At 31.4% G+C, this 122,379-nt stretch overlaps 14 protein-coding genes and 3 pseudogenes across 21 annotated transcripts; all 17 read left to right on the top strand.

Annotated features, from left to right (window-relative positions):
* The first annotated feature begins 1,020 nt into the window (after positions 1-1,020).
* On the top strand, positions 1,021-4,121 carry LOC148787935 (gamma-cadinene synthase-like). Its single transcript, XM_088881205.1, has 7 exons — positions 1,021-1,231; positions 1,412-1,685; positions 2,030-2,402; positions 2,502-2,720; positions 2,857-2,995; positions 3,124-3,372; positions 3,604-4,121. Exons 1-7 carry the CDS (start codon positions 1,103-1,105, stop codon positions 3,898-3,900), a joined length of 1,680 nt encoding a protein of 559 aa, XP_088737331.1. The 5' UTR covers positions 1,021-1,102; the 3' UTR covers positions 3,901-4,121.
* A 3,332-nt stretch (positions 4,122-7,453) lies between these two features.
* LOC148787934 (gamma-cadinene synthase-like) lies at positions 7,454-10,555 on the top strand. Its single transcript, XM_088881206.1, has 7 exons — positions 7,454-7,665; positions 7,846-8,119; positions 8,464-8,836; positions 8,936-9,154; positions 9,291-9,429; positions 9,558-9,806; positions 10,038-10,555. The coding sequence occupies exons 1-7, from the start codon at positions 7,537-7,539 to the stop codon at positions 10,332-10,334; spliced, it is 1,680 nt and encodes a 559-aa protein (XP_088737332.1). The 5' UTR covers positions 7,454-7,536; the 3' UTR covers positions 10,335-10,555.
* A 3,341-nt stretch (positions 10,556-13,896) lies between these two features.
* Positions 13,897-16,997, top strand: LOC148787933 (gamma-cadinene synthase-like). Its single transcript, XM_088881228.1, has 7 exons — positions 13,897-14,107; positions 14,288-14,561; positions 14,906-15,278; positions 15,378-15,596; positions 15,733-15,871; positions 16,000-16,248; positions 16,480-16,997. The coding sequence occupies exons 1-7, from the start codon at positions 13,979-13,981 to the stop codon at positions 16,774-16,776; spliced, it is 1,680 nt and encodes a 559-aa protein (XP_088737354.1). The 5' UTR covers positions 13,897-13,978; the 3' UTR covers positions 16,777-16,997.
* Positions 16,998-20,350: 3,353 nt separating this feature from the next.
* LOC148787932 (gamma-cadinene synthase-like) lies at positions 20,351-23,450 on the top strand. Its single transcript, XM_088881229.1, has 7 exons — positions 20,351-20,561; positions 20,742-21,015; positions 21,359-21,731; positions 21,831-22,049; positions 22,186-22,324; positions 22,453-22,701; positions 22,933-23,450. Exons 1-7 carry the CDS (start codon positions 20,433-20,435, stop codon positions 23,227-23,229), a joined length of 1,680 nt encoding a protein of 559 aa, XP_088737355.1. The 5' UTR covers positions 20,351-20,432; the 3' UTR covers positions 23,230-23,450.
* Positions 23,451-29,055: 5,605 nt separating this feature from the next.
* LOC148787931 (tau-cadinol synthase pseudogene) lies at positions 29,056-29,965 on the top strand (annotated as a pseudogene). Its single transcript, XR_016065869.1, has 3 exons — positions 29,056-29,164; positions 29,329-29,574; positions 29,663-29,965. The product of XR_016065869.1 is annotated as a tau-cadinol synthase pseudogene (transcript).
* A 1,383-nt stretch (positions 29,966-31,348) lies between these two features.
* LOC148787930 (gamma-cadinene synthase-like) lies at positions 31,349-32,907 on the top strand. Its single transcript, XM_088881440.1, has 4 exons — positions 31,349-31,390; positions 31,561-31,834; positions 32,179-32,551; positions 32,650-32,907. Exons 1-4 carry the CDS (start codon positions 31,349-31,351, stop codon positions 32,894-32,896), a joined length of 936 nt encoding a protein of 311 aa, XP_088737566.1. The 3' UTR covers positions 32,897-32,907.
* Positions 32,908-33,265: 358 nt separating this feature from the next.
* Positions 33,266-34,048, top strand: LOC148787929 (gamma-cadinene synthase pseudogene; annotated as a pseudogene).
* Positions 34,049-37,337: 3,289 nt separating this feature from the next.
* Positions 37,338-41,258, top strand: LOC148787928 (gamma-cadinene synthase-like). The gene is made up of 7 exons (XM_088881173.1): positions 37,338-37,519; positions 37,781-38,051; positions 38,464-38,836; positions 38,934-39,152; positions 39,278-39,416; positions 39,549-39,794; positions 40,757-41,258. Exons 1-7 carry the CDS (start codon positions 37,391-37,393, stop codon positions 41,054-41,056), a joined length of 1,677 nt encoding a protein of 558 aa, XP_088737299.1. The 5' UTR covers positions 37,338-37,390; the 3' UTR covers positions 41,057-41,258.
* Positions 41,259-48,323: 7,065 nt separating this feature from the next.
* On the top strand, positions 48,324-51,454 carry LOC105163682 (gamma-cadinene synthase-like). 2 transcript variants are annotated; one of them, XR_016065776.1, is made up of 7 exons: positions 48,324-48,632; positions 48,779-49,052; positions 49,385-49,757; positions 49,856-50,074; positions 50,211-50,349; positions 50,478-50,854; positions 50,960-51,086. XR_016065776.1 is itself a non-coding variant. In XM_011082124.3 (7 exons), the coding sequence occupies exons 1-7, from the start codon at positions 48,504-48,506 to the stop codon at positions 51,254-51,256; spliced, it is 1,680 nt and encodes a 559-aa protein (XP_011080426.1). In that variant the 5' UTR covers positions 48,339-48,503; the 3' UTR covers positions 51,257-51,454. The 2 variants fall into 2 exon arrangements, 1 of the variants encoding a protein (XP_011080426.1); XM_011082124.3 differs by having other exon boundaries at positions 48,339-48,632; positions 50,478-50,726; positions 50,960-51,454.
* A 17,028-nt stretch (positions 51,455-68,482) lies between these two features.
* On the top strand, positions 68,483-71,690 carry LOC148787927 (gamma-cadinene synthase-like). Of its 2 annotated transcripts, none has more exons than XM_088882014.1 (7): positions 68,483-68,721; positions 69,105-69,378; positions 69,673-70,051; positions 70,150-70,368; positions 70,482-70,620; positions 70,753-71,004; positions 71,288-71,690. In XM_088882014.1, the coding sequence occupies exons 1-7, from the start codon at positions 68,593-68,595 to the stop codon at positions 71,585-71,587; spliced, it is 1,692 nt and encodes a 563-aa protein (XP_088738140.1). In that variant the 5' UTR covers positions 68,483-68,592; the 3' UTR covers positions 71,588-71,690. The 2 variants fall into 2 exon arrangements, with proteins under 2 accessions (XP_088738140.1, XP_088738141.1); XM_088882015.1 differs by having other exon boundaries at positions 68,484-68,721; positions 69,679-70,051.
* A 4,042-nt stretch (positions 71,691-75,732) lies between these two features.
* Positions 75,733-77,019, top strand: LOC148787926 (gamma-cadinene synthase-like). Of its 2 annotated transcripts, XM_088882102.1 has the most exons (4): positions 75,733-75,838; positions 75,953-76,220; positions 76,385-76,757; positions 76,836-77,019. In XM_088882102.1, exons 1-3 carry the CDS (start codon positions 75,755-75,757, stop codon positions 76,720-76,722), a joined length of 690 nt encoding a protein of 229 aa, XP_088738228.1. In that variant the 5' UTR covers positions 75,733-75,754; the 3' UTR covers positions 76,723-76,757; positions 76,836-77,019. The 2 variants fall into 2 exon arrangements, with proteins under 2 accessions (XP_088738228.1, XP_088738227.1); XM_088882101.1 differs by having other exon boundaries at positions 76,385-77,019.
* A 2,710-nt stretch (positions 77,020-79,729) lies between these two features.
* Positions 79,730-80,338, top strand: LOC148787925 (tau-cadinol synthase pseudogene; annotated as a pseudogene).
* A 2,821-nt stretch (positions 80,339-83,159) lies between these two features.
* LOC148787924 (uncharacterized) lies at positions 83,160-84,731 on the top strand. Its single transcript, XM_088881439.1, has one exon. It carries the CDS (start codon positions 83,160-83,162, stop codon positions 84,354-84,356), a length of 1,197 nt encoding a protein of 398 aa, XP_088737565.1. The 3' UTR covers positions 84,357-84,731.
* Positions 84,732-92,264: 7,533 nt separating this feature from the next.
* Positions 92,265-96,144, top strand: LOC148787923 (gamma-cadinene synthase-like). The gene is made up of 7 exons (XM_088881930.1): positions 92,265-92,476; positions 93,028-93,295; positions 93,500-93,872; positions 94,011-94,229; positions 94,370-94,508; positions 94,724-94,969; positions 95,646-96,144. Exons 1-7 carry the CDS (start codon positions 92,354-92,356, stop codon positions 95,943-95,945), a joined length of 1,668 nt encoding a protein of 555 aa, XP_088738056.1. The 5' UTR covers positions 92,265-92,353; the 3' UTR covers positions 95,946-96,144.
* Positions 96,145-100,145: 4,001 nt separating this feature from the next.
* LOC105163683 (gamma-cadinene synthase) lies at positions 100,146-103,348 on the top strand. 2 transcript variants are annotated; one of them, XM_011082125.3, is made up of 7 exons: positions 100,147-100,377; positions 100,759-101,032; positions 101,333-101,705; positions 101,807-102,025; positions 102,139-102,277; positions 102,410-102,661; positions 102,946-103,348. In XM_011082125.3, exons 1-7 carry the CDS (start codon positions 100,249-100,251, stop codon positions 103,243-103,245), a joined length of 1,686 nt encoding a protein of 561 aa, XP_011080427.2. In that variant the 5' UTR covers positions 100,147-100,248; the 3' UTR covers positions 103,246-103,348. The 2 variants fall into 2 exon arrangements, with proteins under 2 accessions (XP_088737352.1, XP_011080427.2); XM_088881226.1 differs by lacking the exon at positions 101,807-102,025 and having other exon boundaries at positions 100,146-100,377.
* A 4,427-nt stretch (positions 103,349-107,775) lies between these two features.
* LOC105163618 (tau-cadinol synthase) lies at positions 107,776-112,898 on the top strand. 3 transcript variants are annotated; one of them, XR_002287209.2, is made up of 8 exons: positions 107,776-107,980; positions 108,118-108,385; positions 108,550-108,922; positions 109,003-109,221; positions 111,458-111,596; positions 111,761-112,009; positions 112,098-112,457; positions 112,745-112,898. XR_002287209.2 is itself a non-coding variant. In XM_011082032.3 (7 exons), exons 1-7 carry the CDS (start codon positions 107,897-107,899, stop codon positions 112,383-112,385), a joined length of 1,620 nt encoding a protein of 539 aa, XP_011080334.1. In that variant the 5' UTR covers positions 107,776-107,896; the 3' UTR covers positions 112,386-112,525. The 3 variants fall into 3 exon arrangements, 1 of the variants encoding a protein (XP_011080334.1); XR_002287210.2 differs by having other exon boundaries at positions 112,645-112,881; XM_011082032.3 differs by lacking the exon at positions 112,745-112,898 and having other exon boundaries at positions 112,098-112,525.
* A 6,541-nt stretch (positions 112,899-119,439) lies between these two features.
* On the top strand, positions 119,440-122,147 carry LOC105163619 (tau-cadinol synthase). Its single transcript, XM_011082033.3, has 7 exons — positions 119,440-119,573; positions 119,693-119,960; positions 120,069-120,441; positions 120,518-120,736; positions 121,006-121,144; positions 121,307-121,555; positions 121,644-122,147. Exons 1-7 carry the CDS (start codon positions 119,490-119,492, stop codon positions 121,944-121,946), a joined length of 1,635 nt encoding a protein of 544 aa, XP_011080335.1. The 5' UTR covers positions 119,440-119,489; the 3' UTR covers positions 121,947-122,147.
* The last annotated feature ends 232 nt before the right edge of the window (positions 122,148-122,379 follow it).

Below are 122,379 nucleotides of genomic sequence, written 5' to 3'. Positions count from 1 at the left end.
TCACCCGACCAAGGAGGACGTACAGATTTCGACCCGGATCTGGTCCAACAAAACAAGTTCGACATCATGTAATTGAACTTTTTAATTATTAAAAAGAATCTTATTAGTTAGAATTCACATCTACTTTAAATCAAAAATTAAATTTCTGTTTACAATATATTATTTTCAATAAATAAATTCAAATTTAACAGGATTTTATACTATCCGATCAGTAATATTATTTAGCTTAACATTATCATTTAACTTTAATGAATTTTAATCATATATTTTTCAGGATAATTTCATTATTTTGTATCCAAAGTATATATATATATATATATATATATATTTTTCAGTTTATAGTACCACAAGTGTTCAAGTCGTAAAATTTGGTGACCTAAGTTTTTAGTTTTCATCCGCCTGAGTACCCTCCATTAGATTGACCGTTAAAACAGACAGTCAATCCACTTTTAGAGAAAAAATTATGTGGGAATTTATCTATATAAAAGCATGTTTGACTGCCATTTTATTCAAAACACAAAAAATTTCTATTTTGATTTCGATTTTATAATTGATGGCAATAATGCAAAAATATATATATTCAACCCAATTTCATTAGAAACAAAAGTGCTAATTCAAATCGTTATGGAAAAATCAATTTCAAACTTTTCCTCTCAATTCAAATTATTTTGGAAATAAAGACGCATGGTTAATGCGGAGTAATATGGAGATAATCGATTCTTGTATCGCGTCTTTTCTTTCTCCAATTCCATCTTTATGATGAACATTTTTTATTTCTGCATTGTCGTCTTCATCGCCATGTCTGCATATGCTCTCCTGCCAGAAATAAATAATCCCATAGTCAGAATTGAAGTGCCATTAATGCACCAGATTGAGAATCTTTCCTTGGCATGCTCTGGTATATATATATAGTAGTACTTAAAGTTGAAACGTGCTAATTAGCATTAAATTTATTAAGGTATCAGTTAAAATATAGTAAAGTTGATGACATGATACCTATAAATAAGTGAATTAGTGATTGATACATGTCAAGAAATATACAGACAGAGATTACAACATTAGAGATTGAGAGATAGGCTTTGATTATCAGCTGCATATCAAAATGGCTCCCGCTGCGACCTGTTTTGATGAAAGCCTTCCAAATCTCCCCAAGGATGGCCGCCCACCCATTACGAGTTACACCCCGAGCATGTGGGGTGATGCCTTCACTTCGTTTTCCTTGGACGATAAGGTTTGTGTACGTAGCTCTTCTATTTGTTTAGGGGGTCTATTGTACAGGGTAAAATTAAATGCAATCGATCCATGCATTTAACATGTCGATTTTATAGCATGATTTTCTTGAATTAGATAATTTTTTTATGAAACTTTATGCATCCCATGTGTTGGTAAACGATGATTGGCTTTTTTGTAGGTACAAAAAAAGTATGCTGAAGCAATTCAAGAACTAAAGCAACAAGCAAGAAGCATGCTGATGACGAAAGGAAGTACAACAATTGAGAAACTAATATTAATTGACACACTTGAGCGTTTAGGAGTGGGATATCATTTTGAGCAAGAGATTGAAGATCAACTTCGAGAAATCTTCTTTTTCCAGTCTCAAGATAAGGACCAAGACAACTATGACTTGTTCGCTACTGCGCTTCAATTTCGTCTGCTAAGGCAACATCGCTATTCTGTCTCTTGCGGTACGTTCCTTTTCTCACTTCATTTGCAATGTATATGTGGTTATTTATATCGAATCAATCTTTTTTTACTCGTCTTATTATTATACGCACACAATATATTATATATATAATGATATTATCTGATGCATCGATTTGAAGTTAACATAGGGGTTAACACATTAATACCATGCTCGAAAGAAACTTTAAAGCGGCTAAGTACATCAAGTTTTGAAATGCAGTTATGAAGTGACACATCGTGACAAGGGCTTTTTCTAGCAGGCTTTTGTTCATTTAGGCCATACTAATTTTATGAGAAATGAAACAACTTATACGATTTTAACGTGACGTATTTGATCGTCAACCAGATGTTTTCAACAAGTTTAAGGACGACGGCGGCAAATTTGAAGAAACCCTCACTGGTGATGCTAAGGGCCTGTTAAGCTTGTACGAAGCGTCCAACGTGAGGGTTCATGGCGAAGACATATTAGAAGATGCAGTCGCCTTCACAACCCATCACCTAAATCGTATGGTGCAAGAATTAGAGCCCCAACTTCAATGCCAAGTGAAGAGAGCTCTAGAGCAACCGGTTTATAGAGGCGTTCCAAGATTGGAAGCCCGCCATTACATTTCCTTTTATGAGAGGAACCAATCGAAGAATGAAATACTTCTAAAACTAGCCAAGCTGGATTTCAATTATTTGCAAAATATATATAAGAAAGAGCTCCATGATCTTTCCAGGTACGCAATACACTTATTATTACATCCATGTATTATTGAACGTGTAATAGCTAGGGTAAATCAACATATTGACTTGTCTTTTCTTTTTACATTTTAAAGGTGGTGGAACGAGCTAGATTTGGTGTCAAAACTACCTTATGCGAGAGACAGACTGGTGGAGGGCTTTTTCTGGGGCACGACTTTCCATTTCCAGCCTCAACACTCTTATGCCCGAATAGCAATTACTAAAAGTGTGGCGATGCTTACAATAATGGATGATACATATGATAACTATGCTACAGTTGAAGAAGCTGACCTTTTCACCGAGATCTTGGAAAAGTATAATATATATACTTATTTAATATAATCATTAGAATCATTTACTTGTCCTTGATTGAAAAAATAATACTAATAGTAATACTTTCATCTTGTAATTAAAGATGAATTTGAGTAAAAATTAATGTGATTCTTGCAGGTGGGATATCGATGAACTTGATCGACTTCCAGATTACATGAAAATTATATATAAGTTTATTCTAAATCTATACGAGGACTACGAAGTTGAAGCAGCCAAACAAGGAAAATTATTTGCAGTGCCTTACGCCATAGAAGCAGTAAGGACAAATTCTTACAGATCCATCCTAATTTATCTTATTGAGCGTATATTTATCTGTCTCGTCCGCTCTTTCTTAATTGTTTTTTACTGCCTTACGATGTAATTAAACATGTTGTTCATATGAAGGTGAAACAAATTGCTAAGGCTTACAACAGACATACGCAGTGGTTCTTGGGAGGACAGATGCCTACATACGAAGAGTATATTGCTAATACTGTCGTCACGAGCTGCATCTATGTCTTCCTCACCGTGGGTATCCCAGGATTAAAATCTGCCTCCAAAGAATCCATTGATTGGCTGATGAGTGAACCTAACAAAGCTCTTATAGCATCCACCAGGATTTGTCGACATGCGGATGATATCGGCAGTGACGAAGTAAGAAGCTCTAAATACATATTATACACTAAAAAATTAATGAATGACAAGAAATTTTGGTTTGTACCACAAGAATTGCGTATAAAAGATTATACGCATAAAGAGTGACAACAAAAATATTGATCACGGGTAATAACTTGATAACTTTGGGTGTAGTGCCATTTCATTTTTATGCTACCAATGACTATATTGGCTATGATATAATCAATTTTTTGGTTTTTCTTGCAAAAGCGCGAGAGCAGGGGTGGAAATATACCGACGGCAGTGGATTGCTATGTGAAGCAATATGGTGTATCAAAAGAAGAAACCGTGGACAAGTTCAAGGAACTATTTGAGAATGCGTGGAAGGATTTCAATACAGAGTGGTCAACTGAAATTTCCCCAGTGTCTAAGGACATGATGGAGCAACTTCTTAACTATGCACGTGCAGCCGAGGTCAATTACAGGAACGGGCGAGATGCGTATGCAAATCCTGAAAATTTAGCAAGAGAAATTGCTGCTGTCTTTATGGATCCCATTGCCATTTGATTAAATGGATATATGTATCTGCAACTCATCATTTAGTTCGTTGCTAAGGATTAGGTTGTTTGTGTTCTGCGTCCTCCGGGAATCAACAATAATGTATTTGAATTTTCGATTGTTGTTTGTATCGCGTCTCTAGCTAGCAAGCTATATTGTGGTTAAGGTATTGTACGATTCATCAACAAAATATTTCGTTGTATTCAATGTGTAGTGTGTCTTATTATAAATATTCTACTTGTCCTTTCGTTTTCCTATTAAAATTTTCTCTTTCATTCTTTTTTGTTCCTTTCATCAATCTAAAGTTTGATGGGAAATTTATGTAGATTATAAAATGGATTAAATGTAATTTTGGATTCGTAATTTAGGCTATTAAGCATTTTCGTCCTTTAACTTTCTATGACAGTATTTTGGGCCTGCATTTCTTTAATTCTCGTGATTTCATTCCTTTTGTTAGCTAGAGTTCATTTGCACTGGCGAGAGTAGTGAACTCCAACAAAAAAATAACTGTAATCGCAAAAATTAAAAAGATGCAGGACCAAAATAGTATGATGAAATATTAAAGAATAAAAATGATGGCGGAAATGGGCGAACAGGAACAATCGCCCATATTTTAAAATGCCACGTGAGAAACACATGTATTTCCTAATCAGAATGATGAGCTATGGCAAAAAAAAAAAAAAAAGGCAAAAATAACAACGATTAAAAATACATACGACCAAAATACTACTGAGAAAGTTAAAGGACAAAAAGGTCAAAATAGCCTAAATTACGACAACGAAAATGCATTGAAACCTTACCAAACACTACAAAAGAAACATCCTGTTGAGGATGGATTTTCAGAACAACTTTTATCACGGTTGCCGAGAAGCACCAATAAATTCCTTCGCAATATTTTTGGACATAAAAGCAAAATTTTTGGAAACGAAATCAAAATACGTCGTAACAACAGATTTTCAGGAAAACCTGAGAAACCTTATTTGCAATGACCTAGACCATTTTAAAAATTGAAGGAATCAAATTTCAAACGATTTTATAATATTTTTATTTTTATAAATTTTTTATACATTCAACTACATATTCAATATTACATCAAGTTCTTTTCAAAATTTATCATATATTACAATTATTTATTGATATCTCATATTGTAATTTTATAGAATAATTAAATCTGAAAGCCACAAAAGTTCGACTACTTTTTGCTTTTTTTCTGATTACTCAATTTTATAGTTTTCCGTATTGGGCTTGAGTTTTTTGTACCCAAACGGTGCCAACTTGAGCTCGAGCTTGAGCTAAAATATTAAATTTGCAAGCACATAAAGAGAGGTAAGCGACGTCATTTTAAAAAGTATAGGGGATAAATTATTATATGTTTTTTTAATAGGAGGGTAATTTGCTCATTTACAATATTCAGAAGTGAATTACTATTCACCCAGACCTAAACATTTCATTTAATTCGGACTCAAATCACTACTTTGTTTCTTTTTCCATGGGACTCAGATCAATGTTGTGTGAACTCAGATCACTGTTGAGACGTATCAATACGTGTGGCTGCGTTTGAAACAGGAACCAACACACACAATTATTTTGCAGCTTTAAACGTTGGAAGAGCATTGCCGGGATCATCCCCGCCGTGTCTGTAATTCTACATGCTTACAAGCTGATTAAGGAGTGTACGTTTGCAGAAGTTACCTAAAACCATCACTAAAACTCCCTAATATTGAAATCCAACATAAAGAAATAAACATGCATGCAAGAATGAAGACGCGTGTTTTACTTTTTTATTATTGTAGAAGAACTCTCTTCTGTTGCTGATTACATGTACAGTAGGTGGCAGTTAGGGATAATTATCATTTAATGCAAAAGCTCGGCATTGTTGATTTGGAATTGGAATAAAAAATTGATCAATAGAACAGCTGGACAATATATTACTCATTCATTAAATTAATGGAATAAAAAATTGAGAATTCGAATTTCACATGTTGGTTATTTCTAACTAACGGAAACACATATTGGTTATTTAATTTGCAGCTCTGAATTTCCTGCAAAAGGACAACTACAACGATTAAAGAAATTAAAATCAATCATATTTTAGTGTAGTGATTAAATCTAATACTAAGGTCACGATGGCGAAAACCCTAATATTCTATGGAAAAGACTATTTTGTTCCTGAAAACATTCAAGATCACAGTTTTATGGGGAAGACTTATCGGGTCTGGTCATGATCCGAGTCAGGTCTAGCAACCCGAACCTGGCAACCCGGGACACGCGTAAGATGCCTATTTGACCAATAAGACTCTCAGTCTTACACTCTAAATACTCCATAGTCAGTGAATTAATGGATGACCTTTTCTACTGCACTTTACTCTTTGGTCGCTCATGCTCGCCAGTGACTTGCTTTCACTACATTGATACGATTGGATTAAGTATCGGAGGGTCTTAGTTGGGGCTGCCCCAGCAAGCCTAACGATGTATTTCTCTTTTTTAAGGGCCCTTACATTAGTTTGGGAGAGGTAGCGTCCTCGAACCGATTGCAGGACCTGTTCACCCGACCAAGGAGGACGTACAGATTTCGACCCGGATCTGGTCCAACAAAACAAGTTCGACATCACGTAATTGAACTTTTTAATTATTAAAAAGAATCTTATTAGTTAGAATTCTCATCTACTTTAAATCAAAAATTAAATTTCTGTTTACAATATATTATTTTCAATAAATAAATTCAAAATTTAACAGGATTTTATACTATCCGATCAGTAATATTATTTAGCTTAACATTATCATTTAACTTTAATGAATTTTAATCATATATTTTTCAGGATAATTTCATTATTTTGTATCCAAAGTATATATATATATATATATATATATATTTCAGTTTTAGTACCACAAGTGTTCAAGTCGTAAAATTTGGTGACCTAAGTTTTTAGTTTTCATCCGCTTGAGTACCCTCCATTAGATTGACCGTTAAAACAGACAGTCAATCCACTTTTAGAGAAAAAATTATGTGGGAATTTATCTATATAAAAGCATGTTTGACTGCCATTTTATTCAAAACACAAAAAATTTCTATTTTGATTTCGATTTTATAATTGATGGCAATAATGCAAAAATATATATATTCAACCCAATTTCATTAGAAACAAAAGTGCTAATTCAAATCGTTATGGAAAAATCAATTTCAAACTTTTCCTCTCAATTCAAATTATTTTGGAAATAAAGACGCATGGTTAATGCGGAGTAATATGGAGATAATCGATTCTTGTATCGCGTCTTTTCTTTCTCCAATTCCATCTTTATGATGAACATTTTTTATTTCTGCATTGTCGTCTTCATCGCCATGTCTGCATATGCTCTCCTGCCAGAAAATAAATAATCCCATAGTCAGAATTGAAGTGCCATTAATGCACCAGATTGAGAATCTTTCCTTGGCATGCTCTGGTATATATATATAGTAGTACTTAAAGTTGAAACGTGCTAATTAGCATTAAATTTATTAAGGTATCAGTTAAAATATAGTAAAGTTGATGACATGATACCTATAAATAAGTGAATTAGTGATTGATACATGTCAAGAAATATACAGACAGAGATTACAACATTAGAGATTGAGAGATAGGCTTTGATTATCAGCTGCATATCAAAATGGCTCCCGCTGCGACCTGTTTTGATGAAAGCCTTCCAAATCTCCCCAAGGATGGCCGCCCACCCATTACGAGTTACACCCCGAGCATGTGGGGTGATGCCTTCACTTCGTTTTCCTTGGACGATAAGGTTTGTGTACGTAGCTCTTCTATTTGTTTAGGGGGTCTATTGTACAGGGTAAAATTAAATGCAATCGATCCATGCATTTAACATGTCGATTTTATAGCATGATTTTCTTGAATTAGATAATTTTTTTATGAAACTTTATGCATCCCATGTGTTGGTAAACGATGATTGGCTTTTTTGTAGGTACAAAAAAAGTATGCTGAAGCAATTCAAGAACTAAAGCAACAAGCAAGAAGCATGCTGATGACGAAAGGAAGCACAACAATTGAGAAACTAATATTAATTGACACACTTGAGCGTTTAGGAGTGGGATATCATTTTGAGCAAGAGATTGAAGATCAACTTCGAGAAATCTTCTTTTTCCAGTCTCAAGATAAGGACCAAGACAACTATGACTTGTTCGCTACTGCGCTTCAATTTCGTCTGCTAAGGCAACATCGCTATTCTGTCTCTTGCGGTACGTTCCTTTTCTCACTTCATTTGCAATGTATATGTGGTTATTTATATCGAATCAATCTTTTTTTACTCGTCTTATTATTATACGCACACAATATATTATATATATAATGATATTATCTGATGCATCGATTTGAAGTTAACATAGGGGTTAACACATTAATACCATGCTCGAAAGAAACTTTAAAGCGGCTAAGTACATCAAGTTTTGAAATGCAGTTATGAAGTGACACATCGTGACAAGGGCTTTTTCTAGCAGGCTTTTGTTCATTTAGGCCATACTAATTTTATGAGAAATGAAACAACTTATACGATTTTAACGTGACGTATTTGATCGTCAACCAGATGTTTTCAACAAGTTTAAGGACGACGGCGGCAAATTTGAAGAAACCCTCACTGGTGATGCTAAGGGCCTGTTAAGCTTGTACGAAGCGTCCAACGTGAGGGTTCATGGCGAAGACATATTAGAAGATGCAGTCGCCTTCACAACCCATCACCTAAATCGTATGGTGCAAGAATTAGAGCCCCAACTTCAATGCCAAGTGAAGAGAGCTCTAGAGCAACCGGTTTATAGAGGCGTTCCAAGATTGGAAGCCCGCCATTACATTTCCTTTTATGAGAGGAACCAATCGAAGAATGAAATACTTCTAAAACTAGCCAAGCTGGATTTCAATTATTTGCAAAATATATATAAGAAAGAGCTCCATGATCTTTCCAGGTACGCAATACACTTATTATTACATCCATGTATTATTGAACATGTAATAGCTAGGGTAAATCAACATATTGACTTGTCTTTTCTTTTTACATTTTAAAGGTGGTGGAACGAGCTAGATTTGGTGTCAAAACTACCTTATGCGAGAGACAGACTGGTGGAGGGCTTTTTCTGGGGCACGACTTTCCATTTCCAGCCTCAACACTCTTATGCCCGAATAGCAATTACTAAAAGTGTGGCGATGCTTACAATAATGGATGATACATATGATAACTATGCTACAGTTGAAGAAGCTGACCTTTTCACCGAGATCTTGGAAAAGTATAATATATATACTTATTTAATATAATCATTAGAATCATTTACTTGTCCTTGATTGAAAAAATAATACTAATAGTAATACTTTCATCTTGTAATTAAAGATGAATTTGAGTAAAAATTAATGTGATTCTTGCAGGTGGGATATCGATGAACTTGATCGACTTCCAGATTACATGAAAATTATATATAAGTTTATTCTAAATCTATACGAGGACTACGAAGTTGAAGCAGCCAAACAAGGAAAATTATTTGCAGTGCCTTACGCCATAGAAGCAGTAAGGACAAATTCTTACAGATCCATCCTAATTTATCTTATTGAGCGTATATTTATCTGTCTCGTCCGCTCTTTCTTAATTGTTTTTTACTGCCTTACGATGTAATTAAACATGTTGTTCATATGAAGGTGAAACAAATTGCTAAGGCTTACAACAGACATACGCAGTGGTTCTTGGGAGGACAGATGCCTACATACGAAGAGTATATTGCTAATACTGTCGTCACGAGCTGCATCTATGTCTTCCTCACCGTGGGTATCCCAGGATTAAAATCTGCCTCCAAAGAATCCATTGATTGGCTGATGAGTGAACCTAACAAAGCTCTTATAGCATCCACCAGGATTTGTCGACATGCGGATGATATCGGCAGTGACGAAGTAAGAAGCTCTAAATACATATTATACACTAAAAAATTAATGAATGACAAGAAATTTTGGTTTGTACCACAAGAATTGCGTATAAAAGATTATACGCATAAAGAGTGACAACAAAAATATTGATCACGGGTAATAACTTGATAACTTTGGGTGTAGTGCCATTTCATTTTTATGCTACCAATGACTATATTGGCTATGATATAATCAATTTTTTGGTTTTTCTTGCAAAAGCGCGAGAGCAGGGGTGGAAATATACCGACGGCAGTGGATTGCTATGTGAAGCAATATGGTGTATCAAAAGAAGAAACCGTGGACAAGTTCAAGGAACTATTTGAGAATGCGTGGAAGGATTTCAATACAGAGTGGTCAACTGAAATTTCCCCAGTGTCTAAGGACATGATGGAGCAACTTCTTAACTATGCACGTGCAGCCGAGGTCAATTACAGGAACGGGCGAGATGCGTATGCAAATCCTGAAAATTTAGCAAGAGAAATTGCTGCTGTCTTTATGGATCCCATTGCCATTTGATTAAATGGATATATGTATCTGCAACTCATCATTTAGTTCGTTGCTAAGGATTAGGTTGTTTGTGTTCTGCGTCCTCCGGGAATCAACAATAATGTATTTGAATTTTCGATTGTTGTTTGTATCGCGTCTCTAGCTAGCAAGCTATATTGTGGTTAAGGTATTGTACGATTCATCAACAAAATATTTCGTTGTATTCAATGTGTAGTGTGTCTTATTATAAATATTCTACTTGTCCTTTCGTTTTCCTATTAAAATTTTCTCTTTCATTCTTTTTTGTTCCTTTCATCAATCTAAAGTTTGATGGGAAATTTATGTAGATTATAAAATGGATTAAATGTAATTTTGGATTCGTAATTTAGGCTATTAAGCATTTTCGTCCTTTAACTTTCTATGACAGTATTTTGGGCCTGCATTTCTTTAATTCTCGTGATTTCATTCCTTTTGTTAGCTAGAGTTCATTTGCACTGGCGAGAGTAGTGAACTCCAACAAAAAAATAACTGTAATCGCAAAAATTAAAAAAAGATGCAGGACCAAAATAGTATGATGAAATATTAAAGAATAAAAATGATGGCGGAAATGGGCGAACAGGAACAATCGCCCATATTTTAAAATGCCACGTGAGAAACACATGTATTTCCTAATCAGAATGATGAGCTATGGCAAAAAAAAAAAAAAAAGGCAAAAATAACAACGATTAAAAATACATACGACCAAAATACTACTGAGAAAGTTAAAGGACAAAAAGGTCAAAATAGCCTAAATTACGACAACGAAAATGCATTGAAACCTTACCAAACACTACAAAAGAAACATCCTGTTGAGGATGGATTTTCAGAACAACTTTTATCACGGTTGCCGAGAAGCACCAATAAATTCCTTCGCAATATTTTTGGACATAAAAGCAAAATTTTTGGAAACGAAATCAAAATACGTCGTAACAACAGATTTTCAGGAAAACCTGAGAAACCTTATTTGCAATGACCTAGACCATTTTAAAAATTGAAGGAATCAAATTTCAAACGATTTTATAATATTTTTATTTTTATAAATTTTTTATACATTCAACTACATATTCAATATTACATCAAGTTCTTTTCAAAATTTATCATATATTACAATTATTTATTGATATCTCATATTGTAATTTTATAGAATAATTAAATCTGAAAGCCACAAAAGTTCGACTACTTTTTGCTTTTTTTCTGATTACTCAATTTTATAGTTTTCCGTATTGGGCTTGAGTTTTTTGTACCCAAACGGTGCCAACTTGAGCTCGAGCTTGAGCTAAAATATTAAATTTGCAAGCACATAAAGAGAGGTAAGCGACGTCATTTTAAAAAGTATAGGGGATAAATTATTATATGTTTTTTTAATAGGAGGGTAATTTGCTCATTTACAATATTCAGAAGTGAATTACTATTCACCCAGACCTAAACATTTCATTTAATTCGGACTCAAATCACTACTTTGTTTCTTTTTCCATGGGACTCAGATCAATGTTGTGTGAACTCAGATCACTGTTGAGACGTATCAATACGTGTGGCTGCGTTTGAAACAGGAACCAACACACACAATTATTTTGCAGCTTTAAACGTTGGAAGAGCATTGCCGGGATCATCCCCGCCGTGTCTGTAATTCTACATGCTTACAAGCTGATTAAGGAGTGTACGTTTGCAGAAGTTACCTAAAACCATCACTAAAACTCCCTAATATTGAAATCCAACATAAAGAAATAAACATGCATGCAAGAATGAAGACGCGTGTTTTACTTTTTTATTATTGTAGAAGATCTCTCTTCTGTTGCTGATTACATGTACAGTAGGTGGCAGTTAGGGATAATTATCATTTAATGCAAAAGCTCGGCATTGTTGATTTGGAATTGGAATAAAAAATTGATCAATAGAACAGCTGGACAATATATTACTCATTCATTAAATTAATGGAATAAAAAATTGAGAATTCGAATTTCACATGTTGGTTATTTCTAACTAACGGAAACACATATTGGTTATTTAATTTGCAGCTCTGAATTTCCTGCAAAAGGACAACTACAACGATTAAAGAAATTAAAATCAATCATATTTTAGTGTAGTGATTAAATCTAATACTAAGGTCACGATGGCGAAAACCCTAATATTCTATGGAAAAGACTATTTTGTTCCTGAAAACATTCAAGATCACAGTTTTATGGGGAAGACTTATCGGGTCTGGTCATGATCCGAGTCAGGTCTAGCAACCCGAACCTGGCAACCCGGGACACGCGTAAGATGCCTATTTGACCAATAAGACTCTCAGTCTTACACTCTAAATACTCCATAGTCAGTGAATTAATGGATGACCTTTTCTACTGCACTTTACTCTTTGGTCGCTCATGCTCGCCAGTGACTTGCTTTCACTACATTGATACGATTGGATTAAGTATCGGAGGGTCTTAGTTGGGGCTGCCCCAGCAAGCCTAACGATGTATTTCTCTTTTTTAAGGGCCCTTACATTAGTTTGGGAGAGGTAGCGTCCTCGAACCGATTGCAGGACCTGTTCACCCGACCAAGGAGGACGTACAGATTTCGACCCGGATCTGGTCCAACAAAACAAGTTCGACATCACGTAATTGAACTTTTTAATTATTAAAAAGAATCTTATTAGTTAGAATTCTCATCTACTTTAAATCAAAAATTAAATTTCTGTTTACAATATATTATTTTCAATAAATAAATTCAAAATTTAACAGGATTTTATACTATCCGATCAGTAATATTATTTAGCTTAACATTATCATTTAACTTTAATGAATTTTAATCATATATTTTTCAGGATAATTTCATTATTTTGTATCCAAAGTATATATATATATATATATATATATATATATATTTCAGTTTTAGTACCACAAGTGTTCAAGTCGTAAAATTTGGTGACCTAAGTTTTTAGTTTTCATCCGCTTGAGTACCCTCCATTAGATTGACCGTTAAAACAGACAGTCAATCCACTTTTAGAGAAAAAATTATGTGGGAATTTATCTATATAAAAGCATGTTTGACTGCCATTTTATTCAAAACACAAAAAATTTCTATTTTGATTTCGATTTTATAATTGATGGCAATAATGCAAAAATATATATATTCAACCCAATTTCATTAGAAACAAAAGTGCATATTCAAATCGTTATGGAAAAATCAATTTCAAACTTTTCCTCTCAATTCAAATTATTTTGGAAATAAAGACGCATGGTTAATGCGGAGTAATATGGAGATAATCGATTCTTGTATCGCGTCTTTTCTTTCTCCAATTCCATCTTTATGATGAACATTTTTTATTTCTGCATTGTCGTCTTCATCGCCATGTCTGCATATGCTCTCCTGCCAGAAAATAAATAATCCCATAGTCAGAATTGAAGTGCCATTAATGCACCAGATTGAGAATCTTTCCTTGGCATGCTCTGGTATATATATATAGTAGTACTTAAAGTTGAAACGTGCTAATTAGCATTAAATTTATTAAGGTATCAGTTAAAATATAGTAAAGTTGATGACATGATACCTATAAATAAGTGAATTAGTGATTGATACATGTCAAGAAATATACAGACAGAGATTACAACATTAGAGATTGAGAGATAGGCTTTGATTATCAGCTGCATATCAAAATGGCTCCCGCTGCGACCTGTTTTGATGAAAGCCTTCCAAATCTCCCCAAGGATGGCCGCCCACCCATTACGAGTTACACCCCGAGCATGTGGGGTGATGCCTTCACTTCGTTTTCCTTGGACGATAAGGTTTGTGTACGTAGCTCTTCTATTTGTTTAGGGGGTCTATTGTACAGGGTAAAATTAAATGCAATCGATCCATGCATTTAACATGTCGATTTTATAGCATGATTTTCTTGAATTAGATAATTTTTTTATGAAACTTTATGCATCCCATGTGTTGGTAAACGATGATTGGCTTTTTTGTAGGTACAAAAAAAGTATGCTGAAGCAATTCAAGAACTAAAGCAACAAGCAAGAAGCATGCTGATGACGAAAGGAAGTACAACAATTGAGAAACTAATATTAATTGACACACTTGAGCGTTTAGGAGTGGGATATCATTTTGAGCAAGAGATTGAAGATCAACTTCGAGAAATCTTCTTTTTCCAGTCTCAAGATAAGGACCAAGACAACTATGACTTGTTCGCTACTGCGCTTCAATTTCGTCTGCTAAGGCAACATCGCTATTCTGTCTCTTGCGGTACGTTCCTTTTCTCACTTCATTTGCAATGTATATGTGGTTATTTATATCGAATCAATCTTTTTTTACTCGTCTTATTATTATACGCACACAATATATTATATATATAATGATATTATCTGATGCATCGATTTGAAGTTAACATAGGGGTTAACACATTAATACCGTGCTCGAAAGAAACTTTAAAGCGGCTAAGTACATCAAGTTTTGAAATGCAGTTATGAAGTGACACATCGTGACAAGGGCTTTTTCTAGCAGGCTTTTGTTCATTTAGGCCATACTAATTTTATGAGAAATGAAACAACTTATACGATTTTAACGTGACGTATTTGATCGTCAACCAGATGTTTTCAACAAGTTTAAGGACGACGGCGGCAAATTTGAAGAAACCCTCACTGGTGATGCTAAGGGCCTGTTAAGCTTGTACGAAGCGTCCAACGTGAGGGTTCATGGCGAAGACATATTAGAAGATGCAGTCGCCTTCACAACCCATCACCTAAATCGTATGGTGCAAGAATTAGAGCCCCAACTTCAATGCCAAGTGAAGAGAGCTCTAGAGCAACCGGTTTATAGAGGCGTTCCAAGATTGGAAGCCCGCCATTACATTTCCTTTTATGAGAGGAACCAATCGAAGAATGAAATACTTCTAAAACTAGCCAAGCTGGATTTCAATTATTTGCAAAATATATATAAGAAAGAGCTCCATGATCTTTCCAGGTACGCAATACACTTATTATTACATCCATGTATTATTGAACGTGTAATAGCTAGGGTAAATCAACATATTGACTTGTCTTTTCTTTTTACATTTTAAAGGTGGTGGAACGAGCTAGATTTGGTGTCAAAACTACCTTATGCGAGAGACAGACTGGTGGAGGGCTTTTTCTGGGGCACGACTTTCCATTTCCAGCCTCAACACTCTTATGCCCGAATAGCAATTACTAAAAGTGTGGCGATGCTTACAATAATGGATGATACATATGATAACTATGCTACAGTTGAAGAAGCTGACCTTTTCACCGAGATCTTGGAAAAGTATAATATATATACTTATTTAATATAATCATTAGAATCATTTACTTGTCCTTGATTGAAAAAATAATACTAATAGTAATACTTTCATCTTGTAATTAAAGATGAATTTGAGTAAAAATTAATGTGATTCTTGCAGGTGGGATATCGATGAACTTGATCGACTTCCAGATTACATGAAAATTATATATAAGTTTATTCTAAATCTATACGAGGACTACGAAGTTGAAGCAGCCAAACAAGGAAAATTATTTGCAGTGCCTTACGCCATAGAAGCAGTAAGGACAAATTCTTACCGATCCATCCTAATTTATCTTATTGAGCGTATATTTATCTGTCTCGTCCGCTCTTTCTTAATTGTTTTTTACTGCCTTACGATGTAATTAAACATGTTGTTCATATGAAGGTGAAACAAATTGCTAAGGCTTACAACAGACATACGCAGTGGTTCTTGGGAGGACAGATGCCTACATACGAAGAGTATATTGCTAATACTGTCGTCACGAGCTGCATCTATGTCTTCCTCACCGTGGGTATCCCAGGATTAAAATCTGCCGCCAAAGAATCCATTGATTGGCTGATGAGTGAACCTAACAAAGCTCTTATAGCATCCACCAGGATTTGTCGACATGCGGATGATATCGGCAGTGACGAAGTAAGAAGCTCTAAATACGTATTATACACTAAAAAATTAATGAATGACAAGAAATTTTGGTTTGTACCACAAGAATTGCGTATAAAAGATTATACGCATAAAGAGTGACAACAAAAATATTGATCACGGGTAATAACTTGATAACTTTGGGTGTAGTGCCATTTCATTTTTATGCTACCAATGACTATATTGGCTATGATATAATCAATTTTTTGGTTTTTCTTGCAAAAGCGCGAGAGCAGGGGTGGAAATATACCGACGGCAGTGGATTGCTATGTGAAGCAATATGGTGTATCAAAAGAAGAAACCGTGGACAAGTTCAAGGAACTATTTGAGAATGCGTGGAAGGATTTCAATACAGAGTGGTCAACTGAAATTTCCCCAGTGTCTAAGGACATGATGGAGCAACTTCTTAACTATGCACGTGCAGCCGAGGTCAATTACAGGAACGGGCGAGATGCGTATGCAAATCCTGAAAATTTAGCAAGAGAAATTGCTGCTGTCTTTATGGATCCCATTGCCATTTGATTAAATGGATATATGTATCTGCAACTCATCATTTAGTTTGTTGCTAAGGATTAGGTTGTTTGTGTTCTGCGTCCTCCGGGAATCAACAATAATGTATTTGAATTTTCGATTGTTGTTTGTATCGCGTCTCTAGCTAGCAAGCTATATTGTGGTTAAGGTATTGTACGATTCATCAACAAAATATTTCGTTGTATTCAATGTGTAGTGTGTCTTATTATAAATATTCTACTTGTCCTTTCTTTTTTCTATTAAAATTTTCTCTTTCATTCTTTTTTGTTCCTTTCATCAATCTAAAGTTTGATGGGAAATTTATGTAGATTATAAAATGGATTAAATGTAATTTTGGATTCGTAATTTAGGCTATTAAGCATTTTCGTCCTTTAACTTTCTATGACAGTATTTTGGGCCTGCATTTCTTTAATTCTCGTGATTTCATTCCTTTTGTTAGCTAGAGTTCATTTGCACTGGCGAGAGTAGTGAACTCCAACAAAAAAATAACTGTAATCGCAAAAATTAAAAAGATGCAGGACCAAAATAGTATGATGAAATATTAAAGAATAAAAATGATGGCGGAAATGGGCGAACAGGAACAATCGCCCATATTTTAAAATGCCACGTGAGAAACACATGTATTTCCTAATCAGAATGATGAGCTATGGCAAAAAAAAAAAAAAAGGCAAAAATAACAACGATTAAAAATACATACGACCAAAATACTACTGAGAAAGTTAAAGGACAAAAAGGTCAAAATAGCCTAAATTACGACAACGAAAATGCATTGAAACCTTACCAAACACTACAAAAGAAACATCCTGTTGAGGATGGATTTTCAGAACAACTTTTTTCAAGGTTGCCGAGAAGCACCAATAAATTCCTTCGCAATATTTTTGGACATAAAAGCAAAATTTTTGGAAACGAAATCAAAATACGTCGTAACAACAGATTTTCAGGAAAACCTGAGAAACCTTATTTGCAATGACCTAGACCATTTTAAAAATTGAAGGAATCAAATTTCAAACGATTTTATGATATTTTTATTTTTATAAATTTTTTATACATTCAACTACATATTCAATATTACATCAAGTTCTTTTCAAAATTTATCATATGTTACAATTATTTATTGATATCTCATATTGTAATTTTATAGAATGATTAAATCTGAAAGCCACAAAAGTTCGACTACTTTTTGGTTTTTTTCTATCAGAATGTTTTTTTCTGATTACTCAATTTTATAGTTTTCCGTATTGGGCTTGAGTTTTTTGTACCCAAACGGTGCCAACTTGAGCTCGAGCTTGAGCTAAAATATTAAATTTGCAAGCACATAAAGAGAGGTAAGCGACGTCATTTTAAAAAGTATAGGGGATAAATTATTATATGTTTTTTTAATAGGAGGGTAATTTGCTCATTTACAATATTCAGAAGTGAATTACTATTCACCCAGACCTAAAGATTTCATTTAATTCGGACTCAAATCACTACTTTGTTTCTTTTTCCATGGGACTCAGATCAATGTTGTGTGAACTCAGATCACTGTTGAGACGCATCAATACGTGTGGCTGCGTTTGAAACAGGAACCAACACACACAATTATTTTGCAGCTTTAAACGTTGGAAGAGCATTGCCGGGATTATCCCCGCCGTGTCTGTAATTCTACATGCTTACAAGCTGATTAAGGAGTGTACGTTTGCAGAAGTTACCTAAAACCATCACTAAAACTCCCTAATATTGAAATCCAACATAAAGAAATAAACATGCATGCAAGAATGAAGACGCGTGTTTTACTTTTTTATTATTGTAGAAGAACTCTCTTCTGTTGCTGATTACATGTACAGTAGGTGGCAGTTAGGGATAATTATCATTTAATGCAAAAGCTCGGCATTGTTGATTTGGAATTGGAATAAAAAATTGATCAATAGAACAGCTGGACAATATATTACTCATTCATTAAATTAATGGAATAAAAAATTGAGAATCGAATTTCACATGTTGGTTTTTTCTAACTAACGGAAACACATATTGGTTATTTAATTTGCAGCTCTGAATTTCCTGCAAAAGGACAACTACAACGATTAAAGAAATTAAAATCAATCATATTTTAGTGTAGTGATTAAGTCTAATACTAAGGTCACGATGGCGAAAACCCTAATATTCTATGGAAAAGACTATTTTGTTCCTGAAAACATTCAAGATCACAGTTTTATGGGGAAGACTTATCTGGTCTGGTCATGATCCGAGTCAGGTCTAGCAACCCGAACCTGGCAACTCGGGACACGCGTAAGATGCCTATTTGACCAATAAGACTCTCAGTCTTACACTCTAAATACTCCATAGTCAGTGAATTAATGGATGACCTTTTCTACTGCACTTTACTCTTTGGTCGCTCATGCTCGCCAGTGACTTGCTTTCACTACATTGATACGATTGGATTAAGTATCGGAGGGTCTTAGTTGGGGCTGCCCCAGCAAGCCTAACGATGTATTTCTCTTTTTTAAGGGCCCTTACATTAGTTTGGGAGAGGTAGCGTCCTCGAACCGATTGCAGGACCTGTTCACCCGACCAAGGAAGACGTACAGATTTCGACCCGGATCTGGTCCAACAAAACAAGTTCGACATCATGTAATTGAACTTTTTAATTATTAAAAAGAATCTTATTAGTTAGAAATCTCATCTACTTTAAATCAAAAATTAAATTTCTGTTTACAATATATTATTTTCAATAAATAAATTCAAATTTAACAGGATTTTATACTATCCGATCAGTAATATTATTTAGCTTAACATTATCATTTAACTTTAATGAATTTTAATCATATATTTTTCAGGATAATTTCATTATTTTGTATCCAAAGTATATATATATATATATATATATATATATATTTTTCAGTTTTAGTACCACAAGTGTTCAAGTCGTAAAATTTGGTGACCTAAGTTTTTAGTTTTCATCCGCCTGAGTACCCTCCATTAGATTGACCGTTAAAACAGACAGTCAATCCACTTTTAGAGAAAAAATTATGTGGGAATTTATCTATATAAAAGCATGTTTGACTGCCATTTTATTCAAAACACAAAAAATTTCTATTTTGATTTCGATTTTATAATTGATGGCAATAATGCAAAAATATATATATTCAACCCAATTTCATTAGAAACAAAAGTGCTAATTCAAATCGTTATGGAAAAATCAATTTCAAACTTTTCCTCTCAATTCAAATTATTTTGGAAATAAAGACGCATGGTTAATGCGGAGTAATATGGAGATAATCGATTCTTGTATCGCGTCTTTTCTTTCTCCAATTCCATCTTTATGATGAACATTTTTTATTTCTGCATTGTCGTCTTCATCGCCATGTCTGCATATGCTCTCCTGCCAGAAATAAATAATCCCATAGTCAGAATTGAAGTGCCATTAATGCACCAGATTGAGAATCTTTCCTTGGCATGCTCTGGTATATATATATAGTAGTACTTAAAGTTGAAACGTGCTAATTAGCATTAAATTTATTAAGGTATCAGTTAAAATATAGTAAAGTTGATGACATGATACCTATAAATAAGTGAATTAGTGATTGATACATGTCAAGAAATATACAGACAGAGATTACAACATTAGAGATTGAGAGATAGGCTTTGATTATCAGCTGCATATCAAAATGGCTCCCGCTGCGACCTGTTTTGATGAAAGCCTTCCAAATCTCCCCAAGGATGGCCGCCCACCCATTACGAGTTACACCCCGAGCATGTGGGGTGATGCCTTCACTTCGTTTTCCTTGGACGATAAGGTTTGTGTACGTAGCTCTTCTATTTGTTTAGGGGGTCTATTGTACAGGGTAAAATTAAATGCAATCGATCCATGCATTTAACATGTCGATTTTATAGCATGATTTTCTTGAATTAGATAATTTTTTTATGAAACTTTATGCATCCCATGTGTTGGTAAACGATGATTGGCTTTTTTGTAGGTACAAAAAAAGTATGCTGAAGCAATTCAAGAACTAAAGCAACAAGCAAGAAGCATGCTGATGACGAAAGGAAGTACAACAATTGAGAAACTAATATTAATTGACACACTTGAGCGTTTAGGAGTGGGATATCATTTTGAGCAAGAGATTGAAGATCAACTTCGAGAAATCTTCTTTTTCCAGTCTCAAGATAAGGACCAAGACAACTATGACTTGTTCGCTACTGCGCTTCAATTTCGTCTGCTAAGGCAACATCGCTATTCTGTCTCTTGCGGTACGTTCCTTTTCTCACTTCATTTGCAATGTATATGTGGTTATTTATATCGAATCAATCTTTTTTTACTCGTCTTATTATTATAAGCACACAATATATTATATATATAATGATATTATCTGATGCATCGATTTGAAGTTAACATAGGGGTTAACACATTAATACCATGCTCGAAAGAAACTTTAAAGGGGCTAAGTACATCAAGTTTTGAAATGCAGTTATGAAGTGACACATCGTGACAAGGGCTTTTTCTAGCAGGCCATTGTTCATTTAGGCCATCTAATTTTATGAGAAATGAAACAACTTATACGATTTTAATGTGACGTATTTGATCGTCAACCAGATGTTTTCAACAAGTTTAAGGACGACGGCGGCAAATTTGAAGAAACCCTCACTGGTGATGCTAAGGGCCTGTTAAGCTTGTACGAAGCGTCCAACGTGAGGGTTCATGGCGAAGACATATTAGAAGATGCAGTCGCCTTCACAACCCATCACCTAAATCGTATGGTGCAAGAATTAGAGCCCCAACTTCAATGCCAAGTGAAGAGAGCTCTAGAGCAACCGGTTTATAGAGGCGTTCCAAGATTGGAAGCCCGCCATGACATTTCCTTTTATGAGAGGAACCAATCGAAGAATGAAATACTTCTAAAACTAGCCAAGCTGGATTTCAATTATTTGCAAAATATATATAAGAAAGAGCTCCATGATCTTTCCAGGTACGCAATACACTTATTATTACATCCATGTATTATTGAACGTGTAATAGCTAGGGTAAATCAACATATTGACTTGTCTTTTCTTTTTACATTTTAAAGGTGGTGGAACGAGCTAGATTTGGTGTCAAAACTACCTTATGCGAGAGACAGACTGGTGGAGGGCTTTTTCTGGGGCACGACTTTCCATTTCCAGCCTCAACACTCTTATGCCCGAATAGCAATTACTAAAAGTGTGGCGATGCTTACAATAATGGATGATACATATGATAACTATGCTACAGTTGAAGAAGCTGACCTTTTCACCGAGATCTTGGAAAAGTATAATATATATACTTATTTAATATAATCATTAGAATCATTTACTTGTCCTTGATTGAAAAAATAATACTAATAGTAATACTTTCATCTTGTAATTAAAGATGAATTTGAGTAAAAATTAATGTGATTCTTGCAGGTGGGATATCGATGAACTTGATCGACTTCCAGATTACATGAAAATTATATATAAGTTTATTCTAAATCTATACGAGGACTACGAAGTTGAAGCAGCCAAACAAGGAAAATTATTTGCAGTGCCTTACGCCATAGAAGCAGTAAGGACAAATTCTTACCGATCCATCCTAATTTATCTTATTGAGCGTATATTTATCTGTCTCGTCCGCTCTTTCTTAATTGTTTTTTACTGCCTTACGATGTAATTAAAGATGTTGTTCATATGAAGGTGAAACAAATTGCTAAGGCTTACAACAGACATACGCAGTGGTTCTTGGGAGGACAGATGCCTACATACGAAGAGTATATTGCTAATACTGTCGTCACGAGCTGCATCTATGTCTTCCTCACCGTGGGTATCCCAGGATTAAAATCTGCCGCCAAAGAATCCATTGATTGGCTGATGAGTGAACCTAACAAAGCTCTTATAGCATCCACCAGGATTTGTCGACATGCGGATGATATCGGCAGTGACGAAGTAAGAAGCTCTAAATACGTATTATACACTAAAAAATTAATGAATGACAAGAAATTTTGGTTTGTACCACAAGAATTGCGTATAAAAGATTATACGCATAAAGAGTGACAACAAAAATATTGATCACGGGTAATAACTTGATAACTTTGGGTGTAGTGCCATTTCATTTTTATGCTACCAATGACTATATTGGCTATGATATAATCAATTTTTTGGTTTTTCTTGCAAAAGCGCGAGAGCAGGGGTGGAAATATACCGACGGCAGTGGATTGCTATGTGAAGCAATATGGTGTATCAAAAGAAGAAACCGTGGACAAGTTCAAGGAACTATTTGAGAATGCGTGGAAGGATTTCAATACAGAGTGGTCAACTGAAATTTCCCCAGTGTCTAAGGACATGATGGAGCAACTTCTTAACTATGCACGTGCAGCCGAGGTCAATTACAGGAACGGGCGAGATGCGTATGCAAATCCTGAAAATTTAGCAAGAGAAATTGCTGCTGTCTTTATGGATCCCATTGCCATTTGATTAAATGGATATATGTATCTGCAACTCATCATTTAGTTCGTTGCTAAGGATTAGGTTGTTTGTGTTCTGCGTCCTCCGGGAATCAACAATAATGTATTTGAATTTTCGATTGTTGTTTGTATCGCGTCTCTAGCTAGCAAGCTATATTGTGGTTAAGGTATTGTACGATTCATCAACAAAATATTTCGTTGTATTCAATGTGTAGTGTGTCTTATTATAAATATTCTACTTGTGCTTTCTTTTTCCTATTAAAATTTTCTCTTTCATTCTTTTTTGTTCCTTTCATCAATCTAAAGTTTGATGGGAAATTTATGTAGATTATAAAATGGATTATAATGTAATTTTGGATTCGTAATTTAGGCTATTAAGCATTTTCGTCCTTTAACTTTCTATGACAGTATTTTGGGCCTGCATTTCTTTAATTCTCGTGATTTCATTCCTTATGTTAGCTAGAGTTCATTTGCACTGGCGAGAGTAGTGAACCCCAACAAAAAAATAACTGTAATCGCAAAAATTAAAAAGATGCAGGACCAAAATAGTATGATGAAATATTAAAGAATAAAAATGATGGCGAAAATGGGCGAACAGGAACAATCGCCCATATTTTAAAATGCCACGTGAGAAACACATGTATTTCCTAATCAGAATGATGAGCTATGGCAAAAAAAAAAAAAAGGCAAAAATAACAACGATTAAAAATACATACGACCAAAATACTACTGAGAAAGTTAAAGGACAAAAAGGTCAAAATAGCCTAAATTACGACAACGAAAATGCATTGAAACCTTACCAAACACTACAAAAGAAACATCCTGTTAAGGATGGATTTTCAGAACAACTTTTATCAAGGTTGCCGAGAAGCACCAATAAATTCGTTCGCAATATTTTTGGACATAAAAGCAAAATTTTTGGAAACGAAATCAAAATACGTCGTAACAACAGATTTTCAGGAAAACCTGAGAAACCTTATTTGCAATGGCCAATTTTCAATGGACAATTTTAAAAAATTTAAGGAATCAATTTTCAAACGATTTTATGATATTTTTATTTTTATAAATTTTTTTATATATTTAACTACATATTCAATATTATAACAAATTTTTTTCAAAATTTATCATATATTACAATTATTTATTGATATCTTATATTGTAATTTTATATTATAATTAAATATGAAAGCCATAAAAGTTCGACTATTGTTTGGTATCTTCTATCAGAATGTTTTTTCCTGATTACTCAATTTTATAGTTTTTCGTATTGGGCTTGAGTTTTTTGTACTCAAATGGTGCTAACTTGAGCTCGAGCTTGAGCTCAAATATTAAATTTGCAAGCATACAAAGGGAGGTAAATGGCTTTGTTTTACAAAGTATAGGGGATAATCGGATGATTATTTGACAAAAATATTCGTTACAAAAATCATAGTAAAGTTGTAACGGTCTATAAATTATAATGGTTTTAGGCACATACAAAATTTATAATGGTTTTTGTAACGATTTTTTGCCGTTACAAAAAAATTCATTTTCCTTATCCTCTCAAGGACGTCAGCAAGTCTACTCCATTACAAAGCCGTTAGAAAGGCCATATGAATGGCCGTTTCAAAAAAGCCGTTACAAATCCTATTTTTTTTTTTTTTGTTATGTTAACTGAATTTGCTGATATTTACAAATAAGATGATTGAATTACTGACTTATTGCAAGTCAAATAATTTTTTCTAACCAACCTACCATTATTTATCTTCATACGATAATACATATAATAAGATATATCTTTACTATTTTAAAGTTATTTTGGTAAGAAAAGATTTGTTTGACCTATAATAAGTGAGTAATAAGTCAGTTATGAATAATTATAAATTTTCATTCAACTTCTTTGCTAATATTAACAAAGTTAGTAAATTTTGACTAATAGAATTATTTATTTACTATATATAAACAAATTTCGGGAATACAAAATTATTTTTTCATACTATAAAAAATTACGGGTAATATCACCAAGCCCTCTCGGGAGGGTGTAATAATTATCCCTCATTTAATTTGCATCAAACTTTCAATGCTAATACTTCTTCCAGAGGTTGAATGTTATTGACTCTAATTTTGAATTTCTCTTGACTTGCGAAATTTATCCAAGCACGCCATTATTGATTGAAATATGAACATTTTCTTTTACCAATTTCGTCTTTATCATATGGGCCGACACTTTTGGCGCAAATCGACACTAAATTTCGTCTTTATCTTATGAATCTTAATTTCCTTGTCACTTTGTATATTATAGTAGTGAGATGTGCAATATTCAATTAAAATTATCACTACAAGAAAAGATTTGATGATAATTTATAATAATGAATTTTAATGTTTTAATAATTATTATTATTTTGCAAAAAAATGTAATTAGCAAAAATTATAGATAAAGTATGGCAAAATATCACTTTTGATCCCACTAAATAGGGTCATTCTCACTTGCAGTCCCACGCTTTACGTGTTTAACACATTTAGTCCCAAAAAAATTCTAGTTTTTTAACAGAAATGGTCCTATTCTATTAACAACTAACGGAAACGGCACGTGACTTGGTAACTGGGTCAAAATATCACTTTTGGTCCCAATAGATCGGGTCCTTCTTACTTGCAGTCCCAAGCTTTACGTGTTCAACACCTTTAGTCCCGCGACCCTATTTTTTTAACAGAAATAGTCCTGTTTCGTTAACAACTAATGAAAATGGCATGTGAGTTGTCACGTGCCGTTAGTCAACTGGCAGTTGGCGAAAAAAAAAAGACCAGGCTTGTGTTCAGTTTTTGGAGGGAAAAAAATGCGCCAAAATAATATTTTTTTGCTATTTATATACGTAAATAACCCACAAACACCACACAACATTTTTATCACTTAATCTTGAGAACAATAGGCCAAAAGATGTCACAAACATCTCAAAATACTTCAAATATTGAAGCTATTGTAATGGTGAATTATGTGTAAAAGGATGATCTTATGTATTACTAGATGACATTTTAGTAATGATGAATTATGTATAAAAGGACTAATGGATATGCTTTTTTTGCAAGTAATTATAGTTTATGTTGTTTTTAAATGTGTAAGCATAAATGTTGAAAGCAATAAAAACAAAAACTAAAATTGCACAAAAGCACTAAATTGCAAAAAACAGAAAATATACAGAAATCCACTGACTTTGATTATTAATGAAATGTGCTGTGAAGTGCAACTTTGCATGCTTAAAATCTGTCAAATACTACTACTTTACAAACCCAAAATGTGCCAAAACATCCCCCAAAAGTCTTACAATACCTTGCAATATTTTGTTCCTTAAAACATCACACAATAAGTATTTTGAGAGGTTTGTGACATCTTTTAGCCTATTGATTAAGTGATGAAAAAAAGATAAAAATATTGTGTGATTTTTGTGGGTTATTTACATATATAAATAGCAAAATAATATTTTTTTGGCGCCTTTTTTTCACTCCAAAAACTAAATACAAGCATGGTCTTCTATTTTTTTCGCTAGCTGCTAGTTGACTATCACGTGCCGTTTCCATTAGTTGTTGATGGATTAGGACCATTTCTGTTAAAAAACTAGGATTTTGGGACTAAATGTGTTGAACACGTAAAGCGTGGGACTGCAAGTGAGAAGGGCCCTATATAGTGGGACCAAAAGTGATATTTTGCCATAAAGTATTGTGTATTAAATAATCAGTATCACTAAAAAAAATATATCATTTAACAATAATAAATTTGTCATAGTTGAACATATATAGTCGTATTAAAAAACTATTGACTATGACTTTGTGGTTGTTAACCGAGTATGGCTAAAACATTTTAGCCATACCAAAAATATTTTTCATGGTGGGTAAACTGAGTTTTTGCATTGGTGAAAAATAGTTATTCACCACTACTTTTAGTTCATAGCTAATGAAAGTGTAGGTAATAGTAAATTTTTTTCTAATATACTTTTGAGTATTGGTGTGTCAATAATTATCACTAGTATATAATTATATAATGACAAGATGAAAAAATATAATTCTAGTCCTGTAACTATTCAGGAGTGGCATCTTTTTTCCAGTACAAATCAATTTTTCTCAAATTAGTCTTGTGACTTTAAATTTTAGATCATTTTAGACCTATTTCGGTCATTGATCTAAGAATTGCATGTAACTTGCATATGACCAAATTAAATTGCAAGTAGGCCTATAATTTAGAAGGGATTGGCAGTTTTAGTCCTGCAATTTAGGAGTTTGTCATTTTTGTCCTGCACAAATTGATATATAGGATTAAATTTTTTAATTTAATTGAATCTTGTGCAAGTCACATGCAAAATTTTAGCTAAAAGGACTAAAATTGTCAAAATTTTAAAGTTACAGGACTAAAATATTATGAAGCTCCACTCGTACAAGATCAATCTTCCTGAATTACAGGACTAAAATTATAATTTTCTCATTGACAAGATCATAATTATTGTCACTCAATATTTAGTTTTTGAAACACTTTTTAAAACTGTTATTTGATATCTTTTTTTATCAACATGGTATTTTTTTGGGAAATTTTTATTTTGGTCCATTAACTTTGTCCGCGATTAATTTTAGTACAATAATTTTCGTTATTATCACATTTTGACCAATAATTTGCAGAAATGGGTCAATTAAGTACGAATTAGGATTTATTGTCATTTTCCGGCTAATTTGAATATTTCCACCGAAAATTGCTGACTTCGAAAGGCCATGGTGAAAAAATGGCCAGTATAGCCACGTGTATTTCCACGTAGACAATGACGTGTACAGCTGGTAAAAATGTAAGTCACGTGTTTTGCACGTGACACTTCTCAGCCAAATGAACAAGCAGAAGCAAAACTCCCCTAAATTGTTCAGCCCTAATTTCTCTCCCCTGTTTTACGATTTTACCATGTTATTGTGTGAAGAACATCAAACCTAAAACTTTTTGCTGCTAAAATGGTGGTGATGAGAGACCCATCCCTCAATGGCGATCCTCCCCCGATTACGGTTAGTTTTCATCCCTAATTACCGTACTTTTTGACCTGACTATAAATAAAACCTATGTTGCATAGGAGAACAAGAAGTGTAAGATTCTATTTGTTTCATTATTTCCAAAATTATTGCTTTTGTGTTATTCTAATTCCTAGAAAAATGAGAATATTTAATTGAGAAAAATGGGCAAAGTTTGTAGAAAAATGAGAACATTTAACTGAAAAAAATGGGCAAAAAATTGCAGAAAGTGAGAAATATTTAACTGAGAAAAATGGGGGAAAAAAGCAAAAAATCAAGAAAAACCAATACAAAAATGCAGAAAAATCGACCAAACAAAAAAATAGAAATTTCAAGGAGAAAATTGAGAGAATAACCTTGTAATCTTCATAAGAATGGAATCTTCTATTTGGGTTCTCATTAGTTCATGAAGTCCTCACCATAGATCTCTTTTCACAGTAGCACAAAATCGGTCTTGAGATGGTAGACATGTTTTGAAAATGGGATGAGATGGAAGCAAAATGGGGAAGAAATGTTATTTTTTTCTTTTTATTAGTTGGTAATTAGTTTTTCCCTCCAAAAAATGCCACCTCAAGTACCATGTAATACTATAGTGCCACGTGGGACTAAAAATCCCCAAATTACGGCACTGTTATTTTCGACAAAAAAATCCAATTTCCGTTCGCCACCGTACTTAATTGGCCCATTTTTATAAATTATTGGTCAAAATGTGAAAACAAAGAAAGTTAGTATACTAAAATTAATCGCGAATAAAGTTAATGTACCAAAAAAAAAAAAAATTCCCTATTTTTTTGTAGTGTTATTCTAAACTCTATCAACTACCAGATTACATGAAAATTGTCTACAAGTTTCTTCTAAGTATATATGACGACTACGAAGTCGAAGCATCAAAGCAAGGAAAATCATATGCAGTTTGTTATGCCAAAGAAACAGTAAGACCCAAACTCTGATCTAGTCTCAGTACCTCTCACTCGTTATATTGTCTTATCCTTGCTTTTATTGATAATTTTACATTTGAACTTATATCTGGTCCGTTGTTTCTCATTAATATCCACTAACTTCTTTGATGTAATTAAATTTCCTTTACAATGTGAAGATGAAACAACTTTGTAAGGCTTACGACAAGGTGCTGAAGTGGGCTATGGGACAAGTACAGATACCTACATTTGAAGAGTACGTTGCTAACATGATGGTCACAAGTTGCGTCTATGTGGTTCTCTCTTCCACCATGGCCGCGAAATCTGCCTCGAAAGAGACCATCGATTGGCTAATGGGTGAACCTAAGATTGTTGCAGCTGCTGCTAAGATTGGCCGATATTTGAACGACTTGGGAAGTTATGAAGTAAGAACTGAAGAACTACTGATCATCTAATTTGTATACTAACATTTTGTATATATGCACTTTGTAATTTAACATCTTGGTACACAAGCGTGAAAGCAAGGGAGGAAATTTGCCAATAGCAGTCCGTTGCTATACGAAACAATATGGCGTATCAAAAGAAGAGGCTCTGGATAAGTTTGTGGAACTAGTTGAAGATGCGTGGAAAGATTTGAATACAGAATGGATAACTGAAACTTCCATACTAGGCAGGGATATTGTGGCTGAGCAGCTTCTAAACTATGCTCGCATATCAGAAGTGACTTACGAGAATTGCCAAGATGGGATAACAAATCCTGAAAAATATATGGCACCTCAAGTTGTTGCTCTCTTTGTGGATCCCATAATCATCTGATTATGTTATGTTGCTTATTGCAACCTCTGTCAGTTTGTGGATTAAACTGCCGGAGGAAAACTTCTGCCCGAACATATATAATTGCCACACAAATATAGAGGACAAATGTTGCAACTAGTTGTATTACATTACAAGTAGTAATGACCTTTTTCAATAATTTTAAATATTGTTCTGTTTTTTCTTTGTGTGAAATTTTAAAATCTTTAAATTCAAAATAATAAAATGATTTATACTAATCGGACTCAACTGTATATTTAATTTTATTTGGGATCCAGTCCATTTTAAACCCAACTCATTTGGACACAACCCAAAACCGACCCAACCCATCTATTTGGCATCCCTATAAATAATTAACATAAAAATTTCATTTAGGATCCATAATTTATTGGACTCATATTAAAAAATATTAAACTCAATGCTACCCACAATTAGGTGGTGGTTGGGTTGGAAATGAATTTCCACCCATATTGCACCCCCAAATTTTTAATTGTAAAAAATATTTAATTGGTAGGTAGATATTAATGTGACAATATTAATAGTTTTTTCTTAATTGGTAGGTAAACATTAGACAACGTTAATAGTTTTAAATTCATTTAGCCTCTTTAAATTATATTCCCTAATTGTAAAAAATATTTTAATTGGTACGTAGATATTAATGTGACAATATTAATAGTTTTCTTAATTGGTAGGTAAACATCAGACAGTGTTAATAGTTTTAAATTCATTTAACATCTTTAAATTATATTCCCTATTTATTATTACATTATATGATTTTGAAAATATTGATCCTAACATATATATATATATTTGTTGTACTATATATATATACACTAGTTAGCGTGTGACTCGTGGTATGCACAAATTTAATCTAATTATAATTGAAATTATATTTGACAAGATTTTTAAATTTTGCAAAATTTATTTGAATTTTTTTAAAATAAATTAAATTTTCTTTAGAAATTATAATACATTAATATTAAAAAAATTGTAGAAACTTACAATTAGAAGAAGATATAGAAAGAAATATTATTAAAATAAAAATAAGTTTTATTCATACATATAATTAAATAATAACCATCTTCATTTGTGAAGAAAAATTACAGAAAAAAACTTAAACTTGAGTTCAAAAAATAAATATATTAATTTATATAGTATCATAATTAAGGAAAAACACCATTTTGATTTATCAACGGAGCGGATTAGTAGGACTAATTGATCAAAAGAATTAATTAACATACAAGAAATAATTTAATATAAAAAAATGAACGTTACATACAAATTAAATGTATGATATAATTATTATATTTTAGATAACTTATGACAACCAATTTTTGGTTTCAGATAAAATAAAATAATGTTACAAATCTGCTCCGTTGATATATCATGTGGGGTGATGCCTTCACTTCGTTTTCTTTGGACGATAAGGTTTGTGTTCTATTTGTTTAGGGGGTCTATTGTACAGGGTAAAATTAAATGCAATCGATCCATGCATTTAACATGTCGATTTTATAGCATGATTTTCTTGAATTAGATAATTTTTTTATGAAACTTTATGCATCCCATGTGTTGGTAAACGATGATTGGCTTTTTTGTAGGTACAAAAAAAGTATGCTGAAGCAATTCAAGAACTAAAGCAACAAGCAAGAAGCATGCTGATGACGAAAGGAAGTACAACAATTGAGAAACTAATATTAATTGACACACTTGAGCGTTTAGGAGTGGGATATCATTTTGAGCAAGAGATTGAAGATCAACTTCGAGAAATCTTCTTTTTCCAGTCTCAAGATAAGGACCAAGACAACTATGACTTGTTCGCTACTGCGCTTCAATTTCGTCTGCTAAGGCAACATCGCTATTCTGTCTCTTGCGGTACGTTCCTTTTCTCACTTCATTTGCAATGTATATGTGGTTATTTATATCGAATCAATCTTTTTTTACTCGTCTTATTATTATACGCACACAATATATTATATATATAATGATATTATCTGATGCATCGATTTGAAGTTAACATAGGGGTTAACACATTAATACCATGCTCGAAAGAAACTTTAAAGCGGCTAAGTACATCAAGTTTTGAAATGCAGTTATGAAGTGACACATCGTGACAAGGGCTTTTTCTAGCAGGCTTTTGTTCATTTAGGCCATACTAATTTTATGAGAAATGAAACAACTTATACGATTTTAATGTGACGTATTTGATCGTCAACCAGATGTTTTCAACAAGTTTAAGGACTACGGCGGCAAATTTGAAGAAACCCTCACTAGTGATGCTAAGGGCCTGTTAAGTTTGTACGAAGCGTCCAACGTGAGGATTCATGGCGAAGACATATTAGAAGATGCAGTCGCCTTCACAACCCATCACCTAAATCGTATGGTGCAAGAATTAGAGCCCCAACTTCAATGCCAAGTGAAGAGAGCTCTAGAGCAACCGGTTTATAGAGGCATTCCAAGATTGGAAGCCCGCCATTACATTTCCTTTTATGAGAGGAACCAATCGAAGAATGAAATACTTCTAAAACTAGCCAAGCTGGATTTCAATTATTTGCAAAATATATATAAGAAAGAACTCCATGATCTTTCCAGGTGCGCAATACACTTATTATTACATCCATGTATTATTGAACGGTAATAGCTAGGGTAAATCAATATATTGACTTGTCTTTTCTTTTTACATTTTAAAGGTGGTGGAACGAGCTAGATTTGGTGTCAAAACTACCTTATGCGAGAGACAGACTGGTGGAGGGCTTTTTCTGGGGCACGACTTTCCATTTCCAGCCTCAACACTCTTATGCCCGAATAGCAATTACTAAAAGTGTGGCGATGCTTACAATAATGGATGATACATATGATAACTATGCTACAGTTGAAGAAGCTGACCTTTTCACCGAGATCTTGGAAAAGTATAATATATATACTTATTTAATATAATCATTAGAATCATTTACTTGTACTTGATTGAAAAAATAATACTAATAGTAATACTTTCATCTTGTAATTAAAGATGAATTTGAGTAAAAATTAATGTGATTCTTGCAGGTGGGATATCAATGAACTTGATCGACTTCCAGATTATATGAAAATTATATATAAGTTTATTATAAATCTATACGAGGACTACGAAGTTGAAGCAGCCAAACAAGGAAAATTATTTGCAGTGCCTTACGCCATAGAAGCAGTATGGACAAACTGTTACCGATCCATCCTAATTTATCTTATTGAGCGTATATTTATTTGTCTTGTCCTCTCTTTCTTAATTGCTTTTTATTACCTTACGATGTAATTAAACATGTTGTTAGTATGAAGGTGAAACAAATTGCTAAGGCCTACAACAGACATACGCAGTGGTTCTTGGGAGGACAGATGCCTACATACGAAGAGTATATTGTTAATACTGTCGTCACGAGCTGCATCTATGTCTTCCTCACTGTGGGTATCCCAGGATTAAAATCTGCCTCCAAAGAATCCATTGATTGGCTGATAAGTAAACCTAATAAAGCTCTTATAGCATCCACCAGGACTTGTCGACATGCAGATGATATCGGCAGTGACGAAGTAAGTAGCTCTAAATCCATATTATACACTAAAAAAATTAATGAATTACAAGAACTTTTGGTTTGTACCACAAGAATTGCGTATAAAAGATTATATACGTACAGAGTGATAGACAAAATATTAATTACGGGTAATAACTTGATAACTTTGGGTGTAGTGCCATTTCATTTTTATGTTACCAATGACTATATTGCCTATGATATAATCAATTTTTTGGTTTTTTTTTTGACAAAGAACGGGCGACGTGGAAATATACCGACGGCAGTGGATTGCTATAGGAAGCAATATGGTGTATCAAAAGAAGAAACTGTGGACAAGTTCAAGGAACTATTTGAGAATTCGTGGAAGGATTTCAATACAGAGTGGTCAACTGAAATTTCCACAGTATCTAAGGACATGATGGAGCAACTTCTTAACTATGCACGTGCAGGCGAGGTCCATTACAAGAACGGGCGAGATGCGTATCCAGATCCTCGAAATTTAGCAAGAGAAATTGCTATTGTTTTTATGGATCCCATTGTCATTTGATTAAATGGATATATGTATCTGCAACTCATCATTTAGTTCGTTGCTAAGGATTAGGTTGTTTGTGTTCTGCGTCCTCCGGGAATCAACAATAATGGGTTTGAATTTTCGGTTGTTATTTGTATCGCGTCTCTAGCTAGCAAGCTATATCGTGGTTAAGGTATTGTACGATTCATCAACAAAATGTTTCGTTGTATTCAATGTGTAATGTGTCTTATTATAAAATATTCTACTTGTGCTTTCTTTTTTCTATTAAAATTTTCTCTTTCATTCTTTTTTGTTCCTTTCATCAATCTAAAGTTTGATGGGAATTTTATGTACATTATAAAATGGATTAAATGTAATTTTGGATCCATAATTTAGGCTATTTAGCATTTTCGTCCTTTAACTTTCGATGACAGTATTTTGGCCCTATATTTCCTTAATTTTCGTGATTTCATTCCTTTTGTTAGCTAGAGTTCATTTGCACTGGCGAGAGTAGTGAACTCCAATAAAAAAAGAACTGTAATCGCAAAAATTAAAAAGATGTATGACCAAAATGGTATGCTGAAATATTAAAGAATAAAAATGATGGCGGAAATGGGCTAACGTACAGGAACGAAAGCCTATATTTTCAAATACCACGTGAGAGACACATGTATTTCCTAGTCAGAAGAGCTCTGGCAAGAAAAAAGACTAAAATAACAACGATAAAAAATACATACGACCAAAATACTACTGAGAATGTTAAAGGACAAAAAGGTCAAAATAGCCTAAATTACGACAACTAAAATTCATTGAAACCTTACAAAACACTATAAAAGAAACATCCTGTTGAGGATGGATTTTCAGAACAACCTTTATCAAGGTTGCCCAGAAGCACCAATAAATTCCTTCGCAAAATTTTTGCAAATGAAATCAAAATACGTCATAACAACATATTTTCAGGAAAACCTGAGAAACCTTATTTGCAATGACCTATTTTCAATGGACCATTTTAAAAATTGAAGGAATCAATTTTCAAACGATTTTATGATATTTTTATTTTTATAAATTTTTTTATACATTCAACTACTTTTTCAATATTATATCAAGTTTTTTTCAAAATTTATCATTTATTACAATTATTTATTGATACCTCATATTGTAATTTTATATAATAATAAAATATGAAAGCCACAAAAGTTAGACTATTTTTTGGTATCTTCTATCAGAATGTCTTTTTCCTGATTACTCAATAGTTTTCCGTATTGGGCTTGAGTTTTTTGAACTCAAATGGTGCCAACTTGAGCTCGAGCTTGACCTCAAATACTAAATTTGCAAGCACACAAAGGGAGGTAAATGGCTTCATTTTAAAAAGTATAGGGGATGATCAGATGATTATTTGACAAAAATATTCGTTACAAAAATAGATAATCGTTACAAAAGTCGTAGTAAAATAGTAACGGCCTATAAATTATAACGGTTTTAGGCACATACAAAATTTATAATGGTTTTTGTAACGATTTTTGGCCGTTAAAAATATTCATTTTCATTATCCTCTCAATGACGTCAGCAAGTCTACTCCATTACAAAGTCGTTAAAAAGGCCATGTGAGATGGCCGTTTCAAAAAAGCCGTTACAAATCCTATCTTTTTTTGTTGGGTTTACTGAATTTGTTGATATTTACAAATAAGATGATTGAATTACTGATTTATTGCAAGTCAAATAATTTTTTTTTTACCTAAACTACCATTATTTATCTTCGCACGATAATACATGTGATAAGATATATCTTTACCATTTTAAAGTTATTTTGGTAAGAAAAGATTTGTTTGACCTACAATAAGTGAGTAATAAGTCAATCATGGATAATTATGAATTTTCATTCAACTTCTTTGCTATTATCAACAAAGTTAGTAAATTTTAACTAATAGAATAATTTATTGACTATATATAAACAAATTTCAGGAATAAAAAATTAATTTTTCATACTATAAAAATTACGGGTAATATCACCAAGCCCTCTGGGTTGAATGTTATTGACTCATTATCCCTCATTTAATTTGCATCAAACTTTCAATGCTAATACTTCTTCCAGAGGTTGAATGTTATTGACTCTAATTTTGAATGTCTCTTGACTTGCGAAATTTATCCAAGCACGCCATTATTGATTGAAATATGAACATTCTCTTTTATCAATTTCGTCTTTATCGTATGGGCCGACACTTTTGGCACAAATCGACACTAAATTTCGTCTTTATCTTATGAATCTTAATTTCCTTGTCACTTTGTATATTATAGTAGTGAGATGTGCAATATTCAATTAAAATTATCACTACAAGAAAAGATTTGATGATAATTTCATAATAATGAATTTTAAAGTTTTAATAATGATTATTATTTTGCAAAAAATGTAATTAGCAAAGATTTATGGATAAAGTATTGTGTATTAAATTGTCATTATCACTAAAAGAAATAGTTGACTATGACTTTGTAACGGTTGTTAGTCGAGTATGGCTAAAACATTTTAGCCATACCAAAAATATTTTTTATGGTGTGTAAACTGAGTTTTTGCATTTGTTATTTTTTACCATGATGAAAAAATAGTTATTTACAACTACTTTTAGTTCATAACTAGTAAATTTTTTTCTAATATACATGTGAATACTGGTGTGTCAATAATTATCACTCGTATATAATTATATAATGACAAAATGAAAAAATGTAATTATAGTTCTGTAACTATTGAGGAGTGGCATATTTTTTTCAATACGAATCAATTTTCTCAAATTAGTCTTGTAACTTTAAATTTTAGACCTCTTTCTGGTCAATTTGATCGAAAAATTGCATGTAACTTGCATATGACCGAATTAAATTGCAATTAGACCTATAACTTGGAAGGCATTGGTAATTTTAGTCCTGTAATTTAGGAGTTTGTCATTTTTGGTCCTGCACAAATGGATTTATAGGATTAAAATTTTAATTTAATTGAATCTTGGTGCAAGTCACATGCAAATTTTTAGTCAAAAAAACTAAAATTATCAAAATTTTAAAATTGCAGGACTAAAATATTATAATCAATCTCCCTAAATTACAGAAGTAAAATTACAATTTTCTGATTGAAAAGATCACAATTGTTGTCACTCAATATTTAGTTTTTGAAACAATTTTAAACTGTTATTTGATATCTTTTTTATCATTATATTTTTTTGCAGTTTTATTCTAAACTTGATCACAGGAAAAGAACTCGGAATCTGCTATGCCAGAGTATGCGTCTATAAATAAGTGAACTAGTCATTCATGTGTACACATGTCAAGAAATATACAAATAGAGATCATTACATTAGAGATTGAGAGATAGTGTCTGGTTTATTAGCCACAAAAATGGCTGCAGCTACCGACGTTATTGATCACACACTTCCCAGTCTCCCCAAGGATGTCCGTCCACCCATCACCAGTTACTCCCCGAGCATATGGGGCGATACCTTCACTTCATTTTCTTTGGACAATAAGGTTTCCTCCAGCTCCCTTTCTGGTTTAACGTTGTTTTGCATCGTCGTTTTGAGATGCCGTACATGTGCATTTGTGGGCTATACACAACATATATATCGTTTCCTGAACAATATGGGTAACATTGAGTTTCTATTTGAAAAGTTTTTGCAGATGATAAAACGCAATAGATATTTTTACAGCCAACTTCCGAAGTGTAGTTAGATAATTTTTTATGATAGTTTATGTATCTCATGTGTTGATAAGTGATGAATGGCTTCACAGGTACAAGAAAAGCATGCTGAAGCAATTAAAGAATTGAAGGAAGAAGCAAGGAACATGCTGCTGGCTGAAGGAAGTAAAGCTGACAAACTGGTATTAATCGACACAATTGAGCGTTTGGGAGTGGGATATCACTTTGGGCAACAGATTGAGAATCAACTTCGAGAAATTTTCCAATCTCAGTTTGAAGATAAGGACCAACATCACTATGATCTGTTCACTACTGCACTTCAATTTCGTCTACTTAGACAACATCGCTATTCTGTTTCTTGTGGTACGTTCTTCGTCTATAGTTCTCTCTTCAATTGCAATACGTGACTAATTTTATCTGATCAATCTTTTGTGACACATTTTATCGTTATACACGTATATATATTCAGTAAAAAGGCGTACATTGTACCATGTTTTAAAGAAACTTTTTATGTCGCATCTTTTATTCCATTTAACATGTACAGACTATGTTTACAAAAATAACGTTATTTATTTTATTTACAAGAAAACTTATACACGCTGCATATATACAAGGAGTTACGAACATTGAACTTATAAATGCACATCTGCGACACAATGTGAGAAGATCTCTTTTAGCAAGCTAGCTTTTATTCATTTCGATCATCTTAATTGACAGAGAGATGAAAATGACTTAATACAATCCTCATGTTATTATGTAATTGATCATCAAATAGACGTTTTCAACAAGTTTAAGGGCGAAGGCAATAAATTTGAAGAAACCCTCAGTAGTGATGCCAAGGGCCTGCTAAGCTTATATGAAGCGGCCAACGTGAGGATTCATGGCGAGGATGTATTAGAAGACGCGGTGGCCTTTACAACCCATCAACTAAAACATATGGTGCAACAATTAGAGCCTGTACTTCAATGCCAAGTGAAGAGAGCTCTAGAGCAGCCGCTTCATAGAGGCGTTCCAAGAGTTGAAGCCCGTCATTACATTTCCTTTTATGAGATGGACAAATCGAAAAATAAAATACTTCTAAAATTAGCCAAGTTGGATTTCAATTATTTGCAAAATTTGTACAAGAAAGAACTCCATGACCTTTCCAGGTACGTAATGCACTTATTATTACATCCTTGTATTATTCAACAGTGATTAGATAAATGATCATATTTCGTAATTTGTATTTTATTTTACATTGTAAAGGTGGTGGAAAGAACTCGATTTGATATTAAAACTACCGTATGTGAGAGACAGACTCGTGGAAAGCTATTTTTGGGGTATGGCATTCCATTTTGAACCTCAATACTCTTATGTAAGAACAACAATTGGAAAAATATTGCCAATGCTTACAGTAATGGACGATACATATGATAATTATGCCACACTTGAAGAAGCTGACCTATTCACTGAGATCTTGGAAAGGTATAATGCATTTATTTATAGAATTAATAATTTACTGATTCGTGATCGACAATAAAAATAGTTAACATTAATAATTTCATCTCGTGGATACTAATTTTATTAAAAAAATAACCTGATTTTTGCAGGTGGGATATCAATGAAATCGATCGACTCCCAGATTACATGAAAATTATTTATAGATTTATTCTAAATCTATACGAGGACTACGAAGTTGAAGCAACCAAACAAGATAAATTGTTTGCAGTGCCTTATGCCAAAGAAACAGTAAGGACAAACTCTTACTATTAATCCATCATCATTAATCTTATTGAGCACATATTAATTTTTCTTCTCCACTCTTTTTTAATTAATTCTAATTAACTTTCGATATCAATTAAAAATGTTGTTCATTTGAAGCTGAAACAAGTCGCTAAGGCCTACAACCAACATATGCAATGGTTCATGGGAGGACAGATGCCTACATATGAAGAGTACATTGTCAATACAGTGGTCACGAGCTGCATCTATGCCATACTCTTGGCGATTATCCCAGGAATAAAATTTGCCTCCAAAGAAACCATTGATTGGCTGATGACTGAACCTAAAGGTCTTATAGCTTCCACCAGGGTTTGTCGATACGCAGATGACGTGGGCAGTGATGAAGTAAGATCCTCTAACTCCATTTAATGATATATACACTACAAAATTTGTTTGACAAGAATTTTTCATTTCATAACAACAATAATTATTACAGTCTTGATATCATAAAAATTAGATGAAATTACACTTTTTCTTCCATAGAATACGAGTTCAACATTTTTATTCTTTTACTTTATGGAACTTTTAATATGGTAAAAAAGTTAGAAAAACTCAACACATTTAGTCCTATATATTATGGGATATTCAAAATGGTCCCAAAGTTCGGAAAACTCAACACATTTAGTTCCTTGTCCAAGTTTTCATAAAAAAATAAACAGCAAGAACATGTACAATATACTTGTCCATTAGTTGTGCAAGAAGCCAAGTTAACGAACACACACATTGCAAATGTCCTTTCCATCTTTTTTTTATGGAAATTTGGACATGTTATATTGTGCCGAGTTTTTTCATTTTATAACCATTTTTAAAGACCCTATAAACACTACAAAAAAAATAGCTCAATAACTACAAAAGAATTTGTTACTAAAATCAGCATTGAGCTAATTAGCATGTGAAATTTTCTTTGCTAATTTACATATTTAAAACAAATTTGAAGTGATTCGTTGTTATTTTTTTCATTTCTATTGAGGCATTTTCTTGTAGTAAAAGCGTATAATTAAATGTGTCAAGTTTTTTCAATTTTTTAACTATTTTGACAATCCCAAAGAGCATAGGACTAGAAGTGTTGATGAACCCTATTTTATATATGGGACTGCAAGTATAATTTTGACTAAGACACATATGAAAAAGATGGTGATATTAATCATCAATGATAGGTTTTAGAGTGACAACAAAAACATTGATTACTAGTAACAATAATCGACAACTTTTGTGTCCCAAGATTGTCATTTCATTTATATGTTGCCAATGATTATGTATACAGTCATGTCTTGGTTTTTTTATGTTTTTTTCATTCGGACAAAAAGCGTGAGGGAAAGGGCGGAACAATGCTGACTGCAGTGGATTGTTATGCGAAGCAATATGGTGTATCAAAAAAACAAACTGTGGACAAGTTCAACGAACTATTTGAGGATGCGTGGAAGGACTTAAATACGGAATGGTCAACTAAAACTTCCACAACATCTAATAATATGATGGAGGAGCTTCTGAACCATGCACGCGTAGCAGAAGTCACTTACAAGAACGGTCGAGATGGGTATACAAATCCTCAAAAATATTTAGCACCAGAAATTGTTGCTCTCTTTGTGGATCCAATGGTCATCTGATTATATAGATATATATCCACAGCTCAGTTAGTTCGTTGCTATGGATCATGTTGTTTTGTGTTCCTTGTCCTCCATGATTGAACAATAACGGGTTTCGATTTGCAGTTGTTGTTTGCTTTTAGTCTTTAGCTCGCGTGCTTTGTTGTTGTTAATGTGTCGCACGATCATCAGGAACATGTTTCCTTGTATCGCATATCATGTCATTAGGTCGTCATTATACAATGTATTGTTAAGTATTTTTAATGATAAATTATGCACAACTTTTTTCTGGCAAATTCTTACTAATGATAATTTTTATAAAATAATTATAACAATTAAAAGTTGAAAAGTTCATTTTTCTGACAGAGTAAAATTATTTTTCACTACATGTACAATTAATAGTGACAACTTTTGCATGTGAACTTTTCTTCCCCTGTTTTCTTACCAAATCGGGTCAACTTCTTCATTAATAATCGAAGGGATGATTACATTCTCTTTTTAATTTATGATCTATTTACATAAACTATTTAGTAACTAGTGAACTACCTACACATTCAAAAAATAGGTTAGTTTGTGTAATGATGTTGATGAATTTAGGGGTGTATATGTAATTTTATAAAAAATATAGATGAGTTGTATAAACAATATTGATATTCTTGTGGATGTATATATAATTTGTTAAAAAGTAACGATAATTTCTATGAATATATAAACCATATGTCAGGAGGTGAAAATATAATTATCCCTTAATAAAATGTTGGTTTCAATGAGGAGGTGAAAGAAATTGATAGGGTTTACAATAAAGAGCTGAATATGGTTTATGGAACGACAAATGCGTACATTTGAAGGTCCACGAGCTATATCCATTAAAAAAAATATTTGTTTAAATCAGATTTGATCGAATCAAATGTTACTCGAAGCAAATATCCCAGGCTTAAGATTTGCCTCCCAAAAAATCATTAAACATTAAATTAACAACTTAAGTGGGAGTTTAACAGTTAATTTATCACATATTTAGAGACAATTAGTGTACATTTAATCTGACAGAGTTTTCATTTATTTTTCATAATAATTGTTTCCATAAGTTAAAGGACTGCGAAAATATTCCAATTGTCACAATCTAACATGAGTTGAACAAAATTGTTTCTTGTTCCTATTAAATTGTGGTAAGTACTTATCATTACTATGACAAATAAAAGTTGCTACATGTCTCTATTTAATTATATGACAGGCTACAATTTCTGCACAATTGTTACTAAACATCTTATATATACGGTGAAGGTCTTAAATGTATTTTTTGGTTCTATAATTTAGATTATTTGCTATTTTCATTATTTATTTCTGTCTAATTTTTGCAATTTAATTAATCCTTTTTTCCATCGAAATTTACCCTTCTCACCAGTAAAATGAATGTGCATTGACGCGATCGTTTAAAATTAGGGTTATTCTTCCTATTGACAATGCATCCCTGCCAGCATCCTCCCGCTTTTATGAAATGCAAGACCTCGAAGAAGCTTTAGAACAGTTACTTTTTTGACATATTAATTATTTGTACGTAGAGATTTTGAGGGGAAATAATATTTTCTATCCCATAATTCACGATCTTTCCTCTTGGTTTCACTGAATTATGAAATTCTTATTTTTTGTTCCGTAACTTATAAAGAGTAGCACTTTTAATTCCATGACATTTTTTTATTATATATTTTAACAAAAAATGCACATGGCTTTTAGGACCTTTACATTTTTAACTCATTGGTTACCAGATTTTATTTTTAGTATTACAAATTTAAAAAAATAATATTCTAATTATTTAATTACTATATGGCCTTTTTCCTTAAATATTTAATGAAATAGTAGTAGCAATATCTTGAAAAATATTTGGCAACCCCAAACTTTTGCTCTCCTTCTGGATCCCATAATCATCTGATTTGTATGTATATCCCAAGCCAATCAGTTCTATCGAGTCGGCCTGTTATCCACGGACAATATATATTCAGAGCCAAGTCCTTTATAATAATAAATATTCGTATCTAAATTCAATAATTTTACACTAGGCCTAAATCGGAACTCATATCCATTTAAATAAATTTTTCGCCTATACACTAAAGAAAAGTTTACTATCTTAAAAAGTAATTGAATTTGTAAGATTTGGATAAATCAATCAACTGTAATATTGCTTCTTCATTTTAAGAAATTTCCTTGTTTGATTTTGATGTAAATTAAAATATGAAAATTTTTATTTTAAAAAAGAAAAAGACACAAAACTTAATGGATAAGATTTAAACCAGCTGGCTCAAGTATGTGGGATATAATATGGGTAAGATCAATGTGTATTTTATGCGTAGGACATAGCTATAGTACATAAGTAATGACTTAATTGTATTTATTATTCTATATAAAGGGTAGCAACAAATTAAGGACCGTACATATAGTTTTATTTTCCTGACTTTATATGTTTTAAGGATGAATAGCAATTTAGCCCATGTGTTATTGAAAATGAGCATATTATCCCCTATAAAAAAATATAGCAATTTATCTCCTTATACAGGGAGGTAAATTGCTTCATTTAAAAATTATGGGGAGGTAACATTGTTGTATTGTAAAAAATACAAGAAGATAAATCACTATTTATTTTTTCATAAGGGGATAATTTGCTCATTTTCGATATCACAAAGGGATTAATTGTACTTTTCCCTATGTTTCAAAAATTCTCTGCCGTCTAAACATTGACTTGCAGATAAGTATTTTGCAGAAATCGGTGTGTGATTGATTAATTACTTTGCACCTTTGAATTTCCTCCAAAAGGACAATTACAACGAGAAAAGAAATTAAAAGATGAGATCCATTAAAAGAAATTAAAACGATAAAATTAATACCTGCGTTATAGGAGTGTCATTTAATAAAATTAATACGAGTCAAATCAAAAGATTTTAGTGAATAAAAATTTGACTGGCGTTAATCAACTCTATCTTAATTGATAAGGCTGACATCCACGATCAAGAGTTTATAAATTCAAATTCTGTGTGGGAGTAGGGGTGGTAGATGAGTCGAGTCGGATCGCGAGCTCGGCGAGCCGGCTTGACTTTGAGCTCGACTCAAGCTCGAAAATTCGAGCTCGAGTCGAGCCAGCTCGAGCTTGAGCTCCTATCGATCTCGAGCTCGAGCTCATATTTGGGTGTTCACCAGCTCGCGAATTTATCGTGTGTTTAGTTGAATTATATGGTTATCTTGTGAAATGGTCGTTATTGGTTGTGACTATGGTTGAATATACTATATATATAAATATATATATATATATGATGATGATTAATTGTAAGATACTTCAATTTTGTTGTTGAATATAAATGAATGATGAAGTTGTTATAAATGATTGTGACACATTTCTATTTTATGATTAACTGGAGTCAAATTATGAAGTTGTCAATGTGCAGATGATACATTGAGATGAGTGTCAAATGGAGTTGATTAATTATGGAGTTATTAAAACATGAATGATGTATTAAGATGAAAGGATGGCATACCTAACTTGGGCATATTCAATGGTTGACGAAGATGTGATATGATTGATGACGAGCTGTGCACAGTCATGGTGTTGTGATATATGATACGAGAAAGATGAAGATATAGCTAGGTATCATAAAGCGAAGGGTACCGGGATATTTCGGGTAGCGAAAAATATCCTGTGCTGACGGCTATACACTGGGGTAGTGTGGGGGTGTTAGGTTCGGTGTGATGCCCTGTGCTAGGATTGCTACACACTTGGCCAATGTGGAAATATCACATATGAATGATATCCTGTGCCGACGGTTATATGATATTGATTGAGATAATGAGAGCCGGTCAAATCAAGATTGCAGACAAACCAAGATTTGTATATCCGAGTCATCCCGACTGATTTGGTCAGACTCAAATCAAACTGTGTATAAACTCATGATGACCATCTGATTATTTTTAAATTTATGATTCATATGAAATCGTACAACTAAATAAATCTATAAATATGAACTCTCTATGCCTTGAGTACAACTTTTTCTACTCCTAAAATTTTTCTATAAACTGTAGAAAAAAATAAAAAATTATTTCTTACTTTTTTCAGTAAAAGTTTATTAAAATATTTTTAGATAAAATAATTATTTAATTTTAAAATAATTGAAATATGCTAGAGTTTATCTAAAATAAATAATTATTAATTATAAACTATTTTATTATTTATATTAAAATAATTTTTTATTTTTTTTACTTTTTTAAAAATATTTTTTTATTTCTTATAATTTATGGTCAAAGTTTATTAAAATATTTTCAAACAAAATAAAAATTCAATCTTAAAAAAATTAATAGTTGCTACAATTTATCGCGAATTTAAATAAATATTAATTTAAAATTAATTTATATTTAATAAAAAGAAAATATATCTAATACTTTTACTCAAAAAATAAATTTTACTTTTTATAGTTTTTGAGCAAATGTTAATATATTTTTAGACTAAATAATAATTTAATTTTGAAATTAGTAAAAAAATATCTTAAAAATTATTTGAAATACAAATAATTATAATTTTAGAGCTATTTTATTATGTATATCAAAATAAGATTTTTCTAACATTTTTATTTTTTTGAAAAATAAAAAAAAATCTCATAGTTTGTGTCAAAGTTTGTCACAATATTTCTTTTTCTTTTAATGGTACAAAAAACACATTTTTTTTTATTATTTTGGTATCATTAAATAAGGCATTTGAAGTCAAAGTCACGTCAGCGAATAGGAGGTAATGGCCGTTAACATCCACGTGCGAGGCACATGGTCTTTGCCGTTAACTTGGGACCAAAAAAACGTGTTTTTGTATTTTATGATATCAAAAATGACACTCGCGATAATTATGATACCAAAAGTAAAAATAATATTTTTTAATAGGATACAAAGAACGTGTTTGGTATCAATTTTGAGTATATTGTTTTGTCATGATTTAGGGTAGTTGTGGACTGGACCGCATGCATATCACCCACTAATGTGGTGGAGATCATGTTCATTATTCTTCTCTAATTTCAATTATCACAATAAATTAAGTATATATAGTGATGTATGTAGTTCTAGAAAAAGACAATATAGATATATAATCTGCTTATAATATATATATATATATGCAGAAAATGGCAAGTAAAATAAGAAGAAAAAAATAATTATGTTGTTGAGTAATATCCTGAAGGTCGTATATAAATATGATGTTCCCAACACTATGTTGAATCGCGGACAGACCGAGATTCGTATATCATTATTCAAGTGGTCCCGATTGGTTCTTGGTCAGACTCAAATTCAACTGTGTATAAACTCATGATGACTATCTAATTATTTTTAAATTTATAATTCATATGAAATCGTACAATTAGATAATTTGTGACAATTTTAAAATTATTAATTGATATTTTGTCGCTAATACTATATTATATGGTAGTGTGTAATTCAAAGGAAATATGAACCCAACTTGCAATTCGAGTCCTTAATTAACTTAAAATAATACAAGAACGGCAATCAGAAAAGGAAGTATGAACCCAACTTGCACCATGTACACTTGTGAATTATTCAATAGTTGTCGACTTTTATGATAATTCTGTAATTGTCGACTGACATCTCTCTCTCTCTCTCTCTCTCTCTCTCTCTCTCTCTCTCTCTCTCTCTCCATGTTTATGGAGTTTAAACTAGTTAAAAAATAATATTATAGATTAACCTTAAAAAGAAAGGAGACAAAATGATATTGAAATTAATAAAAAAATTATATGCATTATATTAAATAATTATTTACATAAAACATTATCAAAACTTACTAAATTTTTCTTTTTTTCATAGGAGGTAATTTACTCATTTACAATATCCAGAAATAGATTGCTATTCACCCAACCTTAAAGACTTCATTTTATTCGGACTCAAATCACTATTTTGTTTCTTTTTTCATGGGACTCGGATTTATGTTGAGATCTATCAACATGTGTGGCTGCCTTTGAAACAGGAACCAACACACATAAAAACTGGCACTGTGAGAGTATCCCGAACCGATTGAAAGCAGCAGCAATGGCCAAGGAGCATGCTGATGGCGAAAGAAAATACAACTGCCGACAGACTAATAATCATAAGGCCCAAATGGGATTATTATGTAAAGCCAGCAGTGAGATCCTGGACAACTATTTCCTAAACACTATGAGAAAATTGATTTATTTCTTATATTATAAATCACTACAATTTAAAAATCATAACAAATCAATATTATCAATCATGGTTAAAGTGTAATAGATAAGTATGTATTCATTAAATTAATGGAAAATAACATGAGAACATGATTTCAGAAATTGGTACTGTTTGGTTGGTTAATCATTTTGCAGCTTTAAACCTTGGAAGAGCATTGCCGGGATCATCCGCGCCGTGTCTATACGACATGCTTACAAGCTGATTAAGGAGTGTACTTTTGCAGCACTTACCTAAAACCATCAGTAAAAATCCCTAATATTGAAATCCAACATAAAGAAATAAACAGCATGGCTATGTTTCGATTTGTGGCTTCCTATTTTTCGATACAAAATAAAACACAATTAATATTTGTTTTTGTATTTTTACATTTTATCTGCGTGTTTTCTATTTTTCAACTTTCTATATATAATATAAAACAGATATGATTTGATAATACACAATAATTTTTGTCTCCAAAAAATACAACATTAAACATAAATTATTTATATATACATATTTTATCTAAAAATTTATATGATTTTTTTGACAATGAACAGTGATTTTTGTCTCCCAAATCCCAACATCAAACTTACACCACTTATTTTAAAATATTTTAAATTACCCCAAAACACAAATTCAAACATATTATCTATTTTCAACACACACATTACTTATCTCTATTTTTCTCTTTCTTTTCAAAGCACAAAACAAAACAACTAAAATACAAATCCAAACACAATGAGAGTGTTTTACTTTTGTATTAGTGTAGAAGCACTGTCTTCTTTTGCTGATTACAGAATAGTAGGTGGCAGGCAGTGAGGGATAATTATCATTTAAAGCAAAGGCTCGGCATTGTTGATTTGGAATTGGAATAAAAAATTGAGAACTCGAATATTTCACATGTTGGTTTTTGCTAATGAACATTTCTTATTTCTGCATTTCCGTCTTCATCGCCATGTCTGCATGTGCTCTCCTGCCAGAAATAAATAATCCCACAGTAAGAATTGAAGTGCCATTGCACCAGATTGAGAATCTTTCCTTAGCGTGCGCTGGTATATATATATAATAGTACTTAAAGTTCAGACGTGCTAATTAACATTAAATTTATTAAGGTATTAGTTAAAATATAGTAAAGTTGATCACATGATACCTATGAATAAGTGAATTGGTGATTGATACGTGTCAAGAAATATACAGACAGGGATTACAACATTAGAGATTGAGAGATAGGCTTTGATTATCAGCTGCAAATCAAATGGCTCCCGCTGTGACCGGTTTTGATGAAAGCCTTCCAAATCTCACCAAGGATGTCCGCCCACCCATTACGAGTTACACCCCGAGCATGTTGGGTGATGCCTTCACTTCGTTTTCTTTGGACGATAAGGTTTGTGTAGCTCTTCTATTAGTTTAGGGGGTAGACTTTAACATGTCTATGTTATAGCATGATTTTCTCGAAGCATATTTAGATAATTTTTTTACGAAACTTTATGCATCCCATGGTTTGGTAAACGATAATTGGCTTTTCTGTAGCTACAAAGAAAGTATGCTGAAGCAATTCAAGAACTGAAGCAACAAGCAAGAAGCATGCTGATGACGAAAGGAAGTACAACAATTGAGAAACTAATATTAATTGACACACTTGAGCGTTTGGGAGTGGGATATCATTTTGAGCAAGAGATTGAAGATCAGCTCCGAGAAATCTTCTTTTTCCAGTCTCAAGATAAGGACCAGGACAACTATGACTTGTTCGCTACTGCGCTTCAATTTCGTCTGCTCAGGCAACATCGCTATTCCATCTCTTGCAGTACGTTCGTTTTCTCACTTCATTTGCAATATATATGTGACTATTTATATCGAATAATCTTTTTTTACTCGTCTTATCAATATACACACACATATATTATGATATTATCTGATGCATCGATTTGAAGTTAATATTAGGAGTTAACACATTAATACCATGCTCTAAAGAAACTTTAAAGGGGCTAAGTACATCAAATTTTGAAATGCAGTTATGAAGTGACACATTGTGAGAAGGACTTTTTTAACAGGCTTTTGTTCATTTAGGCCATACTAATTTTACGAGAAATGAAACAACTTATACCATTTCATGTGACTTAATTGATCGTCAACCAGATGTTTTCGACAAGTTTAAGGATGACGATAGCAAATTTGAAGAAACCCTCACTAGTGATGCTAAGGGCCTGTTAAGCTTGTACGAAGCGTCCAACGTGAGGATTCATGGAGAACACATATTAGAAGATGCAGTGGCCTTCACAACCCATCACCTAAATCATATGGTGCAAGAATTAGAGCCCCAACTTCAATGCCAAGTGAAGAGAGCTCTAGTGCAATCAGTTTATAGAGGCGTTCCAAGATTAGAAGCCCGCCATTACATTTCCTTTTATGAGAGGAACGAATCGAAGAATGAAATACTTCTAAAACTAGCCAAGCTGGATTTTAATTATTTGCAAAATATATATAAGAAAGAACTCCATGATCTTTCCAGGTACACAATACACTTATTATTACATCCATGTATTATTGAACGTGTAATAGCTAGGTTAAATCAGCATATTGACTTGTCTTTTTTTTTACATTTTAAAGGTGGTGGAACGAGCTAGATTTGGTATCAAAACTACCTTATGCGAGAGACAGATTGGTGGAGTCCTATTTTTGGGGCGCGGGTATCAGTTTTCAGCCTCAAGACTCTTATGCCCGAATAGCAATTACGAAAAGTGTGGTGATGCTTACAATAATGGATGATACATATGATAATTATGCTACAGTTGAAGAAGCTGATCTTTTCACCGAGATCTTGGAAAAGTATGATATATATACTTATTTAATATAATCATTAGAATCATTTACTTGTCCTTGATTGAAAAAATAATACTAATAATAATACTTTCGTCTTGTAACTAAAGATGAATTTGAGTAAAAATTAATGTGATTCTTGCAGGTGGGATATCAATGAACTTGATCGACTTCCAGATTACATGAAAATTATATATAAGTTTATTCTAAATCTATTCGAGGACTACGAAGTTGAAGCAGCCAAACAAGGAAAATTATTTGCAGTGCCTTACGCCACAGAAGCAGTAAGGACAAACTCTTACCGATCCATCCTAATTTATCTTATTGAGCATATATTTATCTATCTCGTCCGCTCTTTCTTAATTGTTTTTTATTACCTTACGATGTAATTAAACATGTTGTTCATATGAAGGTGAAAGAAATTGCAAAAGCTTACAACAGACATACGCAGTGGTTCTTGGGAGGACAGATGCCTACATATGAAGAGTATATTGTAAATACTGTCGTCACGAGCTGCATCTATGTCTTCCTTACCGTGGGTGTCCCAGGATTAAAATCTGCCTCCAAAGAATCCATTGATTGGCTGATGAGTGAACCTAACAAAGCTCTTATAGCATCCACCAGGATTTGTCGACATGCAAATGATATCGGTAGTGACGAAGTAAGAAGCTCTAAATCCATATTATACACTAAAAAAATTAATGAATGACAAGAGCTTTTGGTTTGTACCACAAGAATTGCTTATAAAAGATTATACGCATACAGTGACAACAAAAGTATTGATTACGGGTAATAACTTGATAACTCCAGCTGTAGTGCCATTTCATTTTTATGTTACCAATGACTATATTACCTATGATATAATCAATGTTTTGGTTTTTTTTTTTGCAAAAGCGCGAGAGCAGGGGTGGAAATATACCAACGGCAGTGGATTGCTATATGAAGCAATATGGTGTATCAAAAGAAGAAACTGTGGACAAGTTCAACGAACTATTTGAGAATGCATGGAAGGATTTCAATACAGAGTGGTCAACTGAAATTTCCATAGTATCTAAGGACATGATGGAGCAACTTCTTAACTACGCACGTGTAGCCGAGGTCAATTACAAGAACGGGCGAGATGCATATGCAGATCCTCAAAATTTAGCAGGAGAAATTGTTGCTATCTTTATGGATCCCATTGTCATTTGATTAAATGGATATATGTATCTGCAACTCATCATTTAGTTCGTTGCTATGGATTAGGTTGTTTGTGTTCCGCGTCCTCTGTGAATCAACAATAATGGGTTCGAATTTTCGATTGTTGTTTGTATCGCGTCTCTAGCTAGCAAGCTATATCGTGGTTAAGGTATTGTACGATTCATCAATAAAATGTTTCGTTGTATTCAAGGTGTAGTTTGTCTTATTATAAATATTCTACTTGTGCTTTCTTTATTCTATTAAAGTTTTCTCTTTCATTCTTTTTTGTTCCTTTCATCAATCTAATATGTACATTATAAAATGGATTAAATGTAATTTTGGATCCATAATTTAGGCTATTTAGCATTTTCATCTTTTAACTTTCGATGATAGTATTTTGGTCCTGCATTTCTTTAATTTTTGTGATTTCATTCCTTTTGTTAGCTAGAGTTCATTTGCACTGGCGAGAGTAGTGACTCCAACAAAAAAAGAACTGTAATCGCAAAAATTGTAAAGATGTAGGACCAAAATGGTATACTGAAATATTAAAGAATAAAAATGATGGCAGAAATGGGCTAACAGGAACAAAAGCCCTAATTTTAAAATGCCACGTGAGAGACACATGTATTTCCTAGCCAGAATGATGAGCTCTGGCCAAAAAAAAAAAAAAAAAAAGACTAAAATAACAACGATTAAAAATACATACGACCAAAATACTACTGAGAATGTTAAAGGAGAAAAACGTCAAAATAGCCTAAATTACGACAACTAAAACGCATTGAAACCTTACAGAACACTACAAAAGAAACATCCTGTTGAGGATGGATTTTCACAACAACCTTTATCACGGTTGTCCAGAAGCACCAATAAATTCCATCGCAAAATTTTTGTACATAAAAGCAAAATATTTGCAAACGAAATCAAAATACGTCATAACAATAAATTTTCAGGAGAAACTGAAAAACCTTATTTGCAATGGCCAATAAGGAATCAATTTTCAAACGATATTATGATATTTTTATTTTTATAAATTTTTTATATATTTAGATACATATTCAATATTATATCAAGTTTTTTTCAAAATTTATCATATATTACAATTATTTATTGATATCTCATATTGTAATTTTATATAATAATAAAACATGAAAGCCACAGAAGTTCGACTATTTTTTGGTATCTTATATCAGAATATCTTTTCCTGAATACTCAATTTTATAGTTATCCATATTGGGCTAGTGGTTTTTGAACTCTAATGGTGCCAAGTTGAGCTCGAGCTTGAGCTCAAATATTCTATTTGCAAGCACAAAAAGGTAGGTAAATAGCTTCATTTTAAAAAGTATAGGGGATAAATTATTATATATTTTTTTCATAAGAGGGTATAATTTGCTCATTTACAATATTCACAAGTAAATTACTATTTACCTAGACCTAAAGATTTCATTTAATTCGGACTCAAATCACTACTTTGTTTCTTTTTCCATGGGACTCAGATCATTGTTGTATGAACTTAGATCACTGTTAAGACCCATCAATACGTGTGGCTGCGTTTGAAATAGGAAACAACACACACAATTATTTTGTAGCTTTAAACGTTGGAAGAGCATTGCCGGGATCATCCCCGCCGTGTCTGTAATTCTACATGCTTACAAGCTGATTAAGGAGTGTACGTTTGCAGCACTTACCTAAAACCATCACTAAAAATCTTCTTTTTCCAGGTTATATCATCACAAAATTTTTGGACATAAAAGCAAAATTTTGCAACGAAATCAAAATACGTCATAACACATTTTCAGGAAAAACTTAAAAACCTTATTTACAATGGCCTATTTTCAATGGACCATTTTAAAAATTAAAGGATTCAATTTTCAAACGATTTTATGATATTTTTATTTTTTATATCTTTTTATATATTTAACTAAATATTCACTATTATATCAAGTTTTTTTTTCAAAATTTACCATATATTACAATTATATTGTAATGAAATATGGCCCAATGACCATTAGTTTGGAAAGCCCATTCGGATTAAGGCCCAAATCCATTTGGATGCCCACACACATCCTACCCGACCCACTACCCGATAACCCGACCGACGCTCTTTACTTATATTGCTGCCCTAACCCTAGTTCCTCACTTCTCACACTCTCTTGCGCCGACAGACCCCCTTCTCTCTTCCTCTCTTCTCTCGATTCCTTTTCTGTCGTGGATTCTCCCTTCCATGTTCATCACCTACTATTGAGGTGGCTTTCCTTAGCCAAATCAATGGCTAATGGAAAGCCACCTTAGATTTACCTTCAACGGTTCTTTCTCATACCTATAAAATGGGGATTTCTCCCTGTCGGAAAAAGACATAGTACTGCACGCACTCTATCTTCTCAAGTTCTAAATCACTTCTCTGTGAACTTTCTTAGTGAGTCTTTGTGACAGATTTCTGAGATAGATCTTTGTGATCGGTTTTGAGTGTGGACCTTTTGTAGAGTAACTGTGGGTTTTGGCCGTTCAGTTGTGTAGTCTCTGTGACTATCGAATACCGGAGGAACAGTGGTGGATCTGGTAGCATTCTGAGCCCTCTCTCAATCTCATAAGTGTTTCTGATTTTTGTATATTTATTTCTACATATTAGTTTCATATCTTGATTTGTATTAAGGAGTTTCATACTCCAGTTATACCTGTAATAGTTGGTTAGGTAATTTTTTTGAAAGAGATATCACAGAGGGATTTCCACCCTAACAGTGGTATCAGAGCCATCTCTGATCCGACAGCTTCCGGTGGTGGTACTCTCTGAAACCCCTCCTCTTTATTTTCCGTTGATATCTCTGTTTATATTATTATAAAATCTTATTATCTCTAGTACCGCGGTCAAGCCCCCTAATATCCCTCTTGGTCGGACCCTCGAGGTCGTCGGGTATCTGGATGGGATTTAGGCTGGTGAACCTCGGCTTTCGCTATATTTCGGTTCATTATTATTGATCTTTGTGACCTTTGATATCTCTGTGATATTATCGTTGATCTGTGTGATCTCCTAAACTGTCATTATTGGTTGTTATTGAACTACTGCAATCATCTATGACCTTACTGTGAATTCTTAAACCACTGCGACATATCTTTCTTAATCTCTGTTGGTTTATTGTGATATGATATATTTGCTGCATTTTTTGAATATTTTTTGTGATTATTGATAATATCTTTTGCTTTATAATTGTTGGTTAAGACTGTGTGATTATTTGCTGTGAATATGTGTTAAAAATCTTTTTTTTGATAATCACAAAAACGTGTTTCTTAAACCTGCTAAAAACCGTTTTTCGTAAATTTTTATTAAAAACTTTAAATGGCAGGGTATAACCTACAACCTTTCGATGGAAAAAGTGACTTTTCAATCTGGCAACAAAAAATGAAGGGCAGTTTAATTCAGCAAAGAGTTTTCAAAGCCATTGACGGCAACTATTTGGAAAACGTTTCAAAAAAAAAAATACAAGAAAATGATGAGTTTGCCTACTCCTCTATTATTCTCAACTTATGTGACACTGTTTTACGAAAATTCGGTTAACAAAATTCTTCTAAAGAATTATGGGATAAACTGGAAGAGCTTTACACTGAAACCTCTTTATCGAGTAAACTATTTTTGTAAGAAAAGTTTTTCAGATATAAACTTGACTTGTCTAAGAATATTGATGAAAATTTGGATGATTTTACAAAGTTAATACAGGATATTAAACTCATTGGTGACAAAAATATTGATGAGTAATCTTCGATTGTTTTACTTAATGCTATACCTGAATCTTACTCTGATGTGAAGGCTGCTATTAAGTATGGTAGAGATAGTGTTAATATTGAAACTGTTGTGAATGGACTTAAGAGTAAGGAAATGAATCTTAGGGCTAATAAACCTAGTCAAAACTAACACGAGGTTAATTCGGTTACGGGGAAGACCTAAGTTTAGAAACTCTAGATATAATAAAAGAAGCAAAGTAGGAGTAAAAGCAGAAATGGAAGTCGGAGTAAATATAAACCTAGGGAAACCTCTTATAATGATGATAAAATCAGAGAAAGACATTGCTACAACTGTGGTATAAAAGGGCACTATATTAAGAATTGTAGAACACCTAGAAAGGAAAATCGAGATAGATATGAGGAAAAAGAAAAGGCTAATAATGTTTCTAATGATAACAATGGTGAAGTTTTTGTTGTGTGTGAAGCAAATTCTGTGAATTCCTTTGACAAGCATGAATGGTTGATTGATTCTAGTTGCACATTTCATATGAGTCCTTTCAAGGAAATCTTCTCAAATTTTAGATATGAGCATGTTGGTTTTGTTTCTATGCTGAACCAAATACCGAATTTAAAAATATATATTTATATATACAAATATATTGTATTATGAATATATATACATATAATAAAAAATAAATATAAGTATATGTTAAGTATCTAAATATATGTATTTATAATAAATAATAATAATTTTATGATTAATACATACTTAATTATTTTAATTATTAATCATTTATAATAAATAAATTAACTTTACAATTTTTTTAAAAAAAATCGGTTAATTCGGTCAAAATTAGAATTTGGTTGATGATGATGAAGATGATGAAGATGATGAAAATTGTATCTCAACAAATATAGAGAATTTTGTTGTATGGCTTAGTGTTCATTCAAGATAAACATTTAAAATGTTATGAATTATTTTGATAAAATTTAGTATTTTTTAGATATTTAGTAGATCTTTTTACTTTATGATTTAGCAAATGAATTTTAATGTACATAGTCATTAGACAGAAATGACATCTGATACAAATTTAGTTGTATTACATTACAAGTAGTACTTACCTTTTTCAATAGTTTTAAATATCGTCCTTTTTCTTTTCTTTGTGTGAAAAATATTAAAATCTTTAAATTCAAAATAATAAAATGGTTTATACTAAACCGACTCAACTCATTTGCAATCCAATCCATTTTGAACCCGTTTATTTAAATTCATTTGGGATCCAACCCATTTTGAACCCGACCCATTTGGACACAACCCAAAATCGATCCAATCCACCCATCTGCCACCCCTACAGATAATTAACATAAAAATTCTATTTAAAATCCATAATTTATTGGACTCATATTAAAAAATATTAAACTCAACCCAACCCAAAATTAGGCGGTGGTTGGGTTGGAAATGAATTTCCACCCATATTGCACCCCTAAATTTTTAATTGTAAAAAATATTTTAATTGGTAGGTAGATATTAATGTGACAATATTAATAGTTTTCTTAATTGGTAGGTAAACATTAGACAATGTTAATAGTTTTAAATTCATTTAGCCTCTTTAAATTATATTCCCTATTTATTATTACATTTTATGATTTTGAAAATATTGATCCAAACATATATATTTGTGGTACTATATATATATATATATATATATACACACACACTCACTAGCTAGCGTGCGACTCATGCTATGCACAAATTTAATCTAATTATGATTGAAATTATATTTGACAAGATTTTTAAGTTTAGCAAAATTTACTTGAATTTTTTTAAAATAAATTAATTTTTCTTTTGAAATTATAATACATTAATATTAAAAAATTTGCAGAAACTTATAATTAGAAGAAGATATAGAAAGAAATATTATTAAAATAAAAATAAGTTTTATTCATACACATAATTAAATAATAACCATCTTCATTATTTGAAGAAAAATTACAGAAAAAAACATAAACTTGAGTTCAAAAAATAAATATATTAATCTATATATTATCATAATTAAGGAAAAACACATCCTATTCTACCAGTAATTATCACCATTTTAATTTATCAATGGAGCGGATTAGTAGGACTAATTGATCAAATGAATTAATTAATGAACGTCGCATACAAATTAAATGTATGATATAATTATTATATTTTAGGTAACTTATGACAACCAATTTTTGGTTTGAGATAAAATAGAATAATGATACAGACCTGCTCCGTCAAAGAAAATCTAGTGAATGACGATGACAAATTTTTATAAAATTAATTTCTAAGATTTGAAATACAAATCATACATCATTGAAAAGCTTATTATGTCTAGTTTATAATGCTAAAACGGTTTTTAAAGTCAATGGTTATAATTAAAGTAATGATTTAATTAGTGAGCGCAGCCCATACTGTGAGGGGTACGGATTTAGGGACGGTAAGGGTAACTTTTAAAATATAAGCACCGATTTTAATATATTACGATATATACTGATGGAAAGATAATTAATTCTACTTTATATAAAAGAAAATGGAATTAAAATTCGAATTTTATTGAAGGAGATATTCAAGGATTATTGAGAGGTGTACAAATATGATCTAATGTTTTATGAAAAAACTACAATATTTTTTATTCATTGGCTATACGTCTTATAACTCATTAATGATACGAAAATATTATTCAAAATTGTACACATCATTCTACTATTTAAATAATTGGAGAAAGTGAGGTAAATATAGTTAATTGCATATATATAAGTATCTACTTGTCATGTGAACTTGATCAGAAATTGTCGTGTGTTTAGTTGAATTATATGGTTGTCTTGTGAAATGGTCGTTATTTGTTGTGACTATGGTTGAGTATACTACATATATATATATATATATATTATCAGGATATCACAAATCAAAAATAATTTGAATATAACAACCATATTTGAAACCATGTAAGGAAATATAAAGATCTAAAAGAATGAATATGACAATAAATTATATAAAGATTATAAAAATTATAACAAGGATATTCGATGAAGCAGAAACTAAAGACAATTATGAGTGGAAGAAAACTTACTTGAATTTTCGAGAATTTGTATACAAAGATTTTACAGAAAAATTAGATGTACAAAGATACTAATTATCCAAGACATCTTATTTCTGTTAGAAGAAGTATATGAAGAAGAAATGGATGAAGTACAAGAGAAAGAACTTGAAAGAAGAGATGAAGAACAAGAGAAACAACTTGAAAGAAGCAAATGCTAGAGAGGGTGTGAGAATAGCTCTCAAGAATGAGTTGTTATATTCAAATTATTCTTGGTTTGTGATATCCTAGTAATAAATGGTATCAGAGCCATGCAAATCTTGGGTATATCCATATATAGAAGTTCATAATTTGTGAATTGGACTTCGACACGTTATAAGTCGGCTTACTTGACTTAATTGTGCCTCAATAAATCGTTGTCTGATCCAAAAGAGCAAAGTATGAAAATCTAGTATTATGGATAAATTCATAAGAAGCATGAATTCTGGAGCCTCATAATCAGGGGACAACCAAGAAAATTCGAATATAATTACCACAGGAGAAACATTGTGGGAAGACAGAGATCTATTTGATTCAAAACCTTCAAAAATTAATACTAAAGAAATTTATAAGAACTCATTTATTGATTTTAAATCAGCATATATTATAAAGACAAAAGAACAAGTTTTACCTTTAGTATCTGATCAACAAACATTACATTTATTCTCAAAATCTTCTATTATTAAACATATTAAGAATGGTTATAAATTTTTGCATATTGGTGTTATTCAAATTGCTATAAAACCTTTAACAAGGGAAGGATTAGACACCAGTGTATTTCTTGCCTTAAGAGATTGTAGACACTTAGATTTTTATGATTCCTTACTTGGTCTAGTAGAAACTAGTCTTTGTAATGGTCCAATTTATTTCAATTCTTTCCCAAATTTTACCATTTCTCTTAATGATCCTCATATTTTGGATATTCTCACTTTAAATGTAAAAAATTATAATTATAAAATAAAGTCAGGATTTCATATTTATGAAATATTTTATAGGTTACATTACAAAATTACTAATACTGGCCTAGATATTCAAGCCATATCACATACTAAATCACCAGGTCAAACAGTATTTTGGGAAATAAATATAGCCAAATCTAATCTTTTCATTCCAAAAACTATAGAATGGAAAAATGTCACTTTACCGGAAATATGGAATCTACCACCCGGATCAATTCCCCCTATTCAGCCCATAGAAAATTCAGAAATTGAACAAATTACTCAACATTCTGATGGATCCGTAGGAGTAAAATTTTGTAGACAAAATCTAAAAACAAATAGGACTTCCTACTCTCATCCTATCACCCCTTCAAGACACTCAACATCTGAAACAATTAGACCTACTACCTCAATATTTCAAGAAATAAGAATAGATCAAAATCTTGCGCAACCAATATATCAAGACTATGAGGAAACAAGAACCCCCAATTCTGCACCATCACAAATTCTTACAATTACTAAAAAATTTCTAATTTACAAAGAATTTCTTAAAAAACACTTTCTTTCTGAAGAAAATATTTCTAATAGAAAATGGTTCATGAGTAATTTTTCCGAATCACAAAGAGCAAACATCAGTCTGAATGGTACGAGTACATTTCATTCACTAAACAAAATATTCCTTTTTTCTCCTATTTATTCCAAATATATGGAAATGATAAATTAGCAGTCATCCAAAAAACTCTCAAAAAATGGACAAAGCTTGATGGGTCAATAATCTCCAGCGACCATCCACCTTTAGAGGAATCCGGTATTTCCATAAAAGGCCAAATCATCAAGTGACTTCCAGTAAGTGAACTGTCCACCAATGAGGTAAGCACCGTTCAGATTAAACAAAATAGTTTTTCAAATTTAATCCTTCATTCCATAAGAAAACAATTAGATCGGATAGAAAACAAAATTGAAGAGACTTTAGAAAAGAAAGAGCCCTCATCATTTTCCCTAATAATGTCTAAAGACCAAACTCTTCACATTACTGCTAATAATCTTCCTTTTCAAATTTCTGATTATATACCAAAATTAAATTCAGAAAAATCTATTCTCTTAGGTATTCAAGAGAGATTAAGAGATCTAGGTAAAAACAAAGTCATTAATACAATTGAACAAAATCATGAAAATTCTGATAATGAACAAATTCCTAATTCTAGTAACCCTGTTCGTGTTTATCACCTTATAAAAATTATTATAAACCAACTCCTCCTAACCTAAAGATAGAAGAAATCCAAAATTTTAGGTCTTTTAATGGAAATTCAATATATGAATGGAATCTAGATACATTATCTGAATATCAAATTCTTAGCCTATGTAAAAAATCGTTATGGTATCAAATATTTACAAAGAAAGAGCAGGATTAACAGATGAAGATGCTACTAAAAATCTTATATTAGGATTCAATGGTCAATTAAAAGGTTGGTGGGATAATACAATAAATGAGGAAGCTAAAACTCAATTCTTTCAAGTGTTAAAAGAGATCCAGAAGGAAATATTATTAATAACGATGAAGGAAGACCCATATCTAATGCAATATCTTCTTTAATATATACAATCATTATCCATTTTATAGGAAATCCTCAAATATACCAAGAAAGGAATACAAAATTTTTACAAAATCTAAAATGTAGAAAACTCCATGATTTTAGATGGTATAATTTTATCCAAAATTTATGAAAGAAATGATGCAGATAATTATTTTTGGAAAGAAAAAATTTATTTCAGGATTACCAAAGTCATTTGCAGAAAAAGTTCATGAAAAAATTAAAGAAAAATACGAAAATATTGCATCCCTTTCTTATGGAGAAATTATTAATCATATTAATTTAGTAGGATTACAATTATGCAATGATTTTACTTTAAAAGCCCAATTAAACTAACAAAATCTTACTACTAGAAAAGAATTAGGAAGTTGGTGTGAACAATTTGGATTTCAAAAAGTAAGGTCACCGTCATCATCATCAAAGCCAAAACACTATAACAATCATAGACATAGATCATCAAAGAAAACTTCTTTAAATCCCCCACTAAAACCTCTCCTAAACCTAGTTTCCCAAGAAAAAATTTCTCAAAGAAAAAATATTCAAGTATTTCTAATTCCATTATATGTCATAAATGTAAAAAACAGGTCATTATGCTAGTAGTTGTAGAATGCGAAAGAAAATTAATGAATTAAGTCTAGGAGAAGAGTTAACAAATCAATTATTATGAATCTTAGATGAAGAAGATTTAAAAATATTTGAAATTGAAAATTCTAGCTTAGAAGAACAACTAGATCAAATCCAAACAGATGAAGGATATTCCTCCTCAGAAGAAGAATCCCAAAACTCTAATTCAGATAATAATAATGAATGTACCAGTTATTCACCAGAATTATGTCTTTGTAATAAACAAATAGCCACCTTAACTAACCAATTTTCCCTAATCTTAGATCTTATTGATAAAATCCAAAATCCTGAAGATAAAGAAATTTACCTCCATAAACTTCAAGAATTAATTTCAAATGAAAATCCTCAAAAAATAAAACCCCCTCCTAAAACAGATTTCTCATAAATTATGAATATATTTGATTCTTCTAATTCTAAAGTTTCAATATCTGACCTAAAATATGAAGTTAGACAATTAAAAAAGGAAGTTAAAACTTTAAAAGAAAACCATGATCAATTACAACAGAAAATTTTAATCATAAAACTTCAAAATCAAATTTCCAAAGAAAATTCTAACAAAATGTCCCCATCAGTCTCTGAAGAAGAAGAAGAAACGTTCGTTAATACCATCTCTAGAATTTCTTATCAAAGATGGTATGTAAATATTAATTTAGTTATTGAAGATTTTAAATTAAATGCCATAGCTTTAATGGATTCAGGAGCAGACATGAATTGTATTCAAGAAGGGTTAATCCCCACTAAATATTAAAAAACTAAAGAAAAACTCTCAACTGCTAATTCAGCTAGTCTCAAAATTAATTTCAAACTTTCAAAAACTCATGTGTACTAATAATGGAATTTATTTTAAAAGTAGTTTTGTGCTAGTCAAAAATCTTAATACTCCAATAATTTTAGAAAATTATTTTCTCCAAATGCTTTACCCAATTAATGTAAGTTCTGAAGGGATTAGGACTAAAGTAATGGAAAAAGATATCTTATTTCAATTTCAATTCCCTGTAACCCAAAGAGATATTAAAGTAGTTCTATTCCAAGAAATTAGTAATAAAGAAAAATAAATTCTCTTTTTAAAAGATCAAATTTCTCATAAAATAATATAAGAACAAATTTCTGCACCTTTCACTCAAAAGAAAATTCTTGAATTTCAAAATCAAATTCAAAAACAAGTTTGTTCGGAATTACCAAATGCATTTTGGGAAAGAAAAAAACATGTAATCAATCTCCCATATGAAACAAATTTTGATGAAAGACAAATTCCTACTAAAGCTAGGCCAATACAGATGAATCAAGAATTACTAGAATATTGCAAAAAAGAAATTCCAGATCTTCTAATAAAAAATTGATTCGCCCTTCAAAGTCTCCTTGGTCTTGTCCAGCTTTTTATGTCCAGAAAAATGCAGAATTAGAAAGAGGGACACCCAGGTTAGTTATAAATTACAAATCTTTAAATAAAGCATTAAGATGGATTAGGTATCCCATACCTAATAAAATAGATCTTCTTAAAAGACTTTATAATGCAAAAATATTTTCTAAATTTGACATGAAATCAGGATTCTGGCAAATTCAAATTGATGAAAAAGATAGATATAAAACAGCTTTTACTCTCCCTTTTGACCAATTTGAGTGGAATGTTATGCCATTTGGTTTAAAAAATGCTCCATCAGAATTTCAAAAAATTATGAATGATATTTTCACTCCATATACTTCTTTCACTATTGTTTATATTGATGATGTTTTAGTCTTCAGCAAAAAACATAGAAAAACACTGAAAACATTTACAAATATTTCTTAAACTCATTAAAGATAATGGCTTAGTTGTATCAGCCCCCAAAATAAAACTCTTCCAAACTAATATTAGATTTTTAGGACATCAAATGCATCAGGGAACTATTGTCCCAATTCAAAGATCTCTAACTTTTGGAGAAAATTTCCCAAACCAAATTTTAGACAAAACTCAACTGCAAAGATTTTTAGGAAGCCTAAATTATGTTTCAGATTTTTATCCAAATTTTAGACAAATATGTAAACCATTATATGAAAGACTAAAAACTCCACCACCACCTTGAACCCAAATTCATACAAATCTAGTGAAAAAAATTAAAAATAGAAATTAAAGAAATCCCTTTTCTTAGTATATGCCATCCAACTACACCAAAAATTGTATAAACAGATGCATCCGAATTAGGATATGGAGGTATCCTTAGCCAAATTATTAATAATAAAGAAACAATAATAAGATATTATTCTAGAGTCTGGAAAACTACAACTCAGAAAAATTATCCTACAATAAAAAAGAAAATATTATCTATTGTATTGTATATTTCTAAATTCCAAGATGATTTGTTAAATAAAAATTTCTCTTCAAAATTGATTGTAGAGCTGCAGAAGATGTACTTACAAAGATGTTAAAAATTTAGTTTCAAAACAAATTTTTACAAGATGGCAAGCTTTATTATCTGTATTTGATTTTGATATTGAATATATTAAAAGAGCTCACAATCACATTCCTAACTATTTGACAAGAGAGTTCTTGCAGGGATGTCGAAATCAGGTAAAGATTCAAAGCTAAAGGTAAGTCCTTCAGCAAAAACAACAACCCAAATTCTCAAATTAGAATACTCTTCTCTAACGCCAGAAAAGATCCAATTAAGACCCCAAAATCTTCAAATTTCAAAGCCACAAATTCCACAAAATCCAAAATCATTACGGGTTTTACCCCATCTCTCCAATCAAAAACACAAAGTCTTGCCCAAACAATCCCAAAAATACCATAATTATCACAAACTCTCATTCAAATTGTCAACAGATTTACCCCGTTGGGAAAACCAATTCCTCTTGCCCCTTCCAAACTTACTCAAACCTATAAAGACATAGCAGGTACTTCAACTACTAGGCCTACTAGTTCCCAATCCAATTCACCAATTTTTCCATATTTTGAGAAAATAGGTTTCCACCTCGATTTGTAATTGAGGATGAGTGAATAAATGAACAAACTCAAGATAATCTTGTTTTGATGGCGACAACGGTTCTTGATGAAAATCACAACAGGATTTATGAAGATCCTCAAAAAACCCAACAATTCTATAAAGACATTCTTGTTTCTACCAGATCAATTTTCATTCAAAATATGCCTCCCCAAGGAGCCCCAGCCAACTCCTCATAAATTGGCTACAGGAAAATTTTCATAAATTCCATTCTTTCTTTGTCCAATTGGGGAAAAAGTCCCTATGAGCTTAAAAATATACCAAATAAAAAATATCTTTTGATATCCTATTGGAACTATATCAAAGCCTTTCAACATTTCCTTCTTAAGCAAAATGAAAAAAAATACCATGTCCTTTTATTTTCTTTTTGGCACCAAAATTTCTCCCGAGAAAATTCCAAACTGGTTCGTCAGATGGTGGTACTATTTTGGTTCGGAACCACATATTCTTCCTAAACCATTCCAGGATGCATTCAAATTCTTCACAGAAAATTTCAAAGTCAGTATGTTTCCAGGGAAACATCTCCACAATTTACTCAAATTCTATATCCAATTTAATCTGACTTGGATTCTGAAAATTGAGCCCCAATTCAAACCCATCCAAATTGATGAAGATACAATCATATTTTCCTTGGGGGAAAAATGTTGTGTAAAATAGTGAGACAAAATGAATACGAAAACATTTGAACAAGCAGCAATATTAGAGTGGTTCAAGCAAAATCCTACAATGTGCAAAACAATAACAATTCTTGGCAAAGAATTCAATTCAGAGCAAGAACAATTTTTATTGAAGAAAAACAATTTGTCCGCAAGAATTGCCAAAGCAACAACCTCTGAAGAAATGCAGAAAATTCTTGAAGAAATTCAAAGTGACAAAGAAGATTCACCATCGCCAATTCATCTCTGTGATGAAAATGAAGATGATTGTTTCGGCATTTTTAGTCCAATTCCGTAAAAGTTTAGTTTGATGTAAAAAAATTTACTATTGTAACAAATTTAATTATCGTAATAAATTCATAATGAAAATGATGTAATCATGATGTAAAAAAAAAATTAAAAATCCGAAAATTCATTTCAGTTTTGTCAGACAACTTGCTGTATTATGGAGGTATGATGGACAGCCACAATCAGCAATAATTCAAATCCATGATGAAGGCCAAGCATTTCTATAAATGGAAGCATTTGTTGGAAGAAAGGATAACAGGCCATTCTTCAGAGTTATTCTCACACCCTCTCTAGCATTTGCTTCTTTCAAGTTCTTTCTCTTGTTCTTCATCTCTTCTTTCAAGTTCTTTCTCTTGTACTTCATCCATTTCTTCTTCATACACTTCTTCTGACAGAAATAACATGTCTTGGATAACTAGTATCTTTGTACATCTAATTTTTCTATAAAATCTTTGTATACAAATTCTAGCAAAATCAAGTAAGTTTTCTTCCACTCATAATTGTCTTTAATTTCTACTTCATTGAATATCCTTGTTATAATTTTTATAATCTTTATATAATTGATTGTCATATTCATTCTTTTAGATCTTTATATTTCCTTAGATGGTTTCAAATATGGTTGTTATATTCAAATTATTCTTGATTTGTGATATCCTGGTACTAAATGGTATCAGAGCTAAGAATGATTTGAATATAATTTGAATATCCTGGTACATATATAAATATATATATATATAGGATGATGATTAATTCTGAGACACTTCAATTTTTTTGTTGAATATAAATGCATAATGAAGTTGTTGTAAAATGATTGTGACACGTTTCTATTTGATGATTAACTGGAGTCAAATTATGAAGTTGTCAATATACAGATGATACACTGAGATGAGTGTCAAACGAAATTGATCAATTATGGAGTTATTAAAACATGAATAATGTATTAAGATGAAAAGATGACATAACTAACCTGGGCATATTCAATGATTTACGAAGATGCGATGTGATTGATGATGAGCTGTGCACTGTCATGATGTTGTGATATATGATACGAGAAAGATTAATGTATAGCTAGGTATCATAAAGCGAAGGGTACCGATGTATTTCGGGTAGCGAAAAATATCCTGTGTTGACGGCTACACACTGGCGTAGTGTGGGGGTGTCAAGTTCAGTGTGATGTCCTGTGTTGAGATTGCTACACACTTGGCCAGTGTGGGAATATCACATACGAATGGTACCATGTGCCAACGATTATATGATATTGATTGAGATAATGATAGCCGGCCAAATCAAGATTGCAGACAAACCAAGATTTGTATATCATTATCCAAGTCGTCCCAACTGGTCTTGGTCAGACTCAAATCGAATTGTGTATAAACTCATGATAACCATCTGATTATTTTTAAATTTATAACTCATATGAAATCGTACAACTAAATAAATGTACAAATATGAACTCTATGTCCTGAGTACAACTTTTGTTACTCCTAAAATTTTTCTATAAATTGTAGAAAAAAATAAGAAATTATTTCTTACTTTTTTCAATCAAAGTTTATTAAAATATTTTTGGTTAAAATAATTATTTAATTTTAAAATAATTGAAATATGCTAGAGTTTATCTAAATAAATAATTATTAATTATAAACTATTTTATTATTTATATTAAAATTATTTTTTTTCTTTTTTTTCAAAAATAATTTTTTATTTCTTATAATTTATTAAAATATTTTCAAACAAAATAAAATTTCAATCTTAAAAAATTAATAGTTGCTACAATTTATCGCGAATGTAAATATTTTTAATTTAAAAATTAATTTATTATTTAATAAAAAGAAAATATACCTAATACTTCTCAAAAAAAATTACATTTTTATAGTTTTTGATCAAATATTAATATATTTTTAGACTAAATAATAATTTAATTTTAAAATAGTAAAAATTATTTGAAATACAAATAATTATAATTTTACAGCTATTTCATTATATATATTAAAATAAGATATTTCTAATATTTTTATTTTTGTGAAAATAAAAAAAATCTTATAATTTGTCAAAGTTGGTCAAAATATTTTTTTTCTTTTAATGGTACAAAAAACACATTTTTTTTTTTTGGTACCATTAAACATGGCATTTGAAGTCAAAGTTACGTGAGCAAATAGGAGGTAATGACCGTTAACAGGTTAATTATTTTTTATTATAAAAAATAAAAAAATTATATTAATATAATTTAATTAAATATATTAATATTATTATAAAAAGTCGTGCTTCGGATTAAAAAATAATTTTTATTTTTTAAAAATGCCCAAAGTGATTACAATAACGACATCAAGTGTAATTACGGTTTGAAGTGATGAGTCCAAGTCGTGAAATCACGACTTGGGTCATCTTTTTTTTTTTTAATTATTTTGTTTAATTAATTAATTTTTTTATAAATTAATTACATAAAATTAATTTTTAACAACATATTAAAGTTCAAAAAATCATAATATTAAAATTGTATTAATTCAAAAATTATAATTAAGTATACAAATATAATAGTGTATATTTTTTTGTAAAATTATAAAAAATACAATGAAGTATATAATTTCAAATGTAAAAAATGTCCACCCGTTTCACAATTGCGTTGTGGCATGTGATTTTTAGTATTCATGAGGTTTGCTTTAATCTAACAAATAATTCAATTCATCAGCCAAAATTCATCGAATTTGTCGATATTAACAATTTTTTTTAATAAAAATATATATTTACCCCCAATTGACTTATACGATTTATTGCAAATCGCATAAAATTTTTATAATCAAATTAACCTCGTACGTCTTCACACGTTAATGCATGTGATGATCTATATTTTCATCGTTATAAGAATAGTTTAATTAGAAAAGAATAATATTTGACCTACAATAAGTCAATAATATGTCAATAAAGAGTAAATATCAATTCTCGTTCAATTTTTTTTATTAATATCAGCAAATTTAATTTTGTTTAATTATTTTTTTTATAAAATTAATTTTTAACAACATATTAAGTCCACTTAATTGTACAAATGTATATTACATTTGTACACTTAATTGTAATTTTTTAAATTAATATAATTTTAATATTATGATTTTTTGGATTTTAATATATTAAAAATAAATATATAAAATTAATAAAAAAATTAATTAAACAAAATTTAAAAAAAAAAAAAAAGATGACCTAAGACGTGATTCACGACTTGGAGTCATCACTTCAAATCGTGAATCACAATTTGGGCTTTTTATAAAAAAAAATATATATATATTTTTTAAAAAATCACGACTCGTTATTCTAAACTTGATCACACAGAATTGCAATTCGGAATCTGCTATCCCAGAGTATGCGTCTATAAATAAGTGAATTAGTCATTCATATTTACACATGTCAAGAAATATACAAATAGAGATTGAGAGATAGTGTCTATTTATTAACCACAAAAATGGCTGCAGCTACCGACGTTATTGATCATACACTTCCCAGTCTCCCCAAGGATGTCCGTCCACCCATCACCAGTTACTCCCCGAGCATGTGGGGCGATACCTTCACTTCATTTTCTTTGGACGATAAGGTTTGTGCGCGCATATAGGCATGTTCCACCTGCTCCCTTTCTGTTTTAACGTTGTTTTGCATCCTCGTTTCGGGATGTTGCATATTTGCATTTGTGGACTATACACGACAAATGGCTATGTGACGATAGTAATAGACAAAAAAATTCTCTGAACAAAAAATAAGGTAACGGGGCCTCTTGAATTTTAAGAAAAGGATCACGCACCTTCTGATATGGGAGATAGGGAGTTTCCACATACTTGAAAAGTTTAGGAGGTTCCGTAGCTCTTCTATTTGTTTGGGGGGCGGGGGGGGGGTTAAATTTGTTTGTTAAGGTTTCTATAACATGTTGATTATATAATGTTATGTTTCCAATGAGTTGGTATACGATGAATGGCTTCATAGGTACAAGAAAAGTATGTTGAAACAATTGAAGAACTGAAGCAAGAAGCAAGGAGCATGCTGATGAGTAAAGGAAGTACAACAATAGAAAAGCTAGTACTAATTGACACGCTTGAGCGTTTGGGAGTGGGATATCACTTTGAGCAAGAGATTGAAGATCAACTCAGAGAAATTTTCAGATTTCAGTCTGAAGATAAGGACCAGGGCAACTATGACTTGTTCACTGCTGCACTTCAATTTCGTGTGTTTAGGCAACATCGCTACTCAGTTTCTTGCGGTACGATTCTTAGACTGCTAGATATTTCTCTCTTCATTTGCAATATGTGACTAGTTTTATCGAACCAATCTTTTTCTATTTGTTTTACCATTACGCACAAATATATAATGATAATGTATGAATTGAAACTAATTATTAAGCGTTAACACATTATAATATCTTGACCGAAAGAAACTTTAATTGGTCGTGTATATTAAAGAGCTCTTTGTAGCGAGCTTCTATGATGTAGATCATATTAATTGAATGAGAAATGAAAATGACTTATACGATCTTCAAATGATATAATTGATCAAGGATCAGATGTTTTCAACAAATTTATGGGGGAAGGCGGTGAATTTGAAGAAACCCTCACAAGTGATACTAAGGGCCTACTAAGCTTGTATGAAGCAGCCAACGTGAGGATTCATGGGGAAGACATTTTAGAAAACGCGGTGGTCTTTACAACCCATCACTTGAAATGCATGGTGCAACAATTAGAGCCTCGACTTCAATGCCAAGTGAAAAGAGCTCTTGAGCAGCCGCTTCATAGAGGCGTTGCAAAAGTTGAAGCCCGCCATTACATTTCCTTTTATGAGAAGGAAGAATCGAGAAATGAAATGCTTCTAAAATTAGCAAAGTTAGATTTCAGCTATTCACAGAATCTATACAAAAAAGAACTTCATGATCTTTCCAGGTAAGCGACGTACTTATCATTACATTTGTCTATTGTTGAACATGTAATTAGGTAAATTAAAATAAGTTGTAATGTATCTTCTTTTTTACAATTCAAAGGTGGTGGAACGAGCTAGACTTGATGTCCAAACTACCACACGTGAGAGACAGATTGGTGGAGAGCTATTTTTGGGGCATGGCTTTCCATTTTCATCCTCAGCACTCTTATACTCGAATAGCAGTTACTAAAAGCTTGATAATGCTTACAGTAGTTGATGATACATATGATAATTATGCCACACTTGAAGAAGCTGACCTTTTCACTGAGATATTGGAAAAGTATAATATATTCATTTATACAATTTTATAACAATTTACTTGTCCGAAAGAAGAAATATTTATAATTTCATCTTGTGAAAATGAATGAGTAAAAATTGACATGATTTTTACAGGTGGGATATCAATGAAATCAGTCGACTCCCAGATTATATGAAAATTATTTATAGATTTATTCTAAATCTATTCGAGGACTACGAAATTGAAGCAGCCAAACAAGGAAAACTATTTGCAGTGAGTTATGCCAAAGAAGCAGTAAGGACACACTCTTACCTATCCATCCTCATTTATCTTATAATTGAGTACATATTAATTTGTCTTGTCCACTCTTTTCTAATTAATTCTAATTATCTTTCGATGTTAATCAATAATTATATTCATGTGAAGGTCAAACAAATTTCTAAGGCTTACAACAAACATATGAATTGGTTCATGGGAGGACAGATGCCTGCGTACGAAGAGTACATTGCCAATACTGTCGTCACGAGCTGCATCTATGTCTTCCTCATAGTGGGCATCCTAGGAATAAAATCTACCTCCAAGGAATCTATTGATTGGCTGATGACTGATGAACCTAATAAAGCTCTTATAGCTTCCACCAGGGTTTGTCGACATGCAGATGATGTAGGCAGTGATGAAGTAAGAACCTCTAAGTCCATTTTATACCTTAACAAAATTTAATTAACAGGAATTTCTGATTTCTTTACAAGAACAATTTTAACTGCATTTATATCACAAGCATGACATATATACTAAAGAAGGTGGAATTACTCTTCAGTGATACGTATATAGCGACAACAAAAGTATTGATTACGAGAAATAATTTGACAACTTTTGGTGTCACTAGACTGTACATCATGCTAGGGTTGTCCTTCTTTTGTATACAAATGATGCAACCAAATTTATTTCATTTTTGCCAAAGCGTGAGAGCAAGGATGGAAGTATGCCGACAGCAGTGGATTGCTACGTGAAGCAATATGGTGTATCAAAAGAAGAAACTATGGGCAAGTTCAATGAACTATTTGAAAATGCGTGGAAGGATTTCAATACGGAGTGGTTAATTGAAATTTCCACAACATCAAAGTATATGATGGAGCAGCTGTTGAACCATGCACGAGTAGCAGAGGTCACTTACAGGGATGGCCGAGATGGGTATACACATCCTCAAAAATATTTAGCAGCACAGATTGCTGCTGTTTTTGTGGATCCCATAGTCATATGATTGTAGGGAAATATGTTCACAGCTCAGTTTGTTGGTTGGTGTTGATTAAGTTATTTGTGTTTCTTTTTCATCATGATTGAACAATAAAAGGTTTGAATTTCCAGTTGTTGATTGTCGCTAGTGTTTAGCTTGGAAGCTATGTGCTGTTAATGTGCCGCACAATTTCGACAACATAATTTCCTAATTACAATTTTACCCAACTCTAAATCACCCTCAGGCGCGTGTTTTCACACAAATGGAATTCTATTGTTATTCCAATGAAAGTGTAAAGTGCAAAAAAAAAATTAAAAAACTGGATTATCGAGTGTATAAAGAAAAGTCGACGGGCAAAATGTGAATGACCTTATACTGGGGCTTCCGCATTTAACCCTGAATTTTTATTAGACTTTTATACACATACGGTATAACTTTATATATTGCTTGTGCTACAGTCATATTACATACGTAATTGAATAAACAGGTGTTTTCGATAAATTTAAGAATGAAGACAATGAATTCAAAGAAACCCTCAAAAGTGATGTTAAGGGCCTGCTAAGTTTGTATGAAGCTGCCCACCTGAGGATTCATGGGGAGGCAATCTTGGAAGAGGCTGTGGCCTTTACAACCCATCATCTGAAGCGTATGTTGCAACAATTAGAACCTCCACTTCAAGACCAGGTGAAGAGGCGCTCTGCAGCACTCACTCCATAGAGGTGTTCCGAGAATCCAAACTCTGGTGGAAGTTCCATTAGCAGATATTGGTGGAAGTTCCGTTAGAATCTCGGGCCTATGGTCATTCTTCTCATGGTCGAAATAGGAAATCAAGACAAGCACGTGGCGTTTTACGGGAATATAGATGGCGTTTAAGCTTTTCAAGATGGCATATAGATGTTTGGGTTGAGACTGATAAGGGAAGTGGCGTTTTACGGGAATATACGGTGCGACAAAGGTGGGAAGGTGACAAGAAGTCTGGGATCTACTACGAGTATTGAAAAGAAAATTACGATAATCATAGCTTTTCCGGGGGAGATTTTAATGCAATCATCTATGCATAGGAGAAAGAGAGCAGGTGTTCTATAACATCTTGGCAAATGAGGAATTTCCGAATGGCATTAGTTGATGTGGGCCTAGTGGATTTGGGGTTCTCTAGTTTTAGGTTCCCATGGTGCAATGGACACATTCGGCAGTTTACAGCATGATGACAACTTGATCCATTTGTTAATATGGTTTCTTGGAGACAACTCGTTGGGGTATGTGAAGGTGTCCACCTTTCTGCTGTTTATTCATATCATCAGCCGCTATTTTTGTTTATGTGGAATCCCCAATTAATACAACACACCAGCTTGCTTGACGCTTCAACTTCAAAGCTCTTCACACTAAATCTGTAGATTACGCTTATATTATAGCTGAGGCCTGGGCACAAAGTTGAGTGGTGGGGGGGTCGAATGAATCTTGAACACATTGGCAGAATATGGTGAACGCCTGCAACATTGGAGTCACCTCACTTTTGGCAATATTGGTAAACATATCAAGGATTTGGAGAGGGAGCTCGATGGTCTTGAGAAGTGTAGTGTAACTGATTCGATGGTTCCGCTGCACTACAAAAAACGTGAGCTTCAACGTTTGTTTACAACAGAAGAAGTCAGATGAAAATAGTGATCAAATGCTCACTAGCTTGCTGATGGAGATTGTAATATATGTACTTCCACACTTGAGTTTGGAGAGAGCACGGATGAACAGAATTGTGGACGTGCAGGACGATAACGGTGTTTGGATCGAGGAGAAGGATGGAATTCAATCTTTGATTTTTTGCTCATTTTCAATCTGTTATCTGTTCAACAGATCCATTGGCTGGCGATTTAGATGTTGTGTTGAGAAGTGTTCGTTCCAGGGTTACCCCGTCATTACATCAATTTCTCTCTCAATCATTTTCTCACAATGAGGTATCTAATCTCTTTTTTCTAGGTCTCCACTAACATCTCCCAGACTAGATGGCTTTCCTCCGTTGTTTTTCCACAAATATTGGGGTATTGTTGATTCCGGCATCCTTCAATGTGTTCTCAATATTTTAAATACTAGTGTCATGCCTTCTGACTTAAATTTCACTAATATTGTGTTGATTCCCAAAGTGCGGTCCCTAAACCTATTTCTCAGTTTCGTCTGATCAGTTATGCAATGTTGTTTATAAACTTGTTCAAAAGTGCTTGCTAATAGATTGAAACATTGTATGAATGCGATTACTTCCCATTGCAGTCAGTTTTTATTAGTGGTTCCTTTGATTTTTAATAATGTATTACTTGCATATAAATGTAATCATTATCTTAAAAACAAACGGAGAGGGAGAAAGGGTGCTATTGCTCTGAAGTTGGATACAAACAAAGCATATGATCATGTGGAATGAGCCTTTGTTGAAGGTACTTCATAGCATATGGGATTTCTTGCATTATTTATATCATTGATTATGATGTGTATATCTACTTTCAGATGCTCTCTTGCGAATAACAGAGAGTAGTTTGGTTATTTGCAACGAATAATTCAAGATTTTAGCTAATTAAAGATTTTAGCTAATTAAGAATAATTATTGTAATTAAATATATATTTTAATTAATTAAAAATAGTTTTAGATTTAACATTAACAATTATAAAATTATTTGAATTTAAATATAATTTAACTTAATATTTAATACTAAATAAATTAAATATAATGTAATATTTCAATTTAAATTATAAAAAAAAATACAAAAAAAAGGCATTTTAGTAAAAAACACCTAACAAAAAGTTCAAAAACAGTTAAAAAATATACCCATATGTACAAAGAGCGCGTGTAATACACCTTCTGTTAATTACTAACAGAATGGGTGTTTGTTGCTGAGTTTTACAAAACACAAGGGGGTTGTTTTAGTCTATCTTTAAAACATAAAGAAGGTTTTAGCCGACTTTTTAAAATACAGAGGAGTTTTATTCATTTTGTCATATTTTAAAAATGCTTTTCAGAAATCAGAAGCTGAACAATGCTTTTTTAAAGTTCTTGCAAACACTCCCTTAATCAATTACACGATTGGGATACTTTCGAGACATATTAAGCCTCCATAAATTCATACACTAAAAAAAAAATACTATTGGGTACAATACTAATTGCTTATGGCTAAAAACAAATGTAAATGATTACTATTAAATACGGTTCAAAAAACTACGTAGAAAATTTTTTGTATTTTTTTTATTAATTTGGTTATAAAATTAAGTTATAAATATTTTTCTCTTTTAGATAAAAGTAAGTAATTACATTATCAATTTTTTGAAAATATTTTCTTTAAAAAATATGATAAGATATATTTATGTGCTATTCTATAAAAATGTTGAATTTTTTATTAAGCATATATATTTGTCAATTTCTTCTGAAAAGCAATATGTATGAGTTGTTGGTTATATTATATTTATCGTAATATCTACTATATATATATATATATTAATTTATACTTCACTTAATTTAAATTTCTTATTTATTTAAAATAATTTAATGAGTAAAATATTAAAATATATTAAAAATAATAAATTGTCAATACATGAGGGACATTTTTATCCAATTAAAGGGTAAAGTGTTATATTTTACCCAATATACATTCATATTTGAGATAGAGTTTGGGTCTCCCAAATGCATGTTGTGATAAGAACTCTTTGGGATAAATCCTATCTAGAATAAAGTTTATAGTCTTCCAAATTATGTGTTTGGATACGGACTCCTCTTAGGGATAGGGTTATGTAGACCTATAAATAGGGTATATAGTTGTGATCAAATTATAATACAGAAACACAAATGTGATATAAAATGAGTTGATCACAATACTCTCTCTAATTCTCTCTTTCCAATTCTCTATCTCTCGTTGCCAATAAAAACGAAATCCCCAATTTAAAAAGTCACGTGAAGGCCATATGACTTTTTCCGGTGATTGAGACAAATTTTCGACTAAAATGTGTATCAAAATTGAGTTTTTTTAAATTATAGAGGATTAAAATAGAATCCTAGTAAATTACGAGACTAAAATGATAATTGTTTAAAATTAAGAAACTAAAATTACCTTTAATCCCGTTATAAATGAGGTGTTGATTCATATATTCATAAAATTATCATCAATAAAAGAGATAAGATTACATAGAGATAGCTCTTATTGTCAGCTGCCTACAATTAGAATGGATGTCCGCCCGACCATTGGGAGTTCCGCCCCAACCATGTGGGCAGATACCTTCACTTCACTCTCTGCGAACATGAATAAGGTTTATGCGTTTTTCATGACATCTTTTTTTGTTCAATTCAATGTTTTAACACATACCACGTGTTGACATTAAATAATTTTGATTAAAAACATATGATGACTGGGTTGATGATAGGTACAAGAGAAGTATGTTGAAGCCATTGAAGCACTAAAGGAAGAAGCAAGGAGCATGCTGATGGCTAAAGGAAATACAATTGTTGATAGACTGATATTGATCGACACGTTTGAGCGTTTAGGAGTGGCGTATCACTTTGAGCAAGAGATTGAAGATCAAATCCAAGACATCTTCAGATCTCATTCTGAGAGGGAAGATGACTATGACTTGTTCATTACTGCACTTCAATTTCGTCTGCTCAGGCAACATCGCTATTTTGTTTCTAGCAGTATGTTTCATTTTCATTTATTTTATTATGCTTTTTTCGCACAATCACTATCCATGTAATGAAATCATAGACGAGTGCGCCCATTTAACGTTTTATACACATACGGTATAACTTTATATATTGCTTGTGCTACAATCATATTACATACGTAACTGAATAAACAGGTGTTTTCGATAAATTTAAGAATGAAGACAATGAATTCAAAGAAACCCTCAAAAGTGATGCTAAGGGTCTGCTAAGCTTGTATGAAGCTGCCCACCTGAGGATTCATGGGGAAACAATCTTGGAAGAGGCTGTGGCCTTTACAACCCATCATCTGAAGCGTACGTTGCAACAATTAGAATCTCCACTTCAAGATCAGGTGAAGAGAGCTCTGCAGCACTCACTCCACAGAGGTGTTCCGAGAATCGAAACCCGCCACTTCATTTCCTTCTACGAAAGAGATGACTCAAAGAATCAACTGCTTCTAAAACTAGCCAAACTTGATTTCAATTATTTGTAGAATTTGTACAAGAAAGAGCTCCATGACCTCACCAGGTGATTCATAACTCCTGTTTTGAAAATTTTTGAGATTAAACTAACACTACAATCTCTCTCTCTCTCTCTCATTCACAGGTGGTGGAACGAATTTGACTTGAAATCAAAACTTCCATACGCAAGAGACAGATTGGTGGAGGCCTATTTTTGGGGCATAGCACTCCATTTTAAACCTCAAGATTCTTATGCTCGAGTGGATATTGCTAAAAGCGTACAAATGCTTACAACAATAAACGATACATACGATAGTTATGCTATACTTGAAAATGCTCACTGTTTTACTGAAATCTTAGAAAGGTATGTATATAAATTTGATAAGATTATACATTTTAATCTTTACAAGTTCTCTAATTAAAAAATTTGCATTTTAAAAAATAGTAATTTATCACGAGTTATTTATTAAAATAATATTAATAAAATAATTTTGCAACTTTTGGGGTATAGTTGCAAAATTAAGTGCAGAAGTTAGTGCTACTAGGGACTACCCAACTTCTTTTTTATTTTTATAAAAAACGTAGACCAAGTTATCAGTAGTACTAATGACTTAGGCACATATCTTTTCCTAGCCTTTTTTTTAAATTTATATTTATGCTATATTTAATAATAATATATACTAATTAATTAGGAGTTATTATTTTTTAATTTTATAATATTTTGAATTTTTTATTTAATATTTTTATAATTAAAAATATTAATAAAAAATATACTAATTTTTACATAATTTTTAACAACTAAAAAAATTAAAAATTATATACAAATAACAAAAAGAGTATTCAAATATTAGCTTCATTATTTTGATATCTATGGCCTCGCAGTGGCACATCATTTTGATGCGATAGAGCTTGATTTTGTTATGATTGGTTATGAATTTGATTTATTGCCCATAGTTGGGGTCAGTCCATTTTATTAGGAATAATGATAATTTGTCCTTGACTTGGACGAATAGAGATGCGTAGAGTATTATCATGGACCAATTGGGATATTCCAAAATTTCAATTGGTCCACCATACTACTCTATGTATATTTATGTTATATTTAATAATATCATATACTAATTATAATTATATTTATGTATTACTTACTAATTAATTATAATTTTTAATTGTATTATATTATGAAACTTTTATGTAATATTTTAATAGTAAAAAAATATTAATAAAAATATGTTAATTGTTTCATTGATTTTTAACAACTAATAAAATTAAAAATTATATATAAATCAATATATATATATATATATACGAACTAAAATATTATAAACTTAAAATTAATTACAGATTTTAATAATGTCCGTCAGTATCAGTGCATCGTTACCGTTGTCGTCTAGGTATTCTTCTTTTTTGGTTACTGGTTCTGTTGGTTCATTTATTTCTTAATCATCATAATCGGATCATTTGTTGTGGCAAAATGCTTTAAGGGGCCATATCTTGTGCTATTACTTGTTGATGTGTGACAATTCGATAAACATTTTGAGATATGGCCTTAATGTGGTCCAAAGTTTGATTTATCCTTCGATTTTTTTTAGTTTATTATCACAACTTGTTTGAATGTTTTTTATTTGGTTAGCCTAAAATAAACCAAAAAATATACTGTAAGTATGTAAATTTTAGAGAGAAGGAAAAACATATTTAGATAAAGTATGTTTATTAGATAATTAATGTACCACAATAATTAACAAAAAAAAATTACAATAATAATTAACAAAATATATTAAAAAAAGGAGTGTCAAGTATTTATTAGCACTGACGACTTGGCACAAAAAATTATGTGCCCAAGTTGTTAGTGCTACTAACGACATGGGCATTTAAGCGTATTTCGGATGCTTGAAGGCCCCGCTGACCCGAAGTGATTTAGAAAGATTCTTCTTTATCGATGGTGATCGGTCATGGTATCCATAGCCTTGCTTCTTTTTCGGCCAAATCCTGATTTCGTTTTGCTTCTCCCGATCGTCGAGCCTGATCGACTCGACTCTTTTCCCTTGAAAACTATACCCCATTTTGGGTATAATTGCAATATTTTTTTTATATTATTTTAATAAATAGGCCAATTTATCACGTCTTAAATATTTTGTGTTTTATTATCTTATAATTAAATAAAATTAAGGTACACTTTCTTTCAGTAACTTAATTACATTTTTGTCTATTATACTAATATGTAATTTAAAGGAAAAAAATTTAAAAAATAATACTTTCAAATTTTTAAATCTTTTGGTTATCTAAATAAAATTACAGCTTTCAATAATAGAAATATCAAATTTTAAAGAAGTCATATGTTAAGAAGATTGATTATTGGATATTTATAATCTTCAATTCAGAAATTACCTCAATTGAGGGGTTTTTGTTGCCATTTTTTCTTTTTAAAGTTATGGGGAGCTTTTTTGTATCTTCTAATTATTTTTTACACTTTTCAAATAGCACAAGGGAGTAAGTTGCATTTAACCTAAATTTTAATATAGTTTTCGGAGGTTTTAATATATTTACTCCTCTATATAAATATGTTTGTCACTACAAAAAATATAATATTTAACCATGATTAACTGTCATGATCAATAATAAATTAGTTGTAATAAATAGTTATTGACCACGACTACACAATAGTTATAGTTTGTGACTTTTGAAAGGATGGTTAAAACATTTGTCTTGATTAACCTTATTCTGAATCTTAGGTGGAATGTCAATGAAATCTATCGACTACCAAATTACATGAAAATTGTATATAAGTTTCTTCTAAGTATATATGACGACTACGAAGTCGAAGCGTCCAAGCTAGGAAAATTATATGCAGTTTGTTATGCCAAAGAAACAGTAAGACCCAAACTCTGATCTACTCTCAGTACCTCTCACTCATTATATTGTCTTATCCTGGTTTTTATTGTTAATTTTACATTTGAACTTAATTATATCTGGTCCGTTGTTTCTCATTAATATCCACTAACTTCTTTGATGTAATAAAATTCCCTTTACAATGTGAAGATGAAACAACTTTGTAAGGCTTATGACAAGGTGCTGAAATGGGCTATGGGACAAGTACAGATACCTACATTTGAAGAGAACGTTGCTAACATGATGGTCACAAGTTGCGTCTATGTGGTTCTCTCTTCCAGCATGGCCGCAAAATCTGCCTCGAAAGAGACCATCGATTGGCTAATGGGTGAACCTAGGATTGTTGCAGCTGCTGCTAAGATTGGCCGATATTTGAACGACTTGGGAAGTTATGAAGTAAGAACTGAAGAACTACTGATCATCCAATTTTTGTATATATGCACTTTGTAATTTAACATCTTGGTACACAAGCGTGAAAGCAAGGGAGGAAATTTGCCAATAACAGTCCGTTGCTATACGAAACAATATGGCGTATCAAAAGAAGAGGCTCTGGATAAGTTTGTGGAACTAGTTGAAGATGCGTGGAAAGATTTGAATACAGAATGGATAACTCAAACTTCCATACTAGGCAGGGATATTGTGGCTGAGCAGCTTCTGAACTATGCTCGCACATCAGAAGTGACTTATGAGAATTGCGAAGATGGGATTACAAATCCTGAAAAGTATACGGCTCTCTTTGTGGATCTCGTACTCATCTGATTATATTATGTTGCTTATTGCAACCTCTGTCAGTTGCATCCAATAAGTACCTACCCAGCCACCAGCCAGCTGCTGCTACTACTACTACTTTGCTTTCTTGTGTTTCATGGATTTGTATAATAGTGGATTTGCATGTTCTCAAATATCACTGTGTAATACTGCTAATTAATACATATGTATGTATATATATATATGTATGTAATACCACTAAAGCTAATCCACGTCACCAAGGCACCATCGAACCATTTAGGTTTACCTATCTTTTTTAATTTTTCCTCACTTGTTTCTCTCTTTTTTTTCTTCCAGAAGATAGTGAATAAATAGAGAGAAGACATTGATGATGGCGCAAAAAACCGAGAAAGAGAGAAGAATATGAAGATTAATAAATTTGGTCAATGGAAAAGAATAAGAATGCGAAAAAGGATTTTGGTTATTTAAAAATAAAAACCGGGTCGGGTAACACTACAAGAAAACAAGGTATCAGAGACCAAAATTTAGAGACGGAACAAAATCCGTCTTTATCAGAGACGGATTTAGAGACGGAACTCTTACATATGATAAATTATTAATAACTTTTATTTTAGATAGAGACGGATTTATAATTTCGCGAAATTCCGTCTCTATTTCCGTCTCTACTACTGTTAAATTATTCCTTAAAAATCGAGATGGCTGAGAATTGGTTATTTCCGTCTCTGTTTCCCTAGCTAATTTTTTCTTTAATTTAGCCACGGAAATTTCCGTGTCTGATGGTCTAAATAGGAATTTTTTTATTTATTAAAATATTAAAACACAAAACTAAGAATTTTTATTTATGTAATAATAATTAAGTTGTAATTATATGAATTAATCTAAAAATAATAATAATAATAATAACAACAACAACAATAATAATAATGATGATGATGATAGTTGAATAATTATAATTATTATTTTATTTTATATATAATGAGATTAAAAAATTTAATCAATAATTACGATATCTTAAAATCCGGGCACCTGATTCATACGAAATTTAAATATATACAAGACTATGTCCATTAGATCATATCGGACGGTATGATTTAAAATCACATGGTCTGATTCAACGATACACCTTCTTGAATGATTACTCTTATGTTTCGAGTACGATATCTCGACATCCGTATATCCAATAAGTCTAAAACTTTACCAAATGTATTTTTTTGTAAGTTTTATCATATCTAATGGTCTGATCTGAATTTTGATGGCCAGATTAACCCATGTTGTTCAATAATATATGATGATAGTTATATCGATGTTATACTAACATTTATAAATATATAAATTTTGCATATTGTGAGCATATATTAATTTCAACTATATCTATGTAAAAATTTTATGATTCGATTATCATGATTTAAAATAATAATAATAATAATAATAATTATAACTATTATTATTATTATTATAGTAATACTAACAATAATAATAACAATAATACTACTACTACTAATAATAATAATAATTCTAATAATAATAACAGTAATAATAATAATAATAATACTAATAATAATAGTAATAATAATAAGAATAATAATAATATATTAATAATAATAATTATACAAAAAGTTAAAACTCAAAAACTGATCTCTTTCTCTCTCTTTCTTCCTCATTCTTTCTTTCTTTTCCATTCCTTCTCCTCTCTCATTTCTTCCTTCAAATCCATCTCCATTTCTTCCCCAAACCCATGTCTTAGAACCCTAACTCCAAACTCACGGCAACAAGGACGCAAGGTCGGCAACGAGGACACAGATTTGTACGGCTTCCATCTTTCTCCTCTCATTTTTTCTACAAACCCATCTCTTAGAACCCTAGCCCTAAACTCACGGCAACAAGGACGGTAAATCGGCAACGAGGAAGGCGACGAGTACGACTTCTCCAGGTAATTCTTATTTCTTTGTTGCATTTTACTTATTCTTCTTTTTTTTTTGGGTTTGGGTGTGTTTTTAGCATCTTATTTTTAGCAAAATTTCTGAAAAATTGAGCATCTAATGTTGTATGTAATGTTGTAATTTCTGGAATTTTTGGAAAATTTCTGCAATTTCTGGGAAATTCTAGTCAATTTCTGCAATTTCTGCAATTTCTGCAATTGTTGTTCTTTTGTTGTTCTTGTGTAATTGTTGTTCTTTTGCTCAGTAGGTAAATGCCTGCATGTCTCTTATACTTTGCAAGTAATTATTTTATAAATATGAAAGGCTACAGAGTTTTGTGGAAATATAAAGTAGATGTAGATATGCACATGTGGGATTTGCACATTAGACCATTGGAGCAATCTGTCAATTATATAAAGCATCACAGCTGATCTTGCCCTCCCAAAAATTATATATAGTTCAAGCTCTCTTCTCTCGTTAACTTTTATGGGGTGCATTCTTCACATTAGACATGCATATCTGAAAGATTTGAAACATTTCTTATGTCATTAAGCCTACATTGTACAGTTTGTACCTTATTATTGTTAATTGACATATATTTTTCAAACTTATTTATCTTCCAACTATTATCTCTGTGCAAAAGATCCTTTCTAAAAATAGTATCAGTATTATAATTCAAAAACTAAAGTTTTATGTATCTTATATCAACAATTTCAAATATTGAATTATGATGCTTTCAAATAGAGATAATCACGAAGGATTGCTTGTGATTACATTTAGTGGGAGAATGATTTTAGTGAACTATTTAAATGTTATAATTAGGCCTAATATGAGATCATTTATTCCTATTTCTTTATTAGTAGAAAAAAAATCTTGATCTTCAAAATAATGGTTAATTCATCTTGCCTCCTTTATCTAAAAATTGCAGAATAATGAATATTGACCGTAGTTGGATGTGGAGGCGTTTGGATGATAATGGGTTTCTTTTAGATGAATTCGTAACAAGGGTTGATCAGGAGTTCTTGAACTTTGCCTTTCATAACCCACGATTTCTGAATAATGAACAAATCAAATGTCCATGCTCTAAATGCGGCAACACAAGATTTTTGAATCAAAGTGATACGCATTTACACATAGTAAAAAATGGATTTACTCGGGGTTATAATATCTGGTACGCACATGGTGAATCCGTGAACACAAGAGATGATGTGGGGGGTTCTTCAACCGCTCCTCGGGTAGAAACGTCTCGTTATAGAACAATGGTGATGGATGCAATAGGCCATGAGTTCAGCTCAAACTTCACGTGTGCTGAACAACTGCCTAATCCAGAAGCACAAAAGTTTTTTAACTTATTAAAAGATGCTGACGAACCATTATGGGATGGCTGCAAAAATCACACAAAACTCTCTGCTGTGGCCCAACTATTAAGTATCAAATCAGAGTACAATTTACCTGAAGCTTGCTATGATCGACTTGTGTCAACAATCAAAAGCATGCTGCCTGAAGATGAAAAGTTGCTAGATAACTTTTACACGACCAAAAAACACCTAGGTAAACTTGGTCTAGGTTACGAAAAAATTGATTCTTGTGTAAACAATTGCATATTGTATTACAAAGAGAACAATGGCCTTCAAGAATGCCCTATATGTTATCATCCTCGATACAAGCCAATCAAGGCAGGATCACGGAAAAAAGTAGCTTTCAAGGTGTTGCGTTATTTGCCTTTGATACCTAGGATGAAAAGGCTATATGCATCTAACTACACCTGTGAGCACATGACATGGCATGCAAATAATCCTTCGAGCCAAGAAAGTATGGCACATCCATCTCATGGAGAGGCATGGAAACATTTCGATCGCACTCATCCATCATTTGCCTCAGATGCACGAAATGTGCGCCTTGGGTTATGCATAGATGGTTTCAGTCCATTTGGGAATTCTAGTACTCCTTACAATTGTTGGCCTGTTATTATTGCTGTATATAATCTTCCCCCATGGATGTGCATGCAAAAGCCTTTCTTGTTCCTTCTAAAGGACGCTTATATGGATTTGGATGTAGCTCCTCATCTACAAGTTCAAATTCAGTTAGTTCTACTGTTAAAGCATCTGACCAAAAGATTAATGAGTTAACAAAAGCTGTGGAGGATTTTTCAAGACGGGAAGAAGAAAATAGAAAGTTTTTTGAAAATGCTCTTGAAGAAGCTCGAAAGAGGGAGGAAGAGGCTCGGAAGAGGGAGGCAGACCTACAAGAATTAGTTCGAAAACTAATTCAAGATGTGGGATACACAAACCATCAATTTCCTGGTGGGTCTGGACAGCAGGAGCAACAACATTCCAGGAAAGATAATTAGTTTATTTTTTTCTCTTTGTTGTTTATGACTTAGTGTATGTTGCTTTCGGTTGTACTTTGACTTATGTTTGTTGACTTGTGAGTGCAGACATTTATATTATTGGATAGATTTGGATGATGACATTAATTATATTAGTGGTGTTGTATTATGAGTATCTTTTTTGTTAATATTTGTTGTTCTTGTTTGGGAAATTTAAATTTTGGTATTGATGGAATGTATTTGATGATATAATGACCAGGATATTAATTTGGGTACAAAAATTAAAAAATATATTAAAAAAAACCAAAAAAAATTAGAGACGGATTTGAGACGAAAAATTTGAAAAATTAGAGGCAGAAATAGAGACGGATTAGAGACGGAAATTTGTAATGTTTTAGAGACGGAACATTTTCTCCATTTTAGAGACGGAATTAGAGACGGAAAATAGCAAACAAATACTTTACCTTTAGAGACGGATTAGAGACGGAAAGTTCTTTTATTTATCGACGGAATCAGAGACGGATTGCCTATGGAAATCAGAGACGGATTACACTTCAACTTTCTTCTCCTTTGTCAACGGAATTAGCTACGGAATTTTCCGTCTCAGAATCAGAGACTGAATATTTTCGTCGCTAATAATTTAGCCACGGGGCTTTCAGCCACGGACTTTGGCGACGGTTTTTTCTAGTCGCTAATTTGTGGAAATCCGACTTTCAGAGATTGAAATTTCCGTCTCTGATACCTGTTTTTCTTGTAGTGATATAATGGGTCGATCGGGTTGGTGGGTCGGATCAAGCCTTCCAAGTGGTGGGTTAGAGTTGTAGGCTTGGATCTATCGAATTTGGTCCTGGGCCAATTTTCCAATATATATATATATAAAAGGATGTTGAAACATAGAAGAAAAGACAAGAGAGAGAGACAGTGATGAGAGAGAAGAGAGAAAGAGGAGAAGAGAAGAAAAGAGAAGAGGAGAGAAGAGAGGAGGAGGAAATTTTGGATCTAGATCAAATAATTTCTACAGCTCATTAGGTAAGTTTTGTTCATCTTACTTGATTAAATTCGTGTCGAAGTCCATGGGTCTGAATTGAAATTGAGGAAGATAAATCAATAAAGATGAATTTAATTGAAATAATTTTGATCTGAAGCCGATTCAGTCGTTTTAAGGGGTAAAAGTAAGAAAACATTCTGTTGCTTTGATTCTGCATGAAATCAGACAGAGTGTATTTAAAATCTTTTAACTTGGATTAAACTGGTTCTATTCATATGATTCCTTGGTAAAATCAAACTGAACATATAGGAAATTATATTATGAAAATATGGTGATTTTTAGAAGAGTATATAATTTTTTAGAGAATTTTAAAATAGTAGATTTGAATCTGTTGTATACTAAATCAGATTGTACTAAAACTTGAATAACTAATTATATATAAATTTAATTGGTATGATTGTAAATGATACTAGAGATACATTGAATAATTGATGCAAAAATGGTGCCTTGATTAATTGTATTTCTGTCAGAAAAATTTATAATTTGTAGAAACTTATAATTAGATGAAGATATAGAAAGAAATATTATTAAAATAAAAATAAGTTTTATTCATACATATAATTAAATAATAACCATCTTCATTATTTGAAGAAAAATTACAGAAAAAAACTTAAACTTGAGTTCAAAAAATAAATATATTAGTTTATATATTATCATAATTAAGGAAAAACACATCCTATTCTACCAGTAATTATCACCATTTTAATTTATCAATGGGGCGGATTAGTAGGACTAATTGATGAATTAATTAATGAACGTCGCATACAAATTAAATGTATGATATAATTATTATATTTTAGGTAACTTATGACAACCAATTTTTGGTTTGAGATAAAATAAAATAATGTTACAGATCTCTCCGTCAAAGAAAATCAAGTGAATGACGATGACAAATTTTAATAAAATTAATATGATTCAAAATACAAATCATACACCATTGAAAAGCTTATCATATCTAGTTTATAATGCTAAAACGGTTTTTAAAGTCAATGATTATAATTAAAGTTATGATTTAATTAGTGAGCGTTGCTCATACTGTGAGGAGTATGGATTTAGGGGCGGTAAGGGTAACTTTTAAAATATAAGCACCAATTTTAATACATCAAGATATATATTGATGGAAAGATAATCAATTCTATTTTATATTAAAGAAAACGGAATTCAAATTCAAATTTTATTGAATGGGATATTCAAGGATTATTGAGAGGTGTACAAATATGATCTAATGCTTTATGAGGAAACTACATTATTTTTTATTCATTGGCTATACGTCTTATAACTCGTTAATGATACAAAAACACCATTGAAAACTGTACACATCATTCTACTATTTAAATAGTTGGAGAAAGTGAGATAAATATAGTTAATTGGATATATATATATATATGTATCTACTTGTCAATATGTGAACTTGATCAGAATTGGTCGTGTGTTTAGTTGAATTATATGGTTGTCTTGTGAAATGGTCGTTATTGGTTGTGACTATGGTTGAGTATACTATATATATATATGATTAATCATAAGACACTTCAATTTTGTTGTTGAATATAAATAAATGATGAAGTTGTTATAACACGTTTCTATTTGATGATTACCTGGAGTCAAATTATAAAGTTGTCAATATGCAGATGATACACTGAGATGAGTATCAAACGGAGTTGATCAATTATGGAGTTATTAAAATATGAATGATGTATTAAGATGAAAAGATGGCATACCTAATCTGGGCATATTCAATGGTTTATGAAGATGTGATATGGTTGATGATGAGCTGTGCACTGTCACGATATTATGATATATGATACGAGAAAGATGAATATATAGCTAGGTATCATAAAGCAAAGGGTACCGGGGTATTTCGGGTAGCGAAAAATATCCTATGCTGACGGCTACACACTAGCGTTGTGTGGGGGTGTCAGGTTCGATGTGATGCCCTCTGCTGGGATTGCTATACACTTGGCCAGTGTAGAAATATCACATACGAACCTGTGCCGACGGTTATATGATATTGGTTGAAATAATGAGAGCCTGTCAAATCAAGATTGCAAACAAACCAAGATTTGTATATCATTATCCAAGTCGTCCCGATTGTCTTGGTCAGACTCAAATTGAACTGTGTATAAACTCATGATGACCATCTGATTATTTTTAAATTTATGATTCATATGAAATCGTACAACTAAATAAATCTACAAATATGAACTCTTTATGCCCTGAGTACAACTTTTGCTACTCCTAAAATTTTTCTCTAAATTGTAGAAAAAAAAAATTATTTCTTACTTTTTTCAGTCAAAGTTTATTAAAATATTTTTAGATAAAATAATTGAAATATGCTAGAGTTTATCTAAAATAAATAATTACTAATTATAAACTATTTTATTATTTATATTCAAATAATTTTTTTTAATTTTTTAATTCTTTTAAAAATAATTTTTTATTTCTTATAATTTATTAAAATTATAAGATAAAGTTATTAAAATTTATTAATAAAGTTTTTTTATTAAAATATTTTCAAACAAAATAAAAATTCAATCTTAAAAAATTTAATAGTTGCTACAACTTATCGCGAATGTAAATAATTTTAATTTAAAAATTAATTTATTATTTAATAAAAAGAAAACATATCTAATACTTCTAAAAAAAATTTACTTTTTATAGTTTTTGATCAAATATTAATATATTTTTTTGGCTAAATAATAATTTAACTTTAAAATAGAAAAAAAAATATCTTAAAAATTATTTGAAATACAAATAATTATAATTTTAGAACTATTTTATTATATATATTAAAATAAAATTTTTCTAATATTTTTATTTTTGTAAAAAATAAAAAAAAAATCTTATAGTTTGTGTCAAAGTTGGTTAAAAAACAAAAATTTCTTCTAATGGTACAAAAAATATATATTTTTTTTATAATTTTTGTACCATTAAACATGGTATTTGAAGTCAAAGTCCCATCAGCGAATAGGAGATTGTTACAAGTGGATCGGTCTCCGGCACAAGTTTAATATAAGCGATTACAGAGACTTAAATTATTACAGGCTTTTCTAATGCAAATTACAAGGACCCTATAGAACAGAAATAAACATACAAGAAATAAGCCGGGGAATTACAGAATGGGGAACATAAACACCTTAGTAATTTTCGGCTCAGAGGCCTAAGACCCAGGGCCTAGCAAGGCCGAAGGCCGCAACCTTACTCACGGTTGCTTGAATCTCACAATAGCCACAAAGGCTAGTAAACCACAAAGGTTACCCAATATCCACCAAGGAACCGCCACAAAGGCTGTCAACAGAAACCACAAAGGTCTGACCACAAAGGCTTTGTTTTTCAGAGAAAGGAGGAAGAGAGAAGAGGTAGTTACTTCGTTAACCAAGAGCCAACAAGGATCAGCCATTTAAAGAGGCATGACCTTAATGGCTCATTAACCGCCATTATCGGAGAAAGGAGGAGCACAGAATACAAAGGAAACGGGGAAGACCCGAAGGGTCGTGTGGGAGAAGAAGACGAGGAGAAAGAGCGGCTGATAGGGGATTAGGGTTAGAAAAAGAGGGGAAAGGTTTTAAGTAGTGAGAGCACCGGGTCAAACCTTTCCATGGGCCGGGTCGGTGGATAGAGGGCGGATGGGCTTAGTGGATTCAGCCATCCAGTGAGCAAGGCCCAATCATATTGGTTTGGGCCATCATTTTATTAACAGAGATAATGGCCGTTAACACCCACGTGCGAGGCACATTGTCTCTGCCGTTAACTTGGGACCAAAACGATGTGTGTTTGTGTTTTATAATATCAAAAACCACACTCTCGATAATTATGGTATCAAAAATAAAAATAATCTTTTTTTATAGAATCAAAAAACGTGTTTGGTATCAACTTTGAGTATATTGTTTAATTTTGTCATGATTTAGGTTAGTTGTGAACTGGACCCCATGCATATTACCCACTAATGCGCTGGAGATCATGTTCATTATTTTTCTCTAATTTCAATTATCAGGATAAATTAAGTATATATAGTGATGCATGTAGTTCTAGAAAAAGACAATACAGATATATAATATGCTTATATATATGTAGAAAAAGACAAGTAAAATACAAAAAAAAATAATTCTATTGTGGGGTAATCTGCTAAAGGTCGTACATAAATTAGATGTTCCCAACACTATGTTGAATTGCATACAAACCAAGATTTGTATATCATTATCCGAATCGTCTTCATTGGTCTTGGTCAAACTCAGATCGAACTGTGTATAAACTCAGGAAGACCTTCTTATTAATTTTAAATTTATGATTCATATGATATCGTACAACTACTACAAATATGAACTCTCTATGTCTTGAGTACAACTTTTGCTACTCCTAAAATTTGTTCTATATTGTAGAAAAAAATGAAAAATTATTTATTACTTTTTACGGTCAAAGTTTATTAAATATTTTTAGAATAAATAATAATTTAATTTTAAAAATAATTGAAATATGCTAGAGTTTATCTAAAATAAATACTTATTAATTATAAACTATTTTATTATTTATATTAAAATATTTTTTTATTTTTTTAGTTTTTTAAAAATAAAATTTTAATTTTTTATAATTTATTGGCAAAGTTTATTAAAATATTTTCAAACAAAATAAAAATTCAATCTTAAAAAAATTAATAGTTGCTACATTTATCGTGAATGTAAATAATTTTAATTTAAAAATTAATTTATTATTTAATAAAAAGAAAATATATCTAATACTTTTACTCAAAAAATACATTTACTTTTTATAGTTTTTTATCAAATATTAATATATTTTTAGTCTAAATAATAATTTAATTTTAAAAATAGTAAAAAGTATCTTAAAATTTTTTTGAAATACAAATAATTATAATTTTAGAGCTATTTTATTATATATGTAAAAAATAAAAAAAAATCTTATAGTTTGTGTCAAAGTTGGTAAAAATATTTTTTTTCTTTTTAATGGTACAAAAAATACTTTTTTTAAAAAAAAAATTTGTACCATTAAACATGGAATTTGAAGTCAAAGTCACGTCAGCGAATAGGAGGTAATGGTTGTTAACACCCATGTGCGAGGCACATTGTCTTAGCCGTTAACTTGGGACCAAAAAAATGTATTTTTGTGTTTTATGATATCAAAAACAACACTCACAATAATTATGGTACCAAAAATAAAAATAATTATTTTTAATAGAATCAAAACACGTGTTTGGTATCAATTTTGAGTATATTGTTTTGTCATGATTTAGGGTAGTTGTGGACTGGACCGCATGCATATCACCCCACTAATGCGCTAGAAATCATGTTCATTATTCTTCTCTGATTTCAATTATCAGAGTAAATTAAGTATATAGAGTGATGCATGTAGTTCTTGAAAAAGACAATATAGATATATAATATGCTTATATATATGTAGAAAAAGACAAGTAACATAAGAAAAAAAAAATAGTTATATTGTTGGGTAATATCTTGAAGGTCGTATATAAATCTGATGTTCCCAACAGTATGTTGAATCACGGACAGGCCAAGATTCGTATATCATTATTCAAGTCGTCCAGATTGGTTCTTGGTCAGACCCAAATTCAACTGTGTAAAAACTCATGATGACCATCTGATTATTTTTAAATTTATGGTTCATAACAAATCATACAATTAGATAAATCTACAAAAATAAACTTTTTATGTCCTGAGTACAACTTTTGCTATATCCTTAAAATTTCTTACGACTTTAAGCATTTTTCCTTTATGCTATATCTAACTTAGTCATCGGAGGGCTATAATAGAGCCTTCTCGATGTGATTCTTATTATTTTTTTTGTTGTTGGGGAGAAATTTATGCATAATCATACCATTTGGGAAGCATATATTTTTTGTGATAATTTTAAAATTATTAATTAATATTTTGTCGTTAATACTATATTCTATTGTAGTGTGTAAACACGATCCAATATTAAAACATGCAATTTGAGTCCTTAATTAACTTAAAATAATACAAAGAACGGCAATTAGAACCCAACACGCACCATGTGCACTTATAAATAATTCAATAGTAGTCGACTTTTATGGATAATTTTATAATTGTTGACCGCATGCATATCCCTCTCTCCCTCTCCATGTTTATGGAGTTTAAACTAGTTTTTGTACAATTTACAATCATGTGATATTGCAAATGAGTAAATTATTCCTCTATGTAAAATAAAAATAATATAATAATAATTTATCCCTATGTGTTTTTTAAAATAATGCAATTTACTTCTCCTATCTGGGAATGTAAAATTGTTTCATTTTAAAAAATCACAGCGTGATAAATTATTATATTTTAAAAAGTAAAGGAGGATAAATTGCTAAAAGAATTCATAGGAAGATAATTTGCTTATTTGCAATATCGGATTGTTTGCATTTTTTCCTCTATATACATGATGTGTAAAATTTGTTAATATTCATATATTTATTTAGTTATTTAATTTGGCTCTCTGAGATAATTTTAAGAAATTCTAACCTAGTTGAATTTCACAATACACTTATCGTGTAATATATCATATTTATTTTATTATTAATTTGATTCGACCAAATTTTATTTAAATTAGAATTTTTTTAGTAATTTCCTCGGAACGGACAGATGCATATATTGAGATAATGGTATCACTATAAATACGTGAATTGTTCATTCATACTTGGCACAATCATAAAGCAAAACATATAAGATATATATATAAAGGGTTATAGGCTCTGAATTCCGAGTATCTGCCCAACAAGAATGGTAGCCACCGGCGATGTTGATGCCCTTACAAGTTGCCCCAAGAATGTCCGCCCACCCATTGCGAGTTTCGCCCCTACCATGTGGGCTGACACCTTCACTTCACTTTGCCTTGACGATAAGGTTTGTCCGTGTGTATACATCGTCGGCTTTTTCATGATGTTCAATTATTTTTTGTTAACGTTGTTTAAACACGTGTGGTTCAAAATATATTTTGATTCTGTAATTCTGATAGTTTTATCTTTTATCTTTTAAAATTGTAAAATAGTTTGGTAATCTTTTAATATTTTTGTAAATGTTTATCATTTTGGTGCCGAATTTTGCAAAATTGCCAGAATAAATCATATGAGCCTCACGTGGTTCATTTGAATTTTTGTGTTGTTGTTATGATTGGTTCAGTTTTCCCAATCAGATGTACAATTTAAAAAAAATGACATGGCACATCATTTATTCCAGCAATTTTTACAAAAATCGGCACCAAAAGGACCAAAATTGGGAAATGTCACTACGTTAGAGAACTCTTTTGCAACTTCTGGATAAAAATACCAACATCTCGAGGAGCACATGATTTGTTCCGACAACTTTTACAACTCTAAAAAGATGATAAAAAAAATAAAAAAAATCAAAACGTCAAAACGTTACAAGGCTACTTGCAACTCTAATGGGCTTTGCAGGTACAAGAAAAGTACGCTGAAGCCATTGAAGAACTGAAAGAAGAAGCAAGGAGCATGCTAATGGCTATTGCAAGTACAATTGCCGACAAATTAATATTGATCGACACGCTTGAGCGTTTGGGAGTGGCATATCATTTTGATCGGGAGATTGAAGATCAACTCCAAGAAATCTTCCGTTTTCATTCTAAGGACAAAAATGACTATGACCTATTCACTACTGCTCTTCAATTTCGTCTGCTCAGGCAGCATCGCCATTTTGTTTCTTGCGGTATGCCTTTTTTATCTTGATAAGAATAATTTCGGCAACCTTTTATTAATGGGAAAATTTTGCACCGTACACCAATCACACGATAAACATATTGCACATGTTATATCATTGGTTCAAGTTCGACCGAGTCAGATCTGGGTAGAATTTCGATTTATTCATGTAAGAGAAGTTAAAACGTTTAATATATTTGAAATAATTGAACAGGAGTTTTTGACAAATTTAAGGACAAAGACAACAAGTTCAAAGAAACCCTTAGCAGTGATGTTAAGGGCTTGCTGAGCTTGTACGAAGCAGCCCAGGTGAGGGTTCATGGGGAAGACATCTTAGAAGAGGCTGTCGGTTTTACGACCCATCACTTGAAATGTATGGTACAACAATTAGAGTCTCCACTTCAAGAGCAAGTGAAGAGAGCTTTGGAGCAGTCACTTCATAGGGGTGTTCCAAGAATTGAGACCCGCCACTTCATTTCCTTGTATGGAAAAGATAGCTCAAGGAATGATCGACTCCTAAAATTAGCCAAATTGGATTTCAATTTCTTGCAGAACTTGTACAAGAAAGAGCTCTATGAGCTCTGCAGGTATATGTATATTTAATCATAACTACTTAATTATAATAGTTAAGATAAACGGTTGTAATAATTAAATACTCATTGACTACGGGTGCGTAACGATTATTGATCGTCTGTTATATATATATTTTTTTTCCACATTTATAGGTGGTGGGACAAATTCGACCTGAAGTCAAAACTGCCATATGCGAGAGACAGAGTGGTGGAGTGTTATCTTTGGGGCATGGCATTCCGATTTGAACCTCAATACTCTTACGTTCGAGTTGCGGTTGCTAAAGGCATGCAAATGGTTTCAATCATGGACGATACATACGATAATTATGCTACACTTGAAGAAGCTGACCTTTTCACCGAGATTTTGGAAAGGTATGTCACTTCATGAACAGTTGAAATTGAAAGCACATCTGTTTCAATATTTCATTTGCTATATAGCGTAATGCTAAATTTCATCTCATTAAAATTGGTGTAAGTATAATTAAATTAAAACTATCTTTTTTTCATTTTAGGTGGGATATTAATGAAATCGACCGACTCCCAGATTACATGAAAATTGTTTACAAATTTATTCTGAGCATATATGATGACTACGAAGTTGAAGCAATCAAACAAGGAAAATCATTCGCAATTCCATATGCTAAGGAAGCGGTAAGGATCATACCATGTCGAGGAATTAATTGCAGTTTACGCCTTATAAAAATACTAATAGACCAAACATTCCTCTAAAGACAAATTCTTACACAATGATTACGTCTTGCAATAAGGAAAATTATTGCCCAAATTAGGTTTAAATGTTTCTTAATTTTCTCATTTTGTCCGATGATAAATCCCTTGACATACATAAAAATGTTGGTGATGTGAAGGTGAAACAACTTGGTCGGGCTTACAATAAAGAGCTGAAATGGTTCATGGGACGACAAATGCCGACATTTGAAGACTACTTCGCCAATACAGTGTACACGAGCTGCATCTATGTGATGTTCACAGCACTGATTCCGGGCATGCAATCTGCCTCGGAAGAAATCATTGATTGGCTAATGAGTGAGCCTGAAATTCTGATAGCTACTGCGAAGATGGGTCGATATGTGGAGGACTTGGGCACCCATGAAGTAAGTACTTTGCCAATGTTTTGTTATAGTTAATTACAATGCTCTAAAATAAAAATGTCGTAGGAATACTAATTAATTGCAGTTACGACAATACTTATAGTTGTTGTTTTTGTAGGCAAGGTCAAAACATTAATTATAACCATAATAAATATTTTAAGCATAGTTAAAATTAGGGTAAATTACAACGATTTTCCTTGAGATTTGACATAATTACGAATACCCCATGGTTATTTGAAAATTACCAATATCCCCTTGATTTTTTTAACTTTCATCTAACAATTAGCCCAATCCTTTAGATTTTCGTTTATTCTTTATGGTGAACTGACCAAAATGTTCTTGTGGATTAAAAGTTATAATTTTATTCATTTTTTAAATTCTTTTTATTTTTTTATATTAAAGTGGATAATTTTTTTATAAATTGACCATGACCACATAAAAATTGTTGATCATGGTGTTTGTGAGTGTATCTAAAGCATTTGTCATGGCAAAAGTATTTATTGTGGCTCATAGTCATGGCAAAAATAGTTTTTATGGTGGATAAAATTTTGCATGGATTTTTTATTTAGTTATGGTTAATAATTATCTACCACGATTTTAGGCCATAACTAATAAAACTATAATTTTTGTTGTGGTGAAATCTTATCCAATTCCTAATATATATTTGCATGTGATAAAGCGTGAGAACAAGGACGGACAAATGCTGACGGCAGTCGATTGTTACATGAAACAACATGGCGTATCGAAAGAAGAAACCCTGAATAAGTTTATGGAACTGGCTGAAGACGGATGGAAGGATTTGAATACAGAGTGGGTGACCAAAACGTCTACAGTACCCAAAGATACAGTGGAGCAACTTCTCAACTATGCTCGCGTAGCAGAGGTCACTTACAAGAATTGTCAAGATGGGTACACAAACCCTGAAAAGTTCTTGGCACCTCAGATTATTGCTGTCTTTGTGGATCCCATAGCCATTTGATTTTATGATTATCGTACCCCAAATTCACTCAGTTATCACAGTTGGGTTTGAATAATAATGGGTTTGAAGTTTGAGCATCTATGTGGCTACGGATTTAGCAACGGTTTGTCGTCCCCGACCAGCCGCTTGTGTTCCGATTGTCCTTCGTGAATTTGAATAAAAGCGTGTTTGGACTACTTTGAATTATTCGTGTGATCTACTCCAAGTCTTTTTGTTAATTATTACTATTGAATATTCTCGTAGAAGTAATAATTATATCGTTATATTAGAATGTGAATCGACAATTTAGGAAAATCATTCAATAAGTATCCACCTATAAGTAAATTGCGACAAAAATCACAAATTTATACTATAGAGTAGTGGGATATCAACTTTAAATATTCCATCAAAATCTCATCTAATACCCCTTCGAATATTTTTTTTCTCAAAGCTCAAAGCTAATAAAGTTGACATCCACCAAGCAGCCCAGTAGGATTGATCTTGTTGGTCCATGAGCAATGTATTAAGTCCATGGTATATTTATTTGGAAAAAGTTGTCGGTCCCAGAAAATGAATCCAATCCAGCAAGGTGATTCATCGTACATCAGGGACAATATGTCCCACATATACCTACTATCGTCAGACATGTTATGCTAAAATCTCCAATTAATGCCACGTAATTCAACTAAAATCTACTATTCAAACAGTTGGTAAATGGATTTTTCAATTGGTTAGACTCGGTCAAGAGGTCATGTATTTTCGTCCAGATAAATCTGGATTACAAACTAATTTTTTGTTATTTAACAATCGCACACAACTTTAGAGGTGTGATTTTACCGTAACTAGTCCTCGAATCTTGGCAATTTTGCACTCCACACGAACTTCAACACTTTAGCGTCATATTTAACTCCTCTCAAAAAAGCATCATATTTAACTATTATTTGCACAGCACTTGGAGTTTTTCGTTTATTTATTTAGTATAAAAAAGTTATTACTGATTAAATATTGAAGTGTTAACCTCTATTTTATAACTTAGTCCTCATTAATTTTAAAAATTTTTGTGAAGATTTTTTCGACTTTTATAGTACGATTGAATCCGGATACGCGTCATCATCTGGGCGTTTAAGCCCAACAAATTAAGAGGCAGTCGCCCTAACACATTGAGCTGTGAGACAAACATGGGCTTGGATTGTGGGGGTTCATAAACTTCTGTTGTCGGGTAATCTCCTGAAGGTTGTATATAAATCTAATGTTCTCGACACTGTGTTGAATCGCTGACAGGTCAGGATTCGTATATCATTATTCGAGTCGTCCCAACTGGTCTTGGTCAGACTCAAATCCAACTGTGTATAAACTCATGATGACCATCTGATTATTTTTAAATTTATGGTTTACATAAAATCGTACAACTAGATAAATCTACAAATATGAACTCTCTATGCCTTGAGTACAACTTTTGCTGCCCCTAGAATTTCTTACTAATTTAAGCATTTCTCCTTTATGCTATATCTAACTTAGTCACCGAAGGGTTATAATAGAGCCTTCCCGATGTGATTCTTACTATTTCTGTCCTGTCGAGGAGGAATCTATGCATAATCATACTATTCGGGAAGCATATTTCACCGTCACTACCAGAAAATATAAGATTAGCGACAAAAAATTTAGTGACAATTTTAATATTGTAGCTAATTACATATATTCAATGGTGATAATTTTTATTTTATCACAATAATAAATTTTAAAATTTAATAAGAATTAACAATAAAATATTATGCATTTAATTGTCACTAAAAACTAGTGATACACGCCCGGTTACAGTTTAGTGACAAAAATCATTTATTGTCACTATATTCATATTAATTGTTACTAAATTATCACTATAAATATACCATTAATTATCTATAGTAATAACTTTATACACAATTCATACACTAATAATTATACAGTGATAAGATTAAAATTTTTGTGGCTCAATATATATTTTTTGTAATAATTTTAATATTATCATTTGATATTTTGCCGCTAATAATTTTAATAATTTTAATAATTATACATTTGATATTTTTTTAGTGTGTAAATACGATCTAATATTAAAACACGCAATTCAAGTTCTTAATTAACTTAAAACAATACGAAGAACTGCAAATCAAAAAAGGAAATATGAAAACCTGAATTCAGAAGTAGTGGCCTGATCATAATTATAGAAGTTTTATTATCCTAATTAATCTAAATTCATTGGGTTAATTAAATTAAATTACTCTCACTTGGTGAATGTTAGAGCTATTACGTCATTCACCAATCAATACATCGCACATAGTAATAATTAATTAATGAACACTTAATTTGGAAGAGTTTTCTTTTGAACCCATACTGATTGGCCTGTTCACTGAAATACCTAATGTTGTTATGAACTCCAATCCCTAATTGATATGCAAAATTCGCCCCATGAAAGTTGATACCTAAAATAAATTAATAATAATTAGATCAACTGATAATTTTAATCACTCGATACTTAATTCAAATCAAATAAAGAAATTAGACTAGACATATAATAGGGTGATGCTAACTGACAATCTTATTTTATAAATTTTGTAAAATTATATACTTAGTATATGGATGTGAAAATTTTATAGGAAGTAATAAAGGTACTAAATAACATATATAAAAATGTACTAGATAACATCTAGTTGAACAAATAGTTGAAGTAAGGTGTGTTGTAATAAGGGTTAAACTAATTGGTTTGACTCGATGGGGTGCGGCTATTACACACATAGATAAATGTAGTTTGTAAAATTATATTTAATACTCCTAACGTTTGTTTCTGTCAATAAATAATCCTCTCCGTCAATTAAAATTTATTAAATTTTTAAAAAAGATGATTGAATTAATGATCTATCGCAAGTCAAATAATTTTTTTATGACTAAACTACCCTTATTTATCTTCACACAACAATGCATGTGATGAGATATATTTTCACCGTACCCTTTTAAGGGTATTTTTGTGAGAAAAAATATGTTTGACCTACAATAAGTGAGTAATAAGTCAGTAAGGATTAATTATGAATTTTGATTCAATTTTTTTTGCTAATATCAATAAATTTAATAAATTTTAATCAATAGAGAGGTTCTTTGCTATACATAAACAAATGATGGGATACTTAGATGTACTTTTTTAAATTTGAAAAAATTTATGTGTAATAACGCTAAATTGAGATGTGAGTAGTGTAAAAATTATCCCTTATTTAATTTGCATCAAACTTCCAATGCAAATACTTCTTCCAGAGGTTGAATCAATATTGACTCTAATTTTGAAAGTCTCTATACTTGCAAAGGCACGTCATTGTTGATTGAAATATGAACATTTTCTTTTACGAAATTTCGTCTTTATCATATGCGCCGACACTTTCTGGTAAATTTCGTCTTTATCTAAACTTAATTTCCTTGTCACTTTGCATTTTATAGCAGTGAGATGTGCAGTATTCAATAGAAATTATCACTACAAGAATGGAAAAATCAGCAATAAAAGAAATTTAATGACAATTTTAATATTGTCAATTATATATATTTAATGACGAGAATTTTTATTTTTGTCACAATAATAAATTTTAAAGTTTTAATAATGATAATTATTTTTTAAAAAATGTAATTAGCAAAAATTATTGGCAAAATATTGTGCATTTAAATTATTGCTATCACTAAAAGAATATGATATTTAATCATGACTAATTATCATAGTTAAAAATAAATATTTGTAGTAAATAGTTATTGACTACAGTCATGTAACGATTATTAGCAGAGTATGGGTAAAACATTTGCCAAGGCAAAAAAAAAAAAAAATTCATGGTGGATAAACTGACTTTTCGCATTGGTTGTATTTAACCATGGTTAATCATAGTTATTTACCACAGGCTCCTGCCAATTTAATTGAAAATTTGCATGTGACTTGTATATGACCAAATTAAATTGTAACCTCTTATAGAGTTACAGAACTAAAGATGCAATTCTCCCAGTGACAATGTCAAAATTATTTTTACTAAATAAATAATTTTTGAGAAAACTTTAAAATTGTTACGTGATTCACGACTTGGAGTCATCACTTCAAATCGTGAATCACAATTTGGGCATTTTTATAAAAAAAATATATATATATTTTTTAAAAAATCACGACTCGTTATTCTAAACTTGATCACACAGGATTGCAATTCGGAATCTGCTATCCCAGATTATGCGTCTATAAATAAGTGAAATAGTCATTCATATATACACATGTCAAGAAATATACAAATAGAGATTGAGAGATAGTGTCTATTTATTAACCACAAAAATGGCTGCAGCTACCGACGTTATTGATCATACACTTCCCAGTCTCCCCAAGGATGTCCGTCCACCCATCACCAGTTACTCCCCCAGCATGTGGGGCGATACCTTCACTTCATTTTCTTTGGACGATAAGGTTTGTGCGCGCATATAGGCATGTTCCACCTGCTCCCTTTCTGTTTTAACGTTGTTTTGCATCCTCGTTTCGGGATGTTGCATATTTGCATTTGTGGACTATACACGACAAATGGCTATGTGAAGATAGTAATAGACAAAAAAATTCTCTGAACAAAAAATAAGGTAACGGGGCCTCTTGAATTTTAAGAAAAGGATCACGCACCTTCTGATATGGGAGATAGGGAGTTTCCACATACTTGAAAAGTTTAGGAGGTTCCGTAGCTCTTCTATTTGTTTGGGGGGGGGGGGGGGTTAAATTTGTTTGTTAAGGTTTCTATAACATGTTGATTATATAATGTTATGTTTCCAATGAGTTGGTATACGATGAATGGCTTCATAGGTACAAGAAAAGTATGTTGAAACAATTGAAGAACTGAAGCAAGAAGCAAGGAGCATGCTGATGAGTAAAGGAAGTACAACAATAGAAAAGCTAGTACTAATTGACACGCTTGAGCGTTTGGGAGTGGGATATCACTTTGAGCAAGAGATTGAAGATCATCTCAGAGAAATTTTCAAATTTCAGTCTGAAGATAAGGACCAGGGCAACTATGACTTGTTCACTGCTGCACTTCAATTTCGTGTGTTTAGGCAACATCGCTACTCAGTTTCTTGCGGTACGATTCTTAGACTGCTAGATATTTCTCTCTTCATTTGCAATATGTGACTAGTTTTATCGAACCAATCTTTTTTTATTTGTTTTACCATTACGCGCAAATATATAATGATAATGTATGAATTGAAACTAATTATTAGGCGTTAACACATTATAATATCTTGACCGAAAGAAACATTAAGTGGTCGTGTATATTAAAGAGCTCTTTGTAGCGAGCTTCTATCATGTAGATCATATTAATTGAATGAGAAATGAAAATGACTTATACGATCTTCAAATGATATAATTGATCATGGATCAGATGTTTTCAACAAATTTATGGGGGAAGGCGGTGAATTTGAAGAAACCCTCACAAGTGATACTAAGGGCCTACTAAGCTTGTATGAAGCAGCCAACGTGAGGATTCATGGGGAAGACATTTTAGAAAACGCGGTGGTCTTTACAACCCATCACTTGAAATGCATGGTGCAACAATTAGAGCCGCGACTTCAATGCCAAGTGAAAAGAGCTCTTGAGCAGCCGCTTCATAGAGGCGTTGCAAAAGTTGAAGCCCGCCATTACATTTCCTTTTATGAGAAGGAAGAATCGAGAAATGAAATGCTTCTAAAATTAGCAAAGTTAGATTTCAGCTATTCACAGAATCTATACAAAAAAGAACTTCATGATCTTTCCAGGTAAGCAACGTACTTATCATTACATTTGTCTATTGTTGAACATGTAATTAGGTAAATTAAAATAAGTTGCAATGTCTCATCTTCTTTTTTACAATTCAAAGGTGGTGGAACGAGCTAGACTTGATGTCCAAACTACCACACGTGAGAGACAGATTGGTGGAGAGCTATTTTTGGGGCATGGCTTTCCATTTTCATCCTGAGCACTCTTATACTCGAATAGCAGTTACTAAAAGCTTGATAATGCTTACAGTAGTTGATGATACATATGATAATTATGCCACACTTGAAGAAGCTGACCTTTTCACTGAGATATTGGAAAAGTATAATATATTCATTTACACGATTTTATAACAATTTACTTGTCCGAAAGAAGAAATATTTATAATTTCATCTTGTGAAGATGAATGAGTAAAAATTGACATAATTTTTACAGGTGGGATATCAATGAAATCGGTCGACTCCCAGATTATATGAAAATTATTTATAGATTTATTCTAAATCTATTCGAGAACTACGAAATTGAAGCAGCCAAACAAGGAAAACTATTTGCAGTGAGTTATGCCAAAGAAGCAGTAAGGACACACTCTTACCTATCCATCCTCATTTATCTTATAATTGAGTACATATCAATTTGTCTTGTCCACTCTTTTCTAATTAATTCTAATTATCTTTCGATGTTAATCAATAATGATATTCATGTGAAGGTCAAACAAATTTCTAAGGCTTACAACAAACATATGAATTGGTTCATGGGAGGACAGATGCCTGCGTACGAAGAGTACATTGCCAATACTGTCGTCACGAGCTGCATCTATGTCTTCCTCATAGTGGGCATCCTAGGAATAAAATCTACCTCCAAGGAATCTATTGATTGGCTGATGACTGATGAACCTAATAAAGCTCTTATAGCTTCCACCAGGGTTTGTCGACATGCAGATGATGTTGGCAGTGATGAAGTAAGAACCTCTAAGTCCATTTTATACCCTAACAAAATTTAATTAACAGGAATTTCTGATTTCTTTACAAGAACAATTTTAACTGCATTTATATCACAAGCATGACATATATACTAAAGAAGGTTGAATTACCCTTCAGTGGTACGTATATAGCTGACAACAAAAATATTGATTACGAGAAATAATTTGACAACTTTTGGTGTCACTAGACTGTACATCATGATAGGGTTGTCCTTCTTATGTATACAAATGATGCAACCAAATTTATTTCATTTTTGTCAAAGCGCGAGAGCAAGGATGGAAGTATGCCGACAGCAGTGGATTGCTACGTGAAGCAATATGGTGTATCAAAAGAAGAAACTATGGGGAAGTTCAATGAACTATTTGAAAATGCGTGGAAGGATTTCAATACGGAGTGGTTAATTGAAATTTCCACAACATCAAAGTATATGATGGAGCAGTTGTTGAACTATGCACGAGTAGCAGAGGTCACTTACAGGGATGGCCGAGATGGATATACACATCCTCAAAAATATTTAGCAGCACAGATTGCTACTGTTTTTGTGGATCCCATAGTCATATGATTATATGGAAATATGTTCACAGCTCAGTTTGTCGGTTGGTGTTGATTATGTTATTTGTGTTTCTTTTTCATCATGATTGAACAATAAAAGGTTTGAATTTCCAGTTGTTGATTGTCGCTGGTGTTTAGCTTGGAAGCTATGTGCTGTTAATGCCTCTGTCCTAGCCGCATTCCAAGGGGCGATACCTGTCTTCCGGTCGCTTGCATTTCTGGTCTTATAGCTTACTTCATTTACACATTTAATTATTTTTTTTTAACAAACTTAGTTCGAACATCTAACATTTGATCATTTTTTAACAATTTTTTAGTTCCTTTCATACTGTAATAGATCTTATTTTTTGTCCTGCAACTATGAGTTGTTAGAAAAAAAAAAATTGTGAATACATGATTAAGTTTGTCAAATAAAAAGATCAAACCTGATACGTTCTGGACTAAATTTATAAAAAAAAAATGGATTAAAAGTGTAAATGAAATAAGTTACAGAATCAAAAATACTAATTATTTCCTAAAATTATAGAACCAAAAATATAATTTTAGCTTTACAATGAAAAGTAATTAAATCAAATCCCCTGCGGTCATGACGCTCGCCCTACGGTATAAATACTTGTATTACTACAAATAATTAGTAGAATAGGAAAAATATAATTTTGATTTACTAACACAAGGGCGATGGCAGTTTCTTTCTAGATCAATTTGAGATTTTCAATAAATAATTGTAATTGATAAAAAATGACAATTGTAGTCCAAAACACCCTAATTTGTTTAAACATCCTTAATTTTTAGATGTCATGTGCAGGGCATATGACAAATTCTGACTAAATTTGAGTTTGTTAGACCAAAAATTGCTATTACTGCAAAATCTTGAATTGATTTAGACTGATTGCTACCACCCCTATCTATGGTAGTAGATCAAAATTGCATTATTGCCTAATTCAATTTTGGTCCACTTATAATATAGCTGGGGCTAGTGGCAGTCTTGATCCAGGAATGTAATCCAGGCCAATTATGATACTAATTTAATTTAAAAATAATCACCTAATATCATGGTCTCCATCATATTTATATTTAAATAGAAAGAAATCTATTATGCATCTCTTCAATTTTTAGATACTTGAAAGTTATTGAGGTAGCTATCCTTTTCTTATGTTTTTCTTATTAAATTTTAATATTTATTTCTCTTATGGTGTTAATTTTTTTTACATTTCTATGATAATTGCTTGATTTAATTTTTGTACAAGAAGAAATAGATTTCTTTGGTGTTAATAGGTTTATATTTTATTTTAATGATTATTTATTTTATTCTACTTAATATTTCATTAAGTATTTATTTTTCTTTAAATATTTACTCTTTTGTAACTTTATAAACTAATTTCTTTTATATATTATAGTTTCACCCATCAATATCTTTTTATATTATAATGTTATTGGTCTTTCTCATATTTTATTATTTTTTATTTTTCTACAAAAAGGGACGTATTTGTTCTATTTTTAACATACTTATTTAATATTTGCTTTGTAATACAGTTAACAAAAAAAAAAAAAAAACATGCACACACGGTTGTTTGAATTTTATTTTCTTCTTTTGTGTATTTTCATTTAATTAAATATTTTGTAGACATATGTGTTAATTAAATTAAGAATAAATACAGAGGTTAACTCAATTTCTTAATTTAATTTTATTGATTAATTTTTAACTATATTCATTTATTTGTAATAGAAATTTTATAAAACAAATTTTGAACTTTGTGATATTTAATCTTTTTGGATAGTTTGTTCTACTAAATAATTAAATTATCACTATTAATACAATATATTCTGAAATATTCAAACAAATATCATTTTTTCAGTTTTTAATTTTATAAATGAAAATTCATCAAAATTAACTAGCAATATTTTGGGGGAAAAATAATTTTTTGAATTTCTGAAAATAAATTATATTATTATAAACACTTTTATTTTTGTAAATGGCCATGCTAAAGAAAATAAATAAATAAATAATAAAAGCGTCAAAGTTCAAAAAATTTATAAAAGTCTTGCTGCATACAAATAAACAGTGTGAACACTACAAAAAAATACACTTTTGGTAACGACTTTTCTGTAATCCTTATAATAAAAATGTATTTATTTTATAATAGTCATAACCGCTATTAAAACTGTTACAAATATGTGGTGTGCATGAAACCATTATAATTTATTGACAGTTACTAATTTGCTATGATTTTTGAATCGACTCATTTTTTTTAAACAATTTTTAGGTAAAATAAGAAGCCGTTACATTAACAGTGGGAAAAACCGCAGGAAAATGTACAAAAAGACGGTATTACAAAAATGATGACAATTAGAATGGATTTTTTATTAGAGGCCGTTACAAAAGCCATTACAAAATAACAGAACATAAAGAGTTCCAAAAGTCGATACAAAAGCCGCTATATGAATTACGTAATTTTTGGAACGGCCAACTAATAAGAAACCGTTACAATGGCCATTCAAAATGAAGGCGGAAAAAATGGTGGGAAATGGTATTTGTAACAGACAAACTATATATCCAGGCATCCGATTCATACCAAATTTAAATGTATATAAGTATGTGTCCATTAAGTCATATCAGACAGCATGATTTTAATTACATGGCCTGATTTACAAATACAATGATTTGAATTATTACTATGACGTTTCAGGAACGATATATCCAAATCCGTATACTCAATAAAGCTACAACTTGGTCAAATAAATTCTTTCATAAGTGTGATCATATCTGACTGTTAGATCTTAATTTTAATAATCCGATTAACCCATGCACTTCAATATTGTAAGATGACAGTTACATTAATATAATACTAACATTTATGAATATATAAATTTATTGCAAACTGTCTATATGTATCAATGTCAAATAAAAAATTTTGTTTTTAAATTTATTTTATTATATTGTTCTACTACAATGATACGTTTTCACAGCATTAAATTGTCAAAAATGACAATTTATTTTTTTAAAATAATTTCAATAAAAATAATTATTTTTTTTAATTCTCTTTGTAACGGCTTTTGTAATAGCAATGAACAAAACAACGTCGTATCCATAATTTGTAATGACTTTTACACGGCTTTCTAAATATTATAACTCTCATTGTGACGACTTTTGAAACGGCTATGGTCATTCCAAAAATTATTTATATAAGCCATACTTAGTTGATTTTTCCCTTCTCCTCTCTTCTCTCCTCCTCCCTCTCATTTAGCCCCCATCCCCCCCCCCCCCCTCCCAAGTCTGCTCTACCCCCGCCCCACCACCACCAGCACTCCTTCTCTCTCTCTCTCGCTCTCTCACCTCCGCCTCCGTCAAATTTAGGAGGTGCCCTTTTATTTTCTGTTTTTTATATTATTTTTTTAATCTTTTAATTTTCTAAAATGTATATATGTGAATTATGCTTAATTGTGTATTTTGTTAGATTGTATTTTCTGTTGTTTTAAAATTATGTTAAAGTACGTTGTTAAGTTTTTGAAATGTACTGATTATGTTTATTTTTTATTTTAAATTATGTTGATGTCTAAAAATTATGATGATGATGCTTGGACATTTTTGAAATTGATGCTTGAAAATTATGATGATGAAGCTTGGGAATTTCTGATTTTTTTTTGGAAATTTCTATAATTTAAAAAAAAATCAGAAATTTTTCATAATTTTTCAATAAACCTATAATCTTATACCATTTTAGGCGAGCATTAGCTACAAAATGCAAAATGAATAGATATTATGGACTAAAGTTGTTCTTAAAAAGTTGTGTAGGGGTAAATTGATCAAAAATAGGTCAAATGACTAAAATTAAGCAATTCTGAAAGTTATCGAACTAAAACTAAAATGGGTAAATTTAAAAGACTAAAATTAATAGCAGGCAAACTTAAAAGGCTAAACAAATAATTTTTTTTCTTATTTTTATATAGGACTAGATATATATAAAAGCTGATCTATCTATTCAAAACTACTATATTTTAACCATTAAAAATAAAAATTTTATTTTGTGTAAAAGATTCATTAATAGCACCATATATTATAAAAAAAAATTATTTAATTTAAAATATAAAAATATATATATCCGTACATGGCATGGATCCTACGCTAGTTTTTAAATATAATGTGCAGGTCATGTAACAAATTCCACTCAAATTAGGATATTTTTTGGACACAAATTATCAATTTTCATAAAATACAATTTTTATTACAAATTTGGCATGATTGAAACTGCCACCACCACTCTATTAGTGGATTAAAATTGCATTATTTCCTTAGTACAATCGACAATTAAACAATAGTTGTATTAATGGTTGACACAAATCAAACAAATAGATATGTCTGATGGGATATTTCTGAATGGCAGCCAAATTATTTGGTGGTGTTTGAAATAGTCCACAATTTTTGGTTATACGTCTGAAATAATAATTGGCCGAAAAGGAAACATGCGTGCAGAAGACGAATTCATTCCAAAATCTGAACCTTCTATCTAATTAACAAACGTCCTCTATCTAATTAACAAAGCTACTCTTACATAGCTACAAATATGTGAAGTATTAATTGATAAATTCACAAAATTATTATCAACAAAAAAAGATAAGATTATAGAGAGAGAGAGAGTTCTTGTTGTCAGCATACAATTACAATGGATGTCCGCCAGACCATTTCGAGTTCCGCCCCTACCATGTGGGATAATACCTTCACTTCATCCTCTGTGGACGTGAATCAGGTTTATGAGTACACATATATAACTTTTTCATGACATATTTTCTGTTTAATTCAACGTTCGGATTATACATTGACATTAGTTAATTTTGATGAAAATATGTATGTATGGGTGACTTATGATGATTGTGTTGATCATAGCTACAAGAAAAGTATGCCCAAGACATTGAAGAACTAACGGAAGAAGCAAGAAGCATGCTGATAGCTAAAGGAAGTACAGCTGCTGAGACACTAATATTGATCGACACGCTTGAGCGTTTGGGAGTGGCGTATCACTTTGAGCAAGAGATTGAAGATCAACTTCAAGAAATCTTCCAATTTCACTCTAAGAATGAAAATCACTATGACTTATTCACTACTGCACTTCAATTTCGTCTGCTCAGGCAACATCGCTATTTCGTTTCTAGCAGTATGTTTCATTTTCATTTATTTTATTATGTTTTTTTCGCACAATCACCATCCATGTAATGGAATCATAGACGAGTGCGCCCATTTGACGTTTTATACACATACGGTATAACTTTATATATTGCTTGTGTCACAATCATATTACATACGTAACTGAATAAACAGGTGTTTTCGATAAATTTAAGAATGAAGACAATGAATTCAAAGAAACCCTCAAAAGTGATGTTAAGGGCCTGCTAAGTTTGTATGAAGCTGCCCAGCTGAGGATTCATGGGGAAACAATCTTGGAAGAGGCTGTGGCCTTTACAACCCATCATCTGAAGCTTATGTTGCAACAATTAGAATGTCCACTTCAAGATCAGGTGAAGAGAGCTCTGCAGCACTCACTCCATAGAGGTGTTCCGAGAATCCAAACCCGCCACTTCATTTCCTTCTACGAAACAGATGACTCAAACAACCAACTGCTTCTAAAACTAGCCAGACTTGATTTCAATTATTTGCAGAATTTGTACAAGAAAGAGTTCCATGACCTCACCAGGTAATTCATAACTCCTGTTTTTTGAATATTATTGAGATTTAACTAACACTACTCTCTCTCTCTCTCTCTCTCATTTGCAGGTGGTGGAACGAATTTGACTTGAAATCGAAACTTCCATACGCAAGAGACAGATTGGTGGAGGCCTATTTTTGGGGCATAGCACTCCATTTTAAACCTCAAGATTCTTATGCTCGAGTGGATATTGCTAAAAGCGTACAAATGCTTACAACAATAAATGATACATACGATAGTTATGCTACACTTGAAGATGCTCACCTCTTTACTGAAATCCTAGAAAGGTATATATATAAATATGAAAAGATTATACTTTTTAGTCTTTACAAGTTCTCAAATTAAAAAATTTGTATTTTAATAAATAGTAATTTATCACAAGTTATTTATTAAAATAATTTATCACAAGTTGCAATATGTATCAAAATAATATGCAATATGTATTTATTAAACGTATTGAATAAACAAGTGTTTTCGATAAATAATACGTAACTGAATAAACAGGTGTTTACATACGTAACTTTTATTTTTTTAATGAAAAACATGCACCAAATCGTTAGTATTAACGACTTAGGTACATATCTTTATGGGCCCTAGTCATTAGTGCTACTAACGACTTGGGACCCTATATTTTTTTTAATTTATTAATTTATATTTATGTTATATTTAATAATAATATATAAAATTAATTATTAGTTATTATTTTTAATTTTATAATATTTTATATTTTTATAATAAAAAATATATTAATTTTTACATAATTTTTAACAACTAAAAAAATTAAAAATTATACAAATAACAAAAAAAGTATTGAAGTATTGGCTTCATTATTTTGAATCGATGTCTATGGTCTTGCCGTTGCATATTATTTTGATGCAATAGAGCATGGTTTGTTGTAATTGGTTATGAATTTAATTTCTTGCCCGTGCATGCTTGGGGTCAGTCCATCTTATTAGCAATTATGATAGTTTGCTATTGACTTGGACGAGGAGAAGTGTGTAGAGTAGTATCATGGACTAATTGAAATATCCCAAAATTTTAATTGGTCCACCATACTACTTTACACATATTTATAATTATATTTATGTATTACTTACTAATTAATTATGATTTTTAACTATATTATATTATGAAACTTTTATGTAATATTTTTATAATAATAAAAAATATTAATAAAAGTATGTTAATTGTTTCATTGATTTTTACCAACTAATAAAATTAAAAATTATATATAAATAAACATATATATATAAGAACTAAAATATTATAAAATTAAAATTAATTACAGATTTTAATAATGTTTGTTAGTCTCACAAGTTCATCGTTACCGTTGTCGTCGAGGTCTTCTTCTATTTTGGTCACTGGTTCTGTTGGTCCATTGTTTTCTTAATCATCATAATCAAATCATTCTATTGTGGCAAAGGACTTTAAGGAGCCATATCTTGTGCTACTACTCTTTGATGTGTGACAATTTAATAAACATTTTGAGATATGGCCCTAACGTGGTCCAGAGTTTGATTTATCCTTTGATTTTGTTTAATTTATTATCACAGCTTATTTGGATGTTTTCCATTTGGTTAGCCAAGTAAACTAAAAAAATAGTATAAATATGTAAATTTTAAAAAGAAGGAAAAACATATTTAGATAAAGTATGTTTACTAGATAATTAATGTACCACAATTATTAACAAAAAAAAGTTACAATAACCAATAATTAACAAGATATATTAGAAAAAATAGGAGTGTCAAGTCGTTAGTAGCACTGACGACATGGCACAAAAATATGTGCCCAAGTTGTTAGTGCTACTAGGGCATTAAAGGAAAAAAAAAAAAAAATGGGAAGCTTAATTTGCAACTATACCCCATTTTGGGGTATAATTGCAATATTTTTTTATATTATTTTAATAAAATGGCCGATTATCGCATCTTAAATATTTTGTATTTTATTATCTCATAATTAAATAAAATTAAGGTACACTTTCTTTTAGTAACTTAATTACATTTTTATCTATATTATACTAATCTTTAATTTAAAGCAAAAAATTTAAAAATAATACTTTCAAATTTTTAAATCTTTTGGTTATCTAAATAATATTACAGCTTTCAATAATAGAAATATTAAATTTTAAAGAAGTCATATGTTAAGAAGATTGATTATTAAATATTTATAATTTTCAATTCAGAAATTACCTCAACGCATAAAACCCTCTACGTTAATTGAGGGGTTTTTGTTGCCATTTTTTCTTTTTAAAGTTATGGGGATATTTTTTTGTATCTTCTTATTTTTTGCACTTTTTAAATAGCACAAGGGAGTAAATTAAATTTAACCTAAATTTTAATATATTTTGGGAGGTTTTAATATAATTACTCCTATCTATATGAATATGTTTGTCACTATAAAAAATATAGTATTTAATAACTGTCATGATTAATAATAAATTAGTTATAGCAAATAGTTATTGGCTGTAATTTTTGCAAAGATGACTAAAACATTTATCTTGATTAACCTTATTCTGAATCTTAGGTGGGATGTCAATGAAATAAATCGACTACCAAATTACATGAAAATTGTCTACAAGTTTCTTCTAAGTATATATGACGACTACGAAGTTGAAGCATCCAAGCAAGCAAAATCATATGCAGTTTGTTATGCCAAAGAAACAGTAAGACCCAAACTCTGATCTACTCTCAGTACCTCTCACTCGTTATATTGTCTTATCCTTGTTTTTATTGATAATTTTACATTTGAACTTATATCTGGTCCGTTGTTTCTCATTAATATCCACTAACTTCTTTGATGTAATTAAATTTCCTTTACAATGTGAAGATGAAACAACTTTGTAAGGCTTACGACAAGGTGCTGAAGTGGGCTATGGGACAAGTACAGATACCTACATTTGAAGAGTACGTTGCTAACATGATGGTCACAAGTTGCGTCTATGTGCTTCTCTCTCCCACCATTTCGGCCGCGAAATCTGCCCCGAAAGAGACCATCGACTGGCTAATGGGTGAACCTAAGATTGTTGCAGCTGCTGCTAAGATTGGCCGATATTTGAACGACTTGGGAAGTTATGAAGTAAGAACTGAAGAACTACTGATCATCCAATTTGTATATTAACAGTTTGTATATATGCACTTTGTAATTTAACATCTTGGTACACAAGCGTGAAAGCAAGGGAGGAAATTTGCCAGTAGCAGTCCGTTGCTATATGAAACAATATGGCGTATCAAAAGAAGAGGCTCTGGATAAGTTTGTGGAACAAGTTGAAGATGCGTGGAAAGATTTGAATACAGAATGGATAACTCAAACTTCCATACTAGGCAGGGATATTGTGGCTGAGCAGCTTCTGACCTATGCTCGTGCAGCAGAAATAACTTATGAGAATTGCGAAGATGGGATTACAAATCCTGAAAAGTATACGGCTCTCTTTGTGGATCCCATACTCATCTAATAATGTTATGTTGCTTATTGCAACCTCTGTCAATTGCATCAAATAAGTACCTACCCAGCCACCAGCCAGCTGGTACTACAACTACTTTGTTTTCTTCTGTTTCATGGATTTGAATAATAATGGATTTGCATGTTCCCAAATATCACTGTTTAATACTGCTAATTAATACATATGTATGTATATCGAAAAGTATTATTTTAGTCCGCTAAGTATGCCTAATTTTTATTTTAGTATGATAACTATGTTCATTTTTGTTTAGGTCCAATAACTTACGAAATTGCTTACTTTTAGTCCTCTGGTATATTTTCGGACAATTATACCCCTATGAGTGCATATGGACTAAAACTGTCTTTCAAAAGTTGCATAGGGAAGCTCACAGCTACAAAGGCCGGTGGCCCAACCACAAGTTGCTCAAACCCACCGAAGGACGACAACCACTAAGGCTAACTCACGCCACCAAGGCACACATAAGGCTAGCAACGAGTCAAGCTCGATTCTGTAATTTCAAGCTCGATCAGAGCTCGATCTCGACTCCTATATGTTGAGCTCGAGCTCAATCTGATTTATTAATTTTTTTTTTGTTTTTTGGTTTTTTGTTTAATATTCTTATTATTATTATTGTTATTGTTATTATTATTATTATTATTGTTATTATTATCATTATAAATTATGGGAATCATCAATTTTTACATAAATTTATAAGTAATAAAATAGATTGGATAATGCATACTAAATTATTATTATTATTATTGTTATGTTATTAGATTAAATAATGGGAATCACCAATTTTTTACATGAATTTATAAGTAATAAAATAGATTGTATAATGTATACTATATTATAAATATATCAAAATATAGTATGAAACTCTAATTTATTGTTATAAATATAAACTATTGATTTGTTTAGTAGTAATATAATTAGTAAAATGTACAAATAAAAAAAATCATTCTGAACAGTTTAAAGTTATAGAAAAGCATCAATTATCTGAATTAATGCAATTGAAATACATAAAAATATTTTATAGTTGAGATTAATATATGTTCACAATTTGCAGTAAATTTATATATTTATAAATGTTTATTAGAATTACATTGATGTAACTATCATCTTACATTGTTGAACAACATGGGTTAATCGAACTACCAAAATTCAGATCAGACCGTCAGATAAGATCATACTCACAGAAAAATACACTTGATAAAGTTTTAGACTTATTGGCTATACGGATGTCAAGATATCGTACTCGAAATATAAGATTAATCATTCAAGTCGGTGTATCGTAGAATCAGGCCATGTGATTTTAAATCAAACCCCCCGATATATCTAATGGACACAGTCTTATATATATTTAGATTTGGTGTGAATGGAGAGCCCAAATTTTTTGATATCATAATTATTGATTAAATTTTTTGATCTCATTATACATATAATAAAATAATAATTAAAATAATATTCCTGGAAGTCGAGTATCAGTAACAGCTGCTCCCGTATCCCTTGTGTAGATCGAGAGATGATAAGATGGCTCTTATGCACATTAAGCCGGAGGTCTGACCAAGAGGCGAATAGGTCCAACCCCTGCTTAAAGACCCCTATAGAGTCTATATCAGCTTTGCAGACCAGCAATGATCATCTGCGAATTCAAGCTGAAATAATCGAGAAGGCTCACATTCCAATAAAAAGAAAAATACATGTCCTGATCAATCATCTGCAGCAGAATCAAATGCAGAACCTCCATTACTAGAATGAACAGATATGGCGATAAAGGGTCCCCCTATCGTAACCCTCTCGATCCCGTAAAGAAACCATGAGGTTTTTCATTCAGCCCAATGGAAAACGAGGATGCCGTGACACACTCATCTATCCACTTAATGAACGTAGTCAGGAATCCAAACAGTTGTAACACTGCAAGTAGAAAATCTCATTCTACCGCATAAGCTTTGTGGATATCCACTTTCAATGCACATCTAGGAGGTAGGCGCTCCTGATTGTAGCCTGTAAATAGTTCCTGTGCTAACAGTATATTGTATCCAATACTATGAACAGGAATAAAGGCAGCCTGACAAGGACTTATCAACTTATCTAACACCATACTCAACTTTGGCACAATAAGTTTGGCAATAATCTTATATAATACATTACAACACGAAATAGGGCGAAAACCTGTGACCAGCATAAGGCATGTACCTTAGGGATAAGTGCAAGAAGTGTGGTGTTGATTTGCTTCAATAGTTTTCCGGTGGTAAAGAACTCCAAAATTCCCTTCGTAACCTCTGGACCCACTATTGGATAGGCAGCTTTATAAAAACCCGATGATAACCCATCAAGTCTAGGTGCTTTATCTTCAACAATGTCAAACACTGTCTGTTTGACATCAACTGCAGTGATGGGTATAAGTGATGGGTGTAAGGAATATTTACTCTTTTGTATCTTTGTACAGTAATTTTTTTCTATATATTTTAGTTTTCATCCATCAATATTTTCTTATAGTTTAATTTATTGATCTTCTTCATATTTAATTATTTTTTATTTTTCTACAAAAAGGAATAAATTTATTTAATTCTTTAACATGTTTTTTTAATATTAACAGGTACATATCCCATTTATTATTTATTTGTATGATTATAATAATTAATCTGCCTTTATATTTTATTTTAAAAGTTTTTCCCGTCTGTATCTTACACCATTTTATACGTGTATGTATATATATATATATATATATATATTATAGTTTCATCATTTAAATTATGAATTTATAATTTAATTTTATTGTTCGAATTTTATTTTCCTACAAGAAGGAATACATTTATTTAGCCTGAATATGTACACATTTCATTTAATATTTATTTGTATGATTATATATAATTTGAAAATGAGTTTTATTTCTATTTAAATATGTATCCTTTTGTATCTTTTTATACACTATTTTTTCTATATATTATAGTTTTATCCATTAAATTTTTATTATATAGTTTAATATTTAGATTTTTTTTTTGTGTACTAATGATGTTTTATAAGATGAAAAGAATGACGACATTTTAGCTTTTATCTAAAGAATGACGAAATCTATATATGACCAATAAATGCTTTGTAATACATTCACATGCGGTTGTATGAATTTATTTTCTTCTTTTGTGTATTTTAATTTAATTGAATATTTTGTAGAAATGTGTTCAATTGAGAATTAATATAGAGGTTAATTCAATTTCTTAATTTAATTTTATTGATTACTTTTTTAACTGTATTTTATTTATTTGTGGCAGAATTTTGATAAAACAAATTCTGGAGAAAAATATTTTTTTGAATTTTTGAAAAACAAATTATATTATTATAAACACTTTTACTTTTTTTAAATGTGCATGCTAGAAATAAATAAATAAATACATAAACAAAAGTGTTAAAGTTCAAGAAAATTGCAAAAAAAATTTGCTATTTTAAAAATTAATAAATATTTAATGAACAACATTTTAGCTTTTATTAATAAATTTTGCTTTAACGTCTTTAATGAACAACCTTTGAGATAAATTACATTTTTGGTCCCATAAGTGGACCTATTTTCAATTTTAGTCCCACGCTCAGGTCAATTCGCACATTTAGTCCCATATGTGGATTTTTTTTCAATTTCAGAACCAAATGGGGGTTTCAATTTAGTCCCACACTCAGACCATACGTGTTGATATGTCTCAACAGTGATCTGAGTTCATACAACAATGATCTGAGTCGCACTGATTGACTGATTACTAACTTATTGCAGGTTAAATAATTTTTTTTAGAGTAAACTACCCTTATAACAGTGAAAATATACCTCCTCACATGCATTAATGCATGAAGACGTATGAGGGTAATTGATAAGATGGTACAGTATTGGGTCCGACCTCAGAAAAAGTCATAAAAGCTACATTATCTAAAGATTAATGAGATTTCACGGTCCCAACTATCTATGATATATACATAAATGCACAAGTGAAAAGTTGTATACCCAAAAGTGTAATTTCATATGGCCGGTACATACATTTAAAATAATAACGTACAATTAGATATAAGGTAAATTACAATAGTCTTTTTTGAAGTTTGCAATATTGTAATACTTCCTTATTAATTGAAAAATTACAAACACCTTCTATAATTAACGATCATCTAATAAATATGCTCTCGTGACAGTCCATTGTAGAGGGTATTTGTTAAACGTTTATTAATTTAAAAAATATTTATAATTTTTCAAACATAATTTATCACACATGTATCATATGCGTGGAATCTTTGAGCAGAAATTAGTAATCAGAATTTAAGTGTCGGTACTGCGCCAGAATTGAAAGTCTTGTAATGCTACTTGAATTCTATCCATATACCTAAAACAATTAGGTGGGACTTGAGTCTGACCCATTAAATTTCAGCCTCAAAAAATTAGGTCGTGATAAGTATTAAAAATATAATTAGATGATATACCAAATAAAATATAAAAAGTTTAAAATATTAAATTTGTGAAAGTGCATGTGTAAATTTGATTGTTGTTAAATTGTCAAATTATTTGAAAATTTTAATATCAACTTTAATTATACAATTTTAAAAATTAAAAATAATAAAGTTGAATTAAAATTATTATAATAAAGGTAAAGTAGTCAAAATAAAGTTGAATTTATTTACAAAAAAGTTAAAACAACTAGAAGCACCCCCAAAGTGCTTATAGCTTTTAGCCTAAAAGTTCTTTTCTTAGCGGTTTCACAAACAGAAGTTCTCATTCCAAATACTTTAAAAGACAAAATGCATAAAATCCTTTTGTTTTAAAAAGTCGACTAAAAACCCCTTTATATTTTAAAAATAGGCTAAAAATCCTCATGTGTTTATTAAACGTAGCTCAATCGCCCCCTCTCCATTAAACTTAATTAACGATGTTAATTTTTTTAGAAAATAACTGTTATACCCTTACGTAATATATATTGTTTCTTATTTTAATGATCTTTGAATCTTTTTTTATCAAGCATTGATTGTTAAATCTAATCAACTAATCTCAACTGTTAGATTCTAAAAAAATGAAAGGTCTAGATTCAACAAATTGTTTAACTTATATAATATATAAATAATTTAAAATTAAAAAAAATTATTATTATATATATATAATAAAAACTAACTACCCATGCCCACCATCATCTCTGTCGCGTTAGAATCGACGTTGAATTCCTCAAATCGTCGGATCTCCATAAATAGTTTACTAAAATAGGTGAGGCCGGTCTCGTTAGGATCGTCTTGAATACACAAGTCTGATGGTGGTGGTCCGCGATCGACATTTGATCGGACGGCGACGAATCGACGGCAAATATGTTCGGCGGTCGTGGCTTAAGCTTAGTTTCTCTGGTTGACGAAAACTCAAATTGAATGTATAAAAATATTCCTATTGAAGAGAAGATTCAAATGGTACCATTGCAGGCCGAAAACTCGTCTGGACGGCACCGAAAACTTAGAGACAAGTTTTTTCTTTTTCTTTTAATTTTTTTAATTAATTTTAATTATATTAATTGAAACATATTTTAGTTAATTATGAATATTTTAAATAATTATAATAATTAAATATTTTACCTAATTAAGAATAATTATAATAATAATTATTGTAGTTAAATATATATTTTAATTAAAAATAATTTTAGATTTAACAATTCATAATTATAAAATTATTTGAATTCAAATATAATTTCATTTAATATTTAATATTAAATAAATTAAATATAACTTAATATTTTAATTTTAATTATAAAAAAATACAAAAATAAAAAAGGGCATTTTAGTAAAAAAATACCTAACAAAAAGGTCAAAACAGTTAAAAAAAAATACACTTACATGCACAAAGAGTGCGTGTAATTCACCTTCCGTTAATTACTAACGGAATTGGCGTTTGTTGTTGAGTTTTATAAAACACAGGGGGTATTTTAGCTTATTTTTAAAATAGAAAAGAATTTTTAGCAGACTTTTTAAAATACAAGGGGATCTTATGCATTTTATCCTACTCTAAAAATGCTTTTTAGAAACCAATAGCTGAAAAATACATTTTTAAAACTCTCGCAAACACTCCTTTAATAAATTACACGATTGGGATACTTTCGACACATAAATGAAGATTTAATCATTAGTATTATATTTTAACTTTGGCATAATATTTTTATATCTGGTTGCCTTTGTGTTTGTGTTCGCGATTAACTAATTTATACTTCTTATGTATTTTTTATGTTTTAAGCTATCACGTACAGTAGTCAAATTAATTTATCAAAAATTTAATTTGAAGTTATCGTTAAAAGCCGAGCAATTTTGTCAAAGTAGCAAAATGAAAAAAAATATGTCAACAAACTATGTAAAGATTTAAAAAAAAATTGATGTCAAATAATTCTAGTCGATTAATTTATTAAAAGTTTATTAATTAAATAATTATAACTTAACGGATAAATTTCCAAATTTGAAGCATTAAATTTACTCATATTGATATTCATATCTAATAGTATTTTAGGGTTTATGCCTTATCGTCTATTTCCAAAATTGATGTGATATTAGCTACCATGAGCGTTTTGAGGTGTGTAAATGAGTGAATTATTCTAATAATAATCCACCAAGGTGAGGAAAGCATGTTCGTGGTGTACACAAGATTTATAGCAACATTCGACGTGTAGTAGATCTTGAAAATATATTCGTGGGGGTGATCTCGAATCAACGAGAAAGACGATGTGTTCGTGATTTATAAAAGGAAAGGGCTTGTAGACGAGTCTGATCCATATGCGTGGATTGACATGCTTCACCTACTTAAGGTTAATTCGACCCACAATTGCATACTTATATGATTAACATTTATGTGCACATAATCATTTAATTATATGCAAGACGTATTTGTGAGATAATATTTGAATTATCGATTATTATTTTCTAACAGTGGTGTTAGTCATTATTTGTCTCACTAGAATTGCCTGATTTTTTATGCTAAAACGAGAAATAAAAACGTGATAAACAAACAGGGTAACGTTATAAATAAGTGAAGTGTTTATTCATATATTCACAAAATTATCATCAACAAAAGAGATAAGATTACATAGAGAGAGCTCTTATTGTCAGCAGTCTACAATTAGAATGGATGTCCGCCCGACCATTGGGAGTTCCGCCCCAACCATGTGGGCAGATACCTTCACTTCACTCTCTGCGGACATGAATAAGGTTTATGCGTATATAACTTTTCCATGACATCTTTTTTGTTCAATTCAATGTTTTAACACATACCACGTGTTGACATTAGATAATTTTGATTAAAAACATACAAATATATATATATATAGGTACAAGAAAAGTATGCCCAAGACATTGAAGCACCAAAGGAAGAAGCAAGGAGCATGCTGACTGCTAAAGGAAGTAGAACTGCTGATAGACTAATATTGATCGACACGCTTGAGCGTTTGGGAGTGGCATATCACTTTGAGCAAGAGATTGAAGATCAACTTCAAGAAATCTTCCAATTTCACCCTAAGGATGAAAATCACTATGACTTATTCACTACTGCACTTCAATTTCGTCTACTCAGGCAACATCGTCATTTTGTCTCATGCAGTATGTTTTTTATTTATCTTATCATACTTTTTCTCCACGATTAATTATTATCATATGTAACACTATGGGTCAATTTAAACATTTTACAAACATATGTAATTGAAATAGGTGTTTTTGACAAATTTAAGAGTGAAGACAATAAATTCAAAGAAACCCTAAAAAATGATGGTAAGGGTCTGCTAAGCTTGTACGAAGCCGCCCAGCTGAGGATTCATGGGGAAGCAATCTTGGAAGAGGCTGTGGCCTTTACAACCCATCATCTGAAGCGTATGTTGCAACAATTAGAGTGTCCACTTCAAGACCAGGTGAAGAGAGCTCTGCAGCACTCACTCCACAGAGGTGTTCCGAGAATCGAAACCCGCCACTTCATTTCCTTCTACGAAAGAGATGACTCAAAGAATCAACTGCTTCTAAAACTAGCCAAACTGGATTTCAATTATTTGCAGAATGTGTACAAGAAAGAGCTCCATGACCTCACCAGGTGACTCATAACTCCTGTTTTGAATATTATTGAGATTAAACTAAAACTACAATCTCTCTCTCTCTCTCATTTGCAGGTGGTGGAACGAATTTGACTTGAAATCGAAACTTCCATACGCAAGAGACAGATTGGTGGAGGCCTATTTTTGGGGCATAGCACTCCATTTTAAACCTCAAGATTCTTATGCTCGAGTGGCTATTGCTAAAAGCACACAAATGATTACAACAGCAAACGATACATACGATAGTTATGCCACACTTGAAAATGCTCACCTTTTTACTGAAATCTTAGAAAGGTATATGTATAATTTTGATAAGATTATACATTTTAATCTTCACAAGTTCTCAAATTAAAAAATTTGCACTTTAAAAAATAGTAATTTATCACGAGTTATTTATTAAAATAATATTAAAAATATAATTTGCAACTTTTGGGGTATAATTGGAAAACTAAGTGGAGACGTTTTTTTCTATTTATTTTTATGACAAATGTGGGCCAACTTATTGGCTGTCATTTTTTCATGGCTAAAACATTTGTCTTAATTAACCTTACTCTTAATCTTAGGTGGGATGTCAATGAAATCTATCAACTACCAGATTACATGAAAATTGTCTACAAGTTTATTCTGAGTATATATGAGGACTACGAAATCGAAGCATCCAAGCAAGGAAAATCATATGCAGTTTGTTATGCCAAAGAATCAGTAAGACCCAAACTCTGATCTACTCTCAGTACCACTCCTCGTTATATTGTTTTATCCTGATTTTTATTTTTAATTTTACATTTGAACTTATATCTGGTCCGAAGTTTCTCATCAATATCCATTAACTTCTTTGATGTAATAATTTTCCTTTACAATGTGAAGGTGAAACAACTTTGTAAGGCTTACGACAAGATGCTGAAGTGGGCTATGGGACAAGTACCGATGCCTACATTTGAAGAGTACGTTGCTAACATGATGGTCACAAGTTGCGTCTATGTGCTTCTCACTTCCAACATTCTGGCTGCGAAATCTGCCCCGAAAGAGACCATCGATTGGCTAATGAGTGAACCTAAGATTGTTGCAGCTGCTGCTAAGATTGGCCGATATTTGAACGACTTGGGAAGTTATGAAGTAAGAACTGAAGAAGTACTGATCATCGAATTTGTATACTAACATTTTGTAGATATGCACTTTCTAATTTAACATCTTTGTACACAAGCGTGAAAGCAAGGGAGGAAATTTGCCAGTAGCAGTCCGTTGCTATATGAAACAATATGGCGTATCAAAAGAAGAGGCTCTGGATAAGTTTGTGGAACAAGTTGAAGATGCGTGGAAAGATTTGAATACAGAATGGATAACTCAAACTTCCGTACTAGGCAGGGATATTGTGGCTGAGCAGCTTCTGAACTATGCTCGTGCAGCAGAAATGACTTATGAAAATTGCGAAGATGGGATTACAAATCCTGAAAAGTATATGGCTCCTCAGCTTGTTGCTCTCTTTGTGGATCCCATACACATTTGATTATTTAATGTTACTTCTGTCAGTTGCATCAAATAAGTACCTACCCAGCCAGCCAGTTGCATCAAATAAGTACCTACCCAGCCAGCCAGTTGCTACTATTACTTTGGTTTCTTGGGTTTCATGGATTTGCATGTTCCCAAATATCACTGTTTAATACTTACAATTTATAAATAAATAAATAAACAAAAGTGTTAAGTTCAAGAAAATTGTAAAAGTTTTTTGCTATTTTAAAAATTAATAAATACGAGAATTTAATTTTAATGAACAACCTTGCAAGTTGTTATAAGCTTATAACACATCACTATGACTTTTTTGTTTTTTTTTGGTTAAAATTTAGCAGTTATTGATTATTCATACATTTCAATATATTTTGTATTTTAGATTTTTTCATACTTTGTCTTTTTGTATTATATTTGTTTATTTTTTCGTGTGT

This window comes from Sesamum indicum, linkage group LG6 (genome assembly GCF_026168435.1).
Source record: "Sesamum indicum cultivar Baizhima isolate 11 linkage group LG6, ASM2616843v1, whole genome shotgun sequence".
Lineage (NCBI taxonomy): Eukaryota > Viridiplantae > Streptophyta > Magnoliopsida > Lamiales > Pedaliaceae > Sesamum > Sesamum indicum.
This window is presented reverse-complemented; position numbering and strand designations above follow the sequence as displayed.

Bases quoted from the DNA above. Each gene is read 5' to 3' on its own strand.
- LOC105163682 (XM_011082124.3), top strand. From the start codon at position 48,504: ATGGCTCCCGCTGTGACCGGTTTTGATGAAAGCCTTCCAAATCTCACC. The intron at 49,053-49,384 runs GTACGTTCGTTT...ATCGTCAACCAG, and splicing joins TCGCTATTCCATCTCTTGCA to ATGTTTTCGACAAGTTTAAG. The intron at 50,075-50,210 runs GTATGATATATA...TGATTCTTGCAG, and splicing joins TTCACCGAGATCTTGGAAAA to GTGGGATATCAATGAACTTG.
- LOC148787935 (XM_088881205.1), top strand. From the start codon at position 1,103: ATGGCTCCCGCTGCGACCTGTTTTGATGAAAGCCTTCCAAATCTCCCC. The intron at 1,232-1,411 runs GTTTGTGTACGT...GCTTTTTTGTAG, and splicing joins CGTTTTCCTTGGACGATAAG to GTACAAAAAAAGTATGCTGA. The intron at 2,996-3,123 runs GTAAGGACAAAT...GTTCATATGAAG, and splicing joins TGCCTTACGCCATAGAAGCA to GTGAAACAAATTGCTAAGGC.
- LOC148787926 (XM_088882102.1), top strand. From the start codon at position 75,755: ATGGATGTCCGCCCGACCATTGGGAGTTCCGCCCCAACCATGTGGGCA. The intron at 75,839-75,952 runs GTTTATGCGTTT...GGTTGATGATAG, and splicing joins TCTCTGCGAACATGAATAAG to GTACAAGAGAAGTATGTTGA. The intron at 76,221-76,384 runs GTATGTTTCATT...CTGAATAAACAG, and splicing joins TCGCTATTTTGTTTCTAGCA to GTGTTTTCGATAAATTTAAG.
- LOC148787923 (XM_088881930.1), top strand. From the start codon at position 92,354: ATGGTAGCCACCGGCGATGTTGATGCCCTTACAAGTTGCCCCAAGAAT. The intron at 92,477-93,027 runs GTTTGTCCGTGT...TGGGCTTTGCAG, and splicing joins CACTTTGCCTTGACGATAAG to GTACAAGAAAAGTACGCTGA. The intron at 93,296-93,499 runs GTATGCCTTTTT...ATAATTGAACAG, and splicing joins TCGCCATTTTGTTTCTTGCG to GAGTTTTTGACAAATTTAAG.
- LOC148787930 (XM_088881440.1), top strand. From the start codon at position 31,349: ATGTGGGGTGATGCCTTCACTTCGTTTTCTTTGGACGATAAG. The intron at 31,835-32,178 runs GTACGTTCCTTT...ATCGTCAACCAG, and splicing joins TCGCTATTCTGTCTCTTGCG to ATGTTTTCAACAAGTTTAAG. The intron at 32,552-32,649 runs GTGCGCAATACA...TACATTTTAAAG, and splicing joins GAACTCCATGATCTTTCCAG to GTGGTGGAACGAGCTAGATT.
- LOC105163683 (XM_011082125.3), top strand. From the start codon at position 100,249: ATGGCTGCAGCTACCGACGTTATTGATCATACACTTCCCAGTCTCCCC. The intron at 101,033-101,332 runs GTACGATTCTTA...ATCATGGATCAG, and splicing joins TCGCTACTCAGTTTCTTGCG to ATGTTTTCAACAAATTTATG. The intron at 102,026-102,138 runs GTATAATATATT...TAATTTTTACAG, and splicing joins TTCACTGAGATATTGGAAAA to GTGGGATATCAATGAAATCG.
- LOC105163619 (XM_011082033.3), top strand. From the start codon at position 119,490: ATGGATGTCCGCCCGACCATTGGGAGTTCCGCCCCAACCATGTGGGCA. The intron at 120,442-120,517 runs GTGACTCATAAC...TCTCATTTGCAG, and splicing joins GAGCTCCATGACCTCACCAG to GTGGTGGAACGAATTTGACT. The intron at 121,145-121,306 runs GTAAGACCCAAA...TACAATGTGAAG, and splicing joins TTTGTTATGCCAAAGAATCA to GTGAAACAACTTTGTAAGGC.
- LOC105163618 (XM_011082032.3), top strand. From the start codon at position 107,897: ATGGATGTCCGCCAGACCATTTCGAGTTCCGCCCCTACCATGTGGGAT. The intron at 108,923-109,002 runs GTAATTCATAAC...TCTCATTTGCAG, and splicing joins GAGTTCCATGACCTCACCAG to GTGGTGGAACGAATTTGACT. The intron at 112,010-112,097 runs GTAAGAACTGAA...TTGGTACACAAG, and splicing joins ACGACTTGGGAAGTTATGAA to CGTGAAAGCAAGGGAGGAAA.
- LOC148787924 (XM_088881439.1), top strand. From the start codon at position 83,160: ATGAATATTGACCGTAGTTGGATGTGGAGGCGTTTGGATGATAATGGG.
- LOC148787934 (XM_088881206.1), top strand. From the start codon at position 7,537: ATGGCTCCCGCTGCGACCTGTTTTGATGAAAGCCTTCCAAATCTCCCC. The intron at 7,666-7,845 runs GTTTGTGTACGT...GCTTTTTTGTAG, and splicing joins CGTTTTCCTTGGACGATAAG to GTACAAAAAAAGTATGCTGA. The intron at 8,120-8,463 runs GTACGTTCCTTT...ATCGTCAACCAG, and splicing joins TCGCTATTCTGTCTCTTGCG to ATGTTTTCAACAAGTTTAAG.
- LOC148787927 (XM_088882014.1), top strand. From the start codon at position 68,593: ATGGCTGCAGCTACCGACGTTATTGATCATACACTTCCCAGTCTCCCC. The intron at 69,379-69,672 runs GTACGATTCTTA...TAATTGATCAAG, and splicing joins TCGCTACTCAGTTTCTTGCG to GATCAGATGTTTTCAACAAA. The intron at 70,369-70,481 runs GTATAATATATT...TGATTTTTACAG, and splicing joins TTCACTGAGATATTGGAAAA to GTGGGATATCAATGAAATCA.
- LOC148787932 (XM_088881229.1), top strand. From the start codon at position 20,433: ATGGCTCCCGCTGCGACCTGTTTTGATGAAAGCCTTCCAAATCTCCCC. The intron at 21,016-21,358 runs GTACGTTCCTTT...ATCGTCAACCAG, and splicing joins TCGCTATTCTGTCTCTTGCG to ATGTTTTCAACAAGTTTAAG. The intron at 22,325-22,452 runs GTAAGGACAAAT...GTTCATATGAAG, and splicing joins TGCCTTACGCCATAGAAGCA to GTGAAACAAATTGCTAAGGC.
- LOC148787933 (XM_088881228.1), top strand. From the start codon at position 13,979: ATGGCTCCCGCTGCGACCTGTTTTGATGAAAGCCTTCCAAATCTCCCC. The intron at 15,279-15,377 runs GTACGCAATACA...TACATTTTAAAG, and splicing joins GAGCTCCATGATCTTTCCAG to GTGGTGGAACGAGCTAGATT. The intron at 16,249-16,479 runs GTAAGAAGCTCT...TTCTTGCAAAAG, and splicing joins ATGATATCGGCAGTGACGAA to CGCGAGAGCAGGGGTGGAAA.
- LOC148787928 (XM_088881173.1), top strand. From the start codon at position 37,391: ATGGCTGCAGCTACCGACGTTATTGATCACACACTTCCCAGTCTCCCC. The intron at 38,837-38,933 runs GTACGTAATGCA...TACATTGTAAAG, and splicing joins GAACTCCATGACCTTTCCAG to GTGGTGGAAAGAACTCGATT. The intron at 39,417-39,548 runs GTAAGGACAAAC...GTTCATTTGAAG, and splicing joins TGCCTTATGCCAAAGAAACA to CTGAAACAAGTCGCTAAGGC.